The 144,179-nt window shown below is 41.0% G+C and overlaps 1 protein-coding gene across 1 annotated transcript; it reads right to left on the bottom strand.

Annotated features, from left to right (window-relative positions):
- Window positions 1-42,064: 42,064 nt before the first annotated feature.
- WIF1 (WNT inhibitory factor 1) lies at window positions 42,065-119,231 on the bottom strand (the record flags this gene model as incomplete). The annotated part of the gene is made up of 10 exons (XM_080706564.1): window positions 42,065-42,186; window positions 46,354-46,449; window positions 46,954-47,049; window positions 53,555-53,650; window positions 58,896-58,991; window positions 59,950-60,045; window positions 61,117-61,257; window positions 71,872-71,980; window positions 118,459-118,598; window positions 119,084-119,231. The coding sequence occupies 10 exons, from the start codon at window positions 119,229-119,231 to the stop codon at window positions 42,065-42,067; spliced, it is 1,140 nt and encodes a 379-aa protein (XP_080562690.1).
- Window positions 119,232-144,179: the final 24,948 nt, after the last annotated feature.

Here is a 144,179-nt window from a genome sequence, read left to right as displayed (position 1 = left end):
GGTGGATTCGCTGCTGCCGCCACTGGCAATATGGCACCACTGCCACACCCTCGGCCGTGATGCGGCGTATTTCTTCTCTGGTTTTGGTCTCTGCTCTGAGTCCTTGCCAGTTGTGCTGCGCCCAGCCCTTGGGAGCTTTAGATGTTCCCTGCACCAACAAAACTGCTGACTGCCGCCCGGCTGTTCAGCACCTGCTCACCTCGGCTCGCTGTCCACCCCTCCTCTCAGGCAACTGGTGGCTGGTTGAGTGGGTTGGTCTAGGGCTGTCCGGTGAACTCGCCGCTGCCGCCAGCAGTAAGACGCTGCTTCTGCATCCTAAGCCGCGAGGCCAGAGTACCTCCTAACTGGATTGGAGCTCTGTTTTGAGTCTCCCTCCTCTCTGGAGCCTGGTGTTGCTAGGGGAGATGTAGGCCGCGCCGCTCCGGCCGCTCTGCGCCGCGGCTCTGGCTGCTCCGCACCACGGTTCTGGCCGCTCCGGCTGCTCCGGCCGCTCTGCACTGCGGCTCTGGCTGCTCTGCACCGTGGGTCTGGCCACTCCGGCCGCTCCGGCCGTTCCGCGACGCGGCTCTGGCTGCTCCGGCTGTTCTGGCCGCTCTGCTCCGGCTGCTCTGGCAGCTCCGCTCAGCTGTTCTGGGCACTCTGCTCCGGCTGCTCCGGCCGCTCCACTCCGCGGCTCCGGCCACTTCGCGCCGCCGCTCCAGCCAATCCGCGCTGCAGCTCTGACTGCTCCGGCTGTTCTGGCCGCTCCGCTCGGCTGCTCTGGCCGCTCTGCTCAGCTGCTCGGAACCGCGACTCCAGCTGCTCTGTACCGCGGGTCTGGCCACTCTGGCCGCTCCGGCCGTTCCGCACCACGGCTCTGGCTGCTCCGGCTGCTCAGGCCGCTCCGCTCAGCGGCTCCCCCCAATCCGCGCTGCGGCTCTGGCCGCTCCGGCTGCTCCGGCCACTCCGCGCCGCGCGGGCGCGGCACTTCGGGCTGGTTTTTTTCCGGTGACTTGTTTTTCCAGCCCTTTTTCTCTGTCCCTTGTATTTACTGTTTTTATTTCTTTGCTGTGGTGTTTTCTGGCTCTGAAAGGCGCTGGTTTTGAGGTAGTAGAGTTGGATTGTTAGCGGGACTTGTAAGTGCCGCTTTCCTCCGTCGCCATCTTCCCGGAAGTCTGGTGTATTCATTTCGAGTCATCCCCTCATGCCATTTTGGCATGGGGCTGTATTTCTATTTTCTGTATTTCTATCTTTTAATAAACTTCTTTAAATCTTCAGCAACTTTCCAAGCTATGCATATTTATTCTTAGCTTAGGACAAGAACCCACGGTAATTTTTTTTTTTTTGCTCGTATTTTGGATTTTGTTATGGGTTGGGGGAAAGTGTGTCTGGGACCTTCGCAGGGGTCCCCGGGGAACGGTTTCCCCAAACCATATTCTCCAAATCCGTAACATTTTTTGGCACCCAACGTGGGGCACATGCCTCAGTAATTTTCACAGGACTTTTTGTTCAGTGGGCCAGTGGGGAAGAGCAGCAGTTTTAGCTCCAGCTGGTGAGCTGTTGAGCTTTAAAACAGCTATAGAGCAGCTTTTGCATCAGGGCATCTCGTCAGTAGTCCTAGTACCACTGCAGCCCAAAAGGTATGTACCTTCCTGGAGCGATAAGGAGTTCCCCCAGAATGACCGTTATCGTCCGGCGTCTGGGAGGCAATTCTGCTTCATGGGGAACCCCCGACCAAGGAATTAGCCCGCAGTTGAATCCCCTCCAGGAAGAAGCCCCTTTAAATAGCGTAGGCTTGTTAGGCCCAATGTGTGCCCATCCATTCTGCCCACATCACAGATGGCACACTTTTAAAAGCCCTCTACAAGGTTAAATCTAAGAGAAATGCCCATGGCCCACCTCCAGAAAAAATTCCCAAACAGGAGACGCTAGCCAGGAACCATTTCTAAATAGCAGTGAATTTTTCCCCGGCAATGGGAAACAGGTTCTAGGGAGATACGCTAAAGGAGAGTAAATGGACAGAGAAAGCTCCCCAAACAGAAGGCGCAAGCCAGCAAATGGTAGTAAATTTTTTTTTTCGGTGGTTAGAAACAGGTTCTCGGAAGATAAGCTAGTTTGTTTTTAACGGCAGGGTCTAGGAAGCATGGCCATTAGCAACTGCAGCCACGTGCACCCTGTTGATTGCTAGGGCAGGTCGTAGTCACCGGCAACTAGTGGAAGCCATAATGGGTAAGCTTTTCCAAAAGCTCAAAAGGAAAAAAACAACTAGTAAAAGTTTAAACCAGGCAGGTCTGCTGGGTGAATGGCCACACCCAGGAGTCCTTGTCTGGCATTCAACAGGCAGCTACAGCTTCATTTGCATAAGAAAAGACCTCAGGGAGGAGGCAGCCCAGTAGGAGGTCACGCCCAGTCACTGGTGGGTTGGGATTCTTAGGCCTCTCAGAAATTGAAATAGTTACAAGGAAGCAAATTAATGACCATTTTTTGGAAAATGGCAATATTGTCAGCTAGAAAACCTTTTTGAAAGATGGGATAGGCACTGTGAAAGTCTGGGGGGTGGGGGCAGAACAGAAGGGAGGTGGCTTTTAACTCCATATCTGCCCTGGCTTTCTGGTGGACAGTGATGCCACTAAACTTTTCCATGCGGTCCATGCTGGACGCCCCCAGCTGGACCACTGGCTTTAGGAGTGCAGAGAATAAGATTCCAGCAATATCCTAAATGCTAGCTTCATCGGGTTTTAAAGTGGGAGGCTCTGGGGAGGCGAAGGAGACCTTGCCCATACAGGCCACTAAAACCCTACCCTTTCTCTCTCAAGGGGATCCCAGAAGTGTCGGATCTCCACTCACATGTATTCTCTAAAGCGGAGGAAAAAGCTGGATCCCAAACACTAAAGAAACCTCTCATTTTTTCCTGCACCCAAGTATGGCTACAGTATGTGCTGGGGAACAAAGACATGTGGCCCAGCCAGGGAGGTTTAAAGTAGCTTATATTCAGCTGTTCTTTAAGTTCAGAGACCACCAGATTTATTTAATGATTGCAGGGTTGAGACAATTGTGGCAGCCTTGGCTAAGGTAGTGTGGGGAGGGAGATTTTAAAGTTCAGTCAATCCATATGCAGTTCTTCTTAAGTGTTGAGTGTAAGGCTACATCACCAGCTAAAACAATAGGTGTTGGCATTCTTAAATCTTTACCCAGTAGAGCAGGAGGCCATCCTCAGACTGCAGGCTGCCAATTTGGTTTAACAGGGACTTGAAAAGGGAAAGACAGACGGACAAAAGCCATGAAAGAACTCTGGCAAAGCACAGAAGCCTAGGCTCATGTCTACTTAAGGGTGGAGAGCAAGGGCATCTCTGCAGTAATGCTCTCAACCAGGAGGCCAAAAAGGTTTATCAAGGAAGAATTTTTAAAAGTGAAGTATTTATTTATTTATTTATTTATTTATTTATTTATTTATTTATTTATTGTGGTACTGGGGTTCCTGGAAGCCCTTCTACACCGGGCTATACTCCCAGACCTATTTTATACTTTATTTATTTATTTATTTTTGCGGGTCTGGAGATGGAACCCAGGGTTAGAAGATGGCGCTGGCTTCCTGCCTCTGAGCTTGATTGACACATGGCTGTGCAGGAAGCAACTCCATATTTGGAGGCTAAGGTTATGTAACGCATGACGTGGTGGTGGCCTGACGAGCATGAGCCAATGAGTGAGTGAGACGTGGCAGGGAGTGATTGGGAGGGTTAATGTTTATAATGCCCTGTGCGAGGCAGATTGCCGCCATTCTGCCATTCCGCCATTCCGCCATTCCGCCATTCCGCCATTTTCTTCGACTTGTATCCTGAATAAGCGGCTTGCAAGAAGAGCTTTGTGTTGCGTCTTAATCGCTGGTCGAGGGACGCGACAACTGGTGGCCTATACGGGGAAAAATCAGCTCCCGTGCGTGAAGCTCAGAACTTGCTGTCGTCAGGGAAGGTGCACCGGTAAGTCCCCTGGTAAGTTGGGGGGTCCGCGAAAAATGCGGGTAACCGCTCTCACCTGTGGATAAGGGGAGAGCAAATCTAGTAGAGCTGCGATCAAAGCAGACGCGGGAAAGTGAAAGTAGAGCTGCGGTCAAAGCAGACGCGGGAAAGTGAAAGTAGAACTGCGGTCAAAGCAGACGCGGGAACGCGAAGGTAGAGCCGCGATCAAAGCGGACCATTTTTGAGTTTCATTTTGAGCTTAGTTTTGGGATGGGGGCTTTGCAATCTCATCCAATTTTTTTGGCTCTTCAGGAGCTATTTCATTTTAAATCTCATCCAATTTTTTTCGCTCTTCAGGAGCTACTTCATTCTAGAAGTTTAGAAATTAGAAAGTCTACTTTAGAAAAATTTTTAAATAGTTGTGACAGCGCCGCTCCATGGTTTTCTGTCTCAGGTAACCTGACAGTTCCTAGTTGGGAAAAGCTTGGCCGAGATCTTGAATATGCCGAGCAACAGGGAAGCCTTAATCCCTGTGTTCTACCTATTTGGAAATTGGTCAGAGGTTGCTTAGAGGATCAAAAATATCATGATGCTATTAGGGAAGGGCAAACCTCCCTAGAATTACTCAAAGAACAGAAATCTGAAAAGCATAAGTCAGAATGGGCAGTTAGTAAAGCAAAGGAACCTGTCCGTTCCTCACTCTATCCGAATTTGTCTGAATTTAAAGGGCCAGACTCCTCTTCTGATTCTTCTGATGAGGAAGAAAGTTCGTTAAAGAAACAAATGGCATATGTGTCAATTCATTCAGCCTCGAAAAAATCCCGTTTGCCTAAATTAGATCTGGACTTTCCTATGCCCTCAGGACAAGATTATCCTCCTCCTGAGCCACTGCCATCCTTACCATCCTCCACTCAGGGATCTTATAATTCCTTTTGCCCTCAAGTTTGGTCACGTGTCAGAACTGAGCTCCCATTGGCCTTTCCTATTTTTCAAGATACACAGGGCGCTTGTTTTTATGAACCCCTTGATTTTAAGGTCATTAAGGCATTAGCAGAATCAGTTCGCATGTATGGGGTCGCAGCTTCCTTTACATTAGCCCAAGTGGAAGCTCTGGCTAGAAACTGCATGACGCCAGGGGACTGGAATGGATTAACACGAGCGTGCCTCACCCCTGGACAGTTTTTGGAATGGAAGGCCTTTAACATAGAATATGCCTCTGATCAGGCTGCTGCTAATGCTCTCGCTGGAAATCCTCAATGGGATCGAGATATGATTTTGGGACAAGGGCTACATGCCCAAAACCAAACCCGGCTTCCTTTGGAAGTTTATAATCAAATAAATTCTTGTGCTATTAGAGCATGGAAATCCCTTAGACGCTCAGGGGAATCTGCTGGTAATCTGACCAAAATTATACAAGGACTTACCGAGCCGTTTGCAGATTTTGTAGCTTGTCTCCTCGAAGCTACAAGTAGAATTTTAGGTCCTAATGTGGAGGTGGCAACACCTTTGATTAAACAGTTAGTTTTTGAACAGTGTACGAAGGAATGCCGAGCTGCTATCCGACCATACAAGGACAAAAATATTGAGGACTGGATGAAAATCTGTCGAGAGTTAAATGGCCCTCTAACTAACGCGGGTTTAGCAGCCGCCGTTATGCAGTTAACTCGGTGCTCCGGGATAAATCCGGGAGCCTGTTTTCAATGCGGCCAAATGGGTCATCAAAAGCGACAATGCCCGCAAAAGAAACAGAATTTGTCTATTGTACCAGATGATACCATAAAACAACCTGGCCTTTGCCCTAGGTGTAAAAAGGGGAAGCATTGGGCCAAGGAGTGCCGTTCCGTAAAAGACATCATTGGCCAGCCCCTGCCTCCTCTTCAAGAAAATTCTCTGCCAAAAAACAGGCAAAAGGGCCCTCGACCCCAGGGCCCGCAAATATATGGGGCCCTTACCACCTCCAATATCCCACAGGCGACCCTTCAAACAATTGTTCCGCCTCAGGGGGAGCCCCTCAAAGCTCCGCAGGATTGGACCTCCGTTCCTCCTCCAAATACCTATTGAGTCCACAATCTGGTGTTCAAGTACTTGATACCAATTTTCAGGGTCCTATGGATCCTAATGCTGTAGGATTAGTCATTGGCCGAGCTTCATCGTTGCTTAAAGGCCTTGTGGTTCATCCTGGTATTGTTGATCCCAATATTAAAAATAATATAAAAGTCTTAGCTGAGTCACCTCAAGGAGTGGTTTCTATTTCTCCTGGTGACCGAATAGCTCAATTATTGTTGCTTCCTAAGTTTTATTCCTTTCCTGGCATAAAAAATAACCTATATGTCAGGGATATGTTAAGTGGAAGGATGTAATTACGGGACTCTGGCATGGCCCAGACCCAGTGTTGGCCTGGACGAGAGGATCTGTCTGTGTTTTTCCACAGAATCAGCAGGACCTGGTGTGGCTCCCAGAACGCTTGACTAGGCACTGCAATAATCATGAAAAGGAGAAACCCCCTATGGCTGTGGATGCTGCTTCACCTAATAACCTCGGTTCAGATGGAATGGAGATGGGGAATTCTATCGGCATTTCCGGTACGCATCGTTCAATATGAAAACTCTACAAAAGCCGCTAACCTGTCTCGGGAGTTGCCAATTTATCTTTTCGGCAACTGGACGGGAGAATTTGACACCCAACTCGACTCGTGTGGACACTAGTTTGGCCAAAGGACTGTCATCTTGGATAACTCATGCCATGAATCATCTAAAGGAATGGGCTGGATTGGGGACCTTAATGGGATTATTGGTTGTGGCTGTGTTGTTTTGTGTCTGGTGCATTGCTCGTCTTCGCCAAAGTTTTAATCATAATACAGCCATGTTTATACAGGCCTGTGTGGCTATTGAGGCAGGACAATCACTCCAAGCCTGGCTCGCGGCAGCTAAGGCATAGTGGCTCAGGTTGCAAGGCAAAGCACTGCAGCTGAGGGCACAAGTTTGGTCCTCAGGAAGAGTACGCTTGACTGCACACGGGTTAGGCACCCAAGTACCCGTCCCTAGAAAAAGGTGCCAGTGATTAATAGGGGTCAAACCTCTGCTCTTACCTGTTTCCTATAAAAACAAAAAGGGGGAATTGTGGCGAGCCGCCATTAGAAGATGGCGCCGGCTTCCTGCCTCTGAGCTTGATTGACACATGGCTGTGCAGGAAGCAACTCCATATTTGGAGGCTAAGGTTATGTAACGCATGACGTGGTGGTGGCCTGACGAGCATGAGCCAATGAGTGAGTGAGACGTGGCAGGGAGTGATTGGGAGGGTTAATGTTTATAATGCCCTGTGCGAGGCAGATTGCCGCCATTCTGCCATTCTGCCATTCCGCCATTTTCTTCGACTTGTATCCTGAATAAACGGCTTGCAAGAAGAGCTTCGTGTTGCGTCTTAATCGCTGGTCGAGGGACGCGACACAGGGGCATTCGACCTCTGAGCTATACCCCCTGCCCTATTTTTTATTCTTTATTTTGAAACCGGGTCTCACTGAGTTGCAGAGGGCCTCACTAAGTAGCTGAGGCTGTCCACGAACTGCGATCCTCCAGTCTAAGCCTCCCAAATGCTGGAATTACAAGCATGGGCCACCACGCCTGGCCCTATTTTATACTTAAAAAAAATTTTGTTTTTAATTTTTGGAAGCAGGGTCTCTTAAGCCAGCATAGCTGGCTTCAAACCTGCGAGATTCTCCTGTCTCCGCCTCCCAAGTGCAGGAATTACAAGTGTGCGCCACCATGCCTGGCGTAAAGTATCATTTTAAACATTGATCAGACTATAATGATTATTAATTGAGGGGAAAAGGGGAAAAAGTATGTTTTTCAGGTTTGATCTTAGGCCAAGTATAAAACACTTACATAATTTAAAATTTTTTCATGCCCATTTGAGCATTGGGAAGAAAGAAAAATTTTTTTCTATACAAAGAGTGACTTTTCAAAAAATTCTAACATCGTTTTCATTTGAACTCTAAAACTTAGCTTTGTGGAGACATGATTATAGGATTCAGGGTATAGCTTGAAAGAAGAATGCCCTTGGGTTCAGTCCCTAGCACCAAAAACCAAACAAAAACAAAAACAAAAAATAATGTGGTATGAGCCCTTTTCCTCAAATGTGGATATGCAAAGGGGTCATATGTCTTAATTTTCTTTCTTTCTTTCTTTCTTTTTTTTTTTTTTTTTTTTTTTGGTGGTACTGAGGACTGAACCCAGGGACATTCTAGCTTCGAGCTACACCACAGTACTATTTTTTTATTCTTTATTTTTAAACAGGTTCTCACTAAGTTGTGGAGGGCCTCACTAAATAGCTGAGACTCTCCATGAACCTGTAATCCTCATGTCTCAGCCTCCCAAGTACTGGGATTACAACTGTACACCACCACCACTCTGGCCTTAATTTTATTTATATCAAATCTGGCTGAGAAGCAACACCTCCTTTCAATATGTTGGGTCAGCAGGAGGCTTATTTTTTTCCCTGTGTACTAGGGGTTGAACCCAGGGTTATTCTACCTCTGAGCTACACCCCAAGCCCTATTTTGTTTTTATTTTGAAACAAGGTCTTTCTAGATTTATGAGAGTCTCAGTACTTGCTGAGGCTTTCCTCAAAACCTGTGATACTCCTGTCTCAGCCTCCAAGTACTGGGATTACAACTGTACACCACCACCACTCTGGCCTTAATTTTATTTATATCAAATCTGGCTGAGAAGCAACACCTCCTTTCAATATGTTGGGTCAGCAGGAGGCTTATTTTTTTCCCTGTGTACTAGGGGTTGAACCCAGGGTTATTCTACCTCTGAGCTACACCCCAAGCCCTATTTTGTTTTTATTTTGAAACAAGGTCTTTCTAGATTTATGAGAGTCTCAGTACTTGCTGAGGCTTTCCTCAAAACCTGTGATACTCCTGTCTCAGCCTCCAAGTACTTGGATTACAGGGGTGCACCACTGCGCCCAACTAGGAGGGTTATTCTTAGTCAAATGAGCCCCACATACTTTTCTCAGGGTTATGCGTGGGTCTTATATGGTCCTCAGAAAGTGGAAAATGTGTTCCTAACCTTCAGCCTGTTATTGCTAGTAATATTTCACCATCTAGATCACTGTAGTCCTTTGAAGATGGGTGGCTTTGACTAGGGTAGAGGAAAAATGTGATGACCACAAAATACAAGTCAGGATCATAGTAAATGACCCTGTCAAAATAGGACCCAGTGAGACCCTCTGTGACTTAATGAGACCATATTTCAAAATAAAAATAAAAATAAAAAAGGCTGGGGTATAGTTCAGAGGTAGAATGCCCCTGGGTTTCATCCTCAGTACTACAAAACAAAAACAAACAAACAAACAACAACAACAAAACTGAACCCAAACCAAACAGCCTGAGATTCTGGCCTTTCTGGAGTTTGCATTCTAGTAAGAGAAAATATAGGGATGAAAGGATGAAAATCTGGTGTTGCTGATTTGAACTCTGGTGTTTGATTTGAACTCGGGTAGTTTGACTCCAAATCCCATAGGAAATGCAAGCACTGCACAAGGCGCGAGGGGCATGGGCGTTTTTTCATGAAGCTTAATGTCCAGCCGTCAGGACAGATTTAACCAGATGCAGCAGGACTGAGTTTACCCTGCACACCTTAGATGTGGCCCAAATTAAGTCACTTAATTTTATGATAGGTCTCATTACTGCTGATAGTGAGAAAAACCCTCTTAAAATTTTCAATCAATAAAAGCAATTCATTCATTAAAATGAGCTTAAATATCCCCATCTGGTCTACTTCCATGTCTTTTGGGTACTTCCATTATTTTTCAGCGATTCTTATCCCTCCCCTTTCTCTTTCTCTGAGCACGAGGAGGATAATTTCCCTAAGTGGCTCACTGGGAATTGTCCTGGGATCTCTCCATTAGGCTTTCCTGGGTTTTATGCCACTTCTGGGATTCTTCTATCAGGAGGCTTCATGAGAGACCTCTTTGCCTTGGTCCCTTATCATTTTCCTATGGGAGAAGAGCGTCAACTTCTTGCTAGAAGAGAGCTCCTGAGAGACGATCCTTCCTCCCCTACGGTTGTCTTTAGTGTGACTTTCTGCTTCCTTGAGCCATGTGCTTCTGCATCCCACAGATATTTATGGAACATCTACAAGGCACTATTCTATGCACCTCCAGGATACCAAGACCCCCCAAAACGGAGACCCCTGCCTTTCCAAAGTTTTAGTTTCAGTGTGTAAGAATAAAAGATGCATTACACATAGTAAATAAGTGAAGTGCATAGAATTTTACAAGATCTTACATGCTAGTGACATAGGAGGGGTAATTCAGCAGAGAGTATGGGACAAGCAGGCAAGATGTGATTTTAAATTGAGAGGTCAGAGTTAAGAGTGATTCAGAAGGTGAGCTTGAGCAAAGGCTTGAAGGAGGTTCTGGAGCTGGCCATCTGGATTTCTGGGATGTTGGAAGCCTTGTTAGTCATCAGCTTTGAGGTCACTTCAGTCCAGCTTGGGAAGGCACAAACATCCCACCCCAGGACCAAATGAGACTGATAAGCAGGAATCCTGATCATAAGCAGAAACCCTGACAACTTTCTTATTTCCCAGAATTTTACCCTTTCATTCCCTCATTCATCTTTTTGACTACCTGGATGTTTTTCGCTGACTCACCCCATCACTGCTTTGCTGTTTTCTGTGGTTACAATGTTTTGGTTAAAACTCTCAATAAAAGCAAGATGCTGGAGGAAAGACAGGTAGGAGAGATATCTTTCCTCCTCATCCCCCTCAGATGTCCTCTTTCTTTAAAAATTACTCTGACTCCATTATCGTTCATGGTAGAGACTTCTAATCAATCAATCAACATCAACACCATCCACTATGCTGGGGGATGAACATTAGGGCTAGTAAGCAGACCCTAACACCAGCCTGGAGTGGTATGAGGCAGAGGGAACAGTAGGATTGTAGAAAGAGAGCTTGGGAAAGTGGAGCACATGTAATAGTCTGTAATTTTTTTTTTCCAGTATTGGATATTGAACCCAGGGTCTCGTGCAGGCTAGGCAAGAGCTCTACCACTGAACTATAATCCCAGCCCTGTAATCATTTTTTTATAATTTTGATTTACATTACATTGATAACTCCTTTGGCCAAAATATGTTTAATGCTGTTTCTTTCTGTTGATGTGGGAGGAATTCCATAATTACCCCTTCAATTTTAAAAAATATACTTTAAAGATTTTTTTTTTTTTGGTGGTACTGGGGTTCCTGGAAGCCCTTCTACCTCCGGGCTACACTCCCAGACCTATTTTTTACATTTTTATTTGGAAACAGGGTCTCCTAAGCCAGCGAGCGCGGCTGGTTTCGAACCTGCGCGATCCTCCTGTCTCTGCCTCCCAAGCGCGGGGATTACAAGCGTGCGCCACCACGCCCGGCTCCTTTAAAGATTTTTAGGGATTAAGGTGTTTAGCTACAGCTCCTTTTGCAGTTCTAAGTTCCAGAAAGCGGTCGCTCTAGTCCAGGGTGGTGACAAAACATTTCTGGTTTGTGTTCAGATCTACGCACCCTCTGTTGGCAGAGTGTCAGTCAGTCAGGTTGGAGCAGGTGATGTGCACCGATGCTAAGAGGTCGTGTTTTAGGAGAGAACAGAACATGTGCAGGGTTAATTACAGAACTTAGCGCAAGAGCGCAGGGGCAACTGGGTGTGGTGGCGCACGCTTGTAATCTCAGCACTCGGGAGGCTGAGACAGCAGGATTGCACAGGTTCAAAGCCAGCTTCAGCTATGTAGTGAGGCTCTCAGCAACTTAGTGAGACCCTGTTTCCAAATAAAATATAAAATGGGTCTGGGAGTGTAGCCCAGAGGACGGAAGCCCCTGGGTTCTGTCCACAATACCACCAAAAAAAAAAAAATACGTACATAAATAAATAAATAGTGCAGGGGCTTATGGGTAGCAGATGCTTCTGTCTAGAAGAACAGTGTTCTGACTCAGTGTTTAGGTGAGTGGGGTAGCTGCAAATGGTGCCCCTGGAAATTCTCTGCAGGAATTTGTCTGACATAAGCTGTGGAGACACATCAACCCAGGTATAGATATTTTGTATCTTTGATATTGAAGTTTTTATATCCCACTCTAACAAGGAGACACACCTGTCCTGCCCAATCAATTAATATAATCTCTGTCCCCAAATCCAATCTCTGGTAAACTCTGTTTAAGCAGAGCTTGTATTCTGAAAGGAATCTGGATGAGAAGCCAGGAGCTGTGCATATAGGCAGCTAATTATCTGTGAGCAGCTAGAGACCTGTGAGGAGCATGCTAGAAAAAGAGACTGCTTCTTAGAGTTTGCCAAAAATGAGCTGTCTGTCTTTGCATTGTACACAGGTACAATCTGTGGACTATCACATTCCTAGAAGGTGGATTCATGAAATTCTGAAACCATCTAAACACGATACACCTCTTAGACAACCTCACATTGTTAAATTGTTACAGACATTTTCCCATTCCCACAACTATACAGTTTATGTGCATGTGTGTATGGAGGGAAATTCATGAAATTAAAGTTAAGTCTTTTTTGGCTTGTGGCAAACCCATCAGATACACGATACATCTGTTTTCCGAGCCGAATTCTACAGGACGGGCTGTACTTTATTTGTGTGGCCCGGGCCCAGTAACTCATCAGTTCAATGTATAACTGAACTTTGCACCAGAACAAAGTTCCAAAGGCCCCAGCGGGCAGTTTGTTGCTTGCTGAGTACACTTGAAGGCTGGATTCCGAGCTGTTTGCCTTTCCCCTCCTTGACTGCCGTGAAGCCATGTACTAGAGCAGAATTGCTTCTTGTCTTTCCCCTTTCTCTTTTCACGTCCACTTCTGGCTGGCTCCCCAGTGGCATGGCAGTTGGCACGGGCTGCAGCGCTTTGGTAACTGGTCAAAGCAATTAGGAGAGTCCGTCAATGCATCCCTTTTTGCAGCCGGGATTTCCTGGCTTCTCTATACACTGTTTGCCGAATGATGAAGATGCGGGGAAGAAACTGAACAATAAGATCCTTCTTCCTTTAAAAGAAACAAACTTAAAATATGACTCAAATCTCTGCCATTTTTGTAGCTGAGGACTAAAAGCTTCAGGAACCAACACCCTAAGGTGCCCACCGAGAGGAGGGACAACGCTGTCCCAGCTCAGCATTTTCCCAGCTCACCCTGTTGTGCTTCCCTATCTTGCACATCATTTTGAAAGCACAAACATTCGGATGTATGGCTAATGGCAGAAGCACCTGGAGACCTCTGCTGAGATCCCAAGATGCCAGCAGAAAGGCAGAGAGCGAGACACCTCTACAGATATCTTGGAAGTGAGGGGCAGGTTAGCTCTGGAGCTGGTGTTGCAGCCCAAGACAATATTTCTTCCATTTTGAAGCCTAAAAAGCTAAATTAAAATTTTTTCAAATATAATTGGTAGACACAAAAGGAAAATTGAGTTAGTGTGACTAGGCCAGGGCTCAAAGGTAAACCTGAGCATGAATTCTGGGGCATGGGGTCAGATGAAATGGGTTTCTTAAGCCCTTCAAAACTCTGAGTTTTGTTGCTCCTGAAGAAATGGAAAAGCATGGCTAGATGTTCTGTTGAAGCCAGGGGAGTCGAGATCCTTGGGCCCAGCAGGCTGAACTCATCTCAGAGATGGGAAATAAGGAGCAAAAGGAGCCCTGTTCCCCGTGGAGAACATAAAAGCTGTGGCCTCACCCTTCATCTTTGTAGACACCATATGGGATCAATCTTGGTGACAATGATAAGTCCTTGGTGACTGTGATATTTCCCTTTAAGATCCTTCAGATTTGACAAGGGACTGGAAGGGGAGTGGGAGGGAAAATTAGGGGGAGGGAGAGAAAAGGATCATTGGGGATGAAAGAGGGTAATGAATATCAAACAAACCACAAGAAGACAAAAAGAGGGGATTCCTCAGAGAAGTTTCAACACTTCCAAAACAAGTAAGTTAGGGAAACCTCACCAAATGTGCTGCCTTTAATTTAAGGTGGTAGAGAAGAGGGCTCCTTTGTGCTTTCAGAAGGCTGGAATAAGTTCTGATGGGTGTTTTTGCAAATATTACCGTGATTCTTAATTTCTCAACTTGCTGGAGCTTGCCACTTAAGCAGGACACCTAGGGTGAAGTTGGTGTGTGTGTGTGTGTGTGTGTGTGTTGAATTTACAAGAACAATCCTGAGGGAAAGAGGGATGTATTGGGAGACTGAAGATCTGAGTTCTTGCCAGAGTCTACTCATGTGATCTTGGACGATCAAAGAACACCTCTGGACGTACCTTCTAATCTGTAAAATGGGAATAATGGGTCATCTGAGTTCTGGAAACTCTCACATTTAGCATATTGAAAGCTTTATGTTTATCTTATTCCTCCCCATTGTTGTAACTTTTAGACATCCCCATGGTCTACTTCTTCAAAATTCTATTTAAAAGGAGAACTTCATGTAGAATGTATCATATATAATATGTGTCTGTTTTCATTGGCTAAAGGCATGCGACTTACATTGTCATCTACGAGTCCTCTTCTCGTCTCTGCCCTTCTTCTTCTTCTTCTTCTTCTTCTTCTTCTTCTTCTTCTTCTTCTTCTTCTTCTTCTCCTTCTTCTTCTCCTTCTCCTTCTCCTTCTTCTCCTTCTCCTCCTCCTCCTCTTCCTCCTCTTCCTCCTCTTCCTCCTCCTTCTTCTTCTTTTCTTTCTTCTTCTTCTTCTCCTTCTCCTTCTTTTTCTCTTTGTACTGGGGATTAAACCCAGGCATTGTCTACCTCTGAGCTATTTTACTTTTTGCTTTGAAATTGAGTTTTACTAGGTGGCTGAGAGTCTGGCTACACTGCTGAGGCTGTCCTCAACCCTGTGACCCTCCTGCCTCAGCCTCCTACGTACTGGGATTACAGGTGTGCGCCACCATGCCCAACTCCTTCTTTCTATTCTTCATAATTGCCATGACAATCATGAAAGAAAAAGGAAGGAAGGGAAAAAATAACTAAAAAAGATCAGGCCAAAATGCAGCCCTCAGGATGAGAGGGGCTCCATAACCCTGGGCTCCACATCTCTTTGGTGGCTCAAAATTTCTAAAAGAAATGAAGGATGCTTGAGCCAATGTTACTGACAAGATATACCTGAATCCTCTTGAGTTCCATGGGGGGCAATTTGTTACACAAATAACTTTCATATGATAATCTCTAGGGCAGAAGTGGGATCTACAGACATAAAAAAGGAACCTCAAGGGAACAGCAGCAGGAGGGGGAAAGAAGAGGCACTCCTGAAGGCCTCCTACTAAAGACGAGGGACTGGACGACTCAGAAACACGCAAGCCCCAGAATCCCCACTGGGTCTGTGGATAAAATGCATATATCATCCCTCCACCCATTTTCCCAATTCAAACAGCTCTCGCACTCAGGGATGCCGCTGGGCCCCAGTGGGAGAGGGAAACAGCCAACATCCCCTCCATGTTGCATCTGATGTGGCAAAGAGGCTGGGTTTCAGAGGGGCCCCTGCTGGCAAGTGTATTCAGCAGCTCTGGCACAAACTCTTTCATGTGGAATCCCCGTCCAGGCACGCACCGGCGGAGCTCAGGCTGCCACCCACTCATCAGTGACTCAGCTCTCCAGAGCTGCAGACTCCCGGCACCACCGCACAGCAAGATCACGCTGGCACTCATGATCCTGGCCACTGGAGAAGAACCAGGACTTAGTTTTCCTCCTTATAAATAAATGCCTTTAAACGTGAACCACTTTTGGCAAAAAAAAAAAAAAAAAAAAAAAAAAACAGGCTTTGCTAAAAGTCAGGAGAATGGTCGGCCTTGACTGGGGTTGGAAGTAGCAAGGAGGCTTTGGGGCGCTGGTGACAGAACTCTGTTTTTCATTTGAGTCCTGGTTACATGGGCGTGCTTTCTTATGAAAAGTTAGATTATGACTTTTGTGTTTGTGTATGTACTAGTTCAATTCTTTAAATAGTTGTCATAAAAAAAGTGCCTTCCCTGAGGGGGGCTGTGTCAGTATTCACTGCTCTGGCCCTTGCTTTGAGTACAGGTCTGCCTTATAAAAACTGTCGGAGATCAAGATTCAGTATCTAGTGAGTGTTGACTTGGGTGGATCATCAATGGCTGTCTTGCTGCAGCATCATGTGTTGGAAGAGAGTAAAGCAGCTCTCCAGAACCTCTGTTAGAAAGACACCACCTTTATGACCAAATCGCCTCTCCAAGGCCTCACCGCCTAGCTCCGTCACGCTGGGCTTGGGTTTCACTGTTGAAACTTTGGGGAGACACAATCATTAAGTTCATCTTGATAAGTGCTTAATTTGTTGAATGGAGAAAAGAGCTGTGTTTCTCTGGTTCCTTGGCTCCAACCATCTGTCATTGTCTTTCATAAACTTTGGCTCCTGAACAAGGAGTCACTGAACATACATAGCTTACGGAGGTCAGCTGATGCCAACCTCTCAATGTGTCACACTGGCAAGGAAACTCAGCGGCCAGGTGCCTGGCCTTTTGCGTTTTAAGTTCTCTTAAACATAGGATATAATTTGTAAGCCTAGAGAAACCATTGCTAATGGCTAATGCTAATCATCTGGGCCTAACCTTATGGGGGAGAAAAAGAGAAACAGGTGGGAAGGCCCAGATGCTCTTGGAAGGGCCAAAAGAACTGCCCAGTCGTGCTTTCTTACTACTGTGCCCAGAACAGCCAGATGCCATGACCTTCCCAGGAGGGCTTGCTCTCAGGATTTTATTATTCATTTATTTATTTGACATAATACTGGGGATTGAACCCAGGTGCATTCTACCTCTGAACCACTCCCCAAGCCCTTTTTATTATTTATTTATTTTGCAGTATTGGGGATGGAAGCCAGGGGCATTCTAGCCCTGAGCTACACCCCCAGCCCTATTTTTTTTTATTCTTTATTTTGAAACAGGGTCTCACTGAGTTGCAAAGGGCCTCACTAAGTAGTAGCTGAGGCTGCCCCCGAACTGCCATCCTCCTGTGTCAGCCTCCCAAATGCTGGGATTACAAGTGTGCACCACCATGCCTGGATATTTTTTATTTTGAAACAGAGTCTCAATAAGTTTCTAAGACTAGTCTTGAACCTTAGATCCTCCTGTCTTAGCCTCCCAAGTACTGGTATTACAGGTGTGTGCCACCACACCCAGCTTGCTCTCGGGTATTAAATATGTTACCATAGGAGATATTTTTCCAAGTTTTTAAAAATATACTTTTTTAGAGCCAAGCGTGGTGGTGCACACTTGTAATCCCAGTACTTGGGAGGCTGAGACAGGAGGATCCCACAGGTTCGAAGCCAGCCTCAGCTACTTAGTGAGGCTCTCAGCAACTTAGTGAGACCCCGTTTCCAAATAAAATATAAAATAGGTCTGGGAGTGTAGCACAGAGGTAGAGATCCCCTAGATTTCAACCCTAGCACCACAATAATAATAATAATTATATATATATATATATATATATATATATATATATTTGCTAAACAATCACAAGATTACAGAAAAGTGATAACTATAGCATAAAATATTTTCCTGAACCATCAGAGAGCAAGTTGTTGACCCGATGCGCCTTATCCTAAATATTTCCATGTGTGTTGCCCACGATAAAGTCATTCTCCCATATCACACAATACCACCATCAGATTCAGTAAATTAAGAGGGACATATCACTATTATCAAAACATCAGGTTCCATTGCAGTTTACCAACTGTCCAATGATGCCCTCTACTGCAAGAAACGTTCATCCTCCTCACCTGCTCTGTCTCTGACCACCTGTGCCACCCACCCTTCACGTGGGCACCTACATATGGACGTCCTCCTCACTCCCTTGGGCCCTAAAACCCCACTCTAGCCCGCCCTTACCTGGATACCCCCTCGCCTGTGGCTTTCTCCCCTCCCACTGCCTATGTGGAGGCCTCCTGGTTGACCCCACCTAATGGCTTCACACTGAATTCATCCTAAAGAGAAGGCAAGAGACCAGAGTGAAGAGGAGAGTAGGGATAAAGAGAGCTTTCCCCTTAATTTTGACCCAGGTATATATGTGTTCAGTCTAATTGATTTAAGGGATTATTTTGTTCTGTTTATATGATTCATTCATACCTTTTAACTTATGCCTAAGAAAGAGATATTCTTTCAAACGAATAGGAAAAAATATCTGATTCTCTCCTCCTCCTCCTCCTCCTCCTCCTCTTCCTCTTCTTTTCCTCCTTTTCTTTTTGCAATTTTGAGGATCCTGGAGATTGAACCCAGGGCCATTCTACCTCCGAGATACACTCCCAGGCCTTTTTAAATTTTTACTTGAAACAGGGTCTCGCTAGGTTGCTGAGAGTCTTGCTATACTCCTGAGTCTGTTCTCAAACTTGAGATATTCTTGTCTCATCCCCACAAGTACTGTGACTACACGTGTGCCCTACCACATCAACTCAATTTTTCTTCATCATGGTCTCCGGAACAATGTTTACTATGTAAGTCTTATTTCTACCTTAAGCAACCTTGGCAAATCCATTTTGGTTGAGGACAATGAAAGGTTTGGGTAACAATTTTAGTGATAGTAGCAGAAGTTGCCACCCTTCCTTCCACATTGCTACTGTGGTGCAGGAGGGGTGAGGGAGGGGTGGAGTTCTAGTCCATTAACCCCTCTGGCTGGGCTGGAGAATGTTCCAAAGACAACCCCCATCCCACACACTTTCTCACTCCCTCCTTTCCCTAGTATTCTTAACCTTTTTTGTCTCAGAAAGACCTTGGCCACCTGATGGCCACTCCCCAAGAATCTGGGACAGCTTTTTGGCCTCTTTCTATCTGAGATGGTTAATCCAGGCTCTTGGACAAAAGACCAGTTTCAATGCCAGTTTCAACTTTTATTCCAGAGACTGCTCATGCCCAGAGTCCTCCTGGAGGCTTATCCTGTTAAACTAGAGGATCTGACTGTTTTCTATAATATTATGCACACTTGCAATTTAACAGTTGTGACTTCACCAAGGCTGATTCCTTAAGCCTAGACTTAAAGGTAGGACTTGTAGCCACATTCTGGACTTCATTCTCTGAACCCTATCTTAAGTAAGGTTATAGTATTCCATCAACCTACACTTTCATTATACAGATAACTCTCAGTTCTAGTTAGTTGTCTAACTGCTTATTAAATGTCTGCATTTCCTACTACACTTTAGGCTCCATGAGTATATAGGTTTTCTTAGGCTTATTTACCATTTGCAGTACTGGGAATTGAACTCAGGGGCATTCTACCTCCAAGCTACACCCCCAGCCCTAGTTTTTATTCTTTATTTTGAAACAGGGTCTAAGTTGTGAAGGGCCTCACTAAGTACCCGGGGCTGGCTATGAATCTGCCATCCTCCTGTCTCAGCCTCCCAAGTACTGGGATTACAAGCATGAGCCACCACACCTGGCTTATTTACCATTTGTAACCCTAGAGTTTAGCATAGCCACTGATACATAGAGCTTAAAAATATTTATTGGTCCTGTAGTATAGCCTAGTGGTAAAGAGTTTACCTTGCTTGTACAGGGCCAACACATATTCACAAAAAATTGTTGAATGAATTAATATTATTTGAGCACTTATCATAATATTATCAACTTTGTATTATTTAATCCTAATAACAACTGATTTCGTACACTGGGAGACAGGTTCTTGGGAATCAAGAAACAGGGGTATGGGTACATAGGTTTTAAAGGTAGAGCCTGAATTCAAACTCTCTTAGAGAGAGAATAACTTGTAATAGTTAAGAGCACAGATTCTGAAGTCAGACTGCTTAGATTTGGTAGTTTTATAGGTTGAGGACTGAAGGAGTCCAGGCAGGCAAAGCTCTTAGCACAGAGCCTCGCACACAGGGATTCTCAGTAAATGTTAGGGATTAATGTCATTTGTGAGTCTCAGACTCTGTCCTTTACACTCTCATGCTGTCTGCTTCTATTAATCAACAGATTGTCTGTACCTCCTTTCCCCATTAGCTGAAAAATAGATAAAAATTAATATACTGTATCAGTCAGTTTAGTGTTACTACAACAAAAGGCTGGGCCAGGCAACTAACTTGTAAAGAGAACAGGTTTCTATTGTTCACAGCTTTGGAGATGCAAGTCCAAGAAAAGGTGGGGTCCCATTGGTTTGGGCTCTGGTGAGGGTGGAGCACCATGGAGGAATCACGTGTGGAGAGAAACAGTCACTTTTCCAACTGGATCAGAGAGAGGCAGGTGGGGCCACCTCAGGTTTTTCTAACAGCACTTTTCAGAGAACTACCAAAGGGTTCCATGAGAACTTCCTTCTGAGGGCACACCCTTGTGAAAACTAAGGACCTTCCACTGGGCCCCACCTCCCAAAAGTTCTACCACCTCCCAACAATGACACTCTGGGAACCAAGTTACAAAAATATGTGGTTCTGGGGTCATTCAACATCCAAACCATAGCACATACTACCTGTGAACTATGATGAACAAAAATCAAGCTTAGAGGCAGAGCCAGAAGATGGAAGGAGCCTGGGCTCCTGAATCACTCTGTGGAGGAAAACCAACCACTCACCAGGAACATCTGATTTGGACATCAACATTACTAAGAAATTAGTTTATATTAAAATCATTATCTCTAAATTTGTGGGTTTGCTAGTTACAGCAGCTAGTGGTACCCTGATTAATACCTCTCTTGTGAACAAATTATCAGGTGAGTCAACTTAGAAAATAGTTGTAGAATTTTTAATCTGTTTCTCTCTCCCTCACTCTCTATCTCTCCATCTAGGTTTCTTTCCTCTAGAAACCATACTTGGACAATGTTTAAATTTTGGAGAGAGCCGGGCGTGGTGGCGCACACTTGTAATCCCCGTGCTCGAAGCCAGCCGCGCTGGCTTAAGAGACCCTGTTTCGAAATAAAAATATAAAAAATAGGTCTGGGAGTGTAGCCCGGGGGTAGAAGGGCTTCCAGGAACCCCAGAACCCCCCCCCCACACACACACACAAATAAATAAATTTTGGAGAGAAAAAAAAATTTTTTTGAGATAACAAAGCTGCTAAGGCTGGCCTCTGACTGTGCTCCTCCTGCTTTAGCCTTCTGAGTATCTGGGATTACAGGCTTGTGCCTCCATACCAAGCACTATTCACTTCTCAATGCAGGTACTCATTCGTCTTCAGACTTGACACATGGTAGAAACTCAATAACGTACTCAGTGTTTGGTACTTGGTTGACTAAATGAGCAACAATTGAGTTAAAACATGCAGCCACCTTGAAAGACACTTTGAAGATCTAATTGTGCAGGGTACTTGCAGTGCCTCCAGGGAGAGTGGACCCAGAACCTTGCCTTTAGGAAGAGGAAGCACATTTCTGAGAGCTTTCCAAGTGTTTGGTGGGAATCTCTCTTTGGGTTCCCTGAAAGGGCTCTGTTGTTCATCACTCCATATGCCTCATGGACTAAATTACCACATTTTTTCTGGTGGTTCAACATGTTCTTGGCTACAGAGGGCTGAAATCCTGCTACAAATTGAGCCTGGTAGGAACTTAAAAGGAGATGCATCTCATGGGAAACCTGTCCTCCAGCATGCCTTAGGCAAGCCCTGGGTACTTAAAGACCTCAGGCCCAGACACCAAAATGAAATTAATAAAAAGGAGCTCCCGGGATAGGGCAGGGTGGTACCTTGGGTCCCAATGCTTAGTCAACTGGCTTCAAGGAGAGTGCTAATGAGCTGTTTTACGCGATTCTGGCTAACTTAGCCTGTGCTTCTCATTTTCTCTTGAGGTATCATTAAAATCAAATGATTCTCTTATTTTGAGTATCCATTTACACTGTAATTATGTTGGTCTTTTGTAGTGACTTTTGTGGTTAAATTAGGCAATTCTTCTCCTGCCTGTGTAGATAATGTAATGACTTTTTAATCATTTGTTTTCTACCAGCCAAATTGTTTCCATGATCCCATTAGAAATTCTTCTGTAGTGATTCCAGTGGATTTATTGAACTACTGGTGACAGCCACGCTGACGAGCTGCAGGCTGTCGGCTGCTAAATTCAGCCAATGGGTATCAGATATCTTCTATTTTCCCTGGAACCCAGAAAGAAGCCAATAATTTTGATCGATGGACATATTTCCTGATGTTTGCCATGGAATTCATAAGGAATAGCATGAGGTCATTTGGCAGTGTTTTCAAGAATTGCATTTATTGTGTTGTCCTGACTATAAAAGTAATACAGTATTATTGTATGAAATTTATAAATATACAAAAATACAAAAAATCACAGATCACCTGTAACTTAGCAATTTAAAGCTATTTTGTATTTGGTGGTATTTCCTTATACTATTTTCTATTTTTCTTATTTATTTCTATCTACTTATTTATTGATCCAAATTTGAGGCTATAAATTGCTGTTAATATTTTAGCCAAAGAGTTTATTTTCATGTAATATGTACTGTGAGCATTGAATAGTATTTGAAGTTAAAACTTTTAATGATTGTATAATAGTCCATTCTATTCATTTGTTTTACAGATATCTTCTCCATTCCTGTTAGAGACAATCACAGGATTTATTGTAATTTGTTTAAACATTTAAATTCTATTAAAATATGTCACATTATGTTTCTCCTCTGCTCAAAACCTTAGGAATACTCCCCATTTTTCTTTCTTTCTTCTTCTTCTTTTTTTTTTTTTTTTTGGTGGTACTGGGGTTCCTGGAAGCCCTTCTACCTCCGGGCTACATTCCCAGACCTATTTTTACATTTTTATTTGGAAACAGGTTCTCCTAAGCCAGCACACGTGGCTGGCTTCGAACCTGCGCGATCCTCCTGTCTCTACCTCCTAAGCGCGGGGATTACAAGCGTGCGCCACCACGCCCAGCTACTCCCCATTTTTCTAAGAGTAAAGCTTCAGTCCTTATGATGGTCTTTGAGGCCAGATCCCATCCTTGGCTTCTTAGGCGTCATCATGTACTCCTGCCCCACCTTCACCTTCTCAGGCCATTCCAGGCCTGCAGATTCTCCATTGTTCCTCTCATCATCAGTCAGGTGTGTACCCCTGGGTCTTTGCACCAGCTGTGCTGCCTGCCTGGAATGTCCAATGACCCACTTCCCAGGTGTCTTGCTTTATTCGAATCTTTGTTCAAGTGTCACCTTCTTAATAAGGCACGCAACTCCCCCAATCTTGCTCTCTGTCTGTCTCTGTCTGTCTGTCTGTCTGTCTTTCTCTCTCTCTCTCCTCACATAATCATCATTTATTTATGGTCAAAACACTTTCCACGCATGTAATGTGTTGTTGTTAGCTATAGTAGCTATGCTGTGCAATAGATCTCTTGAATATATTCTCTCCAACTGGAGTTCTCTTGTTCTGGTTCTACTTTTTCTCACATCACCTATTACTATATAATGCTTTATTTTCTTATTAACCAAGTTTATTTCTGTTCCTCTCAGAATAATGTAAGTTTCGTCGAGGCAGAGACTTTGATCATTTTGTTCATTCTGCTACTGTCCAATATGCTACCTGCTGATGGAGAAGTTACTCAATAATTGCTTGTTGGATGAATGGATGAATGTTTTGCATTTGGTTATTATCAATAATGCTATATTCAATCTAAATCTTTGGCTTTTCTTAGGATACATGTTTAAAAGTGAAAGTACTGAGTCAAATAAACAAATTTGAATGCTTCATGATATATAATGTTAAACACCTCTTTAGAAAAGTTATTCCAATGTATGCTTTTAGCAGAGTATAATTATTCATCTCACTGTAAACACTCATTCAGTATTAGTTTTAAAATGTGTCTACAACCTAGTCGGGCGTGGTGGCGCACACTTGTAATCCCCGCGCTTGGGAGGCGGAGACAGGAGGATCACGCTGGTTCGAAGCCAGCCTCACTGGCTTAAGAGACCCTGTTTCCAAATTAAAAAATAAATAAATAAAAAATAAAAAAAATAAAATGGGTCTGGGAGTGTAACCCGGAGGTAGAAGGGTTTCCAGGAACCCCAGTACCACCAAAAATAAATAAATAAATATAAAATAAAATAAAATAATATAACTCTGCAACTTGATGAAAAATGTTACTAAAAGTTACAATTAAATTTTTAAAAATTATTTGATTGCTAGTAAATTTGATTTGATTTAAAGATTTAAAAATTGATTTATTGGTCATTGGCATCTCTCCTTTTGGGTATCATCTGATCACATTTTTATGATTGTTCTGAATGATAGAATTTGCTATTGTATTTTCTACTAGAAATAACTTATGCATTCAAAGGAATATATTTAGAAAAATAACTCATGAGCCCACCACTCTGTTTAAGAGATGAGGCGTCACTGACGTAAGCCTCCCAATCGCGTCTTCTCCATCTTTGCACTGATCTTTTATGTGTTCCCAAGTGGTGCATTTCTTTTGAAAATGGAGTAAAAATGCTCGGCTTCTTTTGTACTTCCATGTTGTTTTTTAAACTTAGCAATGTTTGTTCTCCACAGCCGTCGCTCATTTGTTTTTAGTCCTTCATAATATTCTTTTCTGTGTGCATACTACTATTTTTTGATGCAATGTACCATAGATGGACAGTTATTATCAATGACAGTGCTGCGAACATTTTGCTCATGATTCTTGGGACATTACATGCAAAATCTAAGGTGTGTACTTAGGTGTGAAATTGCTAAGTCACTGAGAATGCGTATGTTCAGTTTTTGTTTTTTTTTTAATAGTTCTGGGGATTGAGCCTAGGGTTATTCTACTCCTCTTAGCTACACTCCCAGCTCTTTTTATTTTTATTTTGAAACCAGATCTCACTAGGTTTCTGAAAGTGTTGCTATGTTGTTGAGGCTGTCCTCAAACCTGCAATTTTCCTGTCTCATCCTCCCAAATCCTGGGGATTATAGGTGTGTGCCACTATGTTTGGCTCTGTTCAGCTTTTCAAGATAATATAAAACACTTCTCTAAGCTGGTCGTATCTATTTATGTCGCCACAAGCAGCAGACATGCGTTCTCACTGCCTTATTATTTTTTTTCCTTCTGATGCTTTGTACTGCACTGGAGCAGCTGAAAAAAATAGTATCTCATTACAGTTTGAATTGAATTTACCTGATTACTAAGAGGACTGAATGCCCTTCCAAATGATTAATTCTATTTATCTTTCCATTTCTCTTTTTGTTATGTTTAAGGAGTGATAATCATCACCACCCTAGCTGTTTGATGGGAACCACTGTCTGTGTGTCAGCCTCTGCTCATTGCCAGCTGTCCCCTCATCAACCTGACTGAGTAGTTGCCCTCATATTTGGGAGCCTACCAGAGAGGTTGGTGATTACAGTATATGTTGCAAACTACATTTCTCCTAATGATGGCATTTGCATCTCTATGACATGTGCCTTGAGACCCAAGGCTAGCCGGCAGTCCTGCTAGACTGCAATTTCGCAGTGAGTATCTAATTTTTAAAGTGTCGCCTAGGGACTTTCAGAGATGAAAAAAATCATTAGTAATTATACGAAAGAAAATTTTCTAGAGTTTGTCTCCAGAGCTGCTTCTTTTTACCTTAGCAGAAATGACAAGGCCTTTAACATTTTTGTTTGTGTTTAGGATGATACAAGAAATCACTTCCAGAGGGAAACACACCAAGTGCTGTGTGCATATATGTTGATAACACTTTGAACCTCGCTGTGATGTATAATTACAATGCACCAATAAAAGTATATGTTTAAAAAACAGACACAAGTGAAAACACCAAAGGTACAAGTATTCTCTTCTGAAGAAACCTAGTATGATTTATTCAATGAATGATCTTTTCTTTTTGATTGAAAGAGAGAGGGAGAGAGAGGGGGGGGGATATGACTGGTGATTATCACAGGAGAATGCGATTTTAGCAAAAGAGAATGTAGTTATCAATTCTTTTGAATGAATCAACCCAACAAGCACTGAATTTGAGTCTGTTTTATATACGATGCTAAGATAAAGAGAGATACAAGGGAGCAAAAGGTTATCACATCCACCAACTGTTTCCTATTGAGTTGGAAAGTTTCAAACTCTCAAAGATGAGAAATACATTCCTTTTAACTTGTTACAAGTGAATTCCCTGTCGTTTATGTGTGCTTCTGGTATGTGGATGGCTATGAGGTTAGGTTAGGATACCTGATTGGTTCCTCAATATATGAAAATGTTTTCAAAAATGCTGATGGTGTTTGAGAGCTAAACAAACAGCCTGAGCCATCCTGTTACCTTTTTTGAGATAATACCCATAGGAAATGCCATGGGGCCGATACAGTGGGAAATGTAATCTCTGTCATTCTGCTCTGGAAAGCTGCGACTAGGTCACCACAGGCTCAGAGTTTCTGTCCCCTGTTAAGACCCATCTTAGATCCTCACACTGAGATTAACATCTTGGACCAGCTCAGCTGGGTACGCAGTACTGGCTGGCTAAAGTTTGTCTGCAAGTGGACAGACTTCCAAGGAAGTTGATGGGATCAATAAGAGCATTGATGTCTTCTCCATCTACTAGTAATATTTAGCCTTTTCCCCCCCTAAGCTTATCCCATGACTGCTTACTTTCCTTATCTTGACTCATGACCATTTTCTTGCTCCTGTGTTTAATCATTTTTTATGGTGCCTTGTTTAAACCTTCTATAAAAGGAAGGCACTGACTGCAGGGAGATAGGAGATTCATGCTACCTCCTCCTCCAGCCACCCTGAATAAATATTAAATATGACATTTTTCTCTAAATTATCATTTCTGACTCCGAGTTATTTTCATGTGAGAGATTTCTAATCAATAGCTTTCGGCAGTAGCAGCTTTCCATGGCAAGAACATGGAACAAGTACCTTTCACTACAGTCCCCCAAGCCTCCCTCACCTAACGGAGGGGTCCACATGGCCAGTCTGACTAAAAGTTGTGTACATGGGGGTGGAGAGGGGTGATGTGTTTTGTCATGGAGCCAAGTTAGACTCAGAGTCCACAGGGCCACCAGACCCTTGGACCTCCAGCTGTAGGCTAAGGAGGGTGAGAGCTCTAGGTTGGGGAAGGGGGTGAACCACAGAGGCTAGAACTTGAACCAATATTTTCTGGTATCCCTGGGAAGATCCTCTCTCCATCTGTACTTGTTTATCAGTTCAAAATAATGCTGTCTGACAACTGTCTTGTTAAGTAGAATTCAAAAAATAATAAAAAAAATCTTAGATATGACCAATTACATATGTGCAAGTATGTACCCACAGGTGCGTACACACACTCCACACTTAACTCCTTTGGTCAATCTTTGTTTCATTCACTTTACTCTTAGCATATGTGGGCTGAGGCTATTAGTCACTTACAAACACTTCACTGAGGTATGATTGGCATACCATGGAAGTCACTCCTTTTAAGCATGCATTTCAATGATTTTTGTTAAGTTTACTGAATGGTACCATCATCATCACCAAAACCCGGTTTTGAAATAGTAGATAACTGAAGCCCATTTGTAGTCAATTTTTGTCCCCCCCATGCCACACCTACCCCTCCCCAGCCTTAGATAACCACTAATCTGCTTTCTGTTTTTGTAGATTTGCCTTTTCTGGACATTTTATATAAGTGGAATTATACAAAGTATAGTCCTTTGTTTCTGGCTTCTTTCACGTAGCACTAAGCTCATCTATGTTGTCACATGTAATAGTATGTCATTCCCTTTTTTTGTGTGTGGTACTGAAATTGAATCTGGGGTGTTTTTCTTCTGAGCTACACCTTCAGCTCTATTAAATTAAATTAATTAATTAATTAATTAATTAATTTTTACCCAGGGGCATTTGACCTCTGAGCTACACCCCCTGTCCTATTATTTATTCTTTATTTTGAAACAGGGTCTCACTAAGTTGCAGAGGGCCTCACTAAGTAGCTGAGGCTGTCCACGAACTGTGATCCTCGGGTCTCAGCTCCAAATGCTGGGATTACAAGTGTGTTCCACCACACCCGGCTTTTTTGTTGTTGTTGTTGTTGAAACAGAAGATTGCTAAATTGCTGAGGCTAGCTTCCCAAGTACTGGGATTACACCTTGGCAGGCTCCGATCCCGGCCTCAGAAGCCCCAGTACTGGCCTTGCCTCATGACAGGCTCCGATCCCAGCCTCGCTGGCCCCGGCACCAGCCTCAACCCTCGGCAGGCTACAATCCCTATGTCTAACTTTTTAAGAAAGCACCAAGATGTTTTCAAAGTGGGTATATTATTTTATCTTTCCTATGATTGACTTCTTGATATGAGTTCAGTCTCCTTTTATGGGCTGTAAGCTGCTTCTTCTTCTTCTTCTTCTTCTTCTACTGGGGACTGAACACACAGGGGCATTCTGCTTCTGAGCTACACTCCCAGCCCTATTTTATTTTTCTATTTTGAAACAGGGTCTTACTAACTTGCAGAGGGTCTTGCTGAGTTGCTAAATTGCTGGCCTCTAATCTGTAACCCTCCTGTCTGAAGCCTTCCAGATACTGGTATTACAGGCAGGAGCCACCACACCTGGCTGACTGTGGGCTTCTTGAGGACAGCAATACTGCCTGAAGGCCTAAGTCTCATTGCAGAATAGGTATGTGGTTATTGATAATGATAGTTATAATAGACTAAGTTATGAGTCCAAATCTTTGTCTATATCACAAATCCTGGGACCTAAGAATATAGCTTATATGGTAAAGGATGTAACTAGGGATCTTGAGAGGAGAAGCTCATCCTAGAATATGTAAGTGGGCTCTAAATGCCATCACAAATATTATAAGAGAACAAAGACAGAGGGCGACTGAATACAAACATAAAGAAGGCCACAAAGAGCCAGGAGTGGTGTGCTCACCTGTAATTCCAGTATTTGGGAGACTAAGATAGGAAGATTTCAGTTTCAAGGCTAGTTTCAGCAACTTGAAGAGATCCTTAGCAACTCAACAAGACCCTGTTTCAAAATAAAAAGTAAAATAGGGATGAAGGTGTAGCTCAGAGACAGAGCACCCCTGGGCTCAATCCTCAGTACAAAAAAAGAAAAAAGAAAGAAGGCCATAAGAACACAGAGCAGATTGAGACAGAGAGATAGAGATGGAGAGAGAGAGAGAGAGAGAGAGAGAGAGAGAGAGCGAGCGAGAGAGAGCACGCCAAGGAACTCAGACAGCTAGACAGCTGCAGGAAGCTGGGAGGGGCCAAGAACAGATTTCCCCCTGGATCCTGCTGCAGAGGGAGGATGACTCTGACATTACTTTGATTTCAGCTTAGTGAAACTAATTTAAGACTTCTGGCCTCCAAAGCTGTGAGAATAAATTTCTGTTGTTTTTACTCTCTGAGTTGGTGGTCATTTGTCATAGCAGCCACTGGAAACTTATACAATCACTAAAAATAGTGGCAGGATTGAGCAAGAATGAAAGTGAAACACGGCACATCTGGAGGTGATAAATAAATATAGTCCTGGACTATGGAGACAGAAAGGTTTTCAGTGGCTATGGGGTGAGACTTTTGTATGTATAAAGTTCATTCTTTCATCCAATAATTCTTTTACAAGCATTACAGTCTAGTAGCTCTATTTGACTGCCTTTATTATATTGTGCACGTATTTTTATTTTCATCTGGAAGTAAATAATGTATCAGCTACTGCTCCATATATTTTATTTTCTGTTGTGTCCAAATCAATGTTCCTACCTATAATCAATAGAAGCATAAGACTTTGGAAATGGACTGCCTCTGTTCAAATACAGCTTTGCCACTAACTAGCCACATGGCTCTGGTCGTATCACTATACCTTAGTGCACATTGGGTCTTTTGTCTGTGTAATAGGGATAATAATAATAATATATACTTTATAGGTTTTTATGAGAATTGAATAGTAAACACTTAGCAACTCTAGGGGAAAAATAAGAGTCTTAATTTAGCATCTGTCAATTTCTGTGGTGTAAATATATGTGTGTGTGTGTGTGTGTGTGTGTGTGTGTGTTACTGGGGATAGAACCCAAGGGCATTCTATCTCTGAGCTTCACTTCCAGAACAATTTTTTATTCTTTATTTTGAAACAGGGTCTCATTAAGTTGTGGAGGGCCCCACAAGTTGCTGAGGCTGTCTGGGAACCTGCGAATCCTCCTGTCTCAGCCTCCCATATACTAGGATTGCAAATGTGCACCAACACGCCCAGCTCTCTGTGGGAAATTTTAAACTGTAGCATGGCTGGGTGCAGAGTTGGAAGGAGATGCAGAGTAGCATACCATGATATATTTCTTCCATGTATATACAATAGATGTAAATAATCTCAGTGGAGATATTAGTAGAACATATAATTAGAAAGAGGTTAGTTTTTGTTGTTTTTTGTTTTCTTGGGTTTTTTTTTTTTTGTTGCGGGTCTGGGGATGGAACCCAGGAGCATTCGACCTCCGAACTATCCCCCCTGCCCTATTTTTTATTCTGTATTTTTTGAAACAGGGCCTCACTAAGTTGCTGAGAGCCTCACTAAGTAGCTGAGGCTGGCTTCGAACCTGTGTGATGACCTATGCTCAGCCTCCCAAGTACTGGGATTACAAATGTGCGCCACCCCACCAGGCTGAGGTTACTTTTAATACTTGTTACTTTTAAAAAAATTATTTATTGAATTGCATTCATACAGTTTTAACAATTGCTAAGTTTAACAATTGGTTCACTAAGTTTCCTAAAATTTTAACAATTAACTCTCTTTTTATCAGCTGATATAAACTGACTCCAGATCATTTAAATTAATGTATATAAAGAACTTCGAATGAGCATTATAATCAGTAAATGGTATTAGCTAATTACTGCTACTAATACTCTTATTTTGACTAGTAAACCCTCTCAAGGCTGAAAGTAGGTATATTTCCTTATCCCCCTGGCAAGGCCCTGGCATCAAACCAGACCACCCTGTCTTGTCCCCAGGAAAGATTTCTGTTTGGAGAGATCCAAATGTTCGGGCCTGAGCACCTGAGAACAACCCTGAACTGATAACAAAGGGAAGGGAAGCGCAGCTCCTCCACCTCTATCAAAGTGCTTGATGTATTCAGATTGGGGATTGGGAGCCAACTAATAGAAATAAATGGGGCCCAGAGAAGGATTCATGTAGGGCCACATCTACCTTCAGATGCACCATTTGGGATCTTGGATAAGAACTGTCAGGTAGTGAGGGAGGAATTGAAGGCGGGGTCAGTTCATTCCCAGTTCACCATTCCTCCGGGTACACCGTAATCCCTACTGTCTGTGGATGGTAACTGTTTGTTCTCTGCCTCCCATATTTTCATCCTGCACTTAAAGTTGAGTAATATTTAAGAAGCAACATAGAGATCAAGAATTGATTAAATAAGCGTTGAGTAATATTTAAGAAGCAACATAGAGATCAAGAATTGATTAAATAAGCTGGGCCTGGTGGCCCATGCCTGTAATCCCAGTACTTAAGGAGGCTAAGACAGAAGGATCTCGTGTCCGAAGCCAGCCTCAGCAACTTAGCAAGACTCAGCAACTTAGTGAGACTCCGTCTCAAAATTAAAAAATGAAATGGGGCTAGTGGTGTAGCTCAGAGGTAGAATGCCTCTAGGTTCAATCTCCAGAAACACACACACACACACACACACACACACACACACACACACACATTGATGTAATCACCATAAATACATTCATTCCAAAGGCAGCTGCTGGATATTACCCAAATATCTTGAAAATGAATTCATTAGAAGGATTCATTTATCCTTTGGCTGATGAAAATAATTCTATGAATTCCAAACTTTTTATCTAAAGTTTAAAAATCTTCAAAATATTTCAAGTGTTTCTTAGTGCTCCTATATATGAGTAAAGTAGAATAAGACAGATCAACTTATTTTGGAATACCTGGGGAAAATAAGCAAATTACTTAAAACCAACTGATTCACTACATTATGCAAATCAGAAGCTCTTTCTTGTCAATTACAAACTTCAGTTATCCCTAAATTCAAGCAGATAGTATAAGAGTAAAAATTCTGGAGGATGAAAATATGCTAGAGAACCAACTTCGGGGACACTGAGCCACTTAACTAGAGGCGTGCTGTGTAGAATTTTATTCCTGAGAAATGCTTTAGGGGTAAAGGAGTCTTGGAATTGGGAAACGTTGTTCTTGCTGATGTCCAGCAGGCAATTGTGTGATGAAAGCTCCGAGAAGTGCTACTGCACAGGACCCCTTGACTTCGTGGGACTCTTCATCTTCTGACCCCAGAACCTTGTTTTCACCTAATTTCCATGAACATTCTGAGCAACTAGTGTTCTACAGGACACATTTGTGCTCTACCACTGAGCTACATCCCCAGCCATTTTTAATTTTTGAGACAGGGTCTTTGCTGAAGCTGGCCTTGAACTTGCAATCCTTCTGCTTCGGCCTCCCAAGTAGCTGGGATTGCAGGCATGAGCCACCATGCCTGGCCACCCAGGATGCAATTTTGGAATCCCCACACTGAGGCTGTTATTGCTTCTACACTGTTTTGTGAGCTTCGGCAAACCCCAGCCCCCGGTTTCTCCTAAGAATTACTTAAGCTCCTCCAAGGGATTCTGTGAATCAAAATTTCCACAGAAAGTTTCTCTGAGAAGTTTTGAATGCTACTTTTGTGCCCGGGAGAATGTCTGCTAGCTGAAAGCCACCCTTTTCATTCTCTGGCTCCCAGAGTCTCAATCCTGCCGAGTCTCAGTCCTGCGCAGTGACAGAATGTCCACCTCAGGTTGGCACGCACATAAAAGCATCAGTGGACATTGGAAGTCCCGACTTGCTTCAATTTCAACCCCACGGTCTGTTTCAAAAGGCATTTGTGTCTTGAAGGCACAAGTACCGCCATCACGTCCTTTCTGTATTAGCCAATTACTACTATTTCGAGTCAACTTCCATTGAGACAAGTTGTCACAGAGTGACCTATGCTCCCGTCGTTCTTTCAAGGAAGGCTTACATGCGGGGCCAGGATGGCTGCAGCCTAAGGCTGGCCGCCGCTAGTCACTCCTAAGCGGCCTCATCAGTCTGGTTTTGGTTTAGAAACAAGGCACGATGTAATCCAAATAAACAAGCCAGGGAAGAGATTCCAAACGACGTGAAGCAAGGCTGCTTTGAAACTGCAGTAGAACCCTTGGGGTTCAGCTCTGTGTGACACGAACCAAGGGCTCATTATTAGCAAGGTGCCCAGCGGACAAGGCGCCTGCGGTTGGCTTGACTTTTGTAGTGTTTGCTTCTTCTCAAAGTGTGTTATGTTTTAACTTCAAATGTGAACTCTCAGCAAATTGTCATCTTGAGAGAGCAGGGAAAAAAAAATCACAAACTGGCTTTTAGCTTTGGGTGTTTCCTTAAAGTGAGGCAAGACTAATTCGGGCTTTGGGGACACTCATTTTGGGGTTTCTGGAGAGTGTCATACGGCTCTTCGTTGAATTAAGCTTCCATGGGTGGGGAAGAATTTCTTTTCTGTCACAAGACATAAGATCTCAAACCAGCCAGGTTTCTGTGTTTCTGTCTTCTAATAAAGAACAGCAGCCGTAAGTTGGAATAACCCAACATAATCTTTTTTGGTTATAACGAATCATTCACAGAATTCTGAAAAATATTTTCCCCTCTGAGCCATAAACTTCAAGCTACAAATTCTTTCTTTCTTATGCAGGAACTGTTTCAAGAAATCTGATGGGAATGAAACATACAGTGAATAAGATTTTGTCCCTTTAATTTGCCTCCTGTCTTCCTTCCCAATTTTGTGTTTGCAGTACTAATTCAGAAGAAATTTGGTAGATGATCGCTGAGTTAACTGGTCTGATGGCTAATAATTCTTCCTTTCTTAAGGACTGGGTCTCTACAGTCAGCCATGAAGCCCAGGGAGCCTGCTCAAGGCAGGGCCGATGCCTTGCTAGAGGAAGATGTTTTGCATTTTACCTAAATGTCCTCCTATGGGTTGAGTATCCCTTATCCAAATGATTTGAACCATTTTTCTGGATTTCAGATTTTTCCAATTATTGGAATACACCTAATGAGATATCCTGGGGTTGCAACTCAAGTATAAACACGAATTCATATTCCACATGCACTTCATATCCTAGGCTTAAGACCTTTTATCTAATACATTTAGTGTGCTTGTGTTTAGACCGTGACAAGTCACACGAGGTCAGGTGTGGAACTTCCTACTTGTCATGTTGGTACTCAAAAAGCTTAACATTTGAAGGACTTTAGATTTTGGATTTTTAGACTAGGCACCCTCAGCTTGTACATGGACCCAAGAACTTGCTCCTGGAGAGCACCAGCTTTGAGGATGTGTGAACTGCGCAGTTGCACAGGGGACTGACGGTGTGAGGAAGATTCCCACACCCAGTGCAGTGTCGCTGTCTTGAAGTTTTTAATGCTTTCGGAACAATGAACCCATATTTTCGTTTGTCTTTGGACCCCTCAGATTACACACAGTCCAGCCTCTTGGAGTTTAGCTGCGCGGGGCTCACTGTTTTCTTCTTGTTCTTCTCTCCCAACCTTAGCTCAGATCTGGCCTCAGGATCAAGCTCAGTGATGAAACTCTCCACTGTCATGTCCTTGGAATCAGGGAACTGAACATTTGCCTTTCATGGAGTCAATTCTCTTTTCTTTTCTCTTTTGTTGCTGGGGATTGAGTCCAGGGCCAGTCTATCTATGAGCTATACCCCAGCCCTATTTTTTTTTTTTTTTTTTTTTTTTTTTACTTTGAAACAGGGTCTCATTAAGTTGCTGAGGGCCTCTCTAAATTGCCAGGGCTGGCCTTGAGCCTGTGATCCTTCTGTCTCAGCCTCCCAAGTACTAGGATTCCAGGTGTGTGCCACCACCCCTGGCTCATGGAGTCAATTTTCAATGATCAAATTTCAAATGAGTTATTTGTCACCCAAGTAGCTTTTTCTTACCACCCATGGGCTTCTAGTTGGTTTGGACTTCTGAGTCCAAATTCAGGTAATTTCAACAGCTGAACATGATTAGGGAGGCAGATCTGTTGCCCAGGAAAAGTCCTACAAAATGCCAGGGTGTAATAAAAATTATTTTTCATTTGTAATTTTATGTACTTATCAGCAATAAACTGTGAACAGGTGCAAAATCAATTTATGTTTGGAGTTTACATTAGGATTTTTAAAAATCTTACCCAACACCTGAATACCTTGTTTTATGATGTCAGTTTCCTGTGTAGGGTTTCTAATTTTTTATGTCAAGCCATATGGAGAACATTTATTCAATATGCTTATTAAATTTTTATATTTGCACCACTTGCATAAACTGCCTAACAATTGTTGCAGCAACCCTCTGTCTTTGGATAGTCATTTGTTTTCTTTTCTTTTTTATTGCCTTCAAAAATTCTTTTGAAATGGCAACATTTTTTTCTATTACCCAATTTAAAAACTGATCATTCTTACTGCACCCCCTTCTCCTCTACTATCTGCTAAAAATACTTTTATTAAACCATACTTTTTTGCAAATACTTTTGCCTTCTTGGAGTATGTGAAAAGAAACAGTCCTATCTGTAATTTCTCTGTCCTTATTTCTGAGAGAATTGTATATCACATGACACTCTGACCTCCTCATGAGAATCCATAGGAGACAGCTTTCTGCTCTCAATTAGAGCTGGCTTAAGAACAAAACTATCTGGGGCTATGTCTAGCATATCAAGCTACAATTGTGTTATAAGGATCACTGGACATGGATTCAGATGGGGAAAATACGTAGTCACCAAAACTCCTTGTAAGAAGAGAACTGTAGATGGTTCAGGGAATACCTTGAGAAGCAGCTCGGGATGGTGCTAAGAATTTTAAAGACCCTGTTCAAGTAACGAGATGTTCAGTAAAGTTCTCTGCAAAGCTTGACTGGATTTAACTGGAGAGCTTTTATTTGCTGACTGGGGCAGATAATTTTAGAGCCAGAAATAAATGGCCTGGCAGGATCATGGACAAGAAGCTGAAAACTGTCAACACCCCTTCTTTTAGTTCTCCTCTTCTTCATGAGGTTCCTCTATAAATAAAAGTGAAAGATATTTTTAAAATTATCATCTTGAAGACAATGATTTTTAAAAGTAGCTTTCGCAAAGACCTACACCTCTTGATCCAGCCCTAATGGAAGTACCTTCTGAGGAACTTCTATGGTTTAACTTCTGAGCAACTAGTGTGCATTGCGTTTATGGTCTTCTATGGGACTGATACCCAGCTCTGGTTTCCTCGGAGGGGGCTGGAGCCAGGCTTAAAGCTAAGTGCACGGTCTACCTCTCCCAGGTGAACAGGGCTCACATTCACCTACTGTGCTGCCTCACCGTGGGCCACTATATTATCTAAACCTGTTTCCTTCCCCTTCATTTCTCCTACTTCTTTCATTTTGCCAAATGGTACATATCTTTTTAGATTATCTGGACTCTCTAGTACTTTAACTTCTTTAACTTTCAAATCTGGTTTAGAGGTACTTTATGTGAACACCTTCCTCCTTCTTCCCGCCTCCTCCAACTTCCCTTGTATGCTAACTTCATAAAAGTAACAGCGATGATTTCATACCCCATAAAATAACAATGATTGGCCTTTGTTTTAAGAGCTGGTTTCTATTGTTGCGGTCCTACGTAAATTAACCAGGCAACCAAAGGGTGTATTTTGGATGAAGATTCATTATACATCTGGTGGCCCGGGGTGCTCAGCACTCAAATCAAGTTGCCAAATAATAATGGCCATACTGTTATATAAATAAACATAAACATAAGTAAGTAGCAAGGGATGTTAACTATATATACAATCCAGAAACACAAAACATGAGTTATACTATGCCCCACCAAATAAAGCTCCTATACATATTTTTATTGAAAGTAATTAAATATATAATTAGTATTAGTCACTTATAACATGGCTAATAATGGACAAATTATTGGCCTTTGACTCCTGTTTCTGAGTGCTATCAGGCATTTCCAATGAGATGTCTGTATGGCTTTTTTTTTTTTGGTGGTACTGGGGATGAAACCCTTCTGCCTCCGGGCTACACTACCCCTCCTAGACCTATTTTATATTTTATTTGGAAACAGGGTCTCTTTTTGTGTGTGTGTGTGTGGGGGGGGTCTGGGGATGGAACCCAGGGGCATTCGACCTCCAAGCTACACCCCCTGCCCTACTTTTTATTCTTTATTTTTTGAAACTGGGTCTCACTGAGTTGTAGGGGCCTCACTAACTAGCTGAGGCTGTCCACGAACCGCGTTCCTCCAGTCTCAGCCTACCGAATGCTGGGATTACAAGCGTGTGCCACCATGCCCGGCAAACAGGGTCTCTTAAACCAGCGCAGCTGGTTTCAAACCTGCGCAATCCTCCTGCCTCCGCCTCCCAAGTGCAGGGATTACAAGCGTGCACCACCACGCCCGGTTCTGCATGGCATTTTATTTATTTATTTATTTATTTATTTATTTATTTATTGGTGGTACTGGGGGTGGAACCCAGAGGCTTTCTATCTCCAGGCTATACTCCCAGACCTATTTTATATTTTATTTGGAAACAGGGTCTCACTAAGTTGCTGAGAGCCTCACTAAGTAGCTGAGGCTGGCTTTGAACCTGTGATCCTCCTGTCTCAGCCTTCCAATTGGGATTACAAGCGTGCGCCACCATGGCCAGCTTTCTGCATGGCATTTTAAACTCAGCATTTTCAAGCTGAATTAAGCATCTCTGGAAACCTTCACCCTGCCCCGTGTTTGTTTTTCCTTTGTTCTATATCTTAGTCCTTAACATCACTGACTGGACACTCTTTTTTTCTTTCTTCCCACCCCCTCCCCTTCCCTTTCTCCTTTTCTTCTCTCTCTTCTCTCTTTTTTCTTCTATTCTGTTTTCTCCTCCTCCTCCTCCTCCTCCTCCTCCTCCTCCTCCTCCTCCTCCTCCTCCTCCTCCTCCTTCTTCTTCTTCTTCTTCTTCTTCTTCTTCTTCTTCTTCTTCTTCTTCCTCTCTCTCTCTCCCTCTCTCTCCCCCCTCTCTCTCCCCATGCATACACTAGGGATTGAATCCAGGGGCATTCTACCTCTGAGATCACCCTCCCCCAGTTCTTTTTTACTTTTAATTTTGAAACAGGATCTCACTAATTGTTGAGATTGGCCTCAAACTTGCTATTCTCCTGTCTCAGCCTCCCAAGTACTAGGATTACAAGGAATGCGCCCCCACACCTAAACTCTCTTGTCTGTCTTTAAAGCCATTTCAGTTCCCCTAAGCATCTCTCCCCTTTACCTGAGGTAAAGCGGTGTGTGGATGCACTTCAGGGTGCATAGAGAACCATCTTTTGAGTAAGTAAAGACAATATTAAGCATCAATGGACATTTTTTTTATCTTTTTCTTTAAACACTTCTGGCTTTTATAATGTGTATATTGGTACAATTATCCATGCAAATAGATAGCTGTTATATATAGAACTGTGTGCTCACCAGTTTCTAAAGGAGTGTGCCATCGCAATGGTTTGGAGAGGGTCAGTCTAGATGATTTCTCTCTGTCATTCTGCTTTTGGTATATGTTCCCCACCATCCTATTATTTATCTGTTAACTAATATCAGCAAAGCACGTAGAACAAAGTAAGCACCGAGTGTGTTCTGTATTATTATCTTTACTTAAAAGGTTTGAATGCATGAGTTGGTTCTTATCATTGGTCCCTTGGGTCCTGGCTTTGCCACGTCTGTGTGACCACGGGCTGACACTCTGGGTTTCAGCCAGTTAGGGACACAGGTGACTGTGGTCCAGCAACAACAAAAGAGGCTTCCACCTGCTTCCTTGAGCACTTCTCAGCTGACACCATCTCCCTGCAGCACACAGCTGAGCATGCCACAGAAGAGACTCTGGAGACGTTATTTTAAAAATTAAGTCCAGGGCCAGTGGCTGGCATTGGAGCCTTCTGTGAGGCAAGGCCGCTACTGAGGCCACTGAGGCCGGGATCAGAGTCTGCCGAGGGGTTAGGCCGGTGCTGGGGCCAGCGAGGCTGGCATCGGAGCCTGCCGTGAGGCTAGGCTGGTACTGGGGCCTCCGAGGCCAGCATCGGAACCTGCCGAGGGGTTAGGACGGTGCCAGGGCCAGCGGACGGCATCGGAGCCTTCCGTGAGGCAGGGCTGCTACTGAGGGCTCCAAGGCCGGGATCAGAGCCTGCCTGAGGGGTTAGGCCGATTCCTGGGCCAGTGGATGGCATCGGAGTCTGCCATGAGGCAAGGCCGGTGCTGGGGCCTCCAAGGCCGGGATCAGAGCCTGCCAAGGAGTTAGACTGGTGCTGGGGCCAGCGGCCGACATCGGAGCCTTCCGTGAGGCAAGGCTGCTACTGAGGCCTCTGAGGCCGGTATCAGAGCCTGCCTTGAGGCTAGGCTGGTGCTGGGGCCAGCGAGGCAGGGATCGGAGCCAGCTGAGGGGTTAGGCTGGTGTTGGGGCCAGTGAGACCAGAATCGGGGCCTCCCATGAGGCAAGGCCGCTGCTTGAGCCAGCGAGTTGTAGCCAGGCCACTACTGGGGCCGTCAAGAGTGGGATCGGTACTTTCAACACGGCATGCACAAAGAAATATTGCACAAAATAAAAATCAGATGCTTCCCCTAATCAGCAAAAACTAGGAGGAAAGGGGCAACAGGAAGAGGTCGAGCTATAGAAAGGGCCCTATAGTGAAGCAACTAAGGTGACCAATCAGAGGGTATGGAATAGGGGAGGACGGAGCCTCTTTAAAATGCAGGAGGTAGCCGGGCGTGGTGGCGCACGCTTGTAATCCCCGCGCTTGGGAGGCAGAGACAGGAGGATCGCGCAGGTTCGAAGCCAGCCGCGTGTGCTGGCTTAGGAGACCCTGTTTCCAAATAAAAATGTAAAAATAGGTCTGGGAGTGTAGCCCGTAGGTAGAAGGGCTTCCAGGAACCCCAGTACCACCAAAAAATAAATAAATAAATAAAATGCAGGAGGTACAAATGTATCAAAGTTAATCACCAAACAAGCATGGGATTGAGGGAGGGGGAGGGAATGGGATGGGGACTGGATAAGGGCTAATTGGATGATGTGTGCTTGTATATCCTCTCAAGTCTTGTATTCCAATGTGATATATGATTACAATGCACCAATAAAAAATAATTTAAAAAATTAAGTCCACATTCTTTTTTTTTTTTTTTTTGGTGGTGGTGGTACTGGGGATCCTGGAAGCCCTTCTACCTCTGGGCTAAACTCCCAGACCTATTTTATATTTTTATTTGGAAACAGGGTCTCTTAAGCCAGCAAGGCTGGTTTCGAACCTGCGTGATCCTCCTGTCTCCGCCTCCCAAGCGCTGGGATTACAAGAGTGCGCCACTACACCCGGCCCACATTCTTTTGGAAGAGGAAGAATAGCATATGCTGAAGAGTTGTTCTCTAGGATTTGTGGCATTTTGTGTCCTACTCTATCTGCTCAGAAAAAGGAATGAGGGAATGCAACACAATGTCAAACCTGTGGAGTCAGGTGACACAGACTTACACTCTACCCTAACCCTAACATCTGTGATCTGGAGTAAACGACTTGCGATCTCCAAACCTCCTTCTCCCAGTCTGTGAAAGGACGCAGTAATATTTGCCTCATAGGATTGAAAAATAACACTTACTTGGGGTTGATAGGTTTCTACATAATTGGTAGCTCTTTTTATTTGTGATATTCTGGCACCTTTATAAAGTCTTAGAATGTCTTCTACCAATGGGATATGTCCCCTAAAATTCAGGTGTTGGAAAACGAATCCCTTATGCTACAGTGTCAGAGGCAGGGCTCAATAAGCGGGATTTGGTCTGCCATCAGGAATGGATTGATGTTGTGATTGCAGGAGCAGGCTAGTTATAACCGGAGTGGGCTGTTGTGTGTGTGTGTGTGTGGGGGGGGGTACTGGGGATGGAATCCAGGGGCTTTCTACCTCCGAGCTGTACTCCCAGACCTATTTTATATTTCATTTCGAAACAGGGTCTCACTAAGTTGCTGAGAGCCTAAGTAGCTGAGGCTGGCTTCGAACCTGTGCGGTCCTCCTGTCTCAGCCTCCCAAGCGCTGGGATTACGAGCAAGCGTGCGCCACCACGCCTGGCAGAGCGGGATGTTTAAAAGAAGTTCCGGCCCCACTTGCAGTTCTTCTTCTGCCACGGTGAGATGCAGTGCACAGGCCCTTGCTAGGTGCAGGAGCCGAGCTCCTGGATTTCCCAGCTTCCTGAACTGCAAGTCAATTACATTTCTTTCCTTTATAAAGCACCTACTCTCAGATTCTGTATAGGGGCACAAAATATACTACTGAAGCAGCTATTTAACATGTTCTATTTAGAGAAACCTTTTTGAAAGAAATGATAGCTAAGCTGAGATGGGACCTAAACAGGAGTGTTTCAGGCAGGGAAAACATGCGGGTGGGCATGCCTGGAGTACAGCTGGAGGGATGGGAGGGAGGAGGCTGAGAGCGCGGCAGGATCAGACAGTGCAGCTAACATATCGTAGCCTTTCTATGCTACTGCAAATTACGAACTACCGCTAAATTACAACCAACCTTATTTCCATAAGCTTCAGCAAATGCAAAGAGCACTCCATACAACACCCAGAAAACTAAAGCAGCACCTTTATTTTATACATACAAACAGTATAAAATGTTTATTATGTAAGAGCAGTGTTTTGTTTACAATATATTATATTGCTTCAAGCCAATGCAAAGACTTCATACATTATATTCCCTATTTCATCCTGTTTACAATATATTATATTGTTTAAATGCCACTACCACAGTGTAATTTTTTTTTTCAATACTGAACTCTGGAGTAATGGTAAGGTCAAAATAGATTTGTATGAGAGTTTAAAAATAAGGGCAAATTTTAAAAGGTGACAAGCATCTCAATGTATGACAATAAAATTTCAAATGCTGTAACTTCAACACTATTAACTGCCTCATCTAAACCCTTGTGATTTATGCATTTTTGCCCAATTTAACCTCTCTAATGTTCCCCAGCCCCTCAACACCATGAATGCATTGTAATTTTTGCAAATATTTGCCAACTACACACTGAAAAAGACAAAATTTTAATCCGATCAACTGACATAATATAAAATCTGTCCCAAAGGACTGAAAGAAGAAAATCTATACCATCATGCTACAGACATATTTAGGAAACTTAAAAGGAAGAGTAAATATCAGCTCAGTGATTTATAATGAAGCTAATAAAATTCAGGCCAGTATTCTTAAGTGTAATGAACATTATTTGAACATTCAACACATGAAAGGTTAACGAAGGCTGTGAACTTGGTGTAACTTAAACCATTTCAGATGTCGGAGTTCACCAGATGTAATTGGATTCAGGTGGGTTCTGCTGCTCCTCGGCCTTTTTAAGTGAAGGCGTGTGCTGCCCAAGCTGGGCGCCTGTTGGCCTCAGGGCGTGCATGAGGCTGGCTCCATACCCTGCAAAATTATTCACAGCTTAAAAGAAAAGAAACTACAAAAACAGGCTCTTCAGATTCATCATTAACCATTCACATGAAATCCATTTTCCCTTTTTAACCCAGAGTGAAAGGCCACAGCGGCCACAACCCACTAACTGAATGAAGAGATGATACAGGTTCAAGATCTTGGTTCTAAGAAACCTGTGTCACTAACTCCAGCAGGTCTGCCTTCCACTGGCTCCCTCCCTCACTACATATTTGGGGCAGTGGGATTGAATGGAAGGCTATTCAACCGGGGGCTGCATAGGACCTAGCATTGACATCTAGAATGCTTCTGCAAAAGAGTTTGGTCAATGATTCTTCTCCGTGCATTACAAACCCAGCAATCCAGTTCAATATAGCAACCTTTGTTCTTTCTATAGATCCCAGATTGGGTGTGGCTTTTGCACTCATACAAGATAGAAGGCCTTCTATTATATGTGTTAGCACAAGGGTCAACTGACTGAGGATCAGGGAGGATTTGTTTGGGTAGCATCTGTCTATTTCCAGCTCGGTTGAAAGTGGAAGGTGACGCTGAGTTACGCAGCTTGAGATCTCCCTTTCTTCTACTTGTGAACTTGAGGAGGTGCTTAGGGCTTGTTTCTGGTATCCCGAAACTGATCCAAGACATCAATTACATTTTCAAAGTCTGCCCCCATCTTCCTGTGCAGCAGAGCCGAGTGCAGCATTTCGTTTGGTCTCTGTGGTTTTTAAGTGCAAGCATGCTGTTAAGCGACTACTGAGAACAGAACTATTTCTGAATATGTTTCTTTGAATTGTCAGTCTGTAGGCTAGTAGCGCATGGAATGGTCCAAACATGAGCCAACAATGCGCTGGAGTAAATCCTACCCTGCTGCTCAGCTCGCCACCCATGAAGCCCAAACCTCCCTGCTGCTGAGGGTGAGGCTGAGGCTGAGGGCGAGGGTGAGGGTGAGCCTGAGCAGGGGCGGCTGTCTCCAGCATCCTCCTCCCTGCTATGATGCCTGGGTGCCTGGGACCTCCCAGCGTGTCCCCCACGGGGAGCCTGTTCTTAGCAGAACTCAGTGACTCAGAGCTTCCTTGTCACCTCCCTCTAGTCAAACTAAACCCTACTCTTGCAGCTTGATTCTCAGCTCTTGTCCAAAGCGGCTGGGTGGCCTCTCTCTGGGAAAACACGCTTGCATTTGAGTGAAGCACCAGGGAGCCTTTGGCAGGCAGTGCCTTGCTCTGAAGGAGGCAGTGCTGATGCAGAAGATGAAGGAAGCAGAGTGGTCTACAGAGGGGGCCACTTGGGGTCTGCAGATCTGACGAATTGCTCATCTTCTGCTCTATGACAGGAGAGCCCCTAACTTGCCTTCTTTTTGGAAGAGTGATTCTGTGCATTAGTGAAAATAATGCCCTTGTCCCTCCCCACTCCCTCGCTCTTGGTGATCACCAGCCTTCCGGAAGTGAGACCCAGTGACCTTTGCAACTGAGTCCTGGGTTGTATGGTTTGACTTCAGGCCATCCCTAAGCTCATGGATTTCTGAAAAGTCTCTCTTTCTTTCTTTCTTTCTTTCTTTTTTCTTTCTTTCTTTTTTTGTACTGGGAATTGAACTCAGAGACATTCTACCTCAGAGTTAGACTTCCAACCTATTTTTTTTATTTATCTTTATTTTTAAATTTTGAAACAGGGTTTCATTAAGTTGCTGAAGGTCTTAAATTGCTGAGACTAGCCTCAAACCTGAGATCCTTTTGTCTCAGCCTCCCATGTACTGGGATTATAGGCATGTACCAGGACCAGCTCTGGAAAGATACTTTGAGTATCCAGTTGAACAGTAGCATTTTCTTTTCCAGAATGGCTCTAGAAATGGTTATTCTCCTATGGGTGTTCTAGTTCACAGGTTTCCCAAAAGGATGTCAGCATGTGGATACTGTTCAACCATTGCCACCATGTGGAGAGCTATTTCTCAGAGGAGCTCCACTTTAATCCTGCACTGCAGCCACCTGAAACTCATTCAGTCAACCATGCAGCCTATTCAGAGGGAGAAAATCAAATCCACGGCTCAGTGCAGCCCAGATCGGACACCAACCAACCTTCCCATAAGTAAACTTGTGCATCCACATAGCAATTTATTACAGATACCTCAGAATCATATGTGAACATTGTAAGGTATGCACAAAAAACTAGAAAGTTTGCAGCCAGGCATGGTGGTATACTGTGTAATTCCAGTACTTGGGAGGCTGGGACAGGAAGATTGCAGGTTCAAGGCCAGCCTCAACAACTTAGAGAGGTCCTTATCAACTTAGTGAGATCCTGTTTCAAACTAAAAAATGAAAACTAGATCTTGGAATATAGCTAAGAAGTAGAACACCCCAGAGAGCAATCCCTAGTAATACACACACACACACACACACACACACACACACACACACCACCAGGAACTTTGCAATAAATAAATACAAGTACATGTTAAATATATCTGTATGTAAATAAATATACATAAAATAATGTAAAGTATTTAAAAACTCTTATTTGCCCTTGGCATCTCAGCTAATAATTTCCTCACTCACTGGCTCACTGGGCTATCTGCACTGGTGTTTGGAGAACACTGCTCTAGGAAAATAACTGACATGTAAGTGGTTTGGTCAATTCATATCCATTACTTTGGAGATGTAATATGGCCACCTGGGGAATTTTGTTATTGAAGAATGTTATGTGAAGCTCTTCTTTTCCTAGGAGTGAAGCAGACAGTGACCCATGCTTAGGAGACTGAGTTAAAGGTGCCAGATGTGCTAAAGTTGCCTTCTTTTCTTCACCTGCTAATGAATTCCCACCCTGGCCCCACTGAAATGTGTACTCCATGAGGCTCCAGGAGTTCCTGTTCACCAATGTGTCTCCAATGCCTGGCTGCCTGTTCAGTACCAATCAATACCAAATGGCTGGCTTTATCAAGCTTCATTTTGTGTATAGAATACTACTACAGTGGCTTACTTATACACATAGTTCATTTACAGTAGTCAGTAAACTTAGAAAAAAATGCAACTCAATTAAAGCGTCATTAGAGAGATCGTCCCTTTTCTTCAAAAGAACTCATTAAGAACATTCTATACAGCCAGGCGTGGTGGCACATGCTTGTAATCCTAGTACTTGGGAGGCTGAGACGGGAGGATTGCAGGTTTGTGGACAGCCTCAGCTACTTAGTGATGCCCTTGGCAACTCAGTGAGACCCTATTTCCAAATAAAGAATAAAAAAATGGGGCTGGGAGTGTAGCTCAGAGGTAGAATGCCCCTGGGCTCAATCCCCAGCACCACAAGAAAAAAAAAATTCTATACAATACAACTTAAATATTTTAGAAGGCAAAACTCTTCATGCTTTATATGCCTGTGGGTCGATCTTACATTTTAAAATCAGAGGTATGTAGAAACTTATTCTATATTTGATTTAAAATCTTACTTTAGACGCCAGCATGGTGGCACGTACCTGCAATCCAGTACTTGGGAGGCTGAGACAGGAAGATCACAGGTTCGATGACAGCCTCAGCAAATAGTGAGGCTCTCATCAACCTAGTGAGACCTTGTTTCCAAATAAGAAAATTTTAAAAATTGAGCTGGGGGTTGTAACACAAAGGTAGAATGCTTCTGGGTTCCATTCCCAGTACCACCAAAAAAATCTTACTTTAGATGATCACTTCTTTCATAGTTAACATACCATATTACCAATAAACTTATATTACTAATTTAACCTAGAAAATATTTGGGGTAATATTTTGAAGAGCTGGTGACATTTTACAAGGCTTCCTTGCTTTTTCTTGGTACTCAGTATTGAACCCACTGAACTCTGAGCTAGATCTCCCATACTTCAGGCTGATTTTATTTTTTTATTTTGAAACAGGGTCTCTGAAGTTGCTAAGGGTCTCGCTAAGTTGTTGAGGCTGGCCGTGAACCTGCAACCATCCTGTCTCAGCCTCCCAAGTATTAAAATCACAGAGGCACCACCACACTCCTTGCTTTTTACACTCTAAAGGTCAGACTGTACGTTTAGAGGGAGGAAGAGGGCGTGAAGGAGAGAGAAGGGGATGCTGCTGTGCACGGAAGGGCCAGCAGGGCTGAGTTAGGGGTTGCCTGTCTGCCAGCCCTGGAGCCCGGCATCAGAAGTGAGCGGTGCGCCCCGCGGGCCCCACTCACTCTTGTTGCAGTGTCTTCCATGCCAGCCTTCTTGACATTGGCATCTGTTGGGCCCGTGGCAGGCTCCGTGTGCACCGCAGCCAGGATCGCACACAGCTGCAATCAAAGGGGATAAAAGGTTGTTTCCCCAGCCTTCCTTTCCAAACAGAATTACATAGCCACTTTCCCTGCAGTTCTTTAGAACACGCTAGTTTGGGCTTCACCCTCTAATTTTTATATTTTCCCCAAGTCAATCTCCAGGTACATGTGAGTTGGGGACTTTTGATGCAGTCTTCACATAAGCACCACCATGCTTCTCATTTATAAAAGACTCTAGGATTTTGAAACTTCTGGGCAGTGGAAATTTATTTCCCTAAAGAAAACCCCTAGTAGATTAGAAAATAAAAATACCCAAACATTCAGTTGTGTGTGGGAGAGTGTGTACATTTTTTCACATGCATGGATTCTGTACAGTGCATTTAGTAAAGGAGGCACATTTGTCCTTGAAAAGAGGGTAACTGGGATGCTCAGCAACAAGAAGTGAGCAAGGAAGTCATACAGGAAGACAGCACTGCTAGCTCAGGTACCCCAGACACAGGCTGAGAATGGACGGTTACTTACGCTTAGAACAGAGGTCTCCTTGGTAACCTTTGGAGCACTTACACTTGCTTTTACCAATGCATTTACCTCCATTTCGACAGGGTTGTGGGCATTTGCCTAGAATAGAGAGAAACACAAAGAAACAAGGAACTCGGTGCTTCTTTCAGAGGTAATTACATCTCTCAAGGGAATTACAGGGCTTCTTTAGGGTAAGTGCTTTTAGGTCTTGGTCAGTTCCACTTATTTCAGATCTACTCTGGCTTTTATATTGTTTTTAGCTTTGTTTAGGGGAACAGATAGGATAATACTTTTACTTACGGTTCTGGATATATACATCTATAATAAATCTTTTGCCCAAATGCTGTAATTACATTCTGTTTTCATAAATAGAATGATCTGTTAACTGACTCGTAATTTAAGATGCACTTTCCTAAAAGTTCATGTATGGGTGACCTACTCAATGGTCTTTTCTCTGAGTTCTGTTTCTGAATGTCGCTTTCTCTGAAAGCAGCGCTATACCAGTACCTGACCACACAAGTCTTGACCTAGGATTTCCCCAGAAAGTAGGGCTTGCATGCAGATAGTTTATTTGGGGAGGTGAGCCTAGGAAAGGGGATCTTGGGAAGAGGAAAGCAGGGAAGGAGGGAAAGTCAACACAAAAGTGTGTTTGTGGGTTAGTCACCACTATGGGCAACTGGGCTTTGTCCTGCCAGGTCCTTCCAAGGAGCTGATCAGCTGTACCTCAGAGTTGCCTGAAAGAAGGAAAAGGCAAGCATTTGTCCATTAGCAACTGACTGCCTCTCGCTAAGGGTTCACCCAGGGGATAATATCCTCATGCTTCCATACTGCAGCTGCAGGGTAGGACTTATAGGAGTCAGAGATGCCTCTGCCTCTGGGTGGAAAGCAAAGATAGGGAACAAATATGATGAGGTTTAGTCAGCTTCCACCTGTGCAAAGCTGTTGCCATAGCAATGGCTGGGGTAAAATGTTGGTTGAGAGGATACAAGGCAAGCATAAAAGTGCCACACACCACAGCTATGCATTTTTTCTGGAATGTCTTAGATACTGATGACAGGTCATTCTTCCTTTTATCTCTTTGGATCAAATGAATAGTGCTGATGTTTTCACAGATCTTTGAATCACAGAATTTTAGATCTGGAACAGGACTTTATGATGGTACAGGGGGTGGAACCCAGGGGCTTTCTACCTCTGGGCTATCCTCCCAAACCTATTTTTTTATATATATTTTATTCGGAAACAGGGTTTCACTAAGTTGCTGAGAGCCTCACTAAGTAGCTGAGGCTGGCTTCTCAGCCTCCCAAACCCGGGGATTACAAGTGTGTGCCACCACGCCTGGCTGGAACAGGACTTTACATGTAAAAAAATTATGAACTATTTTTCCCCTTCTTCCTTCAGAGGCTGTTTTTCCTTCTGCAATCTAGAATTTGCCATCCTAACACCCAGACTTTTGAAGAATTAGAAGATAAAGAAAATAAAGCATTCTTTACCCAGAACTGAAACCACATCCTGTTAGTGCATAATAATGTCCTGAAAAGAGAAGAAACCTTGGGGTTTTGGTAGTGGATGAGTGTAAAGTTTTGTCATTGTTTTGCCTTTTTTTTTTCTCTTTAGTAGGACACTCATTACAAAGGCCCCTGGATAGATAAGGAAAACTAATGAAATCTTTATCCCTAACCATCTCACCTTTCATTATCCAAATCCTTCTTTTTTCTAACCAAAAAAAAAAAAAACTTTTGAGGAAAGTGACATCATATTTTTTTTTACCAACATATACTATTCTTAACAAACAGAAAGTGAATTCCACATGAAAATTGTTTTACTAAAAATACCTTTTTTTACTTATCTAAAAGAGCTTTATTTGTATATAAATTTTACCAACACAGCATTTAGTTATCTTGGAAACAATATAGTAAAACAATATTGGGATGTTAGAGTCTCTCCTAAACCTGGAATACTATTAGACTTCGGGGGCTTTTTTTTTTTCTGAAGTGAATGTGCTATAGAAACAGACAATAGAATATCACCTTTTCATTGACCATAAAAAGTTCACAAGAGACCTTTCTGTTAGGTTTGCACACAAGCACACCATTTACTGTTTGTTAAGATCCAGCTTTTACTCAGAAGGCAGAAACTCCAAATTTCCCCCTGCATCATAGAAACATCTGACCCCAATATATACGCAGAATTGGAACATGTCACAGTATTCTCTGTGGCAAACAAGATGTGGAATGCTAATTACATGGCAAAAAAGACAGAGTACTTGTTACAGTTTTTTTTTTTTTTTTTTTTTTTTTTTTTTTTTTTTTTGTAGCTGTGACCAAAATACCTCACAAGCACAATTTAGAGGAAGAAATATTTATTTGACGCTTGCAAGTTCAGAGGTTCTGGAGATTTCAGAGGTCAGTACGTGGTCAGCCAGCCTGAAGTAGCAAAACAGATCAGCGGTGAGGTTTTAGGGCAAGGTGTAGGAGGAAAAGCCGTGCTCAGATCATGGCATAGGGAACAGAGAGGGGGTCAGGAAGCAGCAGGGACATATATAATTCCTAAGGCCATACCCACCTCCTCTAGACATGCCCTACCTCTGAATCTTGCTGAACTTGGAACATTGCTTACAACTCATGAGCATTTGGGGAGGACATTCCAAAACCAAGCTATAACAATACTTAAAAGTGATACACTTGATAAACCCAAATTTTCCCTGTGAGGGTGAACTTAGTAACTAGAATATTGTAGAGAATGATGGATGGGGAGAATCTTTTCATTGACTCTATAGGTTTTTTTTGTGTTCTTGACAAGAGAACCTTTAGCTTCACCTCAGCCAGGAGGGAGGATGCTCCCTCCTGGGTACTTCCTTCCTGGGAATTATACAACAGAAGGGTGATCGCAGGAGACCGTTAGAAGGCCAGAGTATAGTTCAAAGGCTAGAGGAACAAATCCCCATAAATCTGAATATCTTAAAGTTCACAATCCTGAAAGTGTCTTTTATATTGACTTCTTTCTCCTGAAAATATTTTATGGCTGAATTCTATCCACTGGACAATGGAAAAGTGACTCATCCTGAGACATTACACGTTTTGGTTTTTTTTTAATCTAAAAAGACTAAACGTTGCCTAAATAAAACTAGATTTTACTAAGTTTAAAGAGTTAGCATTTTAGTATAGCCAGTGGATGAGTTTTGTGGGACCATCAAATATTTAGAAAATAATGACATTAACACCGAACGTGGTGGTACGCTTGTATTTCCCATGCTTGGGAGGCAGAGACAGGAGGATCGCGCAGGTTCGAAGCCAGCCATGCTGGCTTAAGAGACCCTGTTTCCAAATATAAATATAAAATAGGTCTGGGAGTGTAGCCTGGAGGTAGATGGGCTTCCAGGAACCTCAGTATTACAGAAGAGGAAGAAGAAGAAGAAGAAGAAGAAGAAGAAGAAGAAGAAGAAGAAGAGGAGGAGGAGGAGGAGGAGGAGGAGGAGGAGGAGGAGGAGGAGGAGGAGGAGGAGGAGGAGGAGGAGAAAATAATGACATTAAACTTTCTCCACTCAGGTGATGGTGGGATAGCTTAAATTTGTGACTCTTTCATGGGCAAAAAACAGCAAAGGGGTTTAGAACAAGTGCCAACATCTCTGGATCTTAGAATAATGGATGTGTTTTCATTGCTTTCTCTTGTGTTCTAAATTTTTACAAAGAACATTTTATACTGAGAACTTCATAATAAGAACCCACCAAGTTATTTAAAAATTTTATAATATAATATAAATAATGTGTATGCCCTTTTAACTGGAGGCTCATTAAAGATTCTTGGGAAATACGTGAATCTTAAATAATAGGATGAACTCACATCTACCTATTGAGATGCCTCTCACCGCGGTTTTATTTGTTAACCTATAAGTGTATCTTGTAATCAAGCCAGAATGAAGTTTGAGGAGATATTATTTCTGTAGAGGTCAGGAGCAATGAAAAAAATTATATCAATACATATAAATGTGGAAAAACTGGGACTTTTGTATATTGCTGGTGGGAATGTAAAATGGTACAGCCATTTTGAAAAACTGTGTGGCAATTACTCAAAAAATGTGTACCATATGATCTAGCAATTCCACTCCTAGATATATATCCAAAAGAAATGAAAACATGTCCACACAAAAATCACATCCAAATGTCCATATCAGAATTGCTCATAATAACCTTCATATGGAAACAATCCAAATGTCTATTAGCTGATGAATGCATAAGCATAATGTGGTATATCCATACACTTGAATATTACTCATCCATAAAAAAGAATGACTCACTAATATATGTTACAGTATGTCTACACCTTGAAAACATTAGAATGACTCTAGGTGAAAGAAGTCAGACATGAAATGCCATAAATTCCATTTGGAGGAATTTCATTTATATGAAATGTTCAGAATAAGCAAGTACAAAGAGACAGAAATTAGATTAAGTGATTGCCAGGGTTTGGAGGGAGAGTAATGGGGTGTGCTATTAGTAGGTGTGGGCTCTCTTTTTGGGCTTATAAAATATTCTAGAATTGACAGAAGTAATGGACGTACATCTTTGCAAATATACTTGATGGTAGTCTTTAAAATATTGAATATTGTGGTATATGTATTATAATTCATATTACTTAAAAAGCAAGAAACATAATTATACTTTTTTGTCTATGTACTTTTAGAGGAACTTTTCAACTCAACACCCATTCCATTTTTTCTTTGTAATAGTTTCCTGAAATTGAAAAAAAAGAAAATTTCCTAAGTGGATTTGAATAAAGCTTGTGGTTGGATCAATCAGGAGCTTTCAAAAGATCTAAATTTTTGGTGTAGTTAGAAAATACCAAAACCACACACAAACACACAAACACACACACACGTGTGCGTGCACAGAATAAAAGACGTTGCTTCTGCCAACAGAAAGTGCATAAACCTAAAGGCATAAAGAGACATCCTTATGTGAAATGAGTTCATTCATGAGCAAAGACTCAGAGACACAAACCAATTAAGTGTGCAGTGTCTAGGGGGATGAGCACAAAGGGAAAACTGAGGGAAGTTCATTCAGAAATATCTTTATCAGGGAAGGGCAATTAATATGAATAAAAACCACATCCTGACAATTAATTACATGTTCTATGGAAACTTCAGAGGTATTTCATTTGAACTCTATAAAAAATGGTTACTTCATCTACTACTCATTAAGGTACAAAAACTCACAAATAAATTAGAGGTTGAAAGTTAATATAGGAACTTAGCTATTATTCAATCTTGAATCCACTGCAATGTTACAAACTACGGCTTTTCCAAACACAGTGGTGCTTTACAGAGACAACATGGCTAGAAGTGAGGGCGCCAGACACACCTCCCTGGAGACACACCCAAAGGGCTGAGACCCAGCGCCGTCCTGGGCATGCGCTTGGCTCTCTGAGCAGTCTGGGATGGGTTGACTCATTCCTCAGTGTAACAGAGAGGATAAGTGAATTGCTGAGGGCTATGTGGCTGGTAAGCAGAAGAGTCAGGACAAGCAATTTGCCATACTGATCCCCCAAACATTGACAGCCCACCACACTCTACCCTTCAATTATAATTCTTTTTTATTGAAGCTTGACAGACCTAGTGAAGGCCGAATGTGTACTAATCATTTTTTTTAAAATGGTACTAGGGATTGAATCCAAGGGATATCTTTACCTCTGAGCTACACTCCCAGCTCTTTTTAATTCTTACTTTGCAACAGGGTTTTGCTAAGTTGCTGAGGCTGTCCTCAAACCTGTAATCCTCCCATCTCAGCCTCAGTGTACCGGGATTATAAGTGTGCACCACTCACCTGGCAGTGCGCCAAGCTTATGATTACAAGCTCAATTTTCTTTTACATAAACAAATACTCATGTGACACTTCACTAATCAAGATATAGATTACTTTCAGCATCCCACAAAATTCCTTTGTGGATAATTCTAGTTTCTATGATCATCCACTAGTTTTGCCTGTTCTTGAACTTCAAAACCATGGAATCATGCAGGAGGTCCTTTTTTGTGTGCGTCCCTGGTTCCTTTCATTTACAGTGTCTGTGGGATGTGCTCGTGTTGGGCTGTGTGCTAATGCCTGTGGGATGTGCTCATGTTGGGCTGTGTGCTATTAATTTGTTCTTTTTATTTAATCTCTGGGCATCTTTTTTCTCCTTTTTTGGGGGGGTCTACCCTATTTTCTTAGGTGGATGATTAGGCTCAGGCTATTCTTAGAATATCTGGCAGCACAGGGCAGGGAAAAACCTCTCTAAGTCTATGTAGGTGAGTGAGCAAACCTCAGCCATCTCAAAGCTGTATCTAGGCTGAAGCCATGGACTATGCATGTGGAATAACCCCGCCCCAGACCTAACCCTAACCAGAGAGCACTGGTCCCGAGTTCTCTGAGGTGGGCTATGTTACCCTTTTCTCCATCTTTAACCAAAAGAAGTGGCAAGTGAATCCAGGAAAAAGGAAAACAATGAGCCAAGACCTTCCACGAGCGAATCATTCTTTCTGGGCTTCAGATTCCTCACTGATCACAAGAAGGTGTGTGATGAAGTGTCTACGGTCCTCAAACACAAAGAGAATGCAGAAGCCAGCACTCACTTATTTCACACTGCTCTCCTTCCAGTCCAGGAGGGCAAATACATTTTCCAGGGTAGAAACAGGTCCCTCCATTGAAGCAGGTGGTTGAGCAGTTTACTGTTAAAATGAATAACAAGGTGTTGTATTAGGCAGTAGGTCAAACCTAACAGAAATGTCACTTAAAGTAAGTGATGTTTTTTTAGACATCTGCATTGTCCATTTGCTTGATAAAGTAAGCTACTTTGCAAATCTAAAAGTTGTAACCAATCTCTTCATTTATTCAATGAAATTGATTCCAATTAAAATTACAATTGAATTACTATCACTCGATTTCAGAATATAATAGGGCATCACACACAGTATATTCCTGTTATTTCTACTTTACATATTAATGACAAGAGGTGTGCTGTGTTAAAAAAAAGTTGTTCTTGCTTTTTCTTTTTTTTTTTTTTTTTTTTTTAGGTACTGGGGATTGAACCAGGGACAGTCTACCTCTGAGCTACACTTCTACATCTTTATTTTTTTTTTATTTGGAAACAGGGTCTCACTAAGTTGCTGAAGGCCTCCCTAAGTTGTCAGGCTGGCTTCAAACCTGCAATCTTCCTGTCTCAGCCTCTCGAGTACTAGGATTACAGGTATGTACCACCATGCCTGGACAAAAGTCTTTAAATTTTTTTTTTTTTTAGAAAAAGTCTATGTCCTTAAAAGGAGATGAATACTTATAAATCCAAGAAAACACTCTTCAAATAATCAGATCAGAGGGCAAAGGAAGAGTATAAAGGAGAAAAGTTACTTTCTTTTGAAGAGGAGTATTAATTTCAGGATCTGACAAAGGAGAGACTAATGTTCTTTTAGAATAAAATATGTGTATGTGTAGGGGTGGTGGTCCTGGGTTTGAACCCAGGAATACTTTACTAGTGAGCTACATACACAGCCCTTTTTATTTTTTGTTTTCAGACAGGGTCTTGCCAAATTGCCAAGACTTGGCCTTGAACTTGCAGTTCTCCTGCCTCAGCCCCTGGAGTAGCTGGGATAAAGGCCCATTTGTGCCCAGCCAAAGAGATTCATTTTACCTAACAGAATAAAATAAAATAGGCTTTTATGATATTTGGAGAAAAGAGTAATTGTATTCAGGGGGAAAAAAAGACATGGACCCTCTTAGAACCCATAGTATGGAAGGTGGCAGCAGCTGAGCCCGAGGGATGATGGACTTGGCTGTATTACAGTGGAAGTCTGATTAACTAATTATCCAGGTAATAGTCATGCTGTGATTCATCCTAAACTCTCTCTCTTGGTGTCAGTTTCTGGAATTTCACTGCTTGCTGGCACCTAAAAGAGAGCAAAATGGGAACAAGGGAAAGGAAATATCTAAAAGGAGACAAGTTGGCTCATTCTGTAAAGAAGACTAAAATGAGAGCGGGAAATTTTTAGCAACTTCAGTTTATAAGTCCTGTTTGTTCTTGTCCCATATAAAACTGAACAAAATTGGCTATAGATTTACAAATGATTTTCCCAGTAGGAAAATCAGAAAGGAAATCTAAAATTTATAAGTATGTGCTTTCTTTGTAGAAAAGAAGGCCAACTAAAATACCTTATAAATACCATTCTTCTTAAATGATAAATTTTGTGATGAAAATCACTAGCATCTCCCAGATTAAGGCAATGCTACTTTTTTTAATTTCAGGCAAAACTGAGCATCTAGACATAGAAAGAAACTGAGCATTGCAGTATGGGATTTCAGAGATCCAGGTCTCTGGGCCTCCTCCTTGCTACTTGGCACTAATAAGCTAGGGCTGGACTGCTGCCTTGCCACTGGTTCCTCTTTCCCTTGAGGATAAGAGGAGATGAGAACACGCTGCAGCCAGTGCCCACCTGGCCCATGTCCTCTGGGCACTGCCCCTAACAAACAATGAGTCTGGTAGCTTGATTGAAAGTAATGGAATTTAATAAAACTGGTTATATAATTTGGCCATACTCTTAGGACTTGTTCATGGTCCTGGCCAAACCTCTCCATATTTCTGCTATGGTTTGAGTGTGTCGTTAAAGGTTCATGTGTTGGAAGCGTGGTCCCCAGCGCAGAGGTACTCAAGTGGTGGGACCTTTAAGAAATGGGATCTGATGAAAGGCAGACGAGGCACAATGACCCTCTGAAAGGGTCAGGGCAGTACCTTGCTTAACTCCTGTAAAAGAAACGTGTGATAAAAAGAGTAAGCCTGTCCCTTGAATCTCTCTGGCTTCCTGCTAGCCTGGTCTGCGATCTCTTCCCCTTCCAGGTACTTCCACCATGATGCTACCCACCATGTTTTGATGTTGCCAGAAGACTCTCACCAGAGCTGAGCAGATGCTGGTGCCATGCTCTTGAATCATCAGCACTATGAGCTGAAATAACCTCTTTTTAAAATAAAATATTCACCTTTGGGTATTTTGTTATAAAAATGGAAAACAGACTAATATAATTTCTGCTATAAAATGAGCCAGAGACACTAAGTGACTTTGACCAGAGCTAAGAGTGCATTGGCCGAACTCCTCCTTTCTTAAAGTCTGTGGCAGATGCCCCAAGGGTCAATGAAAGTTATTCTTTAATGTCTATTCCAGTACATAGTTCTAGGGTCTAGCTCCATGCCAAATATTAGACCATTTTTTCAGAAGCTTCATATTCTCCCCTGGATAATAAAAGTATTTTTTGTTGAGGTAGTGAAAAATAATGTTTTTAATGTTTTCAGATCTCTAGCGAGACCAAATGGAATTTTAACAGACTTTCCAAAAGAATTAAGCAAAAATTACTTGAGTCCAGCAAATAGGAAAGTCTTTCAACTGAAAGATAAAATATTACTAGATGTAAAAATACTGGAATGCTGATAGTTATATTCCCTCACTAGTGAACAGGAAGGGCGTGTGACCCCATAGCATTAGGAAAACATTGCAATGGGTGGGCCATTGTGCAGACCACACAGATGGCCACAGCCACATAAGCAGACTTCACAAATGATTTCTTTAAATCTGTGAATATCTGAATTCATCATCCAAATCTCTGAAGGATTCACTTTATTTCCTAATAGCTTTGACTTTAATCTGAGTTTAATTCTGCTTCAAGAAATACCCAGTTATGAAATAGCAGAGATGCCAAATACTAAATCTAGAAAAACAAAAAGACTCAGGACAAATAATTTTATTCACTGACTATTAATTATTATCAATGTCATGAGAGTTTAATCTTTCTGAAAAGATTTTAAAACTGTTTTTCATCCAATGCTATAGTTTCAAAAGATCACTTTTTTTCTTTTTTTTTTTAAAGTAGAAATGCTTTCAGCTATAATCTCAGTTCAGGGGCGGGGAAGGAGGGTCCATGGCTTATTTCCAAACTTACTGAAGGAAGAAGTATGACCCAAAGAGAGAGCAAGTTATCTACTGAAGTCCAGAGTCACTTATGAGGACCTGGGGCCTGAAAAAGGCAGCCTGGTTGGCAAGGTAGTAAAGGGAAAAGAATAAATCTGGGCCACGCTGCTCAAGCTCTATTAACCTCAGCATGCTTATCTGGGATCTGAATGAATGATACTTTCCATATCTCAAAAGATTGTTGACAGTAAAATCAGACTCTATGAAAGTATTTTGTATATCATAAAATAACAGACAACCATAAATTAGCATTCTAACTTATGCTGAGGGCTCTTTTCCTTGGTTCTTCTCTTTTTAAAAAAAGGTGCATTGCAATCTTACTTGATGCTAACAGGTCACTAAAGAGCCCCTTTTTAAAAACAATATTCATCATCCTATTTTAAGATATGTTTTTATTAACCAAAACGAATGCTTTACTTATGAAAATAGCCTTATAAATACAGGAATAACTTTAATAAATCTGCACACTTTTCAGTGTATTTTAAATTTGTTTTTCCACTTAAAAGATGTGAAGGGAAAATAGGCATTTTGTATAGAAAGTGAGTCATTCGACAATATCTGGGGGCCAAGTTTGAATCCACTTTCTGTGAGTAAACTCTGGCTATGTTGCTGTGACATTAAGAAGTCACAAGTAACACCCTCTCCGGAGTGAGACTTGTGATCTGGGAGTCAGTAAACCTTGAGGTTGGCAATTGGGAGGAGATTGTTTAATTTTTTTTTTTTTTTTTTTTTTTTTTTTTGTGGTACTGGGGTTCCTGGAAGCCCTTCTACCTCCGGGCTCCACTCCCAGACACCTATTTTGTATTTTTATTTGGAAACGGGGTCTCTTAAGCCAGCGCATGCGCCTGGCTTCGAACCTGCGTGATCCTCCTGTCTCTGCCTCCCAAGCGCGGGGATTACAAGAGTGCGCCACCACGCCCGGCGAAGATTGTTTAATTTGAGCGCACTCACAAAACTAATTTAGGGCATACCAAATTTCCAGGTGGTAGGACAGTTAGTTTTCCACAAAAAAATCCATGCTCCCTTTCCTTGGCATGACTTGTTAGTCAGAGATAGGGGTCCCGCTGTAGTCACATTTCTTCTGGCTGCATCTAGGTAGAGCCATGATCTAATTCCTACCCATGGAAGAGGTGGCTTTTGTGGATCACTTCTGGAGTCTGGAGTTGCTTTTTTGTCTTTTAAAGAAGTGCCCAGTTCAATCTCTTTTTTGTTGGTCAAACCTAGCATGCTCCAAAGCTTCAGGCAGCACTACCGCTGGATGGTGCCTGGGCCCCTGAGCCATGGGGCTGGCCACTAACCCCTGGTTCCTGCACTGGAGCATTCTGTAAGTGAGAGTAAATCTCTGCAGGGAGCAGTGGCACACACCTGTAATCCCAGAACTTGGAAGGCTGAGTCAGGAGGATCCTAGGTTCAAGACCAGTGCATGGTAACTTAGCAAGACCCTATTTCAAAATAAAAATCCAAATAGGCCTGGAGGTGTAGCTCAGTGATATAATGTCCCTGAGTTCCATCCCTAGTGCTGCAATATAATAATAATAATAATAATAATAATAATAACAATAATAATGATGATAATAATAATAATGCATTTCTGAACTGAATGTGGTGGCACATACCTGTAATCTTAATATTTGGGAGGCTGAGCAGGAGGATCACAGGTTCAAGACCAGTGTATGATATGACTCTACTTCAAAATAAAAAATTAGAAGTGCTGGGGGTATAGCTCAGAGGTAGAATGCCTCTGAGCTCAATCCTCAGTACCAAGGCACAGGGGTGGGGTGTGGGGAGAGAAAATAAGCTTCTGCTGGATAGACCTACACTCAAATTATGGTGTCAGTTCTTAGAGAAGTCCTCTGTACCCTCAGGGATACACCCGGTTTACTGAGCAAGGAGAGGTTAGGTTAGGTATACTCATTTTGAACAAACACTTAAAATGCAAGAACCCTGTTCTTAAAAAGAAACATACCTTTATCACAATTGACTCCATAAAATCCAGGTGGGCAGATGCAGAAACCAGGAGTAATACAAAGTCCACCATTCATACATCTGGGTGTGCAGAGGGCTTATAGGGAAAGAGAACTCTGATTAAGGCCAATGGAGTTGTGGACAGGGCCATTTTGAAATGTCAGTAACATAATTTCAAGCTTTGTGGCTGACAATAAAAATACTCATCCTTCAAAGATACAAGTTTTCTATATTAAAAGTTGTTTTGTGGTTTTAATCAGTCTATTTTTCAAAATTTCAGGCAATTTCTTAGAAAAGGATTTTGAATTTTTTCCACTTCAGATGCCCAATTAAAGTTTTTCCAGAATCATCTTGACTAAGATGTGGTCTTTTTAAAACTGTAAATATTTTTTCTCTGCCCGATTTCCTTAATCTCCCAATTCCAAGATAAATGCTAACAAGAAAAATAAAGTATTCTTTTTTCTTAAGGATAAAACATATTTTGCTTACTCTGTCCAGCTAAGCTTTTGGTATTTAAGCATTTTATAATTTTTTTTGCTTATCTCTTTTTCACATAATATTCTTAAAAATAATTTTCCTGAAATGGTTATACTTCCTCACAATGGATTTTCTTCCTTTTTCTTTGACTTATAATAACTTTCTAACTCAGGTGTGAACTGAATTGTGAATCAAGATACTTTTTATTGGAATCAATTATTTTAAATCAGTGGAAAGGCTAATTTTTTGAATGCCAATGTAATGCGAGAAAAAAAACTTCTCAAACATTCATAAGATTATGCCAAAGTTTAGTGTGTATAGTAGTGGTGTGTGTGTGTGTGTGTGTGTGTGTGTGTGTGTGTGTGTGTGTAAGGGGTCATCACAAAGAGTGTGAACACTGTACCAATGTTTTCTGCCCCTGTCACTGAAGTTTGAATCAAATAGAAAATCACTCCTAGAAGAAATACCTTCCAATAGTTCTTTTGTGGGCTTTAAAGTTTCATCATCCTTACAATGTGACCAGAAAAAATAACTACAGGGCGTGTGTTAAAACCCCACATGGGGATGGCTCTCTTTACCTTTCTCACAGTGGGGTCCGTAGAATCCATCCGGACACACGCAGACCCGTCTTTCGTTACAAAAGCCTCCATTTCGGCACCCTCCGGGGCACTCAGCTGTACCAAAGAGAAAGCAGGCTTTGGTGCACATCACATTGGGTGAATTATAACCAGCGTGAAACACAAGTGGTTGCTTTTCATTCCAGTGCAACAATTGTTGCAATTGATTTAGTAACCAGCGACTTCTACCCAATTCTCTACACATCACTTGGATTTCACTAACTCTTCCAGTTAGATTTTGCCTCTTGTAATCCTGCTTTCAACTGTAGGGGGCTCATGAAGGTAAAGCAGATTCTATTCTGCCTTCATCTCTGCCATCAATCTAATGTCTCTCCTTAAATTCTCTCTGTAGAGCGTTGCAGGATCCAGAGTATCAGTTCTGTGGGGGAAGGGCTGGGCTGCTGATGGGACAGGAGACAGACCTCCATGCTCAACGGCTGGGGGCTGGGGCGGTGAGGCCCTGAGTAATCCTGTCCTGTCCTGCCAGGCCAAGGTGTGATGGTGGTGTTCTTCCTCTGTGGATGTGAGCAGCACCAAATTTGGGGTGGGGGTCTGGCTAGTGCTGCCTTTGACAGACAGAAAAGCTGCTGGTGACTGGCACTTCCAGTGAAGAATTGGAGCAAGAAAAGAGAAACGATTCATGAATACAGGTGGGCTAGCCCTGGGGGCTCCCAAATACTGTGTTGGAAAGGGCATTTTGAAGGGGTATTGAGTTTGTAAGTGTGTGTGTGCACGCGCGCACGTGTGTGTGTGTGTGTGTAGTGTACACACACTGGGACTAACCTCGGGGCATTTAGCCACACCCCTACCCCCTTTTAGTTTTTGTTTTTTAAATAGGGTCTCACTAAATTGCTGAGGCTGGCCTAGAACCTGTGATCAACCTGCTTCAGCCTCCCAAGTATCAAGATTACAAGTGTGCACCACCAAACCCAGCGAGTTCATAAATTAAGTAATGCCAAGGCCAGAGAAAGTCTGTCTTGGTACTGTGACTGGACCATATGTTTGCTGCCACCCTCCTCCTGTGGGTGCGGCTATAATTATAAGGAAAAAAAAACTACTGCAATATTTTTGCCCGAATCACACCTGGAAGCTTGATGAGCCTCTCCCATCACTTCCATCAGTGCTTACCTTGTTGACAGGTTTTAAAGAAGATGGCATTCTGAGGCGTCTGGAGGATGGTGTTGCCTTCAGAGTTCATTACAATTACGTTCACTTCAAATGCTGCCACCCCGTCTTGTTTTCCAAGACAAGGAAAACCAACTTGAACAACTAAAAGAAAAAGAGAGAAAGTATATGGGAACACTTTACCTAGTGGATTCCAGTTTTACAGAAAGTTTTCACATTTGAGTGACTTCCTTGTGTCCCTCTGGAGTGGGAACTATATTTTGGTCATCTGGGCATTCTCCACAGAACTTCTGCACCATGCTAGGCGGAGAAAGAAGGAATGGCATTCATCAATTTGTGCTCACTAAGATAGAATTGGGAATATTTTGTTGACAGTCTGGGATTGTATTATCTTTGGAAAAACAACAGGTTTTTCTCTGGATATGAAGAGTGAAAAAAGGAAGCATAAATGTGTTAATTAAGAGAAGAACTATTATAGGTACCTTTGCCATCTATTATAAAAGCCCTAAGGGCAATAATGCCCCACTAGTTTATTTTTATTTTATGCATTTGAAAATGACAAATTATGGCTTTTGTTATTAAACTTCTTTAGTTTTGAAATAGAGTCTTGCTAAGTTGCTGAGGCTGGCTTTGAATCTGCAATCTTTTTGTCTCAGACTCTCAAGTACTGGGATTATGGGCGTGTGACATCACATCTGGCTGGTTTTTGAAAATATTCTACAACTCAGACTAGTATCCAATGATTGGACTGAGTTAATAAAATTAGTATTTTGTCAGTATTGAGAAGTGGTTAGTGTGATGAAGAAACTTCGTGGATAGTTTTATGTCTCTAATAATTTATGTTTCTAACAAGGAGCCACTTCCCGAGTCTGTTGAACACTTGGCCTGTGTGGGTGTTGACGTTGGAGCTGTGAAGCAGGGAGTGGGAACTGCTGATAGTGTACAGAAGATGAGGAGGCCAGTTGTGGGATACCTACAAGTTATTGAATAAAATGGAGTAGATGAGACATGGCCATTGGCTGAGAGACCAAGTATGCAAATTTCCACTGGATTAGCATACTATCCACTGGGGAAGATTGACCTAGGAATCCACGAGACTGTAGTTCCTTTTCCTGAATAAGCAATAGGCACACATGTGAAATTTTGCTTCATTTTTTTTCTGGATGGCAGGTATGTTACAGCTAAATGTGGGCAAGTCATATTAAACTAATTCCTTCCCTCTAGCCCTCTAGAGTGTTCATAAACCTTCCTCCTGAAGTGTTTTGTTTTTTTTTTGTACTAGGGGTGGAACCCAGGGGCATTCTACCCTCTGAGCAACACCCCAGCCCTATTTTGTATTCTTTATTTTGAAGTTCTCACTAAGTTGCAGAGGGCCTCACTAAATAGCTGATGCTGGCCATGAACCTGCAATCCTCCCGTCTCAGCCTCCCAAGTACTGGGATTACAAGCGTGCACCATCATGCCGTCTCTCCTGAGTTTTTAAGAAGAAATGAACTGGAAACTGCACTGCTCTTTTCTACCAGTATGCAAGCTGGCCATGCAGTCTTCTTATCGTGCGAGGCAGTGCCCATGCTGTCCCATTTCCCACAGAACACAGATCTCTATCCCTAGTTCCCTGAATTGTGAGATTTGAGCATTGCAAGTAACTGATTATACAATGAAAAGGAAGTATAAATATTTTAACAGAAGTAGAAAGAGAGAAAAATCAAAACTGCCTAAAATTCTAAAGTTAACTTGTATCTACTGAAAAGCCTTGGTTTAATGAAGCCCCGAATATGAAAATGCCAATTTACCCCAAAATTCTATTAACAGAGATTTATATTTCAGAAGGAAATAAAGGATTCAATAAATTATGTTTAATCATTTGCTCCTCCCATGTGTTTATACGTTATTTATTCTGTTTTGAAACTTTGCGCTCTTATGAATACTTTGTATGTAGCAGCCAGTAATTACCCTGAGGCATAAAAAGACGTAGGAATCGGAAAGGATACTTAAGGATAGAACTCGTAGAATCTTCCTCATCACATGCCAGCATTTCAACTTTACTGGCATCCAGGTGTATATATATTTTTTTTCCTGGACCCTATTCAGTTCCCACTTTGCAGCACATCTGATTCTTTTAAAAAGGCACTTCAGTTTTATTTTGGCTCCCAGAATCTGGTTGAGAAAGAGAAGATGCATCCAAGAAAACTCATCCATTTCTGCTTGTCAGTGTTGTCAAATTTCAAAAACAAATTTTGAATGTTAAGTATCAAAAAAATTCTTCTTGAGCATATGGGAATTTCACTTAAGAATAATTGGTTCCTTGACATCTCAGGTATATGAAAAGTGGACCATTTACAAATCTGGTTAAATTATAAATGTTCACATGGTTCAGTGGTCGGCGGTCATCTAGAGGGTTTGCGATATTCACACTGAAGTGTATGAAGCTGGGTGTGGTGGTGCACACCTGTAATTACAGTACTTGGGAGGCTGGGACAGGAGGACTGTGAGTTCAAGGACAGCCTCAGCAACTTAGTGAGACCCTTTTTCAAAATTTAAAATTTTTAAAAGTACTGCGCAGTACAAAAGAAAGAGAGAGAGAGAGAGAGAGAGAGAGAGAGAGAGAGAGAGAGAGAACAGAAGGAAAGAAAGAGTGTGTGGTTTGCTAACATGGTTTCCAAGATAATGAAAGCAAAAAGCATAGAGAGATCTCTGCCTGCTGGTGATGTAAAAATATGGTTCTACATAATCCCAGGGCCAAGCAAGGATGTAGCTCCAATAGAAAGTTCAGTGAAGAAAGCACATCATAAGTGACTTCTGTTACAGTTTTCCAGGTTGACCATTCCCTTTATACGACTCATGGAGCTCAGGTTTCAGTGATTTATTTTGAAGATATTTTGTGATTGTAAAATATTTTAATCATTTCAAAATTTAGAAAAGCAGAGTAGGATCTGAAGTATTTACAGCCACAGACTTAAATTAGAATTGAAAATAATTGTAGTGCTTGTTTGGGGTCTAAAACTACTAGATTCTTTAGCTCTAGTCTGTTTTATAGTCTATCTCTAATTTTCTATATTTTGATTTTATAATAGGTACATAAATGTCATCTGAGAATATTGCTTAAAATGAGAGTCGGGTATAAAATTACCTTCTAGGACTCAGTGATTTCACAGTAAACGTGTTAGGCCTCAGTTTCCTCATCTGACCAGAAGACTAGTGAGTAATAAAGATATCAGAAGAATCTTTAGAAAAATTGACAGTCTGAATGTATGCCATTTTCAATAATGATCCACATAAAATAAAAAATAAATACAAATTTTAAATTCTCAAAAAAAATTCTGTGAAAAGTTCTTTTATTTGAGTACATAGAGAAAAGTGGAATGTTGTTAAGTCATCCTCAAAAATGTCTTCCAAAGCTGGGTATGGTAGTGTACATCTGTAATCCCAGCACTTGGGAGGCTAAGAGAGCAAGGTTCAAGGCCAACCTCAGCAACTTGGCCAGACCCTGTTTCAACATATAAAAATAAAAAGGAAGCCGGGCATGGTGGCACACGCTTGTAATCCCAGCTTTCGGGAGGCTGAGACAGGAGGATCACTGTTCGCAGACAGCCTCAGCTACTTAGTAAGGTCCTCTGCAACTCAGTGAGATCCGGTTTCAAAATAAAGAATAAAAAATAGGGCAGGGGGTGTAGCTCAGAGGTCAAATGCCCCTGGGTTCCATTCCCAGACCCGCAAAAACATAAAAATAAAAAATAAAAAGTGGTAGAGGTGTATGTAACTTTTTTTTAATAAAAACCAATTCTTACCAAAGCATTTTATGCATACAGCATAGTTGTACCAATTGTTCCAAATGCAAAAGAGAAGACAGTCCCTTATTATTTTTAATTAAAAAACTAATAAAGTTTGGCAGATAATTAAAGATGTAGCACCTTCATCTTCTTAGCAAACCAACAGAAATTATATCCCTAATAATTATTTTACTAATCTAAAGTTATATCTAATTACTAATATTAATATGGGGTATTATCCTTCTTTCTTAATCTTTTAAAGATCCAACACATTACAGCTTAAAAACTTTGCTTATCTTCATGTATATAGAATAATTCTAAACCAACAAATTCAGCTTTAAGTAAAACCTAAACACATTAAAAATCCTTTCAACCTAGCTAAAAAAATTTTATTTACACATATATCTCTTTTGAAATAGGAGATCTGAAAGCATAGTTATGATCGCAACCCTAACACAGAATAATTTGAAAGAATAAGGAAATAAAGCTTAGAAGTTGGGAGGTACCTAGTTTGAGTCTCAATGATTTAAATTTTAATGTGAAAACAGAAAGTAACAAAAGGTGTATTGATGACAAAAATTACACTTGCCCAGTTTTCAATTGTAAAACAGGAAACAAAAATTTTCTCTCCTTTTGTGAAAACCCCACTTGTCCTCCTTTCTGTTTACATAAAGTTTATCCGTAAGACTGGTTAAGTAATAAGAATTACCAGTATATTTTAAAAGTCTTAAAAGAATTTCACTTTAAAACAAAACAAAATCTGACTTTAGTTAGCCTCTTCTCCATTAATGGCCTTTTGTGAACCCTGTGCTCTGCCCAGACTATTTCTCTCAGCTCCTCAAATAAGTGGCTCGTGTTCAAGGTAATCTGAGTGCACACCCAGTTGCTTCAATTGTTCTTTCTCTTCTTTTCTGTCCAGTGTCCAATCACTCAACTCTAAAGCCAAAAGAAAACAGCACTTTCAAAAATAGCTTTTTCAAATACTTCCTGACTCTATGATTTCCCTCTTTCCCTCTCTCTCTCCCTCCATTCTTTCCTTCCCGTTTCCTTCTTTTTTTTTCTCTGTTTCTACTAGGGATTAGCCAGAGGCATTCAACCTCTGAGCTACACCCCCAGCCCTTTTTATTTTTTGTTTTGCAACAGGGTCTTGCAAGGTTGCTGAGAGTCTTGCTATGTTGCTAAGGCTGTCCTCGAACCTGAAATCCTCCTGTCTCAGCCTCCCAGATAGTGGGATTCCAGGCATGCACCAACACATCTGGCTCACTGATATATTTCTAAACATCTCTCTATATAATTCCATTATGGTTCAATGATTTTATGGTATGCATCCTTGCTGAAGATGAGACTTTGAAAGGCAAGAATCATCTCATCGTCATCATCGTCTTCTTCTTTTAAATAATCTCAACACCTAGCATACTGATTGTTGCAAAGTAGGCAATGACAGACATGATATGTGTTAAAGAAGACACACTCATATTCCATTATGTACGCAGGCTCTTGCACTTACACACACACGTGTACACCTGCCCCACACATACACAAAGGCTGGAATTCTCCATAGGTGGTGGGAGATAACTGAGACTAAAATACTAGCAACATGTATCTACAAAGAAACACGCACAAAGAAAAATATCAAAGGCAGAAAAATGCATTGGCCACTTTACTTTCAGGGTAGAGTAGAAGTGGCAAATCGTGTGTTTCCACAACAATAAATAAGCATGGGAGTCGTGAGCCACTTTTACCAAAATCTCAATGAAATTAAGTCAAATTTGCATTGTAAATTTCAATGGAGTCCAGGTTGTATAAACTGAGATGAATTAAAATAATTTAGAAAAACTAAAGATGATTAAATTTAGCTAACATGGTATTCAGTATCCAAGTGACAGGCAACTGGTTGCACATAAATTAACTCTGTGTATGTGAATACAGACTTACTCTGATTGAACACCTCTTCTACACTAAGACGGGCACAGGGCTCATGGTGACTCAGCCTACGGTCAGTTAAGCCACTGCCTTATAACAAGAGAAGATATAAATAGGTGAAAGCTCAGCCTCCACACCACAGGATTATAAACCACTTCATAGCCAGGCATGGTGGCGCACACTTGTAATCCCAGTGCTTGGGAGGCTGAGACAGGAGGATTGCACAGGTTCGAAGCCAGCCTCAGCTACTTAGTGAGGCTCTCAGCAGCTTAGTGAGACCCTGTTTCCAGATAAAGTATAAAAAAATAGGTATGGGAGTATAGCCTGGAGGTGAAAAAGCCCCTGGGTTCCACCCACAGTACCACACACAGAAAAAAAAGGAAACCACTTCATGATCAGAAATTATTCAACACAAATGTTTATCAGTCTCAATCTGCCCTGACAGTTCATGCTCAAAGCAAATACAGACCATCTACCTCTGGGCTTCATATTTTGCTAAGAACTGGGGCTACCAACATGTCTGGTCCTCCAACATTACTACCTGTTTAAAGATTCTAGACATCAGATTCCTAAAAGTCTTTGCAGAGAAACACCACTGCTCTCTGGGTTTCACACTATGACAGAGACAGAGTGTTCAAAGAGGCCAAGGCTTGGCTTTATGGAAACTGTTTTCGGTTATACAAGTCAGTAATTTTACTGAACCACCCTGCAGTTTGTATTTCCTGTTTTTGTTCTCCTCAGATGCCAGAAGGCAGGCACTTCGTAATTGTTAAAGATCAAGAGTTTTCTTTTTTCATGCAGTGTTCAGTCATAGAGGAGTCTGAGGGATAAAAGAACAGCTTAGCAGCTTGGGGGTATAAAATAGCCTGGTCAAATAATGAATACTACCTGAATGCTGAAGAGCAAAGGCACACTGATTTGGTTACTTTTTAATAATTCAAGGCACCTTCGCTTCTCCCACTGTGGTGGCTAAGCTAATAAGGCTAATGAGTAACTGCCCCGCGATGGTCGAAAATCCCATAAACTTCTTGCACCTGCATTTCTGCAAACAAAGCCTACATCTGCTTCCAAAAAGGTGCGTGTGTGCACACGCACAACTGAGCATGTCTCCTTGTCCCAGAAGAGGGCTTGTTCTTTTTCATCTCACCTGCCCCAAGTGTCATAGACTCTTTTCTCTAATAAAATAATAACATAAAATAAGTATTAATAATATATAATAATATAAAATATAATCATAAAATTTATTGTTGGTAAGGATCCTTATTATTAGAAATTGATGTTCAGCCGGGCGTGGTGGCGCATGCTTGTAATCCCCGCGCTTGGGAGGCAGAGACAGGAGGATCGCGCAGGTTCAAAGTCAGCCTCTGCTGGCTTAAGAGACCCTGTTTCCAAATGAAAATATAAAATATAGAGTGTAGCCCGGAGGTAGAAGAGCTTCCAGGAATCACAGTACCACCAAGAAAGAAAGAAAGAGAGAAAGAAAGAAAGAAAGAAAGAAAGAAAGAAAGAAAGAAAGAAAGAAAGAAAATTGATATTTATCTAAATGTGATCTATTAAAACATTCTCACATCATATGTTCACATCTTAAGTATCATCCTTTTAAGAAGTAGAATTTTTAGTAAGTTTTTTGTACTAGACATAAAAAGTGAGTAAAACCAGAAAGATGGAGGATGCAAGAACTAAATGATAAATTTGAAGATGTGAGAGTTATTGGAAGCTGAGCATTTGTAACTGTGTAAATAATTTAATTAAAGCTTTTTGATTGGCTACAATGAGTTTCTACTTAATAATCACAAAAAGACAAAGAAAATGGTTCAAATAATGCTATGTACATATGTGAAGTTATCAATACCAATCTCAATAATATGTGTAGGGAGGGGGAGGGAGTAGGGCAGGATTCAGAGGGGAAACACCAAGCACTTTTGCATGTATGTGTCTATCATTATGACTATGATGTGTCTATCACTTCTGAACCTCATTATGACGTATAATTACAATGTACTAATAAAAGTATATTTTTAAAAAGACAAAGGAAAATTCAAAAATGTAAATTGGGAATTGAGAGACATGTTATGTATTTATTTTGTTTCTGGCTATTTCTTATGATCAAGCAAAAGTTTATATAAAATTATCCTCGACTAAAAAGGCATATCACATGACACCCCAACCTCAGGGGTTGGAGTGTCTCTCTCGTCTCTATGATGTAACAAAGCCCCACCAATGCCCATGTCCTTGAGGCTATTAATCTCAGGTAAACAAACGTTCAATCCTTTTTTGTTTCTTGCAGTACTGGGTTATTAAACCCAGGACCTTATGCATGCTAGGGAAGAGGTCTACCACTAAGCTACATCTCCAGCCCTCGGTGAGATAAATCTTCAGAGCCCAAGCCCTCGTTCTTTCATCCAGAACTCCAAATCATCTATATGGGTGGTAAATCGCCCAGGAGGGCTGCTAGTCACCATAGCACTGTGATGATCAATGATCTGAGAGAGCTAAATTCATACTCCTCCTGTCTACAATGCCATGTGTGCCAGGGAATTAGAGAAACTCTATACTTAGCACCCAACTCTTATGGCACTGAAATGCAGCAGTGCAGATCCAGGGGAAGAGGCCGGTCAGTGCGACTTGAAGACATCCTTTGTGGAGATGCCCAATGTCCTGATTATTTTATAGATTTAAATTAGCTCTTATAGGGATTTGTTTTGACATCTGACAAAACTATTCTACTGATAAACTATTCTTGTAGAAGAATAAGATTACAAATGTGTTTTAAAAATGAAGGGTTTTCTGTCAATTATTATTATAATTATTATTATCATCATCATTATTGGTACCCAGGATTGAACCCAGAGGTGTTTTACCTTCCAACATCCCTTTTTTTTTGAAACAGGGTCTCATTAGGATGCTCAAAGTCTCACTCACTTGCCAAGGCTAGTCTCTAACCTGCAGTCTTCCTGTCTCAGCCTTTTGGAAACCTACTTGGATTACAGGTCACCACACCTGGCTCTTCTATTAGTTATTTTTAAACACTGTAAAGCTAGGAGGGTATCAGGGTGGGGTGCGGAGAGAAACACACCTAGACACGTTGAATGCACCACTTTGAATCTCATTATAATGTATAATTAGTTGCACCAATAAAATTATAATAAAAAAACACTCTAAAACTACAACTATCACAATACTAGAAATAACTAGTATGCTGTAAACAAACTCTGTGTCTAGAAGAACTTAATGTGAATTAAGGGGCATATTATGAATCAGGGCAACTGCTTACTCTGAGACAACTAAGGACCCAGAAAAATACTTTGAGTGAGACCCCTGCTTCATAGTATTGCCAAAATAATTTTTATAAAATACAGGAACACGTGTAAGTTATCACTTTATTACCTTCTGGAATAAAGATTAATTTCCAAACATTAAAAAGTTACAAAGGAAAAGATAGGTTTGACAACATAGAATTTTATCCTCCTCAAAAAATATAGAATATAAATGAAAAACTGAAAAAGTACAATAAAAGGAAACTTTACATATGGTAAACTTTGCAAACCAGTAAGAACATTATTATCCCAATATAAAAATAAGCATAATACACACATATTTTACAGTGTTTAATAGAGTCAAGAAAGTATGTCCTCTCTCAATAGGAATTTTAAAAAATCAAATTAAAAGTACACTGTAAAAAAATCACTTTTCACTTCTTAAATCAGCAAGGCACTTAATGTGATTAATGATCTCTGCTTATGAGATTATGGTGAACCAGGCACCCTCCCACACTGCAAGGCGTGGCATGGTGGGTACAACTTTTATAGAAAATAATAATGGCTTCTTGGCAATTTGTTTTGAGAGCCTTTTAAAAAGTTCATATCCTTTTAAACAATAATTCTACTTCTAAAAATCTATTTTAACAAAAATAATGAGATATGCGCCAAGATTTTAGTATACAGATATATTGATTTCATCCTGAATGCCTGCTCTTTGCTGGACTTTCTGTTGGGAACCATGGTGAAGAAGACAAATAGGGCTGGCTCCTGCCCTTATGGAAGCTACCATCTATTTTATTTACTTAAAAAGAATTTTGCTGTGATATTTCTAGCATGCAAACTCTAAAAACAATATTATTAATAAACACCAAGGAAATAGGTAAAAAAAAATTATGGTATAGCCATATAATAAAGTATTATTAAAGCTTTTTAATGCCTTATTAGGGCACTTAAAAACAACTTTCAGAAAAATCTGTGATATGGGAAAATGATTATGGTAAAATGTTAAAAGAAAAATTTGGTGTAAAACCATATATATAATATTACAATTATGCAAAAATACATATCCATTTAAAAAGACTAGAAACAACTATATAAATATGTTTCCATACTTCTTTATCTTTTTAAAGATGAGGAATCCTGGGCTCTAGTGTAGTCCCCATATAAGGCTTCATTTTTAATTTATAATATGCAGTTGTAAATCTGACCTAAAGTCCTCAGATGAGATGATGCATGAGTGGATACTGTGTAAGATGAAGCTGGAAACAAATACCAGTGCGATTATTTTCTTAACAAAGGAGGATGATGGGATCTGAAAGGCTGAACCCCTTCTTTCTACTTTTTCCTGTCTCTTCTCTCTTGCGAATTCTTATTTAATACAATGCTAATTGGGTTGGGGGAGTGTTCTTGATTTACCCCGCGTGCTTTCAATCACTGACTTTGACTCTTTGCCTCATTTATGTGTATCATATGAATCCACACACTCGTGACGAGATACACCTCACTAGGTGTGTTTATTTTCCTTGTTATTCCTTCCCTTTTTTTCCATACGGAATCATTTATAAACTGGGTATGGGCTGGGGCTATTCTGAATTTTTAGGAAACTGTGAAACTATCCTTTCTAATCCTTTGCTCTCTTTCTAATCCTTTGCCCAAGAGGTAACAATTGAGTTGCCCTACACTAACAGCTCTCTTCGGTAAAACACTCCATAATCCCTCAGATGGATGACATTGGATTTTACATGTTATTCTCATCACCATTATCTTTTGAGCACAAGCCTTCCTCCAAAGCAAGGACCACTCACCTGATGCCTTGTGAGGCACTGTTCCCAGAAGAGGGACATTGACAGTCGGATCTGCCATGATGTCTTTATCCAAGGAGCGCAAGGACAGAAATTCATAGAAGTACTCTGCCTACAACAAAAGGCAATGACCATTAATACCATAGAAACCATAGAGAGCGAGAAGGCACTTTTTAACGCATCATCCATCAGAGGAAAGAGATTATTTTCCCCACAGGAACTCTGGAGCCCCTGGCATCTAAGATACTGTGTAGGCATAATTCACTCTGTGAGTTTGAGAGAGCCACAGAATAGACCCTCTGTTTGGAGAAAAATGATTCCTTTAAAGTATTGAAAACATTTATACAAAATAACCACAAAAGGTGGTCTTTTAACATAGACAATATTAGTTGCTGCCTGTTGAAAGGACTGGAGGAAAAATACTCTTAGAGAAATAAGTGATGTCAGGGCAATTATTGACCAGCCAAAAATCCATCTCAGCTCCTTGGGTTATTCTCAAATTCATTTTAAATCTGAAAGGAGTCTTTTGATCAAAATTTGTGGAACTATAATAAATAAAGAATATTAAGAACAGCAACCTGTTGGCAAATGAAGGCACTAAAGGCTCAAACTGAACGATCTTGCTATTAACGTTTATTTTCCAGTCTCGCTCCTCTTGAGAGGCTTATATTTGGGGTCTTGATTTAATTATGGAGAGAATGGCCTAAAAATGCAAATCCACTGACACAATATGACAATAAACCATAAAGCTTTACAACATAAACATTTTCATTTTTCTGTTAAGCCACTAGTTGAGAAAAAGATTCTTGCTACTTAAATGGCCATGAATACTGAAGGTAGTAATGCATAATCTCACTGGAGAGCTTTGGAACTACAATCCTTTCATTGAAAGAATTTGTGCTAGAAGCCAGGCACAGTGGTGCACATCTGTAATCCTAGTACTTGGGAGACTCCGAACCAGGGGGATCACAGGTTCAAGGGCAACCCCAGCAAGTTAGATCTTCAGCAATGTAGGAAGACGCTGTTTCAAAATAAAAAGGGCTGGATGTGTAGCGCAGTGGTAGAATCCTCCTGGGTTCAAACACCAGTACCACAAAAAGAAAAAGGATTTGTACTAGGAACATTATATTTTTCTTAGGAATAAAGAATATTTGATTAAGGATATAAATGCTAACATGAGAAATAGATTAGCTAATTAGTTCTGCAGTTACTGCAAAAATATACAGAATTAGGTTGGGTTAATTAAAATTACATAAACAGGGGCTACAGGAGATTTAAAAAATAATAAAATCTATCCTACATGCAGTACAATATTTATTTTCCAACATGGAAGACATTATGAGACACACGGTACACATTCCAACAACTTTCTGCTTTAAATCACAGTATCAAAGGCATCAGTCATTAAGGACATCATAAGATCATGAGATTAGTAACACAAAGGGACATCTTGGTATCAGGGCACCGTCTACATTTGCAGTGAGTTGGAAAACACATCCTAGTATCACTAAACTCAAAGGAGCATCTTCATTGATCAAATCCCCGCTGTGTCCCTGTCTTTGGGTTTGGGGGACGGGTCCAGTCGATTACTGAGAAAGGTTTCCTGAATGTATAACAGAGTTTTGTTTGTTGATTTATTAGATTCTTCCTCTAAAAGGGCGCTGAGGATACAGGGTCATCAGACAGATGATTTCTACCCTACCTAAGAGAAGGCAGAGGTCTGAAGGAAGCCTGATGAAAGAATGTCATCAGGAAAGGTAATCCAATTTGGAATGAATTCCTTTGAAAAAGAGAATTAACAGTAGTTTTGTCCCAACAGAAAAGCCAATGACTATGAAAAGTGGGCTAGTTTTCATGAATCCAGGAGTTTTACATGACTTCTATCAGCTGCATTTCCCTCTACACTTGACTAGATAATGTTTGTCATACAACATTTTGTTCTGAAACATTTCAGTTAACACTATGAAGGGACTCAGTGCTGGATGCTGTTATAATGATTTACATTTGGATTATTCGTATTACCAAGTACAGCAGTAACAACAAGCAACACCACACAAACACCATTAGGATGTGTGCTGAGACATCTAAACAGGTTATGGTTGGTACATGTAATGGCAGTGAAGAACCGAGTAGACTGAACACAAAAACCTCAAAACAAAATCTTCAAACACCATGTAATAAGTTACCATGTGCTATTTATCACATTACAAATAAATGTGCCTTTCTATGGTTATATATTTTAATTATATTTGTAAAAACTAAGATAAGTTCAATAAAAATATAAAAAATTATCATTTTTATGCAGTATTGGGGATTGAATCCAGGGACACTGTACCTCTGAGCTACACCCCTTGTCCTATTTTATTTTATTATTTGGATACAGGTATCACTAAATTGCTGAAGGCCTTGCTAAAGTGCAGAGGCTGGCCTCAAACCTGTGATCCTCCTGTTTTAGCCTCTCAAGTATTGGGATTACAGGTGTGCTCTACCATGCCCAGTTTAAAAATGACTTTGATGAGTGATATGTGCATGTATGCCCCTATCATCTTGTACTCCATTAAGAGGTATAACTACAAAGCACCAATAAAAAAATTAAAAAAAGAAAAAGGTGTAACACCAAGATTAAACAATGACTTATGGAATAGTTGTTCACTGTTTTTTTTTTCTTTTCTCTCTCAAATGTTCTATATGTAGTTTAGTAACTTTTGTAGTGAAATTAATAGATTTATTTATAAACAAGCATTAATCATAAACCATGTTGTCAGTTTTGTGGCTGATAATAATCATTGACTGTATGTGTATAATTCTCACCCTTTCTATTTAGGGTGGCTGTGCTTATGTTATTATTTTATGTAAGTATCATGAACTATTTACATTTTATTTCAGTCTCTTGAATGTCTCCCTGAAAGTGTGCTTTAGGCCATGGTCAGCATTAACTTTAGAAAGTCTCTTTCGAAAAGTTTTGATTTTTTTAAGAATTCCACTCAGAGCCTAGAAACATAATTTTAAGGAACCTTCAGGTCTCTCTACAGTTGTATGAGGCAGGCTGGGAAGCATCGACTTCATTACCAGAACGTTTCTAAGCAGCGTCGCATGATACTAAACGCAATGAGGCTAGACTTGAGGAATCCCTCTTGACAGACAACACTAGGACTTTACCAATGACAGATTCCACACTACGGATTTTAGGGTGTCTCCTTGATTTCTTTGGGAATAGATATATATTATGGTTTTTCTTCTGCAATTCTAAGACTATTTAAGATTGTTCCAGGCATGAACTGTTCAGAACAGTTTCTCCCTTGGATTAAAAGGTAGTGGCTGAAGTAAACCTTTTTTGTTTGTTTACCCATCTTATTAAAAATGACGATAGTGCTTAAATCTCTGAAATATGTAATTTTCTTTGTACTTGGTGTAGTACGTTTTTTTCCAAAAAGTTTTGTTTATATACTGTTTCTATTGCTTCTTAAAAAGTTCGACTTGAAAGTCACTTAGAAACGGACCAAACTTTGTCTCTGTCTTCATACTCTCAGAGCTCCATTTGTCAATGTAAAGAGATCTGCCCAAACCATCAATACCAGCCAGGTGTGGTGGTACAACCTTCCAATACTTGCTAAGACAGGAGAATCGCAGGTTCAAGGACAGCCCCAGCAAGTAGTGAGACTCTCATCAATCTAACAAGACCCTGCTTCTAAATAAAATCAAAATAGGGCTCAGCCGGGTGTGGTGGCGCACGCTTGTAATCCCCGCACTTGGGAGGCAGAGACAGGAAGATCACGCAGATTCGAAGCCAGCCACGCTGGCTTAAGAGACCCTGTTTCCAAATAAGAAATATAAAATAGGTCTGGGAGTGTAGCCTGGAGGTAGAGGGACTTCCAGAAACCCGAGTACCACAAAAAAAAAAAAAAAAAAAAATATATATATATATATATATATATATATATATATATATATGGCTCAGGGTGTAGCTCGGAGGGGTAGAATTCCCCTAAATTCAATCCCCAGCACCACACACACACACACACACACACACACACACACACACACACCAATACCATGTAAGTATTTTACAGACATCAAAACATAGAAAGTAAATACATAAACACATGCTTACTACAATATAGAGAGTAAATATATCCTTAATTTAACTTCAGGTTTTAAATTTAAAAGTCATAACATTGGCTAGTGAAATGGGTTTATGCCATATTCCAACTTCCAGACAGAACTTTCCATTTTTACTTTATTTATGATATAGTAAATAGTCCTAGACCCCAATCTCTCCATTGGAAAAAACTTATTTGGAGGCAAATAAAACCCAAAGTCTATTCCAAGGAGAACAGAGAACCAGCTTTAAAGTTTGGGAACAAGTTGCACAAATGGCAGATTTATTACTTAGATAAAAGGAACTCGGAGCATGAACTGTAATCGAGAAGTTATATTGGAGTGTTTGAAACCTCTATTAGGAAAAAGTACATTTTGTTTTATTAAATGACACTGGTGGAAACTCAGGTAGAGGCAAGTAGGGTGATTATTTGGGAAACGCATGAAAAGATTGCTTTGTATTCAAACAAAGAGCAAGTCTATTCAGGGGAAGAATTCACTTCTAAATTAAGTTGCTGAAAAAATTTTGCTGGCCTGGTTTGCCAGGCAGTAAATTTTCTTTTCATAGAGAAGTATAGAAGACACCCAAATTTTATCAAGAGGGGAGTGCTGGAGGCCATTTATCTGGCTTCCAATTGACTTGGCTGAAATTAGTGTTGTTCCTTCCAGAATTGATAAAGACATCGTTTAAACAGCAGAATGGGGGCGTTCTTATGGCCTCTGCTCTGGCACTCTTCTGGGGGTGGGGGTAGACTCTCAGGAAGGAGACAGAGCATTGCTTAAACCATCGGAGGGAATGGAAAAAATTCAGTGTTTATTTTCCACCTTTGAAGTTCTGAGTTTATGGTTGCAGGAGCCTCTAAATTAAGAATCAATCTTTTATAAAACTGTGGCTCTCACACCTCCTTTGACTTCATATATCAAGTTGCTGACTCAAGTACTCATGGAAGTCAATGCACACGGTAAAGGTACCATCTTTGAAAAAGCCGGGCGTGGTGGCGCACCCTTGTAATCCCAGAGCTTGGGAGGCTGAGACAGGAGGATTGTACAGGTTCAAAGCCAGCCTCAGCTATTGAGTGAGGCTCTCAGAAATTTAGTGAGACCCTCTTTCCAAATAAAGTATAATAAAATAATTCTGGGAGTATAGCCTAGAGGTAGAGAGCTCCTGGATTCCACCCCCCAGTACCACCAAAAAAAAAAAAAGTACCATCTTTGTGTTACAATTTCAGTTAATTAATACAAAAACAGATGGCAGCCAGAAGATTTGAAAATTAATTTTTGTTGAAAGTTTGCTATACTCCAGTCACTGTCCATCTAATTCTTACAACAATCTACTACTATTACAAGGATACAAGTGAATTCAGATTAGCAGGGTACAGGCATGAAAAGCTCTAAAGGGATAAAAAAAATAACTCCTACAATGTATGTGAATAAAGCACTGTTAAAGCCCATAACTAACTGAATAAGCATGCGCAATACTTAAAATAATCTGATGCCTGAATGTCTGCATAAAAACAACCAGATCTCATGTTCTTTTTCAGCATTCTTGCTACCTTTGCAACATTTCATCATTCAAACTCAAAACTCGTTAGCCCTCGATTGTGTGACAATCTGCAGATTCTCCTGCCACGTCTTGGTTTTCCTGAGTTTCCTCACTTATTCTCCAATCCGCTCACAATCATAGAAAAAATCACTATGACTTAGCTATCACTGAGGTATAGACAGCGATTTCACCTCTACTGAACTTCCTTTACTGGACTTCTCAGCCTTTGGTCCTTCTCTCTTTATATCACCCTAAAATTCATACTCTTGCAGACTGTCCTTTGGGGTAGTGAGGCTTGCTATGGCTTGGATGAGTATCCCCCCAAGGCCCATGTGGTAAATAAAGGCTTGACCCCAGGGTGGTGCTGTGGTGAGGTGATGGAACAATCTTGTGGGAGGCCCTGCGGTCATTGGATGACCTAAAATGGGACTATGGGCCAGGTGTGGTGGTATGTGCCTATAATCGCGGTAAGTGGGAAGCTGAGACGGAGGCATCGCAGGTTCCAAGGCCAGCTTCAGCAACCAAGTGAGATCATCAGCAATTTAGAGAGACCGTGTTTCAAAAAATAAAAATAAAAACAGGGCTTAGGATGTATCTTGGAGGTAGAATGCCCTTGGGCTCAATCTCTAGTATCCCAAAAGGGTGGAGACTGTGGGACTCCAGTTTTTCTGTCTGTGTCTACTTTCTGGCATAATGTGCTGCCTTCTGCCTAGGCCAAAATCAACGGGGCTACCAATCATGGACTTGAACCTCCAAATTGTGAGCTAAATAGACTTTTTCTTGAGAAGTTAATCGCCTTGGGTATGTCATTATAATAATGTGAAGCTGACTAATACATGAACTGCTTACACCCTTTTTCCAAAATGCAGGTTCTTTTCACCGTCTGCCTTATGCCCATACTCACACTCATGGAGCCCAGTTTATTATCTTCCAGGATCAGCCGATTTCTTTATATCTGTCAACAGGATTGTGATTTTTCTAATGACAGTGCTACTGAACCTCAGTTACTATAACATTCCTTGAAACTTCCTTCTTGCAATTAAAAAAATATCTGCCATGATTTAAGCCGATAAATCTAATTAAAACATTATGTCACAGTCCTTTCCTAACTCTTCCTGTCTCAAGGATAAAGCATTTAGCCTGATAAGTGTAGGTACAGTCTGGCTCTAAATTCCCTTTATCAGTAAGGATCATCTTCAGGGGCTCAACCAGCCAGCTGCGATTCCCTAGCCCAACCTATATTTTAGTGATTTCACCTCTAATCACTTTCACTGAACTTGAATCAGCTTGGCCTTTTGGCCTATACCACCATATATAATTATTCGACTTTTAACATGTATGCATTATGTATTCTCATCTAAATTTTGGATTCCTTATAGTTAAGAGTAGGACTATATATTTTTCCCAACACACTATTGGAGACTCACTCAACACTGTGCCAAAGCAAGTCCACAGTTGTTTGAAAATATTTTCACTTTTTTCCTGAGTGAATGAATGAATGACCCCCTGAGACGCATCCAGAAGCACATACCCAGTGCGTTCCAGAACAGCATTAGCTTCCGCTTCTCCTGGCAGGCAGCAGCTTCTCCATTTGGCAATTGTTAACTTATTTTTATGGGTCAAAAGATTCTTTCTTTGCTGTGTGGCCAACCTCTGCAGCACACATCAAAAATACAGAACGATTTTTGGGGGGAAGAAGGGAGAAAGAAAAACCATTCAAAGAAACACTGATATCTGATATCCCGCCAATCTGTGTGTCATTTGTAACTGTTTTATGCTTGTTCTGGGACAAAATCTTGGCAATGAGACTCCCAGAAAGAATGTAAGCAGATAACGTAAACAAGATCCAGTTCTGAAACATGGCTTTGCCCAGTACTCCTCTGGTTCACATTTCCTACCTGAGTGTCAGTTTGCATTCTCCACATTGCTATATGTAAGTGCAATGCCACTGGGAAACTGTGTGATATCCACAGTGGTTTTTCCCTCTTGCCTTCTTTTGCAACTGGCTTTAAGAAGGATCTTTTATATATACATAAAAACAAAAAGAAGCACCTTTTCATGTAGAGTAGTTATTTCATTATCTCACTAGTCTTGACTTAAATTGGCATTGAAAGAAGCATTGCTTAAGGAGAGAATACCAATCAACCGAGTTCTTCTGTTCTAGTAATAATTTTTATACACACTAAACCAGACCACAGCCAGTGGGCTGGACTGAGGTAGTGAAGTTATTGGAATATAATGGTGACATTAAAACTTAAAGTTCAAGTAAACACATCCGGGACCATGAGAGTTTTGTAAACTAAGACTGGCAGGAGATCACACGGTTTGGCTTCACATAAATCTGAAATTTCTAAGACATTTTCCATTTTTTCCTCCTAGGGTTTGGAACCAGCACTGCTCATGCAAACCAGAAACAGACCTGGCTATCTGACAAACTGCTGGCTAGTCACTCTCTTTCTAAATTTCTAAAGACAGGGAAGCATCAGAGGGCTCTATTCTCTTTTGTAATAAATAAAATCAAAAGTTAAAGTCTTTTAAGGGAAGGATAACAGGGAAATAGAAAAGCAAAGCATTGGGAGGTGAATGAAACTTTTTTTTTTTTAGCTTCTCTCAAGATTGATAAAAGGGTCTAGCAATAAAAACAAGAAGCCAGGCATGGTGGTGCACGTTCTGGCAATCCCAGTACTTGGGAGGCTGTGACAGAAGAATCGCAGGTTTGAAGACAGCCTCAGCAGCATAGCAAGACTCTCAGCAGTCTAATGAGATGCTGTTTTGAAATAAAAAACCAAAAAGGTTGGGGGTGTGGCAAAGAGGTAGAATTTTGCTGGATAAAATCCCTAGTACCACAAAAAATACATACATATACATATATGCATGCATACATACATACTAAACACAAGGTAGTGTTTATACCATATATAGTCCTGTTCAGCATACAGCTTTCACTGGATTGCCAACATTTCTGATGGAAAAGGCATTGCAGGCAGCAGCAGGTTTCTGGTAGCTTCAGCTCCCTTTATTCTTCAAGCGTTTAGGACAAGCACCTGCTCCTCCCAGTATGCCTGCTCCAGCTCAAGCAACAGCAAAATCATGGCTCAGTACTGATCTAAAAACTGAACCCTGGGAGTTAGGGCAGCAATGAGCAAGTATGGCGGGCTAAGGGTCAAGGCCGAGGAAAGAAAACATCATTACATGTGATGTAGTTGGCACTTTGGGGACCATGGACAGTTGAGACAAGACATGTGGACCAATAAATACACCATGTGAGAAATGAGGGTGCAAGATACGAGTTTCTTCAAGATGCAAGAGTACTAGTTACGGGAGAATATGGAAGGGTTAATAAACTAGCTGTCTGAGACAGGTGTTTAGAAGGTGCTGAGACAGGGAGACTTCCATTCTGAAAAAAGGCAAGAATCCCTATTGCATTGTTTCCTTCTCAAGACTTATATTTGACTTATTTCTTCTCTTGAAGTTTTAGATGCAGGCATTGAGTATTCAATTACATGATGAAGGGACTGTGCTAAGGGCAGTTTCTTTAATGATAACTAAAAAATAAAACCAACTGAGCAGTAGCTCTTGCACCTCACACAGGATTCTATCGTCCTCAGTATTTCATCCCCGTGTCCCTCCTTTACACAGTTCACATGGTAGTATAATTCAGCATACCACATTTTTTGGAGCAGAGTATTTCTAAAATGTACATATAAACTTGGATAGTAAGTAGCTCAGAAGAGGCAATGTTAATATTCTGTTTCTTCACAGTTCTTTATGATTGGTAGTTTACCTCTTCAGGCATATAGATATCTTGTTCCATTGATAAAAAGTGTTTGAAAAGTTTTTATTGATGTAGAAATGTCAGAAAATATTCTCAGGGATGACTTTCAAAATTATTTGTTAGGTCATATTTTTCTTAGTTTCAGTCCCAGGTAGTTTTCTTAAATTCTTTAATATATTTTTATTGAATACACATGGACAGTATTAACTTACTTCTTGATAAAAAACAGAAGAAAGACTTTCCTCCTTAGCTCAGTGTTTTAAAAAATGCATCAAAGTCCTCTGGTAAAGGTCATGAAATGTCCCTTAATTTGACTGTTTTGTTTATGTAACTGCAATTTCATGTACCTGAATACTATGCTATGTGACATCCTCCAGTGACTAGTTTGTTCTGTTTCTAAGAGCCAAATGGAAAGAGAAAAGTCTCTATCTTCAGAGTTACAGATTTTCAAAGTCCAAACTTTAGAGGTCTAGAAAAGCAGACCTCTAAATTCAAATAATTTATTCCATAAATTTTGTTTTACTCTTCAGAAAAAAAAAATGTTACCTAGAAAATGTCATTGTCCCTTTTAGTCTTCTAATCTCCTCTACTCATTTGCTATTTAAGAAATGTTACTCATGCATGCATCATGCATCCTGTTGGAGAAAAAGAGAAACTGGGGCAGAATCAAAGCAATTTACTGAGTAACATTGATGACAAAAAAAAAAAAAATGTATAATCTAATATCAGGATAGCTCTGTGTGACTAACTTCAATTTCCTCCAATGCTCCTAAATAATTCTTTAAGCATCTTTAGTGTCTCTCCCTTCTTCCACACAGAAATCCATAGTTTCTCCAAAGTTCTCTGCCCCTTTTATCTTCTCTCAACTGATCATAATACGCTATTCACACACACACACACACACACACACACACACACACACACACACAGAGTTTACGCCATGTATACTGGCATACACTTGTAATCTCAGTACCTGGAAGCTGAGACAGGAGGATCACGGGTCTGAGGACAACCTCCACAACTCAGTGAGACCCTATTTCAAAATTTAAAAGGCTAGGAGAATATCTTGGAGGTAGAATGCCCTTGATCCTCTCAACTTTTTCCTCATCTACCTACAAATATTCCATCCATACCCAGTCCTGATTTCTTCATGTCCCCTGAGACTGGACCCCATTGATATGCAACCTTCCCTTAAGAATACAAATGTGATGAAGAGTTAAAAGCCCAATGCTGTCCTGACCATCACTACAATTCTTCCAGAAGAGTCAACTCTCACAACACTGGTCGTCTTCCCCATCAACCTTCACTGCAGTGTGGCTTTTGCCCCCATACTATTAAAAGGTCATTGATGACCGCCAAGTTGTTAAGTTCAGTGAGTACTCATTTTGGGGGGGGTTACACCCAGGGTCATCCTACCTATGAGTTACACCCCAACTCTATTTTGAAATAGGTCTCACTGAATTGCTGAGGGTTTTGCTAAGTTGTTAAGCTAGCCTCGAACTTGAGATCCTCCTGTCTCAGCCTCCCAAGTACTAAGATTACAGGCGCATGTGACCACTCCTGTTTTCTCTGAAAAAAAAAAATTATTACAATCAACACCTTTTCTTTATTGTCTTATTTCTTTGAGTTTTCTTTCTCTTCTTTCTCTCTGTCTAATCACCATGTGACTTTTCTCTCTACAACTGCAGCTTCTAAAAGGGCTCTGGATGTGGGCGTATACACCCTTAAAAATCCACAGTTTTTGTGTCTATATGCAAATGAATATTTTTCTGGGGAAAAGAGGGCCTGGGCTTTTATTACATTCCTAAAGGAGCCTATGATTCAAAAAGAAAAGAAGAGAAAAAGAAAAGGAAAGGAAAGAAAATCTGCTAACCTAAATTTTGATGTTTCTAGGAAACACCGGCTGGTCTGTCCTTCTTGCCTTTGCTCTTGGAAGTATCTTTTCAACTTCCATGACTTCAGTTTACACCTGTATTTCACTGTCCTCCAAAATGTCCAGTTTTCACCCTTGCTCTGAGCTCCAGATCTATGTCAGCAACTGTCTACCAGACATCTCTCCTTAGACCTACTATGCTTGGACCAAACTCACCGTCTTCCCAATGAAACTATGCACTTGAATTTCTTAAGCCAACACTATACACCCGATTATCCTAGATACAGACTTGATGGTCTTTCTAGACTCCTAACTTTTCTCCCATCAACTACCTCCATGAACTCTCATTGACTTACCAAATCTATTCCTTGCTTTTTCTTCTCAATGTTACTACCAAAATGCAGATATTTCTCATCCCTGCTCCTGTAACTGGCCCCTAACCAATCGCCCTAGTAACTCACCTACCCTAGATGCATTCCCCCCCACTCAAGCTTATCATCCAGTCTTCCTCCCTATATGTTAACTGGACTGCATCACTCCCCTGTTTAAAGCCCTAATCAGTGGCTTCTAATCCCAAGAAAAAGTATGGCTACAACTCTGTATTTGGCTCTGCCCACAGCCCCTTCTCCCACATCTCACCTCACGTCTCTGACCCAGCCATAGCAAGCTTTGAGGGCCCTGAATTGCCGTGCTCTGTCATGCCTCCAGCTCCCTGCTCTGGGTGTGGAGAGCCCGCTTCCTGCCCTTGACCAACCAAGTAAACTCTGATTTATCCCTCAATGCTTAAACAATGCCACTCTTTGGTAAAACTGTCCTTGTTCCAGATACTTCTTTCCTGTCCTCTTCTTATCTTTACGATTAATTATACTCAGAGTAAATGCTATTTATTTGTCCTCCCCATTAAACTCTCCTCTACAGAAGGAACTTTGTCTTTAATTCTCATTTGAATTTCCAGGGAATAACATTGTCTTTGTGGCTCAAAACCCACTTGTGAAAAAAGAATGAAAACTTTGAGTCAAATTAGTCACATCCTTAAAAAAAAAAAAAAAGTAAATCACATTTCCCACACATCCATTTCAAGTCATAACATTTCTGACTTGGAGTGAAACAGAAACTCAAGTACAGTGGTGAAGCCTTGGCTGAGAGAGGTAGGCATTGAGATCCCAATCACAAGTTAGCAGAAAGGGTGAAACAGTGAATCCATGCCAGGTGACCACGCTGGTCTCCAGCTGGTTCTCCACTCGAAATAACAACATTGGCAGCGCTGGAGAGAGTTTGGGCAACATCTGGCTTACACTCAGACCAACTTGGCTTGGGTTCTCATTCCACTACTTACTGGCGAACCTGGGGCATAGGCTGGGCCTCTCGTTCATTCAACACCTAGGTACCGAGTGCCAGCATTTGGCATTGTGTGTGCCTATGATGCCAAAGTGAGTAGAACCAGACCTAGTTTTTGATCATATGGAACTTGCAGGCTAACAGGGAGTTGGGTTTTTTGGTGTTTTTTTATTTTGTTTTGTTTGCAGTACAGGGGATGAAACCCAGCCAGGGGCATTCTACTTCTGAGCTATAACCCCAGTCCTATTTTTTATTTTGAAACAGGGTCTCACTGAATTGCAAAGAGCCTCATTAAGTAGCTGAGGCTGGCTGCAAACCACGCTCCTCCTGGCTCAGCCTCCTGAAGGCTGGGATTACAAGTGTGTGCCATCGCATCCTGCCTGAGTTGGTTATTAATCAAATAATTTTTCTTAATTTTAAAAATTAAGATTGTGTTAAAGGCTGTACAGAGTGCTTTGAGAATATGGACTTTGATATATGTGAGATTGCAGCAAAGGCCTGCCTGCAAGGACAGGAGAATTGAGATTGGCTTAATGAGCAGAAGCCAAACAGGTAAAGAAGAGTCAGCTTCAGGAGAGTGTAGGTGCACAGGCCTGGCAGGACTTTGGCAAATTTTAGGAACCCTAGGGAGGCCATCGTTCACTTTATAGTGTTGTGAGGCCTAAAATAAGTAATATATGCAAAGCACTAGCCAATGCTGGCATATTGCAAGCATTCAGCAAATGCCAGTTGTTATTAACGGGATCAAACCAAATGCCTTACTGCTGGGGAGTGACAGCAGGAGCCCTTAGACAGGAGAAATACCCAGCTGGGGACTTCTGGGTGTTGGGGCTGGGAGAGCTGGGTGGTGATCAAAGGCATCCTTCCTAGTCCTGAAGGACACCAGCCATGTGCTGTGGGCACAGGCAGTAGGAGCCAGGCTATAAAAAGGTCTAATGCACTCTTTTCCTTTTCTGCTTCTCAAAAATATAGGTTTACAATTCAAGTTAACATATACAGGAAAAATAGAAAATATCTCATTTCTTTAGCTTTACAACAAATTAGGAATGTCTTATCAGTCTGTTAATTTCCAGGAAGCTTAGAGAACAGAAGAATAAGCTAAACCACACAACAAAGATGTGATCAGTAAAAGTCAGACTATGAAACTCTGTATGGCAAAGAATCAGTTTTTTCAACAAAAATTTGAAAGAAACAGAGAGAGAGAGAGAGAGAGAGAGAGAGAGAGAGAGAGAGAGAGAGAGAGAAAGAGAGAGAAAGAGAGAAATAAGTCTGTGGATTAAAAGAGACCTGAAAGACTTTCCTACTAATCACAGTACGTGGACCTCAATTTGGCTTCTCATCCTAACAAACAAACTTTTAAAAATGAAAATTTTGAGAAATAATTGAAAATTTAAACACTATTAGATATTTGTTTCTTTTAGGTGATTATTTTTATTAGTGTCTGAGTTTTTTTTTTTTTAAGTTCTTAGGTTCTAGAGATACATACGGACATATTTATAAGTGAAGTAATACGGCACCTGAGATACTGTTTCAAAACACTAGGACAGGGAGTGAGGAAGGAAGGGAGATGAAACTAGACTGGTCTTGGTCAATAATTCTTGAATCTAAGGGATAAGTATCTAGGGATTCATTTTTCTAGTTTGTCTATATTTGTATATGTTTGGAAATTTTCCATAATCAAAAGCTATTTAAAATTAAAAAATCTCATGCTGGCATTTGTGTTGAATGAATAATCTTCAGTTTGTAAAAAAAAAAAAAAAAAAAAGCACGTCCCAAGTTACCTGATATTTGTTCAATTACTTAAATTACTTACAAGTTTCCCGACATATTCACCTACTTGCATTGATATAGAAACTTTTCTAGTTACAAAGACAGCAAAAAAATATATTTTTAATGTTCAGGCTTAAATAAGCAGTATTAATCACCTATATTTTCTAGTACAGCATTAGTGAAGGCAAGAGCTTCAGAAGAGGCATTCATTCTGTCTTTGAGAAACTCTGATAATGATTCCATTTGCCTAAAATTCCTTATGGAAATAAGAGTATCTGGTTCTGTATGAAATAAATTTAATATTTTACTCTCCTATAAACACTTTCTTTTGAGTAAAAAGAAATCAAGCCAGGCATGGTGACTCACTTCTCTCACTTCTCTAATCTCAGGATTTAGTGGGCTGAGACAGGAGGATCACAGGTTCAATGCCATCCTCAGCAACTTAGTGAGGCCCTTGGCAACCTAGCCAGACCCTGTTTGAAAATAGAAAAGAAAAAATAGGGCTGGAAGTGTAGCCTGGAGGCAGAAAGCCCCTGGGTTTAATTCCTAGTAACACACACACACACACACACACACACACACACACACACACCACAAAAGAAAAAAGAAAAAAAACATGATAGGTTTGATGTTCTTGTAGTTAAATTATATTGTGCTTATATTTCCAAACACAGTTTGTTTTTCATAGATCTTGCTTCTTAGAATTTTTTATTGGTGCCGGGCGTGGTGGCGCACGCTTGTAATCCCCGCGCTTGGGAGGCGGAGACAGGAGGATCGCGCAGGTTCGAAGCCAGCCACGTTGGTGTAAGAGACCCTGTTTCAAAAATATAAAATAGGTCTGGGAGCGTAGCCCGGAAGTAGAAGGGCTTCCAGGAACCCCAGTACCACCAAAAAAAAAAAAAAAAAAAAAAGAATTTTTTATTGGTCAATTATAATTCGTTGTGATCTACTCCTACACATATATAACATAATTCGGTCCCTTTCATTCCCCAGCACCTCCCCTTTCCCTCCTCTCCTCCCTCACCCGCACCCTACTTGTCTCCCTATTCAGCTTGCTTTTCACCCTAGAAATCCATTTCAGCCAACAGCTCTGACCCTGACAAAGATTTTTAAAACTAAATCAGTTTTGATTAATAACAAAACTTCCCCAAACTAACAGATTAACAGAAAGATGTCATTCTGCTTAGCTGGTTTTTCTTTGTTCATGACTTGCTTTTACTGTCCGCCAGGCACCGCTCTAGGTACTGGAAACGCTGTAGTGGATGAAAGCAGCCAAGTCCTATGTCTGCCAAAGCTGACTGTCCACGTGGCAAAGAGGAGACACAAAATTAAAACAAAAAAACAAAATCAAAAAAGAAGGCTCCTGTGGACATACATCAAGTAATAAGTGCTATGGGGGAAAATTCAGCAGAGAAAGATGACAGGGACTGAGAGTGTGCAGGGGAGAGAGGGTATTTCAGAGGCAAAGATGTTTGGATGAGATGATATTTCACTAGATGCTAGAACAAAGCAGGGGAGCTGTTGGGTGTGGCCGTGGTGTACACCTGTAATCCCAGTACTTGGGAGGCTGAGACAGGAGGATTGCAGGTTCAAGGCCAGCGTCAGCTAACTAGCAAGGCCCTCAGCAACTTTTTGAGCCCCTCAGCAACTTAGTGAGACCCCATTTCAAAATAAAAAAAATGAAAGGGCTAGAGGTGTAGCTTGGAGTTAGAAAACCCCTGGTTCAAGCCTCAGATACACACACACACACACACACACACACACACACACACACACACAGTGAGAGAGGGAGGCCTGTGGATATCTATTCAGAGCAGGGAGGGGAATGCTGCAAAGGGAATAGTTAGAACCAAGTCCCTCAGGTGAAAATGGACCTGGCATGTTCAGAAAACAGCAAGGAGGTCCCAGGGGCTGACCCAGAGTGCACGGGCCAGGGCATCCAGCCAGAGGGGAAGCATTGCCTTACCACAGGCAAAGCAGCCGCAGGATCCCAGCAACATGGTCAGAATGGCAAGATCAGTGACCAGCTGGGAGATCCCTCTGAGGCCAGGGGAGACATGGCAGGATCATCAACGCCTGCCCCTTCCCTTTGGAGGCTTTCTTCCCTGCCCCCCAAGGCACCCCATTCTGCTTAGCTGGCTTTCTTTTTTCATACCTTCTTTCAATCATGCAGTAAATAGGTACTGAGTACTTTTTTTTTTTTTTTTGGTGGTAGTGGGGTTCCTGGAAGCCCTTCTGCCTCCGAGCTACACCCCTAGACCTATTTTATACTTTTTATTTGGAAACAGAGTCTCTTAAAGCCAGCGCGGCTGGCTTCGAACCTGCGCGATCCTGCTGTCTCTGCCTCCCAAGCACGGGGATTACAAGCGTGCGCCACCACGCCCGGCGGTGCTGAGTACTTTTGCTCAGGCACTGCTCTAGGTACTGGAGACACAGGGCTTCATTTGTGAGAAGCAATGCAGCCCAGCCTTCCAGCTCCGATGAGCCAAAGGTGGACGAGTGGGAACAGCCAACCACGTTGCCTTCCAGGCTGCGGCCCCGGGAACGGGGAGTCTTGACTTTGAATGAAGAAGTGAACTTGAGCAACTACATAGATGTGGGCATTTTAACTACTAAGATGAGAATAACCGTAGCACAGGACATTTTATTATCTCAGGCTGACTAGAGAAATTTTAGGGGTTAGCCAAAGACCCAGGAAGAAGGTGCCCTGTGCGATGATGCATGAGAACATTTTGCTTATTTGGTGCAATCTTTTTTAAGCCTTTGACTCCTTTTGTCAAGAATTCAAAAGCCAAAGAGGAGGCAGTGGATCTGCCATTTGTAATGCCTGCCAACCCCGCAGTCTTTCTTTGTGTCCACTTAAAATGGGCTACAATATAGGACAAACCACAAGCCTTCTTTATCATTTTTTACTTGCTTATATTGTTAGAGATTAGATTTCTTATTTCTGAAAGTTACTTTCTGCACATTCCTTCTTGCAATTCCTTCTCCAAGGTGTGTCCCCAGCTAATGACAGACACTCTCTAGAAACAGGGAATGACAGTACTTTCAGTCAAAATGAACAGGTCTGAGACAAACGCAAGCAGACACCATAGTTAGTCGAGCTGGTTCATTAAAAAAAAAGACACTTTAAAGCTGATTCATTAAAAGAAAAGACACATTAAAGATGACACACTGTCATCTTCTGGTGATGACTGTTGATCTGATGTGATGAGAGAAAGTTCACGCACGTGGATAGGCTGATCCGGCTCCCGGACGCTCGGGAACGTCGTTAACTCATACACACTGATTCTGGCCTCGGTTCAAACTTCTAAGCCTTTGTTCTCAGGGCTCAGAGGATGGCTTTGAAGTTCAGGATAAAGCTCTTCTAACACACCATTACCAAAGAATAACCTTTTGATTATGATCTCATGAAAGTATAATCCATAACTTACATAAGTTAAAACCGCGGCAAACAGTGACTGTCCTGTAATTGGACCTTTATGAATTCCATATGTTACAACCTCGGCATTACCTAACAGTCCTGCATAATACATATATCTCTTCCCCAAACACTGCCATGGAACTTTCTTAAGAGGCTATGAAACTTTTCACAGCTACTGTCAGCGTTGAATTCTTCAGACCCCTAAGCTTGGGTGCAGGTACATAAAGGGCAGGATTGGGGGAAAGCTTAAGAGGATAAATAAATATTTACCCCATAGCCAATAGGCATTCATTTATGAAAAGAAATTTAATACAAGTCAGTAAGTCTCTACGTAACTGCATGGCTTGTGTGCTTTAAAATATCAAAGCTGGGCATGGTGGTGCATGCTTATAATCACAGTACTAGGGAGGCTGAGACAAGAGTATCACAGGTTCGAGGACAGCCTCGGCAAGTAGTGAAAATCTCATCAACCTAGTGAGATCTTGTTTCAAAATAAAAATAAAAATAGGGCTGGAGGTATAGCTCAGAGGTAGAATGCCCCTGGACTCAATCCAGAGTACCACAAAAAATTAAAAAAAAATATTAATATATATATATGGATACCAAATGATATATGCACATACAAATCTATCATTTGAATCTCATTATGTTGCATAATTATGATGTACCAATAAAAGCATAAAATACATACACGTGTACATTAAAATACATTACGTGGGAAAAGGTTTTTCCAACAAATCATTGTTAAAAAATATATATGAAAATATAATCCTTTAGCAAAGGCATGCTCCGATCTAAAGTTCTCAAATAACTGGGACCTGGCCAGGGAGCCATTATGTCATTATTTACATTATCTAAGATTTATATTTACCCTCCTCTCATCAAACTGAATTACATTATATTAGCAAATTAGAAATGTGAATGTTCAGCATGGTTTAATTGCCTTCATATTTTAGGAGGAAGGGCAATAAGCCTGAAAGAAAAGATTTGGGAGAAAAAGTACCTAAACTAGGTCCATAGCAACGAAAAAGCAAAATCAACAAAGGTTTCTGACTTAAGTAAAGATTAGTCTGTCGTTTTGAATTGAGGCTCCAATCTCTAAAAAAGAGATAAGTACATAAAGCCAACATCAACAAATCGAGACATATCAAAGGAGTTATTTTTGCATTTGTTACCTCCCTTACAATAACCAACTACCCCCACCTGCAGTGTTACCTTAGTCATTTTTGTTACCTATTATCTCAGATTTTTTTTCCTTTGCCACATACTTGGAAGTTGCCAAAATTAATTTCCCCCAAATTTAGACACATCCACATTCCTCAGTTCAAAATAGCATTGCCATCGTGACTTTTGGGGCTCTACTCCCATGAGGCAGGACCTCTCTACTTGTAAACATGTCAGTAGTTTTCAAATTAAGACTAGAGGAACCAACTCACAGGGCAATCATTATACTCATCTGCATCAAGCAATCTGATAGCTAGCCCCATCTCCCCTCTGCCTGAGTATAACTCCTGAAGGAACAGACTACAACTAGTTATTAATCTATTTTCAATGGTTCAGTTTATTTTATAAGAGTAAATAGCTTGTGTGTGCGCGCGCGCGCGCGCACACACACACACACACACACACACACACACACACACACACACTGATCAAAGACCAGGAACAACAAAGAGGAGAAGGGTCAGGCTTCTAAATATATTCACTTTAGTGGTTTTTAAAGACAATATCAGTGAGATTCCCAGTTGTGACAGTGAATAGCAGGCCATGTAAGAAGAAGAGATAGATCAATAGAAACCCTGGATGTACACAAATCGGCAAGGCTGGTGTGATCTGAATAATAATTTGGTAAATTATGGAAACTAAAAGGCTCTGAGAAGTGAGTCTCTTTCATTCACCTTTTAAAAAAGAGAATGCCGCGGAATTATGGACTGGCCGGCTTCAGTATCTGTTGTTGTTAATGCCTAGAAGACATCAACATAAAGTCATAAGAAGCAAAAAGTGTCAGACTAAGTTGATGTCCTTCCTTGGAAAAGCAGACAGGAAGCAATAGAAAGAGTCCACCTTTGTTCCAAGACTGCCACTCATTCCTTCCCACCAGGCATACTCACTGAGAAAAGGGGCTTAGTCTTTGCCAACCTGTGGGGGTGAAGCAATCAATTTCAGAGCACAGAACCTGTGGTTGTACACATGAGGTGATATTTTCTCTAGATAAGTCTTGCATACCAATCTATCAGATGTTCTTATTAGTGACTTCCAAAATATAACTTTTTAAAGTAGGTCTTCTACTTCGTAAGAAAGGAGATAGAAGTCGGGAGTGGGTAGTCCAGGCTTGTAATCCCAGTACTTGGATCCTCCGTAATGTAGTAAGATCCTGTTTCAAGAAAGGGGAGATTGAGGGTGTAGCTCAGAGGTAGAGTGCCCCTGGGTTGAATCCCCAATACCACAAAAAAGGCATGCAGCAGGCAGGCAGGCAGGCAGGCAGGAAAGAAAGAAGTGTCCAAATGTTTTTGACCAATTAAAATATGATACTATTAAAACTAAAATTAAATTTGTGGAGATAGAAAAATCTAAAGTATATAAAGAAACAAAAAGCCAATCACTAGAGCATACTGGGGCAAGTGAAACTAGGCAAAACAGATCTGGAGAAATCTGCTAACAAGCTCAAGGGGAGTTAGCAATTTTATGCTGTGGGGGAAAAGTCCACTTGATTACCCAACTTATTGTAGTGTTTATTGTAGTATAAAATTTCTTCCTCCATGCTACACATTAGATACTACTATCTGCTTCAAATGGAACAAATGAATCTGAAGGATTCAGGGAAGCATATCAAAGTGTATTAAAGTCACAAAGTCTTATGAAGGAGTCCTTTTAAAAATTAAATATTCAGCCAGGCGTGGTGGTGCACGTTTGTAATCCTTGCGCTTGGGAGGCAGAGACAGGAAGATGGCGCAGGTTCAAAGCCAGCCTCGCTGGCTTAAGAGACCCTGTTTCCAAATATAAATTAGGTTTGGGAGTGTAGCCCGGCGGTAGAAGGGTTCCATCCCCAGTACACACACACACAAAAAAATTTACATATTCAGAGTGAAGGTTTTTTTCAAGTTAATTGTTATCTAGAGTTTTTTGACAAATTTCATGTCTTTGCATACCATTCTTGAGAGCAAGTCTTGATTTGATATAAATTTTTGTGATGTGACTGTTATCCTCAAATCTAGACTTCACTGAAGCCCAGAGGACTTTGGATGGGTGTAAAGTTGGAGCCATGAGAATGATGAAAGTTTGAGCTGGGTGTGGTGGATCATGCTTGTAATCCCAGCATTTGGGGGGATCATGGTTCACTGACAGCCTCAGCTACTTAGTGAGGCCCTTTGTAACTCAGTGAGACCCTATTTCAAAATAAAGTATAAAATATAGGGCTGGGGAGTGTAGCTCAGAGGTAGAATGCCCTTGTGTTCCATCCCTAGTACAGGGGAAACAAAGAATGATGAAAGTTTGCAGTCAAAAATGTTACATGAATTAGTGTGGGAGGTGAAGATCTACCCTGGATACTTCTGGTCAGGTGAGATCCATTCCTACTCTGCTGATCTAAGGTTGGTCTTAAAAGCTTGGTGTTTATAAGATGCTTCCTTGTCAACGTTCACTCCCAGCTCCTCCTGCTCTGGATCGTCCATCATCTATTTCCTTTTTCTACTTTTTCCACTCCTCAGACTTATCATTTACTCATACTATTCTGTTACTCTTAATGATCCCTTCAAAACTCATTTTATTTCAAAAGAGCAAATCCTTCCTCCATATTTATTTCTAATTGTCTCTCCCCCAGAGAGTCTCTTGCTATTGGCACTTCTTTGAGTCACCTTGGCCTTTGCTCACACTTTTTTACCTTTTAGTGTCCTTACTCAGTTTTCTTTGGTTGTGCCATATCCGTTTGGGTGGTTATTAGAGAAAATGTAAGTTACAAAAGTCCTAGTATCCTAGGAGACAAAACATGTTCACTAAATGAAAGAAGGAAGAAAAGGGGGGAGAGGTGTAATTCTTGGGGGAGATAACTTATCTGCTTAAAAAAGCCAAAGTTCCAAAACAAATTAAGAGAAAAACAACAGAGCATAGGGTTAGTACACATTGTGCTAACATAACATCTTTCTTCCTTCATTGGCAGTAGACAAAAGACAAAGTCAATCTATGAACACAGATGTTGAGAAACAGGTTAACACAGGGTTAGGCCAACTTTTTAAAGCCATGTAAAAATAGGGCTATGTAAAATTTTATATATATGTATATATAATATGCTATCTATTAAATATTTTCAACTCTGAAAATTCTGTATCTGTGGTTCTTTTTTATGCTGCCTGCCTTCCTTCCTTTCTTCCTTCCTATTTTCCTTCCTTCCTTCTTCCTTTCATCATTTTAATTTTTGTGGTGCTGGGGAGTGAATCCAGGAGCATTCTATCTCCGAGCTACATCCCCAGACCAATTTTTATTTATTTATTTATTTATTTATTTATTTATTTATTTATTTATTGGAAACAGACTCTCACTAAATTTCTGAGAGCCTTGCTAAGTTTCAGAGGCTTGCCAAGAACCTGCTATTCTCCAGTCTCAGCCTCCCATGTACTGAGATTATAGATATGTGCCACCATGTCTGGCTTGATGTAATTTTCATACTAAGGGATCTCAGAGAGCTTTATGAACTTGTCAGTCTTCACAAAGTCCCTCTAAAGTAAAATGACAGATTAAGACACTTGATTTTTTTTTTCAGTACTGGGGATAGAGCCCAGGGGCATTGTACTTCCGAGCTACACCTCCAGCCCTATTATTTATTTATTTATTTATTTATTTATTTATTTATTTTGGTGGTACTGAGGTTCCTGGAAGCCCTTCTACCTCCGGGCTACACTCCCAGACCTATTTTATACTTTTTTAATGTTTTGAAACAGGGTCTCTTAAGCCAGCGCGGCTGGCTTCGAACCTGCACCATCCTCCTGTCTCTGCCTCCCAAGCACGGGGATTACAAGTGTGCACCACCACACCCAGCTAGTCTCTTTATTTTTGAAACAGGGTCTCACTGAATTGCGAAGGGCCTCACTAAGTAGCTGAGGCTGTCTGCGAACTGCAATCCTACAGTCTCTGCTGGGATTACAAGCGTACACCATCACAGCCACAAGATTATGACACTTTAAAGCTGAAAAAATTCTACAAGGTTCCATGGGGAGCTGAGAACAGGAAGGTTAAGGTTTATTCCCAAAGCTCACCCAGTCAGGACTGGCCTAGAACACTTCCCATGATACCACTCTGCCTTCTCACCAACCATTTCTACTTGCCTTTGTTAAACACCTACCACACCCTGTGCACTGTGCTGGGTAAAGTGTATCATGGCCAGAACAGAGGTGCCTATATGCGCCCACTCAACTACTGCTTCAAAAGTGAACATCACAGTGTGTGTGTGTGTGTGTGTGTGTGTGTGTGTGTGTGTGTGTGTGTTGGTCTGGATAACACACAGATCCATGGACTTTCCAATTCTCCATACCTAGAAACTCTAGGTAACATTTTTCTTTCCACATTTGATGGCACTGTTGAATTGTGCTGTAATGGTGTTGCACCTTCTCACAGCCTAAAGTTTAGGATTAAAATAAATTGAAAGCTCTACTCTGATTGTCAGAAAATATGCCCTCCTTTTACAGCTCTCTTGCTAGCTTTCTCTGGGATTCTCAGAAGTCCACCATCCAGTCTGATCTGCAGTCTCCTCATTTGAGAAATAAGGTGGTTCAACTAACCTTTTGATTCCTTCCCTTTTGAGAGTTAATAATTCTAAGGTAGTGCTGGTCAATTTTCTCTGAGGTTTAAACACAGAGTCCTGGGCATTTGGGAATCATATACTACTTTCTGCACACTTATCTATGTTGTAGAGAATCGATGAGCTCTCTAGTTAGTTCTTAAAGTCTCAGCACACTAACTCTGTCCTCTTAGTGACCTAAGACCTATGAATAATCTCAGAAACACATGAAAACCTGAAAGTTCAGTGCACAAGTATCCATGGAGGCACCGTTTTGCCTTTATCAATTCCTGATATTTCCTAAGTGCATAGGTATGTTTGGATAACCAAATTATGAGATTACATAGGTTGGGAATGGGTTTCCTCCGTCAGACCTGACCTGCTCATTTCTCTTCTATCTGCCACGTGTTCACCACAGGAGATTTTGGTCAAGAAGCCCTGTGATGGCTTCTGCCTTTGAAGTGGCTGCAGAACATGCTCTGCAGCAGAGAGGCCAACAGTTTATAAGCAATAATTTATGTCTATCCACCAAGCAGTTTTCCCCCTTTCCTGTCCATTTTATTCCACAGAGAGAAAATTCAGCACAAGTTAACAGGTTCTTCAAAAGCTAGAATGTAGAGTATTTACTCAGCTATCACAATTGCTGGCTCAAGTGATACCAGCTCTTTGTCTACCTGAGTGCTTGCTCTAAAGACTCTCACGATCTACTCTTTCTTCTTCTTCTACTTGAATATAAAGCTCTTGGAGATCTGATTGACTAAGAGACTAAATTGTCCTATCTTTTTTGGATGGGGGGTGCTGGGGATTGAACCCAAGGCCTTGTGTATGCTAAGCACGAAGTCTACCACTAAGGTACATCTCCAGCCCTATCGTGCTCCCTCCCTCCCTTCCTTCCTCCCTCCCTCTTCCTTCCTTCCTTTCTGTCTTTCTTCCTTCCTTTCTTTCTTTCAACTGGGGATTGAACCCAGGGCCTCAGGCATGCTAGGCAGGCACTAAGCTACATTCCTATCCTTTTTTAAATTTAATTTTGAAATAGGTTCCTTCTAATTTTCCCAGGCCATCCTTGAACTTGTGATCCTTCTGCCTCAGCCTACCATGTAGCTAGGATGACAGGCATGTACCACCATGCTCACATCCTATCTTATCTTTTATGAATACCAATAAGAGTATATTTCCTCAGAGTTCTCTCATTTTGAGAAGATATAACAGATATAGCATTCTTCTTCTTTAAAAGGACTATGTTCTAGCCTCTGGCAACAATGTCTCTGAACTGTAAAGACAATCTGCTTGCTAACCTCAAACTGCTTTATCCCTGTGAAAATTGAGGAAATAACACTTTTGCATGACAGAAGAATAAAGTACTTCACATATTACATTTTTTAGATTAAATGTGCAAAGATAACTCTTCCAATCACTATTACTTCAAAATATTATGGATAAATATGCCTACATATAATATAACATACCCAAATATATCTATGTATGTCTATGAAGCATGTAGAGAAACTCATATAAATATTTATTCATACTAAATTTTAGTAGAAAATGTGCTTTCTTGCTATGTTCAAAAGGAATGACCATGCCGGGCGTGGTGGTGCACGCTTGTCATCCCAGCATTCCGGAGGCTGAGACCTGGAGGATCGCGGTTCGCGGACAGCCTTAGCTACTTAGTGAGGCCCTCTGCAACTCAGTGAAACCCAGTTTCAAATAAAGAAGGTCAAATGCCCTTCAAATGCCCCTGGGTTCCATCCCCAGACCCGCAAAAAAAAAAAAAAAAAAAAAAAAAGGAATGACCACGGGCTGAGAATGGAGTGTTTGCCTAGCATTTGAGAGAGCCTGGGTTCACTCTCTAGTGCTGAAAAAAAAAAAAAAGAAAGAAAGAAAGAAAAAGCAGGGGATTACCTATCTTATTTTTTAGAAATAACTCACTAGATTTGAATTTGTAGACTAGAAGTATAACGTATAATGTGGTAACTATCTGATGAACCTGGCATCCACAGTTAATAACCATCCCTATACAAGCTTCTTACCTCGAGAGACCTCCACAGCCCCCTATGAAAAGGGACCATTACTCATCTGCCTGTTCTGATTCCTTACTGTCCTCCACAGAATTAAAATTCCACTGGGTTAAACTTACCATAATTGAATTAAAAAATCAACAACCATCAGTACCTCTTAGAAAATTTCATTTGGAGATATTTTTAAGCCACAAAAATACTAAAAAGGACATTTTTGCATTATTCTGCTGGAAGTATGGAGTAGCCATTACAAGCCAGTCAGTAATAATGTATGTGCCAAGAACCTGCACAGTGGTCTGGCATTTTGGCTCAAAAATTCCATTTCTGGAACTCAGTTTTATAGAAGTAATCCTAATATGAAAAATGAAAAAACTTTATACATCAGGTTGTTCTTTATGGTGTTTTTATGATAGTGAAAAGTTAGATATAATCTAAATAGGAGAATATTTAAATATACCACAGAATATTATGCAAGTACTTAAAAAATAAAATTTACAGAATATCTAATGACATAGGAAACTGTCCCACTGTCCTTAAAAAAACAACAAACAACAACAAAAAAGAGTTGTTACTTCAATAGAAAAATACTAAGTAGAAAAACACATTTTAACATTTTTATAGGTATTAACTATATGCAACTTCTCCCTCTTATTCTTCTTTCTCTTTTTCTGTATTTTCCAAATGCTTTTAAAGATTTAATTAGTTTATGATGGAAAAAAGTAATGAACTTAAAATAAAACTTTGTTAAGATTCATAAAAAGAAAGTTATACCCAGGAAATTAAGTATGGCATACTCTAATGAAGTCCAGTTTATGTTTCTGAGTAATGGGTTTTGCAAATTATAATTGCTCTAGAGACAACGAGCAATGTAAAAACCTCAATTTGTAACAGACAGGTCTCAAGAGTCGATTTCTAAGTTCCTTGCAAATAGTTAAACCAGGAATAAACAAACATTTTGAATATGGGCTACCATTTGTGGATGGTCTTGAAGGGTAAATATTAGTAGTAGAGCAGTCCTCTCTACCTGCCTCAGAATTCAACTCCTAAAGTCAATTTGTTAGCCAAATTGAATGGACTGGAACCAACCTAATAGTGAAACCAGGTAAAAGTCAGGAAGAATAGCATTTGGTAGATTTTATTAACATTATTCAGGTGAGCCGTATTTTGAAAGTTAATTCAGTTCCAAGTTTGTTTTATTTTTGTTACAAGAAATCACATTGTCTGGACTGCTTTTCTTACTGTAATTTGGATTCAAACACAAAACTAAGAAGAATGCAGAAACGTTAATGACAAATAATAAGTCACAGACACTGCAGAACAGAAAGAAACCCCCTTATTTTACAGATGAGAAATAAAGTGAAATATTTGTCTAAGGTCCCAGATAGCTGGAGTGAGAGCCGGGCTGGAAGCCAGATCCCCCAAGGCCAGCTCAGTGTGACACTCTGAGTTCAGAGAGGGGGACGCCATTCACTTAGAGTGGAATTTGGGCATGGAGCCAGCGTAGTCCTAGCCTGGGATCTGGCAGACCATCTTTCATTGGCCTTCTGACTCTCACCTAGCACTAACAGCTCATTAATACAAAGGGAAGAAAAGGCTCTACTTTTTCAGTGTCTACTATGTGTCAAATACTTTGTACACATTATGCAACTACATTGTGCTGCTGTTAGAAGAAGTAAATTAATAGTTTCCTTTTGGTGCTTGAAGAGAGACAAAGGCCTCAAGAACTTAAGTTGATCAAGATTTAGCCTGTGCTGCTGTCTTTAAATGGTGTACAGTCCCAGTTCTCCAAAGACATCAAATTCTTGGGAGATAGACAGACGTAGATATAAATATATTGAGAGAGACAGAAAGATTATAAGGAATGGCCCATGAGATTACAGTGGTTGACAAATCCCAAGATCTGTGGCTGGCAAGCTGAAATTGCAGACATTCCCAGGGTGTGGCTCGTCTGAATGCCCACTGATTAGAGATTCAGGAATGAACTATGTCCCCGTTTAAAGGTACTGAGGCAAAAGGAGCTCTCTTTACCTGTAGTGTGGTCAGCCTTTTTGTTCTATTTAGGCCATCAGCTGTTTGGACGAGGTCCACCAACACTGGGAAGGGCAATTTGCTTTACTCAGTCTCTTGATTTAAATGTGAAACTCATCTAAAAACATCCTCACAGACATACTCACAACAAAGTTTTACCAAATGTCTGGGCTCTCTGTGGCCCAGTCAAATTGACAGCAGACAAGCTGGGCCGTCAGGATGTAAATGTATGAGATACTCATTTCCTAGGCTCACACAATTGCCTGGAGGCCTCACTTGCCATACCCTGGTTCTGCCCTGTGTCCCATCAAAAAGGATAGACTCAATCACCTGTCTTAACTTGCAGTGTTATTTGGTACTGAGGAGACAACCTTTCTTAAGCAAGTAAATACTATTCTAGAAAAGTATTGGGAGTATTGGGTTATATAGAGTTTCTCAAGGATGGCACAAGATGTCGGAAGTATGGAGTACAAAACAGATGAAGGGTAATTATTCTTTACTTTCTATGGAATGGAATGAAAATGCACTTATGTTTTCAACGGAAAAGGGCCCTTATTTGTTTTTATTGAAAGGCAAAAGCATTTCCATAGAATCACGAACACATAAATCGTTAGTACATTATAGAAAATGCACCATTAAAGATCAGTGTTAAATCTTTTACTTTTGGCTAAAGGCTGATCTCTGCAAATTATCAGTTATTCCTCATACTTAGCTCTAAAGTTTCATTAATGCATGATAAAAACTGGTTACTGGGAGGACTGAATGAACTTAATGAAATAACATAAATGAAAATATGTTTTATATTATTACAAACAAGCTAGGTATGGTGGCACACACCTGTAATCACAGTACTTGTCAGGCTGAGCTAGGAGGATCACAAGTTTGAGGCTAGTCTCAGCAGCTTAGCGAGATACTGCTTCAAAATAAAAAATAAAAAGGGTTGGAGGTGTAGCTTGGAGGGACAATGTCCCAGGTTCAATTCTAGTACCAAAAACAAAATAAACTATTATGCACAATATAAACAAAAGGTGTCTACTGCTATTAGCAGAATGATAGGACAACCTTCTACCTCAATCCAGGAGAGGTGTACCAATTTACACTTCCTCCTTCAGTGTATAAGTGAGTACTCCCAGAAAAACTGGATAACATAAGACATGCAATAATAACTCCCTAAACTCAAGTCTCAAATGTCCAAGAAACCAGGGACAGTTAATGCTCAAACTTTGGGAGTCAAATACCATCTGCCAATCGGGAGCCAAGTGGATTTTACATTTGCTCTCTTTGTCTTCTGAACTAGAGCTTGCCTCAGATGATTTGATGTAGAGCTCTACAATTAAAATTGTCTTTTTAAAAAGTGATATGAATATGGGGGAGAGGGCACCAAGCACAGTCTGAATGTATGCCATTTTCATAATGATCCACATAAAAATTAAAAAATTATATGAATGGACAGATTGTCCCCACCTCGTATAATATGGAGGTGAAAATTAAAATATATATATATATATATATATACACACACACACACATACATATATCTATATACATATAACCTTGGTAACTGACTGCTGGTAGACCTGCAAGTGACTAAGGTGTGGCCTTGGACAAGCTACTTATTTTCTCTGGACCTCAGCCTTCTTAGATACTGAATGGAGGTAAAAATGGTCCCTTTGGCTCATAAAATTGGTCCACGTATAAAACGAGATAACCCATATAAATTACTTAGCAGAGCCACTGGTTCACAGTAAATGCCCAGTAGGTTAAGTGACATGAAATTCAATCATTTTAAACCACTCAAAGTAACAAAGCAAATCTGAAGCCACGCTACTTTAATCTCCTTTAAAAATGTAAACTTTTGCTCAGAGTATTTAAAATCATGTTCCATGGCACACAGCAGGATATCTATCATATGCCTGCAATAAACAATCTAAATAATAAAAGTGAAGATTCTGAGCTGGGGTGTGGTGGTGCACGCTTGTAATCCCAGCATTTGGGAGGCTGAGACTGGAGGATCGCGGTTCGCAGCCAACCTCAGCTACTTAGTGAGGCCCTCTGCAATTCAGTGAGACCTGGTTTCAAAATAAAGAATTTTAAAGAGAGAGAGAGAGAGAGAGAGAGAGAGAGAGAGAGAGAGCGAGCAGGGGGTGTAGCTCAGAGGTCAAATACCCGTGGGTTCCATCCCCAGACCCGCTTAAAAAAAAAAAAAAAGGTGAAGATTCTGGAAAATCTCAATTTCAAAGAGTTCAAGTCACAATTTTATCATGGACTCTCAAGTCAGTCTACCTGAGTGTAAATCCTGGCCCTACTACCTACTTAGCTATGCGATCTTAGGTGAGTTTTTAAATTTTTTGTGATCCAGTTGCCATTTTTTTGTAAAATGGAAATACCGATAGTATGTATTTCATAGAGTTGTTGTGAGAGTTCAATTAGATAGTGATTAGCACAGTGACCAACACATAGAAAACTACTTAAGTGTTAAGCCATTTCCCTCTATTTTCTTCTCTCCCTCTTTTCCATCCCTTCTTTATCACACACAGTTTATATATCAAAGGAAAACTTCACAGTTCTATAAGTAAGTTAATCTCCAACTCTGGCAATGAACTCTTTTCTCATCAGAGTATAAAGAGTAAAGTATTAGTATATTCCATCTCTGAGAATTTGATACTTTCGATACGTATTTAGGAGCCAAGGTTGAAGAAATGCAAAGCTGGGTATATAAAGAAACTGAGGATGCATGACAAAGAAAAAATTATTTAAAGGGGATAGAAGCTGGCCTCAGATGTCTTAGGTCTGGTTTCCAATGAAAAGGGGGTTAAAAATAATAACACTAGGTCCAGACAAGAGGAAGAGGATGAAGGCCAGGAATGGCAGACATGAGCAGGCATCTCAGTGGAGCCTTAACAGGAACTGGGAGTTCATCTGTGCCTCTGGATTTTGGTGGGACCCCTTGAAATGCATGGGATTGGGGAACCTGCCAATTGGGAGTACAGTGCAGTTGACTGGAAAATAAGGGAGAAAGAGGTAAAGGTCAGCATCTGTCCTGGAAGATTCTAAGGCCTGGCCCTAAAGATGGAACCTACATCTATGGGGGCATGGGCTGAAGAAATAGAGTTTTAAGATGCCAAGTGGCAAAGTCAAATATCAGACTGAGGAAAGGGGTAGCCTCTCCCTTTCTACACAAACACAAAGCTCTCCTCAGGTCTTAAGAAAGCCTGTGGAGAATACAGCCCACGGACAGGTTGCACCTGGGCCTGAAAAACAGCCTTCTCCCAGGTGGCCTGTGGCAGCAGACAAGTCAAGATAGCTCTAGTATGGTTATGTGAGGCCTTCTAAGAACTCAGAGTTAGCTGATCTTGCAGGGGAGGAAGGAGGATGACAGGTCAAGACATCCTATATGAGCAATGGTGGGAGCGGGGATGGGGGGAGTCAGCCGACTTGAAGATGTAAATGCAAGCAGGAATCTGCAGATATAAACCCTTGGAGAATCCAGTCTAGAGATACTTAAGTTACAATGGGAAGACTGATTGTGGTTCTTTTTAAAGAACAGCCTTTTATGATTGACATAATAAAAGATATATTTTAAATCCTGCCTTAATGAGTTTCCAGCCACTGGGTATGCTCAGTCAGAGGTAGAGAACCACACTCCATGGATACTTTTGAGAAAGGATAGGTCCATTGAGCTATCGATGATTGATCGATGGATTGTGCAGTACTGGGACTTGAATCCAGGGGTGTTCTTCCACTGAGCTGCACCCTCAGCCCTAATTATGCTTTGTTTTGAAGCAAAGAGTCTTAATAGATTGCCAAATAACTTAGTCTTGCTAAGTTCCTGAGCCTGGTTTTGAACCTGTGATCCTCCTGTCTCAGCCTCCCAAGTGCAGAGATTATAGGTATGTGTCACTATGCGACTCTGGAATTCCTTTAAACTATGGTATTCTTGCATCTTCTAAATATTCAGGCAGAAAAGGCAAAGAACAAATTGAATGGAATAAATTTAGTAGAAAGATGACACAAAATTGACTCCTACCTGAATATGAACAACGGTTTAAGAAGAAGAAATACATGGTCAGTATGTAATGAAATCATTCACATGTTTAGGGACAATGAATTCTTAAATATACACGAGTCTTAATACTGTCAGTGGCATGAATTTCAGAAAGCTTATCTTTCAACTTACTAAATATGTTAATAGTCTACTGAAATGAGTAACATAAAGAGCCCGATGCCCCATATGGGTCTGTGAGACAGATGGCACCAAAGCCTCAAACACGTTGAGGTGGAAAATTTCTTGAAGAAGTAACTTTTACATTGCCATCTGCTGGTTACTGCTGTAAGTGACAGTAATATAAATACAATCTCAAATCCTAATCAAGTTCTAACTGGAAACAGAAATATCCATTAAGCCTTTGGTAGGGATCAGATGGCTTCACTCAGTACACAAAAGCCAGATACCAGAGTGATTCTACAAATCCACTGGGGCTCCATTGAGCTATTGCCCTATGTAGGAGAGATTCCACATGGACTTGACTTCAGCCGTGACTCCTCCCAGTGAAACATCCTTGAGGGGCACTGAAATAGTCCTTGGGAATAAGGAATCTTTCCAAGTCCTACAGTATAAGTTTATGTGGGTCTCCAGCTCCCACACCTCAGTTTTCTCAAGAGTACATTTAGATGTTTCACTGGGGAGAGCTGGTTTGCTCTGTCATCTGGTGATAAAGCACCACTTGTCAATAGCCATCTCCAAATATTTAATGGCAAGCGGGAGGCAGTATCATCAGCTCGGTTATGTCAAGTGTGTATGAGTCATGAAGAGCAAAAGTTGTTCCACTAGATCATATCTTAGTCCTATGGGTCTCGAGGGACACCCCGAGGAACCATATGCTGGTAACTCACTCCTCTCCTGATAGAGCTAATGATCCTGCCTCGGTAATTTCGCAGCACCTCGCTCATCTTGCAATCAGAAAATCTTTAATATTGCATTATTGTTATTTTGGGTCATTTCTATTTCCACTCTGGACAGTGATCTCCTTGAGAGAAAGCTTTGTAGCCAGCTGACATTTGTCTGCTAACTCTTCAGCAAAAGCTTTGATACTAGACAGGACCTTAATAAACACTATTGAGTGAGGTCAAAAGAAAGGAATGGAGAAAGGGAGGATAAGAAGAAGTGTTCAGTCTTCAAAATTAATATGTTCCGGTGAGCCGGGTGTGGTGGCACACGCTTGTAATCCCAGCATTTGGGAGGCCACAACTGGAGGATGGTGGTTCTGGTTCATGGACAGCCTCAGCTACTTAGTGAGGCCCTTTGCAACTCAGTGAGACACTGTTTCAAAAATAAAAGCACTAAAAAATAGGGCAGAGGGTGTAGCACTGAGGTCAAATGTCCCTGGGTTCCATCCCCAGACCTGCAAAAAATAATAATAATATGTTCCTATTTTGCACTTCATGTCTTAGGTCCAGACCCAAATTTTTTAACTGCCTACCAGACTTTGCCATCTGGTAGAAAATATGGCCATCGATTTCTAAATGGACTCATTGTCTTTGTACCCCAAATGGTTCTGCTCTTGCTCCTATACTTGCTTTTCAGTTAAGATACCTCTATGCAGCCAGCCATCTCAGATTCACCCTCTACTGTCTCGTTTCTATTAGCACATAAGTCCAATGAATCCTGTCAACTACACTGAGAGGACCTGGAATCTCAATCTCTCAATCTTTCTCTCTCCCTCCCTCTCTCCCTCCCTCTCTTTCTCCTTCCCTCTCTCTCTCTCTCCCTCTCTTCCTCTTTCCCTCTCTCCCTCTCCTCCTCTCTCCCTTTCTCCCTCTCTCTCCCCACTGCTTGTGCTGGTTCAAGCCATCCTCACCTATTTTGGTCTCCCAGATAACTTCCTAACTGGCTCCTAGTTTTTAGTCAGGCATCTAATCATCTCCCTCCTTCTGTAACCAAATTCACCCCTCAAACAGACATCATATTCTTATCTACTTTTAAACTCTCAATGGTTCCCCATTGCCTATGAGAGAAAAAAAAAAAAAAAACTATGGCACACTGAAATTATCATCATTGTTCCTAAACTTACTTTTTCAGACCCATATCCTCAGTTTCTGATCCACAAACGCTAACCATTCTAAATACTTGGTGTTCCCCAATGACACCAAGGATTCCCACTTCTTTGTACCTCCGTCTGGGTTATTCAGCAGAGCTGGAATGCTCAGCTCAGCCCCACACTTTTCACTTCCCAGCTGAGATGTCACCTTCAGCATCTTCTCCAATATCTAAGTAATTGCAAATTTACCTAGACGGTTGTAAAATGCTCTGGTTTTATGTACTCCAAGCAGTAGCTTTAGGGCATTCATGCTAGCCTGTATAAAGTATCTGTAAAAAATAAGTGAAGAGCCCCCTCTGGACAGCGGCAGCTCTGTGCCAGAGTAGGAATCCCGAGAAGTGAAATGTGGGCTGGATTTCAGCTCCCACTTGCTGCTTTGATTAGATTCCTGTGTGATGAAAAACCGGGTCTGTGTTGGCCCTGAGAATCGAGAACAATTATTACGATGGCATTATTGATGCCATATTCTCCTTCTCCAGCTGCTGACTTCCCAGAGACAGTTATAGCAATTCAAATTTGTATTTTCAAGACCAATGGCCTAAGCAGCAGTGATAAAAGTTTTCAAATTGTTACTTTTTTTATTAATAAGAAGACATTCTAAAAGTGATGAGAGCAGATCTGGTGTAGCTCTCTGAAGTATTAAGATGCATACAGAAGTAAGAATAGTCAGTACAAATATGGTATGTGCTCAGGCCCAGCAAGCTTCAGAGCACTTATTTTTTTCCAGATTTTGCCATCTGGTAAAAAATGTGTCCAGCAATTTCCAAATAGACTCCATTGTCCTTGCACCCCAAACCGTTCTGCTCTTGCTCTTGCTGAATCCTCACAACAACCCAGAGGCAGGCACTATGATCACCCCACGTCACTTCACTCTCTTATGCCCTAGCTTCCACACCAATAAATTGAGGGAAACCACAGCGCGTGCCTCACGGTCATCAGAGGGTTCAGTGCGAGCTGAGTTGTAAAGTGCTCTGAAGAGTTCCTGGCCCACTGTGTGCGCAGCGTTCGTGCTGATTATCATTATCAACACAGCAGAAACAAAGGAGGATTCTGGCATGAATGCTTTTAAATTTGGCCACAAACAAGACCACTTTGGAGAAGTGAGTCTTTATGCCTTGATTTTTAAAATCTGGAGACAGATATTTCATTTTGCCTAAAGATATTACCATGAATGCTCTATGACTGAAGACGATTTACTTCAGAGATACAGTGGTACTGAGTTAGAACGAGGAAGGAGTTGAGAGCCAGCGTGGACCATATTTCATACAGATAAAGCTCTAGCTTCACCCAGATGGGTGAAGAGATCTTTCCACCTGCTCTGGCGCTTCTCCATCTGGCCTGGACCAAATGTCCAGCCTCATGTCTGTATCTCCCACCTCTGGCCTCCAATATTCTCCCTTCTACACACTGACCCTGGCCTGTTAATGGCGCCTGACACCGTTAACCTCTCCCACAAGGCACTTCACCGCTCCTCTGCCTGTGATAGCCCTTCTTGGGCCTTACTTGTGACTCCACTGATTAAACAGCTTCCTGAACATCCTTCAAATCCCAGCTCCTTTGTCATAGATCCTCCCTACAGAAACCTTCCCCAGTGGCCGCAGCATGTTCCTGGAACTCTGTGTTCAGACCTCTGTGTACATTTAACAGAGCGAGGGCTCTTTATTTGTGATAAATTTGAATCTCAGCTCTACCACTTACTAGTGATGTGGTCTCCACTCTTCTGCACCTCTATTGCCTTATCTGTCAAATGGGAATAATAATGGGACCTACCTCATTATTCACTCATTCAAGAGAGAGTTATCAGCTGCCTACTAGGTGCCAGGAAATGTCCCAGCACCTGGGGTTATATGTCCAACAGGACAGAGTCCTTGCCCTCACATGCTTACATGAAATAGGAGAGTCAGAAAACTAAAACCAAGTATCATCAAGTATGATCATTATGCTAAGTACATCCAAAAAAGTGACAAGTGAGACAGTGGCTATTGTAGAGAGGGGCATCAAGAAAAGTACCTTGGAGGGGGTAACACTTAATCAGAGACAGAAAGGAAGCAAGAGAGGGGGACATGCAGAAACTCAAAGGGAATCCCATCTAGGCAGAGAGAATTTCATATGCAAAGGCCCCAAGGCAGGAAGGTAGGGCTTGGGGTGGGAGACGGAAAGGCTAAAGGAACTACTGAGTAAGGTAGGACAGAAGAAATGAGCCACTCCTTGCACCAAGACTTTCTGATTTTGAGCTCCTAAATATTCCCCTCCTCTTCATCTATGGTATCTTCTCACATTATTCCAGATTTCTCTTCTTGGAGTCAAGCTATCCTCTGCCCGCGAACAGAATGATCTGGCGCATAACTCTGACCAGGCTGTCATCCGCTTCAGACATTTTCCGTGACTGACCTGCCAAGTCTCAGAGGCTGCCCCAGGAAGGACAGAGGTGTCTGGGACCTCATTACGCTTCTGCGCTGTACACTTCAGCCGCACCCAAATACCAGCTACCCAGACAACCATATTTCCCGGCATGGTGCCTCGTTTCAAGCTGTTTCCTTTCCTAAAAACCCAACCCTGCGGCCCACTTTTGCTCAGCACCTCAATAGTCAGGTCCAGCTCTGGCGTCACCTCCTGATCTCTCCCTGTAACCTGGGAATACCTCAGTACTTCTACAATTTCACATCACAGGGATCTGTTTATATCTCTGTCTTTCCACTTAGCTTCTTTCTTAAAAGTAGAGAATGGTTGTATTGTTGTTTTTTGGTTTTTTTGTTTTGTTTTGTTTTTTTGTTTTTTGCTTTTTGGTATTGGACACTGAACACAGGCTACCTCAGGCTACATCCCCGTCCCTTTTTATTTTTTGTTTTGAGACTGAGTGCTTGCTAGGTTGCTGAGAATCTCACTAAATTGCTGAGGCTGGTCTTGAACCTGCAATTCTCCTGTGTCACCCTCTGAAGTCCTGGAATTGCATGCATGCTTCACATGCCCAGCTAGGAATGGCTCTTAATTGTGTTTTACTCACAGAGCATGATCCAAGTTCTGGCCATGAGCAGTTATGCAAAGACTATATTCATCTCCTTTCCTGTGCTGCCCACCAAAGCATTTGCCCCTTTGTCCCAGGCCCGTGACATGTAGTGTCCTGTCAGATTTTACTCAGCTGAATGGGCCTTAAAAGATGCCTGACAATTTCCAATATTCTATCATCACATTCATTCATAAAATGTCCAAAGAAGCTAAAATGTGCAGCTCAGAAACATAAACATCCATATTCCTATCTAAGGAAAACAGAGGAAAAGAATAATTGTCCTACGACTTTAAAGTTATAAATATTAATAAATTTTCAGCCAGGCATGGTGTCAATTGCCTGTTATCTCAGTACTTGGTTGATAAAGGAGGGTCAAAGGTTCAAGGGCAGCCTCTGCAACTTAGCAAGACTCTTAGGCGCTTAGCAACACTCTGTTTCAAAAGAAAAAATAAAAGAGCTGGGGGTGCCAGGCGTGGTGGCGCACGCTTGTAATCCCAGCATTCAGGAGGCTGAGACTGGAGGATGGCGGTTCGAGGACAGCCTCATCTACTTAGTGAGGCCCTCTGCAACTCAGTGAGACCCAGTTTCATAATAAAGAATAAAAAATAGGGAAGGGGCTATAGCTCAGAGGTTGAATGCCCCTGGGTTCCATCCCCAGACCCACAAAAAAATAAATAAATAAATAAAATAAATAAATAAAAAGAGCTGGGGGTAATAACCTGGAGGTAGAATGTCCCTGGACGCAATCCCTGGCACCACAAATTATGTTATATAATATAACATAACATATTTTTTAAATATTTGAAGGAAGCTGGGCACAGTGGTACACATCTGCAATCCCAGCACTTGGAAAGCTAAAACAGGAGGATTGCGGGTTCAAGATCAGCCTCAGCAATTTAGTAAGATCCTGTTTCAAAATAAAAGAGCTGGGGATATAAATTAGAGGTAGAATGCTTCTGTGTTCAATTCCCAATACCAGATAGATGATAGATAGATAGATAGATAGATAGATAGATAGATAGATAGATAGATAGACTGATTGGTTTGAAGGGACAGGCTTATTTCAAATAAATTCAAAACCAGTGTTCAACTTCTCATTCTTTAAGCTTCAAGGATCACCTGCCAAGCTTAATTTGTACACTTTTACTGTACTCTTCTCATACTTAAATAGTTGTGTGGGAGATGAAAAGAGATTTTAAGTCAATTCTTTTAAAATTGCCATATTGTTTTCTTATTTAAGCTTCCTTTCATCTTACATTTAAAGTTCTAGACTCCATAAGAAAATTAAATTAATTGTTTTAGTTCTACACTCTCAGACACATACACAAAATGTTTTCTTTTACAGCTTTGTGTCACACACACACACACACACACACACACACACACACACACACGGAAAAAGAAGGAAGAGGAATGGGAAAGAAAAAGAAAGAAAATTCATCAGAAACCTTTCTAAAAGTTTAGAAAGAAGAGCTGAATGAGGCTCATGGAAAAGCTGCAGTCCACCCAACACATAATCAAAGATTTCCTCAGTATATCCCTGGAGTAAACTGCAAGACATCAAGCCCATTCTCTTTGGAGCAGAGATGGGAGAAACCTCCCAAAGCTGCTTCTACCTTCCCTTCTGCTTCTCTGCCCCAGCCCCTCCTCCATGTTTTGACTCTGACCTTCCCCAGTTGGCTTTCTCTTACTTCTTAGAAAAGAGTCAAGGTCCCTCAGGGTCACCTAGAACCTGCATTTGAACATCTTGAGTGCTCTGCGAGGACAGTATTTTCCTCCTTGGTTGATCCAACTCATTTGCCAATAATTAATTCAAACCTCACCTTCTCAGAAGGTTCATTGAAGTGCCAGGCTCTCGGACCATCTTGCACACCCTAACCTCATGTGGCTGAGTGTGATAAATATATTTCTTCTAGGCTGTGAGCATCCTCATGGCAGGTACTGGGTTTATCTCTCTTTGTATATTCTGTGCCCGTGTGTGTGTGTGTGTGTGTGTGTGTGTGTGTGTGTGTGTGTGTGTTTGTGTGGTACTGGGGTTCCTTGAAACCCTTCTACCTCCAGGCTACACTCCCAGACCTATTTTTATATTTTTTAATCTGGAAACAGGGTCTCTTAAGATAGCTGAGGCTGGCTTCGAACCTGCATGATCCTCCTGTCTCTGCCTCCCAAGCGCAGGGATTACAAGCGTGCGCCACCACGCCCTGCGTTCTGTGCCTTTTTAATGGAGAGGTAGGCTGCATGGGAGAACAGCTCACATGATCTAAGCAGGATCCATGGGAAAGTAACCAAGTTACTCTCATGTACATCAGCCAGCTGGTTTCATTACTGTAGCAAAAGGGGCCCTGATTTCTCCAGAGTCCTCCAGAGCTCCAGACACAGAATTAAAGACCTTTTCACTAAACCCTTCATCCCGAAGCTGTTCCCTCCAAATGCCCATTTCATTAATTAGGGACAATTAAGCAAAATTAGTTTAATCCAAAACAATCATACCTTTCTGCTTTACCATAATGATTTTAAAGACTTTTATTTGTGCATGTAACTTATAGTCAAGAAGGAATAAGCTGGCTGTGGTGGCGAACGCTTGTAATCCCAGCATTCGGGAGGCTGAGACTGGAGGATCGCGGTTCGTGGACAGCCTCAGCTACCCAGTGAGGCCCTCCTCAACTTAGTGAGACCCTGTTTCAAATGAAAGAATAAAACCTAGGGCAGGGGGTGTAGCTCAGAGGTCGAATGCCCCTGGGTTCCATCCCCAGACCCGCAAAAGAAGAAGAAGAAGAAGAAGAAGAAGAAGAAGAAGAAGAAGAAGAAGAAGAAGAAGAAGAAGAAGAAGAAGAAGGAGAAGAAGAAGAAAAAGAAGAAGAAGAAATAAGCAGAGGAGATGAGGAGATACTGGCAAAGGGTTTGTTTACGCCCTTTTACACCACTGTGGAAGGAAGACATAGCAGTTTACATTTATGCCATGTAACTCGCTATAGAACCAGATGTGGCTTACAAGGTACCTTGTAACTCATCTCCTCTAAGCAATAAAGCCTCTTTTTTTTTTTTCTGGCAAAAGTTTGAGAAACGAACCGCTGTTTTCTATCAGCAGATACAACAGATGGCTGGCACATGACTGCTTTGCTAAATGAAATGGGCTCTCTGCAGAATTACTCTTTGATCCCTAGTGGCATGTCCACAGCACCACGATGTAAAATACCGCAGTAGAGCAGAATCTAAACATTAAAGGTTTAAGGCTGTCCTTTTGATATGAGTACCTCCTTTAAAACATCATGCCCACAGTATGTAAACATATTCACATTCCCACTTTGAAACCATGAACAGGGGTCAGAAAACAAGGCATTTCCTTCATTTGGTGAGATAAAACCACACTAAGGTATGATGACAAACCCCAGAAGTGTAAAGGTATGAAACCGCTTGTGTTTAACTAGCCAAACAATCATAACTCCATTAGGAAAAAATGTGGACAGTACACGTTTAGGGATTTCAGTAAGAATACTAAGTACTGCCATAACTTCAGAGTTTGAAAGGGTGCTTGGCAGCTCCTTTGAAGATAGAGGAAGTGCTTGAATTAAAATTCACCCTCTATTGTTATTCTTTGATTTTTGTCAAGGAGAAAGCAGGGAAGTTAAAAAACTTCAATACAGGTCTCCTGAACTCCACCATCCCAATGAAAATCGTGAAGCTGCAAACGTAGCCAAAATGTAATGAGACCAGTGTTACATCATATCAAACATTACACTGAAAAAATAAGCTATCTGTTTTAATAATGAGATCATATTATCTAGTTGATATAACAGAAATATGTCAGCACAATGATTCTGGTTTTTTTTCTTTTTCTTAATTGCAAAAATGTGAGCCAGTTGTCAGAAAACTGAATTTTTTTCTGCCTTTTATGCCACCAGTAACTTTCTTCACCTTAAAACTGAACTGGGTTGGTACCGACTGCAATTGTGCACAAAGGCACCACTGTCCAGGTAAAGTAAGCTTCCTTTATACTTTTTATTATTATTATTATTATTATTATTATTATTAATGATAGTTTTTAAGTTTTCAACAACTCAAGAAGTTTGTTTTTTAATTCAAAGGGAGCTAGCAAGGGTCATGAATTCATTTATAATGAACCTTCCATGTTGGAAAATGTTTCAATTGATGTACTTTATCTTAAGCATATTTAATATTTTCTATTTTCAATGATCCTACTGAAAAACAAAGAAGCACATTTCTGCAGTTTAACCAAGAAAGGTAATTCTTCTACAGTGTACACCTCTCCCCGGGCAAAACTCCCCTCTTCCTCTCCTGTAACCACAATAACTTTAAAGTTTTGTTTTGAACATCTTGAAACAATGAAGTCACACCACTGACTTCTAGTAGCTGTAAGAATTCTGGGCTCCATACATGATTTAAAAAAAATTTACTCTAAGATTTGAATCTGTTGAGACTCATGCTAGAGCTTGCCTAGTAACCCAAGTGGTAGATGTGAAGTTAAGATTGGTTGGTTATCTTTACTTCTATTCCACAGATACCAATTTCACCCCTACCTTTGTCATCCATCTCAGAGATCTAGGCCTTTGGTTAAAAAAAAAAAAAAAAAAGGAGGCTGAAAAACAAGTTTAGCATAAATCCATCACTACTAAAAAAAAAAAAAAAAAAAAAAAAAAGGAGGGGGCCAACAGGCATGGTAGCGCACACCTGTAATCCCAGTACTTGGAAGGCTGAGACAGGAGGACTGAAGATTCAAAGCCAGCTCTGCAACTTAGCAAGACCTTCAGCAACCTAATGAGTCCCTCTTTTGAAAAATAAAATGAGGCTGGAGGTAGAATGCTTCTAGTTTCAACCTCCAGAGGTTGAAAAAAGAGAGATTCCTCTTTAACTAAGTATCAGATTCATAGTATCTTTGCATGTTTTTTTGCAAGTGATAGAATATATTATAGTTATGATCAAGTCTATATGACCTTTGTAAATGAACATTTCTTATAGGCACTATAAAAATAAAACATTTTGGCTTTACACCAAACTGGCTTATATGGAAATCAGTAGTGGTGTCCTAATGTTAGAATCCAGATTTGTCTAACAAAACTTCTCGTTACATTTTTACTTGAAAACCACTTAGTTTAGGAAGTGTTATTTTCCAAATAAAATGTTTAATCACTTCCTAGTTTAGACAACCAAAATGATTGTTCATGGCCTTGATTGTCTCAAATTTAAGGGAAAAATATGCCTCATAGAAAAATATCAACTATTTGAAACAGTTAATAATGGGCATTTCCCCTTAATGACTAGAAATCCTTTAAGCCTAAGTGTCTTCAGTAGCAACTCTTCTCTCATCTAAAAGCCTTAAGAAGAGGCATACTGAAAGTGAGTATTTTATAAGGGTGCTAAAATAAAGGCAAAATTATCCATGGAAAACAAAAATTCCAGAAAGAGAGAGAGAGAGAGAGAGATAAGGCAGATAGAATGACATCAGATAGGCAGGCCTTCTAAAGAAGATTTGTGGAGACCTCAAAAGAAACTTATGACAATCAGACAAACATTAGTGAATTATTTGGTCTCCACAGATCTAATCACCCATGAAAAACATTTGTTTTGCCATTTTGTTGAGTGAGGTATAGTGGAAAAATAATACAAGATAACAAATATGGATAAAGTATTTATAATATAGAGCATCATACAATTTTAAACTCATATGACTTTTTGTACACTTTAAAATTATTGGCAATGTTACAAATCAATATACATTCACTGTGGAAACTATAGATGCAGATGTAACCAGTGTTTACATCTTGGAGGATCAGATGTTTTCCCCCTATGTCTGCCAAGCTATTTCATAATGGAATCAAACAGAAGATACCATTGCAGACACTCTGTCATAAATATTCTCCCGTGGCCTCAGATGGGTGTCTAGACTCTCCTTTCTATTATGTTGTTGTATTCTTGTACTACTATCGCTGGACTTCTAGGTTGTATCCACATTTTTACTTATATAAAAAGCATGATGTGGAACATTACTGGACCTACGCTTTTGTTCATATTTATACTATTTTCTGAGGATGAAACTGTGGAAGTCAAATTTCCCACTCAAAGGATTTGTATCAAGCCTTTTGCCATTGAGGTCAGACTGCCCTAAAAAAGGCTAACACAAAACATCAACAACATTTAAGTGCCTACAGTTTTTAACAAAACCTCTTTAAAAAAACTGAACAAACTGATGTAGGGGAAATGAACCTCACTATAATTTTTACTCGAGGTCATCTGCAGACAACTATGCAATATAATTTACATAGCCCCAAGAACACTGGTTACAGAACTAATAATTTGTTGGAAGTAACTAACACCTTACTGCCTCTACTAAGTCTTCAATCCTAAAGTTATTTTAACTTTGTCCACATGTTGCTAAAACACTTAAATATAAAATTTTAAATTTCATTAACCAGGTATGTGCTTTGTTTATGTATTGCTGAAACACCTAAGTGTTTGATATTACTTAGATGAAATTGCTAGGTAATGGAATGAACTTTTCATTTTCCACATAAATGTTTTGATGTGGTTTGGCATTAGCTGCAGATGCCTTTCAAAATACTTAATTGGTATTGAAGTCATTATTTTTCCCATCTTCAAAATTTCCTTGCATTTTAAAATGTAAGGTGTTGGGATCATATAGCTCCAGTGAGTAAAACAGTATTTTCTTTTAGAAAAATTAACATGTTTGCAGTACTAGGGGTTGAACCTAGGGGCATTCTACCACCAAGCTACACCCCCACCCCTATTTTTTTTATTTTTACTTTGAAACAGGGTCTCGCTAAGTTGTGAGGAGCCTCACTCAGTAGCTGAAGCTGGCCTTGAACCTGTGATCCTCTTGTCTTAGCCACCCAAGTACTTAGATTACAAGCATGTGTCACCATGCCCAGCTTTAAAATAGTATTTTAAATGATATTTTAAAACATGTTGATCTTTAGCATTGTGTAGATTATCCCCACCCATTATAAAGAAAACAAATACTAGATATCAGGTTGTTAGTTACCTGGGGAAACCTATTCAGAGTAGACTGAGTGTAGAGTCAGGTATTTTAATTGAGGTGCTAGCATTGTTCTGCCTAATGAAACAAGCCATGTGGATGGTCAATACCTAAACAGGAGGGGAAAATGCTAAAAGCTCCTTTGTGTGTGTGTGTGTAATGCTGGGGACTGAACCTAGGGCATTCTACCTCTGAACTATACCCCTAGCGCTATTTTATTTTTTATTTGGAAACAGGGTCTCGCTAAGTTGCTGAGTATCTCACTAAATTGCTGAGGCTAGCTTCAAACCTGCAATACTTCCATCTCAGCCTTCCAAGCACAGGGATTACAGGGGTGCGCCATCACACCCAGCCTAGATGCTTCATTTTTATGCAAGTTCCTCTGTTTCCTTAATCCCCTACAAGACCTATTTTGAGATTGTTGATATGCTGATTCATTTCCTACTTATTAATATGCCAGCATTTGCCAACATGCAATACATTATACATGAGAGGAGATAATATAGAATTGAAGCCTTTGTTTCAAATTCCCCTTCTCAGAAGACAAACTCCTATGCCGAAAGGGGGAAAAAGAAAAAAAAAAAAAGAGCTATTGGCATTTTTGCCTCTCCTATAGTTAGCAAACCCTTTCAGCTAGTGGGTGCAGTCCAAGCCATAGTCTAATGACCAATAAATCTATGAAAGTATAGGCAAATATATCTTTTTAAAAATATAGAATAAACCGGGCATGATGACACACACCTGTAATTCTCGTACTTGGGTGTCTGAAACTGAGGGATCACAGGTTTACAGCTAGCTTCAGCAACCTCATGAGGCCCTCTGCAACTTAGTTAAACCCTGTTTCAAAATAAAATAGGCCTGGGGGTATAACTCAGGGATATAATGCGCCTTGGTTCAATCCCAGTACCATCTCTATCTATCTATCTATCTATCTATCATCTATCTATCTATTTATCTATATGTATATATGTATATCCATATGTATACATAAAGAATGGATATTAAGCCCATCTGACAAGTGGTCAACCACAAGTAAACAGATTTGGGTAGAAAAAAAGGAGATAATGCAAGATCATTCATTGATTTATTATTGATTTTACAATATTCCAATCTTAATTGTCCATAAAGTATCTATAAAGAGGGAATCGCAGCCAGGCATAGTGGCACGCACCTATAATCCCAATACTTGAAAGTCTGAGACAGGAGGGTCAAGGTTCGAGGCCAGGCTCAGCAACTTAGCAAGATCTTGCTTCAAAATAAAAAAAATAAAAGGGCTGGGTGTAAAGCTGGAAGGTAGAATGCCTCTGGGTTCAATCACCAGCACCAAAATTTAAAAAAAAAAAAAAAAAAAAAGGAAATTGGGAATTACAAAGAGAAAAGGAGCACTAGCCTGGGAAGCAACAGAAGCCCTGGTGAATTCATCTGCACAACAGGTATTAGAATAAATGACCTTCTGTCACAAGCATCAGTGGATCTAAAACATCATTTTGTAAAACCACACAGCAGCAATAGAAGTGTGGAAGGGTCTGGATTTGATTTTTTTTTTTTTTTCCGGTTCTGAGGATGGAACCCAGGAGCATTCTATCTCCAAGCTACACCCCCAGCCCTATTTTTTAAATCTTTTTATTTTTTTTGAAACAGGCTCTCACTGAGTTGTGAAGGGCCTCACTAAGTAGCTGAGGCTGTTCTTGAACTGAGATCCTCATGGTCTCAGCCTCCGGAATGCTGGGATTACAAGCATGTGCCACCACGCCCGGCTGGATTTGATCTATTTTAGAAGAAGAATTTTTTCAAAAGAGAGAACAAACTTGAAGGAAAAAAGGCAGCTGAAATGGCCATGTCCATGCTGTAACAGGCAATTAGAGGAAACCAAAGTGGTTTCTCAATTTAAAATAGTTACTTTTTATAAAGTGTTCTCTCAATCACATTCTTGAAAATAGCCATTTCAGTAATTTTAGAATAAAAAAAGACCTGAAATGTGACTTTAATTATAATTACAATGATTTTCATAGCAGACACATTTTACCAACTAATGAGCAAAAGGATTTATTGCCATTTGTCCTCTGGAGTATATTCTCCAACTGCACCACAGAAATTAAACTCACATAAGCATTTTATTCTCCCTTTCATTCCAAAATAAAAGACCATTTATATTATACCACATTTGTATGAAAAGTAACATACAAAAGATGCTCATGTGCTGAGGAATTTTAAAAAGTTTCATAAAAATATTGCAATTTTCTTCTTCTACAGGAGAGTATTTAACATAGTAACATAAAATAAATCAGTAGGCTTGCGGTATTTAAAATGTTCTTAAATGACACCTTTTGAGTCTATGAACTTCTACCAGAAATATATAGTATGCAGATTCCAGTATCATTCAACACATCAGCTTTTAAAAATGTACTATATAAAAAAACTTATAGAACTTTAAATTTTGTTGTGAGATATGTCATAAGTGATTATTACATACTAAGGAAGAAAGATGTTCTAAATATTATGTTAAAGTTTAATGTCAATGATCACAGAAACACAGTATATATTGGTGTTCAAGGTCCTTATATTTCCAGCAGCCTGAAGACAGGGAGTTGTATCAAAATAGTGACTTAGGCACTTTGCTTATCTTTTTCTTTTGAGAATATTTAATTCACATGACAACTTATTTAGGGATTTGGTTTTTTTTTTTTTTATTTGCGTAGGTGACCACACTGGAAATTATTCTTTTAAACTGTAAGATGCACCACGCTACACTGTACAGTATCATTCCTATTTACCATCAGGCAGTAGAAACGTCACAAAATAATTTTCCCTACATTTTCTGGTTATGAGAACTTACCTGCCCTTCAGCTTGCCAGGTAAAATTCATGAAATGGATATTGACGGGAATAGCTGGCATTCTCTGCTGTGCTTTTCTGAAATCATGTGTAAAGGGGGCCATTTTACCCTCTGAGACAATCAGGATATCTTCTTCAAGTCCTGTTTTTGAAATAACAAACAAAACTATCAAACGAGGCGGACTTGAAAGAATCCAATCCCGAAATTTCATGCAAAAGGCAAACCAAAGAATCCGCACGGGCCACGTCTTTTCACAAAGCACCTGTCTTCGGTACCACCAAACTCTACCGAGATGCCTTTTGCTGTGTGGTGAGGGTGAGCATGATGCGAACAGATGCACGCTTTCAAGAAAAGGGGAAGGGCTTGGAGGTAACTGAGAGCTAAATGCTGGGCGCACCTAAAAACTTGGGGCGTCGCTGGCGGCGGCCAGTGACCAGACCACCTTTGGTTTCTTGAAAGAGACGTTTCTAAGCTTTCAGATGGGAAAAAAAAAAAAAATCTAATTAAAAGGAGACAGCGACCGCCCTTGGAAGTTAAGTTTGAAAACCCACCGAATGCACACACCCCTCCCTTAACAGAGAGAGTGAGGATCCCAGGCAGGGGAAGGTGCCGGACCCGGGCCTTACCTATGAGCACTCTCGCCTGGTGAGCGTCGATCCACAGGTACAGGCTCTCCTCGCGGGGCTGCCCAGCCTCCGCCCTCAGCACCAGCAGGCACGGGAGGATGCTCCACAGCCCGAGCGCAGCGGCGGGGAAGGCGCTCCTCCGGGCCATGCTGCTCCGCACCTCCTCGCCGGCGGTGAAACTCCCTCTGCTGCACCTACCCAGCAACCTGCGGCAGTTAAGCTCTCGGCTTAGCCCCGGCCCCCTCCCCCAGAGCCGTTCCCACTTAGCCCTCTGGGCGTGGAGCCTCCTGGCTGGGGTAGGAGCGAGTCTGGGAGGGAAGAGGCTGGGAGGAGGGAGGGGGATGAGGGGGCGCGGGCGGGAGAGGGGAAGGCGGAGACGCGGGGCTGGCAAAGCTGGAGATGCCAGCACGCCCGGCAGCGCCAATGGTCCGAGGATCAAATGCAGCGAGAGAGGAAGAGCCTGAAGGTTGCAGAGCGAGTGGCGAGCGCGGCGCGGGGCCGAGCCGGCCGCCACGAGGGGGCGCTGTGGGGCCGCGCCGGGCGGGGCGGGAACCTCGGGCGGGTCCGAGCCGCTGAGACCCGGGCAGCGCGCCTGGCTCGGAGAGAAGATGCCCACTGGGACCCCGGAACGTCACTAGCCCCCCTTCTGGCTAGAAAAGGCACTGATGGGGGGGGGGGTGATGAAGGGAGAACGCTGGGCTGGATTGAACAATAATGATGATAAAGAGGTTGATTCTCGTTTCTACTCCGGTGCTGACTAAAGGCACCTCGTCTCCCTTTTCACCATTACCATCTCCCTCTCCTCTCCTCTCTTTCTCCTTCGCCCCATCTTCTCTGTTCTGCGCCTCGCCACGCTCAGGCTTGGCTCACTCCCAGAAGAACCCAAGGCTCTTCTGGCTGGCGCTGGGCTTGGCTCAGGGCTTTTATCCTGCCCTTGACAGAGACCCAACAGGTAGTGGTGGCCGGAGGGTTGTCTTCCTGATAACCCAACAGTGCCTAAGAGGTCCCTGGCTCCTGGGTGATAGCTGTACCTGGCTCCCTGAGGGTAGGGCGCCCCCAAAGTGCAGAGCTTCACGTTTAGTGGTGGTTTGAAAAACTTAAGAGACAGTTTCACGGGCACCTGGGGGCAAGAGCAAGGCTCTGGGCCTTTCAGTGAAGTGGCCCACAGCAGCACCTACCCACTCAAGCCCCAGAACACACGAGGTCTGCCCCTGCCCTAATTCCCTGGATGTACAAAGAAAACGGAAACAAAAGGTTTTTCCAAAACTTGGAGAGTTTTCAGGCTCAGGAAAGCTGTGCTTGTTTCACTTTGTTCTTTAGCATCCAGATGCCTCAACCAATTCTTCAAGATCTCGCAGCTGGGGCTGGGAGTGGTGTTTCCCTCAGTCCTGTGTAGAGGAATGGACAGACTCCCCAAGAGGGAAAAGCAAACAGGAACCACAGAAGAGAAGCTGGACACGTGGGCGTGGTAAATAAGTGTTAGGTCAAGAGAACTTACTAGAAAGAACAGAATATGCTTTTCCAAGTATTAAACACGTCCAGCAATCCACCTGATAGGAAAAAGGGAGGGAAAATTAGACAAGAACTCCGTCTAATTTGGACTGATTTGAAATTGCAGTTTCTTAGATGGGCATGGTGGGCCATGCCTGTAATCCAGTACTTGGGAGGATGAGACAGGAGGATCACAGATTCAAAGCCAGCCTCAACAACTTAGACCCTCGCCAATTTAGCAAGACCCTGTTTCAAAATAAAGTATTTTAAAAGGACTGGAGATGTAGCTCAGAAATAGAATGTGTCTGAGTTCAATTTCCAGTGCAAAAAGAAAAAGAAAGAAAAACTATTTTTTTCAGTGTCTTAATTTTAAAGTACTTTTTAGTTCTTACTTAATCCTCACAACTCTTTGAAATAGATGTTGTCTTTACCCTATTTTGCTGATGGGAAAACAAGGCTCAAAAGATCCAGTAAGTTGACTGTGGGTATCCAACTGGTAAGTGATAGAGTAGGAGGACTCTGATTTCAAACCTGTTCTCTTAGCCACTACCTCATTCTGGTAAGTAAATTATAATTAGATCTGTTTGCATCCAGCCTTTCTTCCTTTAAATTATTTACCTCTTTACCAACATTTTATTAGTTTTTGCTTCAGTGAATATTCATTTGTACTGTTAGTACATTGAACAAGCTTTGAAACTGTAATGCTAGTGTCACTCAGTTGAAGATAATTTCACAAGACAATAGACGTTGTCTTTGACTAGGAACGCATGGTTTTGATTGAAGATTTTCCTCCTTAGTACTGCTCAAACCTCTATGGCTCTTGGTACAAGGATGCCCTCTACAGGTTGTTCTAATTGAATACTAATTGAGAAAACTATCCCTATGATTTACTTTTTGTTGAGAGAAAAAGGGACTAAATTCCCTTCTAATTCAATTTCCTTAGAGTGAGGCTTTTCTGCAGCAGTTGAATTCTGTGTTGATGATAATAGTGATCCACAATGATTTCTCCCTAGCAGAAGACTTTTAAAAGCATTATGTTTTATTATAGGTAGATAGAGAAAATGCTACTTTAAAAAATATTGGAACTAAGATCTTTGAGGGGGGGTTGTACTGGGGATTGATCCCAGGGCATTCTACCTCTGACTGACACCCCCAACCCTTTTTTTTAATGAAACAGAGTCTCAGTATGGCTGGCCTCAAACCTGTAATTCTCCTGTGTCCGCCTCCAAAGTATTGGGATCAGAGACATGTACAACCATTCCTGGCTTAGAGCCTGTGGGTTTTTTTTTTTTTAAAGGAAGGAATATACTTTGTGTTATACAACAGTAAGCTCATTTTAAGAATAATAGAGTGTATTATTTTATAAGAATATTCATCAAGGAGCTGAAACAGACTTGTTTCTCCTTCCTGTTTTTAAGGAAAAATCAAAATAGCTTTTCCATTTAGAGTAATGTATTTGAAATTCTCTACTCAAATAAAAATATGACAGCAGTTATTTATCTGCACATGATAAATTTTTGGAAATACTGACCTAGGGGTATTACAAATCCACTTTGCTTGGCTTGGGGATTCTACCTTTGGTCTTCCAGCCCATGGTGCTTCAGCCCACAGTGCTTCTTTTCCTTGTATGACTCATGCCCATCAATTATATTTGCAGCTTCATTTGTTTTTCCATTAACTCATTCATTCATTCATTCATTCAACAAAGGCTTATTAAATACCCATGATATGAAAGATGCTGACCTAGAAACTATAGGAAAAGCAAAATGTGACCCTAGCCCTCAAAAAGCATTGGAGCCACTACAATGACGAGCACCTACATGACACCTATAATGTAAGGCAGCACGTCGTGCTACAGTAAGACAGAAACGCTGGAAACTCAAAGAAGAAAGCTTCTATCTGGAACTCTGAAACTTTTTCCCATTTATTCACTTACTCACTCAAAACACATTTACTAAGTGTCTGATATACATACTATATAGAGGCACAGGGGATAGGAAAACAAGTAAAAATGACAGTCTTGCTCATGAAAAACTAACAGAGGAGCACTGAGAAAGGAAAATAGAGGGATGGATGTCCGGGTGGGGGCATGCAGGATGCATCTGGGGGCCCACAAGAAAGGTCCTTAATGCAGGATGGGTTCTCGAAAGTCTTGATAGAGTAGAAGATACTTGCAGAGTCTTGAAGGTAAAAAATGAAATAAGCATGCAAAGGAGAAAGGCAAGGAATGCCCATGCACAGAAAGCAGCAGTCATGAGAGGAGACAGGAGGAAGACGACGCTCTGCAAAATCCACAAGTGCTGGTTTGCGTATGATGAGCCTGCAGTGGGAGGAGGAGGAGCAGTTGGGGATGAAGCCACGCAAGTAGACAGCAGGTAGTTACAGAAGATTGTGCTGAGAGTTCCAACTGCAGTCCTCCTCCCTCATCAATGGGAAAAATGTCTCGAGACCCCCAGTAGATGCCTGAAACCATAAATAGTACCAAAACCTGATGTTTTTCCCTATATCCACATAATTGTGACAAATTCTTACTCTTAATTTAGACACAGTGAGAGATCAGCAATATTAACTAACAGTAAAATAGAGCAATTATAATGATGGAATGTAATAAAGGTCATGTGAATATAGTCTTTCTCAAAATAGTATGTTGCATTCACCCATATTTTTGTGAAGATGTGAGATGATGCAGTGTCTCCATGAGGTGAATGATGCTGGGATTTTGACCTCATGTTGGGCTGCCACATAGAGGTAACATGAACACAAGCACCATGATACCTTGACAGCTGGTCTAATAACAGAACCAACTTGTAAGTAACTAAAGGGCAGCTTATACTGTAAAGATATGCTGAACAAAACCCTGGGCTGGTTGGAGTGGAACGACAGGAGATTCCATCACACTACTCAGGGTGGTATGCAATTTAAAACTTATGAACTGAATATTTCTAGAATTTCTCATTCTATATTTTTGAACTGCAGTTACCAGCAGGTAACTGAAACTGCAGAAAGAAAAGCCACAGATAAGGGCAGAGAGGCTACTGAAATTTATGTAGACACTGTCTCACATAGCCCCCCTCTCCTTGAGCGTGGGCTGTGCGGAGTGCCCTCCTTTCCTTCCACTGTAGCTTTCCAGTGAAGAAACTTGACAAACAGTCCTTCATCCAGGTGATCAAGATCGCCATCCACGGTATGAATTATATTGACAGTATGTACCCTTGATATGATGTGATGAAAGGGCATTTTACCTCTGTGGTTTTTCTCCTGAAAAACCACATAACCACAGCCTCATTATGAGAGAAACCTCCAAACAATCCAACTGAGGGCTATTCTGCAAAATACCTGATCAGTCATTCTCAAAGCTGTGCAGAGCTTGAGTAACCGTTACAAGCCAAGAGGAACCTAAGAGACTTACCACTAATTGTAGCACGGTATCCTGGAGAGGATCCAGGAACCAAAAACAGATCTTGGGTCAAAACTAAGCAAATTTAAATAAACTATTAATAACAATGTTTCAGTATTGGCTCATTAATTGTGACGAATATACCACACTAATATTTTTAACACTAAAACTAGATGTTAAAAACAAGGAAGATGGGGCGTTGTGGTATATAGTTGAACTCTGTACTGTCTTTGCCATTCTTACAGTAAATTAAAAACTTATTCTAAAATACAAAGTTCAGCTGGAAGCGGTGGCACAGGCCTGTAATCTCAGTATTTGGGAAGCTGAGATGAGGAGATCACAGGTTCAAGGCCAGTCTCAGCAACTTCATAAAATATAAGGTTTATTTTAAAAAATAAAGTGTAAGAACAAGGATACATTAAAAAGAAACTTAGCTGCAGACATTTGAAAATCAGATTTTTAATTTAAAAAAGTTGTATTTCTGGCTTCTCTTAAAAATTGAGAGGTCCATCCGGATTTCCTTCTTATGAAGGGATAATCAGGTGGTGTGAGGAGTGTCTCTCCTTCAAACACAGCCGGCATAATCTAGTCCCTACAGTTACACTGCTTCTTGACCCAACTTCCCTTTTGCCCTGACTTTTTAGGTTTCTGTCTGCTCCTGAGTTTTCTACGTGTGGCTTGGAGAGGAAGCAGCAGGAGAGGGGAAGAGTCAGTGTCTAGGGTGGCTAGAGCCAGTCCTCATTCTGGAGGTGCAGTTGTGGGGGACAAGAACAAAGTGCTGGATGAGGGGATCTTGTCGGGACCTAGCCGTCCACTCACCCAGGCCAGCTGCACACCCCACCTCATGGAGTGACTGACGGCATATCAACTCTACTCTGAGCTGTGTTTGGAGGAGAGAAGCAGATACCTCCAAAGTGCACTGCCGTGGAAAGGGGGTCACAAGATAGGAGGGGGAAAGAGTGTAATCCCAGTACTTGGAAGGCTGAGACTGGAGAATCTCAGATTCAGAACCAGGCTTGGCAACTTAACGAGGGGCTCAGCAACTTAGTGAGACCCTATTGCCAAATAAAAAATAAAATAGGAGCAGGGCGTGGTGGCGCCCGCTTGTAATCCCAGCATTCGGGAGGCTGAGCCAGGAGGAACGTGGTTCGTGGATAGCCTCAGCTACTTAGTGAGGCCCTTTGCAACTCAGTGAGACCCTGTTTCAAAATAAAGAATGAAAAAAGGGCTGGGGATATAGCTCAGAGGTAGAATGCCCTAGGTCCCATCCCCAGTACCGCAATAAATAAATAAACAATAAAATAAAATAGGATTGAGAGTGTAGCTTGGAGATAAAATGCCCCTGAATTCAATCTCAAGCACCACATTGAAAGAAAGAAAGAAAGAAAGAAAGAAAGAAAGAAAGAAAGAAAGAAAGAAAGAAAGAAAGAAAGAAAGAAAGAGGGGGAGGGGAGGGAGGGAAGGAGCCAGGTGTGGTGGTGCACACTTATAACCCCAGCATTTGGGAGGCTGAGACAGAAGGATCTGGATTCGAGGCCAGCCTCAGCTACTTAGAGAGACTCTCTGCAACTTAGTGAGATTCTGTTTCAAAATAAAGAATAAAAAAATAGTGTTGGGCATGTAGCTCGAAGGTATAATGCCCCAGGGTTCCATCCTCAGTACCATAAAAAAAAAAAAAAAAGCAGAAAGAGAAAGAGAGAAAGAAGCAAGTTGCCAAGTATTCTGCCTAATGCAGTCTTATTTTAAGAAACCATATATGCATATAATTATTTAGCCATGGGTACATAACAATGCATACATCATATATACCTATATTAACTATATATGACAGATACACTATAATTCTGTATATTTCATATATATATTTCTGTATAATCCCTGAAAGATTACATACCAAAATATTTCCATTAGTTGTTAATAGGGAGCAGGAATGGGGCTAGGGCATGATTTTCACTGTACACATAAATATTTCCTGTCTTCCAATAAAATAAGCAGAAGCTCTCGTAATTAACAAAAACATTTTTAAGAATAGAAAAGGGTGTCTCTTTGAGCTTCCTCCAGTTTCCCCCACACTAGGCAGCTGTCAGTTCCCGGCTGCACCTCTTGCTCTTCCGCAGCTTACTTGATCACTTGAGAACTGTCCATCACCGCAGACAGCTCATTATGCAAGCGCAGCTCAAATGCTCCTCCTCCTCACCGGAGCTGCAAGCCTGCCTTCTCCTTGGCGTTGCCAAACCCAGCGTACCTGTCTCCTAAGAAGCACATTCAGTGTCTTCTGTTCGTCCGTGCCATTTCATCCCTATGACATTTAACAAATTATTTCTTATGATAGAGGAAAAAAAACATCTCACTGCCTAATATTCAAGTAATAGAAAAACAAACTATAAGACTTTTATAGGATGATTTTTTTTTTTTTAATTTGAGGACTCTGCTTGACCAGCTACTTCCGCTTGTATTCAGCTTAAGGAATGCTTTAGGCTTCAAAGTTCCTGAACTCTAATAGGTACTTCATGTGCATCTGTTAAATATATACTGAAAGAGTTAATGCACTGTTTGGATCCCGATTAATAGTTGGCTTCCTCTTGTAAGTTACTAGTTTCTTCCAAATGTCTGCAAAAAGTTTAGTCTCGACACAGTCTGATGATACGAATACTTTGGATATTTATTGGTGATTTATGCGGACCCGCTTAGCTTATTCCACAGGAACTTTTGCCTGCTTTTCGAATATTACAATAAAAAGTGTTTTTATTTATGAGCAATTGGAGCAGAGGTCTAGTTTCATCAATTGTGTGGCCCTAGCAGCACCAACTAAGATCCCAAAGAAAGCAATGACCCTCAAAATGCTTCCTGTATGCTAAAAATTATCTTCATAATAAAGTCACCAAAGATCTTACATATTGCAGAAGTTGCCTCAACGATTGCTCATGATCCCACCTGATCGTGACGCATGATCCTTCTAATGTGCTCTTGAATTCGATTGGTTTGTATTTTATTGAGGATTTCTGCATCTATATTCTTCAAGGATAATGGCCTGTAATTTCATTTTGTTATTATTTTTTCAATGGTGGGATCAAACCCAGGCCTTCATGCATGTACTCTACCACTGAATCGTATCCCCAGCCTGTCATTTTATCTTTTTTGGGGTTCAATCCATTTATCTTGCACTCCTTCTTAAAACACTCAGGTTTCTCGAGGCATCTTGCCCTGGACCACCTGAACATAACATATTTTCTTTCCACTCATGGGATTCATTGAAATTAAACAATACCCAATTATGTTACTGCCTTTATTCGGATAAATTCCGAAAAGCATTTGTGTCAGTGGAAACATCCTCTTTAAAAAAAATAGGCAATCCAAGCCAGATGTGGTGGCACATGCCTATAATTCTAGTACTTGGGAGGCTGAGACAGGAGGATTGAAACCAGCCTCTTCAACATAGTGAGATCATATGAGCAACCTAGTGAGACCATGTTTCAAAACAAAAAATAGAAAAGGAGTGTAGCTCAGAGGTAGAATGGCCCTGGGTTCAATACCCTGACACCACACACACACACAGGCAATCCTGCTGGGTGTGTTGGCACACATGTGTAAGCCCAGTGCTCAGGAGGCTGAGATAGAAGGATCACTGGTTCGAGGATAGCCTCAGCAACTTAGTGACACCCTGTTTCAAAACAAAAAAAATACAAAGAGGTGGGAGTATAACTTGGAGGTAGAATGTCTCTGATTTAAACCCCAATACAGCTGGGCATGGTGGAGCACGTATGTAATCCCAGTGCTTGGGAGGCTGAGACAGGAGGATCACACAGGTTTGAAGCCAGCCTCAGCTACTTAGTGAGACCCTGTTTCCAAATAAAATATAAAATATGTCTGGGAGTATAGTCCGGAGGTAGAAAGCCTCTGGATTTCACCCCCAGTACCACCAAAAAAAAAAAAAAAAAAAAAAAAAAAAAAAAAAAAAAAAAAACCAACTTAATACAAAAAAGGGCAATCATTAATTTATTAAGGGGCACCTTCTGAATCTCAAAGGAGATCGCTAATTATAAAAGCGAGACCTAATGAAAGAGCAATACCTTGGCAGAGTTAACACTAAATAACAAGTCACTTTTGTATAGATAAATTTAATTTCATTACTTCCAAGCTGATCTAAATCGTGGAGACTGTTTGAGGCTAAACCAACTCAAAACAGAACTGGGATAAACAAAGATGATAGTTTATTCATCTCTATTCTGTATCTTTTATGTGACAGCCAGTTAGGTGAGGTCACAGGTTGAGACACGGAAGAGGGTCAGGAAAGCCTGTGAGTTGGTGCACTCACAGTCCTCACGCTTGTAATCCCAGCATTTGGAAGGCTGAGGATCACAGTTTGCGGCCAGCCTCAGCTACTTAGTGAGGCCCTTTGCAACTCAGTGAGACCTTGTTTCAAAATAAGAATAAGAAATAGGGCTGGGGGTGTCTCTCAGAGGTAGAATGCCCCTAGGTTTCATCCCCAGTGCCACACAAAAAAAATTTTTTAAAGTCCAAGAAACAGGAGGTTGGGCATATCACACAGGCCCCTTGGCAAAGCACCAACATTGCTTAGGAGACAGAGGGGAGGAAGTAAAGGAGAGCCGGGCCTCGCTGGGGTGCATAGTTTGGGGTTGGCTAGGTTGGTTAATTACAGCGGTATCTAAGTTTCAGGGATGGTCCTTCATTGCCTGGCACCTGGGCCTGGGATGATTATGGCAGAATAGCACCTCCTGGGGCATAGGGGTCACCTAGGGGAGCAGGCTCTGGGCTGCTTAGTTTGCATGTAAGAGGCATGCTCTCTTTGCTATTTTTAAATATTGTCTGGACCCAGGAGGAGTAGTCTTTCTCCAGCCAGAAAGGTTCCTAACATGTCAAGACTTCATAATTTATAGAAAATAAAAATAGAGCCGGGTGTGGTGGCGCACACTTGTAATTCCCGCGTTTTGGAGGCGGAAACAGGAGGATCGCGCAGGTTCGAAGCCTGCTTCCAAATAAAAACTATAAAATAGGTCTGGGAGTGTAGCCCAGAGTTAGAAGGGCTTCCAGGAACCCCAGTACCACCAATAAAATAAATAAATAAATAAATAAATAAATAAATAAATAGAAATAATGTAATCTCCAATGTGGGAAAGAGTATATTCTGGAGGCTAGTGCACAAAAGTATTTAAGACAGTCTTTTGATGATCATGCCTATAATGCCAATACTTGGGAGGCTGAGACAGGGAGGTCACAGGTTCAAGGTCAACCTCACCAAGTAGTAAGAGTTTCAGCAACCTAGTGAGACTCTGTTTAAAAAAAAAAAAAAAAGAGGCTGGGTAGTAGCTCAGAGGTAGAATGGTAGAATCTCAGTAAAAAAATTAAATTAGGCCGGGCGTGGTGGCGCATGCTTGTAATCCCCGCGCTTGGGAGGCAGAGACAGGAGGATCACGCAGGTTCGAAGCCAGCCGCGTTGGCTTAGGAGACCCTGTTTCCAAAAATAAAATAGGTCTGGGAGTGTAGCCTGGAGATAGACGGGATTCCAGGAACCCCAGTACCACCAAAAAAAAAAAAAAAATTAAATTAAATTAAATTAAAATTTTAAATACATTCTTTTCTCAGTGTAAAGGTATCTGAAGAATTCAAAGTGAATTTCAATCCAAGATAATTCATCTTGGCAGAGTGTCTCAACTGCAGCCCACTAGGAGTCATTTTAGAAAATCTTGGGTATATTTTGTTTTTATGATGACTGAAGGGTGCTTTGGAATCCCAATGGCTATACACAAAGAATGGTAATGCTCTGCCATGCACGAGACAGAGCCCAACATGAACTGTCCTAAGTCTATGTATCTTTTGCTTCCTCCACTGGAGACTCATGCAGATAACAAATTTATTTATAATTATGTGGGCCTAGGAGCCTAGTTGCATTGTGTGTGTGTGTGTGTGTGTGTGTGTGTGTGTGTGTGTGTGTGTGTGTATGGTGCTGGGAATTGAATCTAGGGGCATTCTACCCCTGAGCTATACCCTCAGCCTAATTTTTCATTCTTTATTTTGATACAGAGTCTCATTAAATTGTGGAAGGCATCACTAAGTGGCTGAGGCTGTCTGTGAACCAGATCCTCCTGTCTCAGCCTCCCAGGTACTGGAATTACATGTGTGCACCACCATACCTGCTGCCTAGTTGCATTTTACATTAAAAGTTTTTAATACAAAGCCGGGCGTAGTGGCGCACGCCTGTAATCCCGCGCTTGGGAGGCGGAGACAGGAGGATCGCACAGGTTCGAAGCCAGCAGCGCTGGCTTAAGAGACCCTGTTTCCAAATAAAAATATATAAAAATAGGTCTGGGAGTGTAGCCCGGAGGTAGAAGGGTTTCCAGGAACCCCCGTACCACCACCACCAAAAAAAAAAAAGTTTTTAATACATACTAAATTTTCAGAAACACTACAGCTGTAAATAGTAAGGTTCTCTGAAAGTCAAAAGGCATGGTTGTAACTTGGTTTTGCTCCTATCACTGTTATGATTTTAATGGCGCTGTGAGCTCTTCTTCCTCTATTCAACCACGTTTGTTGAATAGGGAAATTAATAGGCAGCCAGGTACAGCCTCAAAAGGTCTTTATTACAAAATCAGTAGGAAATAGAAAGAGAAGAGAAGAAAAAGCAGTGTGCAGGCACTCTGGAGAACTCGAAAATAGATAGAACTCTGACCCCTCTCCATCCCTGGCCTTTGAATAGATTTTGTGTTGATATGTTCTTGCTACCAAGACAATGGACAGTAACTTATTTTTTAGCCAAGTGGTTGCTCTTTGCCTCCGGAAAGTGTACTTACTAAGTGCAGGGGTGAACAACCTTGTGCCTCTGTTGTACTAGGCTGTATTGGTTGTTCATCAACTACGGGTGCTTAAAGAATAGGAGGAAGGCAAAGGTGCTGATTAGAGCCCGCTTTACAGCTCTGTAACACATCTAGGCAGAGTCACTGTGATCCTAGGGCTTTCAATTGTCTCTACATATTTTTAGGGATAAAGGCTTCACTATGAGTAAACCTTAGGACCAAGGGCAGAGAGAGAGAGGAACTCTGCATTGTAACAGCTGCCACCCCTCCCTGCCTGAATGCCTGCACATCACCCAGGCTCTGACTGCTTTTTACATTTTGGAAATTAATACCAGAGCAATTTTTCAATACCAGCACATCACCATAGAGAATTTCTTACATTTTAGTGTCAGATGTGTGGAGAAAAAAATTCACACCCCTAGAAGTTTTTTTTTTTTCTTTTCTCGGTTTCCTGTATTTTTATACTTCTCTTAAAACTAAACATTTCCAGCCTAGTGTGATAGTGGTACACACCTGTAATCCCAGTACTGGGGAGGCTGAGACAGGAGGATCACTTATAGTGAGGCCCTTGCAACTTAGTAAGACCTCATTTCAAAAAAAAAAAAAATTGGGCTGGGGATATAGCTCAGAGGTAGAATGCCCCTGGGTTCAAACCCTAGTACCAATACCTACATTCATTAATTAATTAACATAAAATTTTCCATTAACGTAGATGCAAACCTCTGAACACTCCATCAGGTCCAGAATAGTTATGCCCAATCATTTTAATGTTGAATGCTTATTATTTTATTATAAATTGTTTTGCTTCTTGTATGTATAATATTCTAGTGGTTATTTTGAAATTATGTGTAGATGATATTATCTGAACATACTATTTGAGGATTTGACATTGGGAATATCGGAACATCTATTTTGAAAAGACTACTTTCAATCCATGCATAAAGGCTTCCTGCTCTATGATTTCATTTATGTGACATTCTAGAAAGTCACTATGGAGATCTATAATGATCCTATTCTGAACCTGGATCGTTGAAAACCCAACTCTAGATGTGGCTTCTGAGATATAGACCATTTTAAGGACAAATTTTTAGAATGCTATTAAAGTTGTAATGTTGATAGCCTTCTAATTCACATGTTTTTTTCCTTTTCTAGGGTTAGTGCCATGAGGTTTATTTTCCTGTTATATAAAAAGCTGGTGATAAGAAAAACATCTAGAAAAAGAATATGAAGAGAAACCTTCCAATCAACCAATGTTAATCAGCCTCATTGACACATTCTGAATACCAGTGTTTCATCTTTAATTACCTGTTTTGAATTTAAAATACATAAGTGTAATTACAACTGAAAGTTATATTGACAAAAAAATAGAAAGTCACTGTAGAACAGAACACATTAAGGGTTACCTGGACTAGGGGCTTGGGAAAAGTTTTTATTATAAAGTGGAGCAGCATGAGGGAATGGGGGCGGAAGGCCACGGCACTGTTAACTATTCTGAATCTTATTCTTTATTTTGAAACAGGGTCTCACTGAGTGGCAGAGGGCCTCACTAAGTAGCTGAGGCTGTCCGCGAACCGCGATCCTCCGAGGAGTCTCAGCCTCCTGAATGCTGGGATTACAAGCATGCGCCACCACGCCCGGCTACTATTCTGAATCTTAACTGTATTTGTTGGTGATTACATAACTACATGCATTTGCTAAACCTCAGAGACTTGTACACCAGTTAAAAAATAATAACAGTGAATTAATCTTACCACATAGAAATTTTAATAATCTTAAAAACTGGATAACACACACAAGTGAAACTCAGCAAAATAAAATAACCCAAATGGTGATGTTAGGTCTCAGAGTTAAGGAGCACTGAACTAGGTCACAGAAATCCTGAGCGACATTCCTGCCCCCAGAATACAGCTCACCTCTCCAGTGACTGCATGCATGACTCATTCCATCAGGGACAATTTTGATCCGTGAATAGTGTCAGAGGTGCGGACAAGAAACTCCTTTTTATCGAATTCATAATAATGAGCGAACTACAGTTCAACCAAAGTCAGCAAGTCATGGGCAGCTAGGGTTAAGAGCTAGGTGGCTGGATGCGGGGCATCTTTTCAGTGCAGCACACTGTGGCCTAAGCTTCCTGCCCAAGTGGAGGAACGCCTTGAATTCTGAAGTCTTTCCATTCATTGCCGGCATTACACCTCCAAAGTCAAGTAAAATAAAACACCAGTCCTAGCATTATAGTACCACCTGAGTTTACTAAGAAAGAAAAAGAACTGGTTTCCTTAATAACATCGCTATTCACATTCCTAGAAGGAAAGTGTACTGTAATGTTACTTATATTGATAGAATACAAGCCTCTTGTGTTTTTATAAGGTGTTTACAACAGGCCAGTGTTTTGGCTAGAGTGTTAAAGGCCCTTTTTTTTTTCTTTTTTGCCACTTACCACGATATTCTGTAGCCCTCTGAAACTGCTTTGGGAAATTTTAACCTGTAGAAATGTTTGGTTCACTTATTGCAGGCAATTAAAATAGCTAAGGGAGGAACATTGACTAATAAAATGCCTTAATTTGGATAATATTCAAATAATAGGTGTCAAGATGACGAATTAATAGCTCTTTAAATTTTCTTACCAAACAGCTATTGAATCAATTAAGCTAGATGAATAAGTAGCAAGAATCTAACATTTAAGTAATCATTAATTGATACCTGTGCTAAGAACCTGTTATTTAAATTCAGTGTGCCTGGTTTTCTAAAAGAAGAACCCAATAAATGTCAGTCTAATAAGTTTGCTTGCAATAATTGACATTGGAATTAGCTGTGTATTCGAATAATTTAAAAAAAAATGATCTTTTGGGGTACAAGGGATTGAACTCATAGGCATTATGAGTTATACTACTAACCCTTTTTTTAAAAAATAATTTTTAATTTTGAAACAGGGTTTTGCTAAGTTGCTGAGCATTTCACTAAGTTGCTGAGGCTAGTCTGGAACTTGAGATCCTCCTGTTTCAGCCTCCCAAGTACTGGAATTACAGGCCTTGCACCACCAGACCTGCCCCCCAAAAGTCTCTTTATTGATTGAAAACTGAACAAAAGGTTTCAAGGTGAGGTGAAGACAGCTGATGCCCAAGCTGCGTGAACATTCTAGTATCTCTTGAACACCATTATCCCTCAAGAATACTCCTATTCAGCCTCTCATAACTGAGTTTGATCATCCTGTCCATCAATTTAAAATTGGTAGCTTCTGGGATCTATCTAGGAGGGACGGGAGTGGGCGTGGAGCTACAGGGGTAATAAGACAGTGTGAACACTTAATAGGATAATTAATGAAACTAAAACTTCCTCTGTTACTTATGATGGAGTAACTGGTACTGGACCTGTCTTCCTATTTTAAACAATTACAAAATTGGACTAAATATAAGAAATGTTTGTTTTAGGACATTGGACAATAGGCAGTATAAGATTCTAAACCCAAAAAGAAAAGGTGACAAATGGCTGAAGTTCAATGATCATCTGGGCTTATTTCTGAAGGCACCTTCCTGACCATAGGGTGTACAGGGAGAGGAGAGGGAACCTAAGAAGAGTAAGGCAGTGTCTGGGGAGAAGGGCGCAGAGGGGGCTGAGGCAGCTGGAATCTGTGGAGCAGAAACCTGGGAGGAGCCAGCTATGGAAAGGAGGTGGGAAGGAAAGGAGGAAGGAAGGAAACAAGGGATGGAAGGAGAATGTTATTTGAAAGAGGAATGCCTGAAATATTTCCAAACTGGATACAAGTTATAATTTACAAATACAAGCATGGGATCGAGGGAAGGGGAGGGAATGGGATCGGGGCTGGATGATTTGTGCTTGTATATCCTCTCAAGTCTTGTATTCCAATGTCATATATGATTACAATGCACCAATAAAAATAAATTTAAAAAAAGAAAGCAAAAAAAAATTTACAAATACAAGAAACTCAGAAAAACCCAAGCAAGATAACATGAAGGAAACTATACCAATGCAGATTTTCATCAAATTGCTGAAAACAAATGATAAAAGAATCTTAAAGCCAGCTGCCATCTAATCGTAGTGCTTGGGAGGCAAAGACAGGAGGATCATAGGTTTGACGCCAACCTCAGCAACTTAGACCCTGTTTCAAAATAAAATATGGCTAGAGGTAGAACTCAGAGGTAGAACACCCTGGGATTCAATCCTCAGCACCACCCCCGTCCAAAAGAATCTTAAAAGTAGGCAGAGACAAAAAGAAACATTCCCTGCAGAAAACAAAGTTAGAATACCTGCTAGAATTAAGTGGATTTTACAGGAGGGAGTGGGGCAGGAGCTTGCGGGGGCTCACCAAGTGCTGCAGGCATGTGTTCCTATGACTCTGAACTACATTCTGATGTGTGATTACAATTCGCCAATAAAAGTATAGTAAAATAAGGAATAAAAAGTCAGCCTAGAATTCTGTATTTAATGAAAAGTCCTTCAAAAAATTAACCTGAAATAAAATTTTTCAACAAATTTTTAAAAATTGGCACTTCCATTATAAAAAAAATAAGGAAATTGTTCAGGCTGAAGAAAATTATACCAGATGGAAATGAGAAATGCTAAGTATGTGGATAAATATAAAATAATCTTCTATTTTTTTCTTTGTGAGTGAGTGACTCAGTGAGTGAGTGAGTGTGTGTGTGTGTGTGTGTGTGTGTGTGTGTGTGTGAAAGAGAGACAGACAGACAGACAGACCTGGGGATTGAACCCAGGGTCATTCTACCTCTGAGCTACACCCCTAGCCCTATATATTTTTAAAATTTGAGACAGGGCCTCAGTAAATTACTGAGGCTGGCCGAGAATCTTGTGATTCTCCTGTTCCAGCCTCATAATTACTGGGATCACAGGTGTGCATCACCATGTCCTGCTGAAATAGTCTTCTCTCTTTTAAGCTTTTCCTTAAAAAAAAATCGATACTTTAAAGCAAATATAAGCAACAATGTACTCTGATCTTTATAAACAAAAATGTATGGTGGCATTTGTAATACATAAAAATAAAGGAATGACAACAATAACAGGAAGAATAAGGGGGAATAAAATATATTTTTATTAGGTTCTTATTATATATGAAAAGGTACATTATTAAAATGTGTTAAGTTAAATAGGAATGTTGTAAATCCTAGGAAGATTCTAAAAATAGAACAAAGCTAATAAAAAATATTAAGTGAAATACTAAAAAGTTTCATTCATTCCAAAAGAAAAAAGAAACAGAATAGACACATGGCAAAGAAAAAACAAAAAGCAGAACCAGGCGTGGTGGCACACACTTGTAATCCCAGTACTTGGGAGGCTGAGACAGGAGGATCACAGGTTCACAGCCAGCCTCGGCTACTTAGTGAGGCCCTCCACAAGTTGGTGAGACTCTGTTTCAAAATAAAGAATAAAAGCCGGGCGTGGTGGCGCACTCTTGCAATCCCCGCGCTTGGGAGGCGAGACAGGAGGATCCCGCTGGTTCGGAGCCAGCCGTGCTGGCTTAAGAAACCCTGTTTCCAAATAAAAAGTATAAACTAGGTCTGGGAGTGTAGCCCGGAGGTAGAAGGGCTTCCAGGAACCCCAGTACCACCAAAAATAAATAAATAAATAAATAAATAAATAAATAAATAAATAAATAAAGGAAGAATAAAAATAGGGCTGGGGGGTGTAGCTCAGAGGTAGAATGCCCCTGGGCTCAATTCCCAGTACTATAAGAAAAAGAAGAAAAGAAAAAGAAAAAAACAAATAGCAAAGCAATAGGCTTAAAGATAACCATATTGCTAATTACATGAACTATAAATGCACCGTCTGTTTTAAAAGCAAATATTCTGAGATTGGAGTTTGAAAAAAAGGAAGATTCAACAGTGCTATCTACAACAAGGAGTATCTTTTTTTTTTTTTTTTTTTTGGTGGTACTGGGGTTCCTGGAAACCCTTCTACCTCTGGGCTACACTCCCAGGCCTATTTTATATTTTATTTGGAAACAGGGTCTCTTAAGCCAGAGTGACTGACTTCGAACCTGCGCAATCCTCCTGTCTCTACCTCCCAAGCGCAGGGCTTACAAGCCTGCACCACCACGCCCAGCAAGGAATACATATTTTAAAGAAGACTCAGGTAGGTTAAAAGTAAAAGGATGAACAAAATATATACTAAGCAAATACTATTCAAAAGAAAACTGGAGTAACTTTATCAACATCAGACAATACTAACTCAGGACAAGAAATATTAGCAGAGATACTTGTTGAGTCTGAGTGGTGGTAAGTGGCTGTTCTTTTTACTATCATTTCCACTTTTATATAAGTTTGGCATTTTTGCTTAATAAAATATTAAAAGTTAAAAGAAAAGAAATATATGTTAATAAAATTTTATATGGGAGTGTGGATAGACTATACTCATCACATATTGTGTTACCCATTTTGAAACCAATTATTAGCTTATTTTTTTTGCCTCACTAAGTAGCTGAGGCTGTCTGTGAACAGTGATCCTCCTGTCTCAGCCTTCCAAATAAATGCTAGGATTACAAGGGTGCGCCACCATGTCTGGCTCAAAATTAGCTTTTACTAGTTTCTCATTAGCAGCTTTATACTATAGAGATCTGTTCTTTCCTCCTTTTATTGCTATAAATTCTCTTATAATTATTAGAATGTACACATTTTTAAAATAACAATATCTACGGAAGATTCCTAATTCTCCTGGTGACCATAGATATTGGATTCCAGAAAGCTACAAAGGACTCAGTTTTATTGAGTTCCCAGAGCTACTACATATTAAAACACTGTTGGTAAGTAATATTTTATAGATATTTTGCTGGAGTCCATGAGAACAGAAACCTATGTCTTCCATTATTAACAGAATGTTTTCTTGTATTTTTTTTTTAGCAAAGTAGAGAAGCTATTTGAAAAAAAGGCACATAATTTGCATGACATTAAACACTTCACATGAGAATTGCTATAAATAGGATTCGGCCCAATATAGAAAAGACTTTTACCATTAATTTTCATTTCTCTCCATTGTTATTTATCATTCTTACAGGGGTTTCCTACAGTTTTTCACAGATATTATTTCCAATCTCAGACAAGGTTTGTAAATAAGCATTAAGCTATTATCCTTATTGTCATAAGTCAGAAACAAAATGGGTCTATGCATATTTTTTTCTATTTCCCTGAATATCACTCGATAAATTTCTATCAGAAATTGAATGATAGTACTAAACATAATTTTACCAAATATACTATATTATCACATCACATAGTATTTTGTTAGTTTTAATATTATGCTTTTATGAAATAATACAAAAACTTTCTCATAATAATACACTAACATCTATTTACCAAATAGGATAGATAGGCCAGGCACTTTCATGTCATGAATGCTAACTTTTATTCTTTTGAATTCAGTCTCTTACTTGTTTCAACAGGGGATTTTTTTTTTTTTTTTCGTGCTGGGGATGGGAGTGTCCGTCGACTATGTGTATAAGCGTGACTATACCAACGTCAATCACTGCTCTGTACTGGGAAAAAGAAAAAGAGGCAGCTGGGGGGGCACCACGTGCTGTTTGCATGTATGTCATTTACATTATAACGTGAGACTCTAACGCACCAATAAAAGCACATTAAAAAATAAATCCCCAGCCGGTTTTGGTGGGGAACACTTGCAATCCCTGTACTTGGGAGGCTGAGACAGGAAGACCACAGGTTCGCGGCCAGTCTCGGCTACTTAGTGAGGCCTCTGCAAATTAGTGAGACCATGTTTCAAGATAAAGAATAAAAAATAGGGCTGGGGATGTAGCTCGGGGGTAGAATACCCCTGGGTTCAATCCCCAGTGCCGTAAAATAAATAAATAAATAAATAAATAAATAAATAAATAAGTAAGTAAGTAAATAACAAATAATAGTGCTAGGGTGTAGCTCAAAGGTAGAATACCCTGGATCCAATCCTCAATACTGCAAAATAAATAAATAAATAACAAGGACTGGGGGTGCATTTCAGAGATAAAATACTCCTGAATTCAATCCCCAGTACCAGATCAAGTGTTTTAAAATATATAAATGGATTTGCATGTGTTTTCAGGCCAGGAATCCTCTTAGAGTCTAAGTCAGAACATATTCATTCCTTTGTGAAAACCCCCAAGAGCTGCCCTTCCATCTCAGAAAAAGTTTCCCAGTTGCTTTACATTGCTCATATTAGTGGTTCTGTCTGCATGTAAGAATTACCTGGCTCTCTTTTCAAATCCATACCTGCTAAGGTCCTATTCCAGAACCACTGAATCAGGGCAGGCTACATCACCTTGGGATGCCCAGGTGATTCAAATGTGCCATCAGCGCTTCGAACCTACGCCCTGTACCATCAGCCTTTCCCCAACACGAACTGTCCTCCTGGCACCCATTCTCCCGTCCCCCACCCTCACCCCAAACCTCTTCTCTTACATCTTTCCCTGCAGCTCATTCGGCTCCTCGCAGATCTTCAACACTGCACACACTCTCGGGTCCAGGCCTTTGCAGCTACTCTTCCCTTAATTTATAACATTCTTCTCCCAGCCATTCACAAGACTTGCTCTCTCATCTCCTTCACAACCTGACTTAAACCCATCGGTGCGATGAGGGTTCCTTGTGCCCCCTACTTTAAGCCATACCCCTCCCACCCTGCCCTGATTCACTCCTTTTCCTGCCTTATTTTACTCAGTAGCATATACCACCACCTGATGGTGTGTGTGTGTGTGTGTGTGTGTGTGTGCGTGCACATGCATGTGTGTTGCTGGGGACTGAACCCAGGGACATACAACCTCTGAGCCACATCTCAACCCTAGTTTAGTTTAGTTTAGTTGAGTTTGAAACAGGGTCTTGCTAAGCAACCGTGCACTGGCCTCAAATTTACAGCCTTCCTATCTCAGCCTTCCAAGCACTGGGATGACAGATGTGCACCACTGTGCCCAGCTTCTGATGTGATCTATCTTTTACTTATGCATTTGGATTTTTTTTCTCTCTCTCTAATCTCCTCACCCTCCAAAACTAAGTTCTGCCACAGGCTTTTGTTGTTGTTGTTGTTGTTGTTTTGCTCGCTATGATATCCTCAGGATCTAGTATAGTATCTGTCACTTATTTGGCACTTAATAGATATTTAATGAATTAATTAAGAGTAAAACAACCAGGCATGGTGGCGCATGCTTGTAATCCCAGCATTTGGGAGGCTGAGACAGGAGTATCACGGTTCTAGGATAGCCTCAGCTACCTAGTGAGGCCCTTTACTCAGTGAAACCCTGTTTCAAAATAAAGAATTAAAAAAAATAGGGCTGGGGGTGTAGCTTGGAGGTAGAATGCCCCTGGGTTCCATCCCCAGTACCAAAAACAAACAAACAAACAAACAAAAAATAGCCTTGTTAGAAGAATAGCATGAGATGATTCACGTTATCTTTACCTCACATTATCTTTACCAGGAAGTGGGGATTTATAATGTTCTCTCAGCATCCTCCCTTCAGGGCCACTTTCCACCAATGTAGATAGACACTTTTCTGGACCACCATGCATTAGGGTGCTCGCTGCCATCTGCAATTCCAAATCAGCTGTCACTGTCATAGATGTTCTTGGCTCCACATAAGTGTCAGGAGAGGGGAATGTGGAGTAAAGTCCACTCCCCATTTCTGGCTCTTCATTTCTTACTCATCCCTTTAAATATGGAGGAAGGGCGGAGTGGTGGCACACACTTGTAATTCCAGCGCTTGAGAGGCTGAGACAGGAGGATCGCACAGGTTCGAAGCCAGCCTCAGCTACTTAGTGAGGCTCTCAGCAACTTAGTGAGACCCTGTTTCCAAATAAAGTATAAAATAGGTCTGGGAGTATAGCCTGGAGGTAGAAAGCCGCTGGGTTCCACCCCCAGTACCACAAAAAAGTAAATCAATAACTATGGAGGAGGGTGCACCCTCACTGTGTGCATGAATGTCACTGTCAACATTATTTACATCATGATGTGAGACTATAATGCTCCAATAAAAGCATGTTATTAAAAATATGAGTAGACATATCAGACTTCAGTGAACTGTAGGGATTTACAAGGGAATGTCAACATAGACTGGCATATTGAACTTTTCCTGAGAGTTCTTTTGGTTTACGTAAACTTCCCACTGTCCATCTTCCCTACTGGCTCTGGGCTGCCATGTTCCCTCACCTGCCTTCTCTCTGCCCTCTTCTGTGCCCCCCCCCATCCTTAATCTCTGCTTATTTATCCCTAAGACAGAGTTTAGCCATCTCTTTTTGTGTGTGTGCTGGGGGTTGAACCCAAGGGCATTCTATTTCTGAGTTATATCCCCAGTCATGTTTTACTTCTTATTTTGAAACAGGATCTCACTAAGTTGCAGAGGGCCTCACTATAGCTGAGGCTGGCGCAAAACCCACAATCCTCCTGTCTCAGCCTCCAAGTACTGGGAGATTACAAGTGTGCGCCACCACACCCAGCTAACGATCTCTTTAGTTAAATTATCTCCCTCTTTGTCTCTCTCTGTCTCTGTCTCTTTCTCGTGTGTGTGTGTGTGTGTGTGTGTGTGTGTGTGTGTTACTGGAAATTGAACCTTACTGGCATTCTATCTCTGAGCTATACTCTTCTTTTTATTTTTTGTTTTGAAACAGGATCTCTCTAGGTTAATGCGAAGCTCACTAAGTTGCTGAGACTGGTCTTGAACCTGTGATCCTAGGGTCTCAGCCTCTCAAGGGAGGGCATGTGTGTATCACCACACCCAACCCTTTGATACACTGTTAGGTCCTTCTTGCACTTTCAACTCTTTGTTAAGATATTTGTCTAAGTAAAAATAACATTTGTCTCTTAAATATGAATTAAGAACTATGATGACAGCTATAGAAACAATTTGTCTTCATTAAAAATTATATACAGCCAGTTGTGGTGGCACACGCTTGTATTCCCACGCTTGGGTGGCTGAGACAGGAGGATTGCACAGGTTCGAAGCCAGCCTCAGCTGGCTTAAGAGACCCTGTTTCCAAATAAAATATAAAAAATAAAAATGGGAGTGTAGCCCAGAGGTAGAAGGCCCCTGGGTTCCATCCCCAGTAGCACCAAAAATAAATAAATTCTATACAGAGCTAGGCATGATGGTATATGCCTGTAATAACAGTACTTGGAAGACTGAGACAGGTTCAAGATCACAGGTTCAAGGACAGCCTCATCAATTTAGTGAGATGCACAGCAACCTAGCGAGATCCTGTTTCTTTTTTTTTTCTTTTCTTTTCTTTTCTTTTTTTTTTTTTTTTTTTTTTTTGGTAGTACTGGGGATGGAACCCATAGGCCTTCTACTACCTCCAGGCTACACTCCCAGACCTATTTTATATTTTATTTGAAAACAGGGTCTCACTAAGTTGTTGAGAGCCTCACTAAGGAGCTGAGGCTGGTTTGGAACCTGTGCGATCCTCCTGTCTCAGCCTCCCAAGCACGGGGATTACAAGCGTGCGCCACCACACCCAGCTCACGAGATCCTGTTTCAAAACAAAAAATAAAAATGGCTGGGGTTGTAGTTTGGAGGGAGAATACTTCTGGGTTTAATCTCTAGTACCACAAAAATTATATTTATATATAATTAATATATAGCTAATACATGTTATAATTATATGTATGATTGTGTATATGTATATAGTAAAATATTATGAATTTAATATACATTATATTATACACTAATATATACATATATAACATATATAAGATATATACATATATAAGATATATATGTGATATATATATATGGAGAGGGATATGTGATATATATATATATATATATATATATATATATATATATATATGGAGAGGGAGAGAGAGAGAGAGAGAGAGAGAGAGAGAGAGAGAGAGAGAGAGAGATATTAAGTGGCTTCTCAAGGTAAAATATCTGGTACTCAGAATTCAAACCTATATCATCTGTGATATCCATTTATTAATGTGTTGAGGATAAAGAAGTTCTGGGTTAGGCAGAGATTAATTTTGTCATTTCACAGAGGGAGACACCAGCACAGCACCCTTGCTCAGCCTTGCTTACCAGTGTGGATTGACCTGGGACAGAGGTCTTTTTATTATATCACATTATGACAGAGGCTGAAGTAACTTATCCTGAGAAGCTATAAGTTTAGTTAATATAATTAATATAACTATAATGCCCTTTGTTGAGGGACTATAAGTTCAGGAACATACATATTCATAGCCAATAATTACATACTGCTTCCCAGGGACAAGGCACTCTTCTAGCTGTATGGGAGTAAATAACTCAAATATTCTTCATTACAACCTTATGAAATGGGAATGATTTCATAATCCTCACTTTACAAGCAAGGTCCTATGGCTAGTAAATGGTAGAGATGAAATTTTATTTTATCTTAGGGTGCTGGGGATTGAACCCAGGGAAATTCTATCTCTGAGCTACACCCCCAGCCCTATTTTATTTTTTATTGGGAAACAGGGTCTTGCTAAATTGCTGAAACTGGCTTTTAACCTGTACTCGTCCTGTCTCAGCTTCACAAGTACTGGAATTACAGGCATGTGCCACCATATCCGGCTACAGATGAAATTTTAAAGCAAGTAGACTGGTTCCTGAGCATGTGTTCTTAACCCCTCTCTGATATATAGAAACAATCCATTTTAAATTCTGACCTTATTTTGAGAATTTACTATATGCCAGACTACTCTAGACACCTGACAGATTATATTGGGCTGTTCTGCTGCTGTAACAAAATATATAAGACTAAATAATTTATTTATCTTATTTTTTTGTGGTACTGGGAATGAAAACGAAAGGCATTCTACCTCCAAGCTACACTCCCACTCCTATTTTTATTCTTTTATTTTGAAAGAAGGTGTCACTAAATTGCTGAGGGCCTCACTAAGTTCCTGATGCTGGCTGCAAACTTCTGATCTTCTGTCTCAGCCTCCTAAGTACTGGGATTACAAGCATGTGCCACTATGCCCAATTTAAGACTAGGTAATTTATAAAGAATAGAAGGTGGGCAGCTTCTATTGGGAGGCTGAGACAAGAGGACCAAAAGTTTGAAGCCAATCTCAGCTACTTAGGTAGTCAGCAACTTAGCAAGACTCTGTTTCCAAATAAAAAAATTAAAAAATAGGATTGGGTTGTAGCTTGGAGATAGAATATCCCTGGGTTTAATCCTCAGTGCCACAGGGGAAAAAAAAAAAAAGAATAGAACCTGAAGCTGGGCAGGGTGGCAACCACCTGTAATCCCAGTACTTCAGAGGTTGAAACAGGAAGATCACAAGTTCGAGGCTCATCAATTTCCCATATAAGTTTACACAGCAAGTAGGTGGTAATGCCAATCTTTGAACCTATGCTTTGCTCACCATATGATATTCTCTTCTCAGAATATATAGCACATATAGAAACATATATGCACAAATACACATACAG

The sequence above is a fragment of the Muscardinus avellanarius genome (genome assembly GCF_963383645.1).
Source record: "Muscardinus avellanarius genome assembly, chromosome: 11".
Lineage (NCBI taxonomy): Eukaryota > Metazoa > Chordata > Mammalia > Rodentia > Gliridae > Muscardinus > Muscardinus avellanarius.
Note: the sequence above shows the minus strand (reverse complement) of the source record. Positions and strands in the feature narration are given on the sequence as shown.